This window comes from Rhinichthys klamathensis, unplaced genomic scaffold (genome assembly GCF_029890125.1).
Source record: "Rhinichthys klamathensis goyatoka isolate OS25496 unplaced genomic scaffold, OSU_Roscu_1.1 h1tg000325l_1, whole genome shotgun sequence".
NCBI lineage: Eukaryota > Metazoa > Chordata > Actinopteri > Cypriniformes > Leuciscidae > Rhinichthys > Rhinichthys klamathensis.
In genome coordinates this window covers 1,618,933-1,763,111 of record NW_026606840.1, presented here as the reverse complement: position 1 = coordinate 1,763,111, position 144,179 = coordinate 1,618,933, and the positions used below count along the sequence as shown (strand labels likewise).

At 38.6% G+C, this 144,179-nt stretch overlaps 1 protein-coding gene and 1 long non-coding RNA gene across 2 annotated transcripts; one reads left to right on the top strand and one right to left on the bottom strand.

The window, feature by feature from the left end:
* Window positions 1-54,136: 54,136 nt before the first annotated feature.
* nr3c2 (nuclear receptor subfamily 3, group C, member 2) lies at window positions 54,137-142,335 on the top strand. The gene is made up of 9 exons (XM_056271710.1): window positions 54,137-54,549; window positions 57,357-59,139; window positions 109,078-109,205; window positions 125,595-125,711; window positions 127,520-127,837; window positions 131,000-131,144; window positions 133,675-133,805; window positions 139,761-139,918; window positions 141,827-142,335. Exons 2-9 carry the CDS (start codon window positions 57,377-57,379, stop codon window positions 141,980-141,982), a joined length of 2,916 nt encoding a protein of 971 aa, XP_056127685.1. The 5' UTR covers window positions 54,137-54,549; window positions 57,357-57,376; the 3' UTR covers window positions 141,983-142,335.
* On the bottom strand, window positions 115,799-116,668 carry LOC130105634 (uncharacterized). Its single transcript, XR_008809643.1, has 3 exons — window positions 116,543-116,668; window positions 116,280-116,373; window positions 115,799-115,891 (listed from the first exon to the last, which is right to left on the bottom strand). It is a non-coding gene; the product is annotated as an uncharacterized LOC130105634 (long non-coding RNA).
* Window positions 142,336-144,179: the final 1,844 nt, after the last annotated feature.

Genomic DNA, 144,179 nt, shown 5'->3' with positions numbered 1-144,179 from the left:
ATTTGTACTTATTCCCTCACCCAATGAGAATCGATAAGAGAATCGATAAGGAATCGAATCGATAAGCAATATCGATAATGGAATCGGAATTGTTAAATTCTTATCAATTCCCATCCCTAATCAAGTGTGTCAAAATGAAAGTGAGCCAATAAGTGGTCTTCTACTGCCCTCTGCTGGTCACACAAGTGCTTTTCCATTCATATGTAGACATATGCTTACACACACACGGGATATGTTATTGTGAAAATCTCTTTTAATGGTGTATAAGCATGCATTTAACATATTTCTTTGTGATGTAATAATATAAAACTATATTTAAAATAATAAAAAAATAGCTTTAAGCGTTTGTTTGTTAGCCAATGCTGAAAGCTGATAACAAAGATTAAAAATGTCGGTAACACTTTACAATAAGGTTCATTTATTAAACAGTAGTTAATGTATTAATTAACTTGAACCATGAGCAATACATTTGTTACTGTTTTTGTTCATCTTTGTTAACATTAGTTAATACAAATCCAGCTGTTCATTGTTAGTTCAGGTTAGTTCACAGTGCATTAACTAATGTTAACAAGATTTTAATAAAGTATTTGTAAATGTTGAAATTAACATTAACAAAGATTAACAAATGCTGAAGGAGTATTGTTCATTCTTAGTTAATGTTAACTACATTAGTTAACATTAACTAAGAATTCGTCGCGGGGGGCGTTCCCGAGCCCCGCGACGATAGATTTGGATCAAGAACCCCGAGAGAACCTTACCTAGCGTGCAGAGACTTTCTGTTTTCGAGTTATGAGTGAATTTGTACTTGGGGGGCGTGGCCCAACGTTATACTTTCGTTTTCAGCCTTCCTGTGACACAATTGTAAATAGTAATAAATAAAATAAATAAATGCAGTCCATAATACTCCAATAGATGAATTTGGACAAAATGTGATTGTAAATGTTAAAATAATGATTTAATAAAGTCTACATTTCAATTATATATAACAATATTAGGGAGTAGTATGATGAAATGACAGCAGGGGGCAGTAAAATACCACTTATTGGCTGTTATAGCCATCCAAAATCTTATAGCCATCCAATTTACACTATTATAGCCATTCAAATGAAGAAATGATACCTTTTCTGATAATTATTGATCTAGAGAGTCCAGATAATTGTACTGCACTGGTTTTAAACATTAAGATATGACAATTTTACAATCATAGATGGAAAAGGCCATTTACAGCCAATACAGGCAATTGACCATAGGAAATGCATGGTTTTAAAGCTTTTCAACAGTTATAGCGCCACCTATTGTCCGATCTCCATGAAACTTTGCATGCTTCTTCACCATGGTATGACACATATGCTCATCAATTTTTGTCAAGTTCTGAGTTTTTATTTATGATTTATAGGCTTTTGAGTGTATTTTGACACGCCCCTTTTCTAAATGACCCTATTATAGCCATACGAAAAATGCAAAAGTTCAACTTTTTTCGATAATTATTGATCTAGAGAGTCCAGAGAATTGACCTAGACTGGTTTGGTTCCGATCGGGCGAAAAACCAGGGACTAGTTCGCAAAAGTAGGTTTTTAACATATTCGTGAATATTTAATGAACGATTTGATTGACAGCAATGGTTCTAAAGGCAAAGTTGTTTAGCATGAGGAGATCTATCAAATGATATGCATATTGTGGGGATGTGTGCAACACCACGTGATTACAGAGCCGTAAAACTCGTTAGCTCCAACTAGTGGCCGATTTCTTTCAAAACTCTTACAGACCTCTTGGGCCATGAGTCGAACATGCCCATCGAGTTTCGTTCCGATCGGCCTTCGTTAACCTCGTCTCATAGGTGCTCAAATTCATTGGCCAATGGTGGCCATGTTTTTTGAGTTACGCCAATTTCCTCATACACATACATGGGGCCTTGGACCAAGACACTGCATACCAATTTTCAAGTCAATCGGACTAACGGTCAGGTGGTCATAGCCCTTTTTATGTTTTTTTAATGTTATAGCGCCAACTAGTGTTCGATCGTCGCGATCTTTTTACTGTGACCTCAGACTGTCCTCATACACATGTCTCTTGAGTTTGATGAAGATATCTCATTTACTTTTCGAGTTATAGCCATTTTAGTAAAATAGGCTCCTCCCACAACGATCATTTTACTCCCCCTAGCGACCGTGAATCGAAAATTCAACTTTTTTTCAATAATTATTGATATTCAGACTCCAGAGAACATGTATGCATTTTTTTTATTTTGATCGGGCTAAAAACCAGGGACTAGTTCGCAAAATTAGGTTTTTGACAAAATTCAAAATGGCGGAAAAATTTGCATACCGGAAATGAAATCGGAGATATACGTTTTTTACTTCAGGCCTCCAGCTTTCCAATGATATAAGACACTTGAGTCTACGACTTACGGTTTAGGAGTTATGAGCAGTTTCGCGCAATTGATCGCTATAGCGCCACCTATGGGCCAATCGGGCTCATAATTTGATAACCTCTCCTCGATTTTTGTACTACCATCTGACAAAGTTTCAACTCTCCAGCACTTACGGTTTGGGCTGCACGATGCGTTTTACAGGAGAATAATAATAATAATAATAATAATAATAATAATAATAATAAAAATCAGTACAAATACAATAGGTTTTCAGCACTTCGTGCTTGAACACCTAATAATAAAAATCAGTACAATTACAATAGGTTTTCAGCACTTCGTGCTTGAACACCTAATAATAATTAAAGCTGCAAGCAGCATTTTAGCGGTGTTCAAGCAGTTAAGGCCTTTCAGGCCGTTAAGCACAAAAGCATGAAAAGACATTGTTTTATGTAGCAATCATGATTTACCATGATATACTACATTTCAGTGTGATTTTTCATGATTTACCATGTTCCAGTATGATTTACCATGAATCTAACATGATTTTCCATAGTTTACCTTGATATACCATGTTTTATGATGATTTACCATGATATAGCACATTCTAGAATAATTTACCAGGATTCTAGCATGATTTACATTTTTTACTATGATTTACCATGTTTCTGGCGTTATTTACCATGATTTACCACGTTGATAGCAAAAAAAGATTAAAAATGTCTAATGCTGCTGCTCCATCTAGTGGACAACAGTGCTATTACAGCCTACTTATACAATAGGCCATGTTTTTCATATCATTTAATCTACACACGCTCATTCTGATGTAGATAGAGACATTTGGAACTTCAGGAGCCAATGTGACTCAATTGTCACTTCAATAGACGATTTTTTTTCGGTCAAGGCTACATATTGAAGTGACCCTATTATAGTCATCCAAATGAAGAAGTTATACATTTTCCTATAATTATTGTTCTAGAGCAGTGTTTCTCAACCTCTCCTGCAGGGACCCCCTGACAGGCCATGTTTCTGTTTTAACCCTGAAATGGCACACCTGATTCAAGTCATTAAAGGCTTAATGAGTAGTTGACTAATTGATTAATTGAACTATTCCTACTCTAATTACTCATTAAGCCTTTAATTACTTGAATCAGATGTGCCATTTCAGAGTTAAAACAAAAACATGGCCTGTCAGGGGGTCCCTGCAGGAGAGGTTGAGAAACGCTGTTCTAGAGAGTACAGAGCAATAGATGAATTTTGACAAAATGTGATTGTAAATGTTAAAATAATGATTTAATAAAGTCTAAATATCAATTATAAATAAAAATATTAGAGAGTAGTATGATGAAATGACAGCAGGGGGCAGTAAAATACCACTTATTGGCTGTTATAGCCATCCAAGCTGTTATAGCTGTTATAGCCATCCAATTTACACTCTATTATAGCCATCCAAATTAAGTAATTATACCTTTTCTGATAATTATTGATCTAGATAGTCCAGATAATTGTACTGCACTGGTTTTAAACATTAAGATTTAAAAATTATACGATCATAGATGGAAAAGACCATTTACAGCCAATACAGGCAATTTACCATAGGAAATGTATGGTTTTAAAGCTTTTCAACAGTTATAGCGCCACCTATTGTCCGATCTCCATGAAACTTCGCATGCTTCTTTACCATGGTATGACACATATGCTCATCAATTTTTGTGAAGTTCTGAGTTTTTATTTATGATTTATAGGCTTTTGAGTGTGTTTTGACACACCCCTTTTATAAATGACCCTGTTATAGCGAAGCAAAGGGCAAAGTTCAACTTTTTTTCGATAATTATTGATCTAGAGAGTCCATAGAATTGTCCTAGACTGGTCTGGTTCCGATCGGGCGAAAAACCAGGGACTAGTTTGCAAAAGTAGGTTTTTAACATATTCGTGAATATTTAATGAACGGTTTGATTGACAGCAATGGTTCTAGAGGCAAAGTTGTTCAACATGAGGAGATCTATCAAATGATATGCATATTGTGGGGATGTGTGCAACACCACGTGATTACAGAGCCGTAAAACTCGTTAGCGCCAACTAGTGGCCGATTTCTTTCAAAACTCTTACAGACCTCTTGGGCCATGAGTCGAACATGCCCATAGAGTTTCGTTCCGATCGGCCTCCGTTAACCTCGTCTCACAGGTGCTCAAACTTCATTGGCCAATGGCGGCCATGTTTTTTGAGATACGCCAATATCCTTTTACACATACATGGCACCTTGGACCAAGACACTGCATACCAATTTTCAAGTCAATCGGACTAACGGTCAGATGGCCACACCCCCTTTTATGTTTTTTTAATGTTATAGCGCCACCATGAGGCCAATCACCGCGTTTTTTTTACTGTGACCTCGAATTGAGCTCATACACATTTGTACCAAGTTTGGTGAAAATATTTCATTTCGTTCACGAGTTATACCCATTTTAGTAAAATTAGCTCCGCCTCCTTCGAACGTTTGGGCACTCCCTAGCAACCGTGAATCGAAATTTCAACTTTTTTTCGATAATTATTGATATTCAGTGTCCAGAGAATCTTTCTGCACTGGTTTGGTTCCAATCGGGCAAAAAACCAGGGACTAGTTCGCAAAAGTAGGTTTTAGACAAAACCGGAAATAGCGGAAAAATTTGCATACCGGAAATAAAATCCTTGAGGCCTTTTTTGTTCTGCTTGAGCCAAGGATTCTAATGATATAAGACACTTGATGCTGGGACACAGGGTTATTGAGATTTAAGGAAAATAGTGCCATTTTTTTGTTTTTTGTGCTATAGCGCCACCTATGGGTCAATCGGGCTCATATTTTGATAACCTCTCCTCGATTTCTGTGCTACCTTAATCCCAAATATCAAGTCTCTAGCTCTTACGGTTTGGTCTGCACGACGCGTTTTAGGGCGGAATAATAATAATAATTAAAGCTGCTAGCAGCATTTAGCGGTGTTCAAGCAGTTAAGGCCTTTAAGGCCGTTAAGCACAAAAGCATCAAAAGACATTAAGTTTTATGTAGCAAGCATTTAAACATTGACATCATAGATGGAATAGACCATGTTTTAGCATGATTTACCATGATATACCAAATTTAGTGTGATTTTTCATGATCTACCATGTTCCAGTATGATTTACCATGAATCTAGCATGATTTACCACAGTTTACCATGATTTCCCATGTTATAGGATGATTTACCATGATATACCACATTCTAGAATGATTTACCAGGATTGTAGCATGATTTACCATGATTCATCACATTGCTAGCATGATTTGCCATGATCCACCATGTAATAGTATTTTTTACTATGATTTACCATGTTTCTATCGTGATTTACCATGATTTACCACATTGCTGCATTGATGTGAAGGGCCAATAAAAATGAAGTGATAAACTCTGACAAAAAATGATTGTGTTATAATAGTTAACATGGAAAAACTGGTTTGCTTTAGTGCTTTGATTTACTGTTGAAAATCAAGTGTGTCAAAATGAGAGTGAGACAATAAGTGGTCTTCTACTGCCCTCTGCTGGCCATTCTACTTATTAATAAAGTGTTTTCACAGGTGCTTTTACACTCATATGTAGACATTTGATCACACACACACACACACATACACACAAAGTCATTATATAAATATATTTTAATGGTCTATAAGCATTTAATGTCTTTGCAAGCTATTAATCAGATTATTCAGCATTTATTCAGAAACCTAGGACTACACACACACATTCTGTTGTAGATACAGATATTTGAACTATGTGATGGAAAAAAGAAATGTTTACTGCAATTGTCCTTCAGGATTCATATTTCTCAATGTACTACAATAGTCAGTTTACCATGGTTTGTCTTAGTTTACCTTGATGTTACCTTGTTGTGACCGAATGTTACACAATAATTTATCATGATATACCACATTCTAGAATGATTCAGCAGGATTGTAGCATGATTTACTATGATTTACCACGTTGTTAGCAATTATGTGAAGCTTCAGAACAGTAAAGTGAATTGAAAGACAAAATATGATTGTGTTATTATAGTAATTGTCACATAAGGTTATTTTTTAGTGTCTGAATATATGAATGCAAAAGCACATGTGAAAAGACTATTAATAAGTATAATGTCCAGCAGAGGGTAGTAGAAGACCACTTATTGCTATAGTACCACTTTTATTTTGAACTACTTGGTTTAATCAGTATCAGGGTTTCCGCGGGGTCATAAAAAGTCATAAAACGTCTTAAATTTAATAATAAGAATTTTAGGCAATAAAAAGTCATAAAAACGTCCGGCTTTTCCATACAAGGTCATAAATTACATTTAGCCACATCTTAAATTGATATGCTCATTCATTCATTATCGCGATATAATGTTTTCTCTATAAAACGATATTAAGAGTTCGATAAATGTTAGATCATGTTTATGCGCCAAAAGCGGAACGAAACTCATTTGAACCGCGCGCGCCTCACGGAGCGTTTATCCGCTCGGCTCAAAGTCCAAACGGCAGCGTAGCGCGATCAAGCTCACTAGAGCAGACGCGTTCTTTTACTGTCTATGGTTAACTTTGATCAGTCTCGATCACGAGATCCAGTGAGAAGCACTTGAATTCAGCGAAGAACACAAATGTCTCAGTGATTTAAACCAGTTTAAAGGCAGATGAAACAGCGCTGACGAACAGGAGAAACACTGTGCGCAACTATACAGTCAGAAAGCTTTTCCATCTACACATTTACATCCTTTACCATGGTTTTACTGTAACGTTAGCCTAGTAATATTAACTGCACCATGAAATGTGGGATACATATTGAATTGTATTATATTATTAATGTAGACAATGTATTAAAGGACTAATGGAATATAATTACAGTATTTATGTATTTAGGCTATAGCCTACTGTTTTTCATACATTTCATAAAGATACGTGCCATCAAAGTCAGGCAACACAAACCTGTTTCAAGACTTGAAACAATATCCCCCATTAGCACATGCAGAAACTAAGAAATTAATTTTGAAATAAAGATATTATTTTTGTTAAGGAAAAAATACAAATGTTTGAATGTTCTACCTCAGATTTGTGAAATGTTCACCTGTTTGGCAAGTGTTTGTCATGATATGTTTTGACAATAAAGAGTAGTTTAAAACCACAATTAACGCTCTGGTTTCTACAACTTTCAGTTAGGAACAAAAATCTGCCTTCAAAGTTCAAAGAAATAAAGAATTGACATTTATCGTCATAATTATCGATATTGACTGATATTATCGTGATAAGTGTTGTGTTGTTCCTGTGTTATTGATACTTAGGAAAAGGGAGCCTTCAGTTTGTTACTCTTAAGAAAATGGAACCTTTAAATAATTAAACTTATTACTTTTAATGAAAGTCAATAAAAAAAAGACTTTTGAAAGGAAGTTATTTTTCGTAATTCGAGTAGGTCATAAATTTAAATAATATTGGTCATAAAAAGGTCTTAAAAGGTCTTAAATTTGACTGACTAAACCCTGCAGAAACCCTGAGTATTGTGCACTAAAGCAAACCAGTCTTTCAATGTGAATACCATTATGCATGCTTACACACACACACAAACACACACACACACACACACACACACACACACACAATTGTGGGTTATGATATTGTGAAAATCTCTTTTTGTGGTCCTTAAGCATTTCAGATATTTATTTGTGATGTAAAAATATTAAACTTTCTAATAAATCATTATTTAATATTATATTATAAGCATTTGTTTGTTAGCCATTGCTGAAAACTGGTTAAAAAAGATAAAAAATATCTAATGCTGTTGCTCCCTCTAGTGGACAACAGCGGTTTTACAGCCTACATAAACGGTTGAAATGAATGACAGGAAATTCGTTTTTTTTTTAACTTATACCTCGGGAACGAGAAAGTGAAAAAATCTGAAACTCAGAACTTAGATAGGGTTAGAGGAGCCCTCTTGAACAAGACCATCCCCGTGTTGCTGAGTGATTGCTGTCGGGAGTAATGTCCGTTTAAATGCATATCTTTGTGGGCTTATATCTCGGGAATGCCCAGGCCAAATCGCACCAATCTCGAATCGAAGCTAGATGAGGACGAGCCCTTTCCAACAAGCTCTTCCACAAGGATCTAGATGGTGTGGATCAAGAGTTACAGCCGTTTCAAGTTGGGGTTCTCACAGATTAGCGATCCGCGGGGGGGCGCTCCCGAGCCCCGCGACGAAAGATTTGGATCAAGATCCCCGAGAGGACCTTACCATCAAAATTTGAGCGGGCAGAGACTTTCCGTTTTCGAGTTATGAGTGAATTCGTGCTTGGGGGGGGCGTGGCCCAATGTTTTACTTTCGTTTTGAGGCTTCCTGTGACAATTAATTATAGAGGCAAATTTTGTCTGATTTGTCTGAAATTTTTCAATGCCGTACAGAGTGATATTACACATGTTCTTGACCTTTTTTTAAAGAAGATCTGAGCATTCATTTAAGAGATCAGCATTTACAGCCAATACAGGCAATTTGCCATAGGAAATGTATGGTTTTAAAGCTTTTTGACAGTTATAGCGCCAACTATGGTCCGATCTCCATGAAACTTTGCATGCTTCTTCACCATGTTATGACACATATGCTCACCAATTTTTGTTTAGTTCTGAGTTTTTATTTATGATTTATAGGCTTTTGTGTGTATTTGACACGCCCCTTTTCTAAATGACCCTGTTATAGCCATACGAAAAATGCAAAAGTTCAACTTTTTTTCAATGATTATTGATCTAGAGAGTCCAGAGAATTGTCCTAGACTGGTCTGGTTCCAATCGGGCAAAAATCCAGGGACTAGTTCGCAAAAGTAGGTTTTTAACATATTCGTGAATATTTAATGAACGATTTGATTGACAGCAATAGTTCTAGAGGGAAAGTTGTTCATCCTGAGGAGATCTATCAAATGATATGCATATTTTCGGGATGTGTGCAACACCACGTGATTACAGAGCCGTAAAACTCGTTAGCGCCAACTAGTGGCCAATTTCTTTCAAAACTCTTACAGACCTCTTGGGCCATGAGTCAAACATGTCTGTCGAGTTTCGTTCCGATTGGCCTCCGTTAACCTCGTGTAATAGGTGCTCAAATTCATTGGCCGATGGCGGCCATTTTTTTTGAGTTACGCCAATTTCCTCATACACATACATGGCACCTTGGACCAAGACACTGCATACCAATTTTTAAGTCAATCGGACTAACGGTCAGGTGGTCATAGCCCGATTTAGGTTTTTTGTGTGTTATAGCGCCACCTAGTGTTAGGTCGACGCGATTTTTTTACTGTGACCTCAGATTGAACTCATACACATGTGTTCCAAGATTGGTGAAGATATCTCATTTACTTCTTGAGTTATAGCCATATTAGTAAAATAGGCTCCTCCCACAACGATCATTTTACTCCCCCTAGCGACCGTGAATCGAAAATTCAACTTTTTTTCAATGATTATTGATATTCAGACTCCAGAGAACATGTATGCATTTGTCTGGTTTTGATCGGGCGAAAAACCAGGGACTAGTTCGCAAAAGTAGGTTTTTGACAAAATTCAAAATGGCGGAAAAATTTGCATACCGGAAATGAAATCGGAGATATATGTTTTGTTCTTCAGGCCTCCAGCTTTCCAATGATATAAGACACTTGAGTCTACGACATACGGTTTAGGAGTTATGAGCAGTTTCGCGCAATTGATTGCTGTAGCGCCACCTATAGGCCAATCGGGGTCATACTTTCTGAGGCTCTCCTCGATTTTTGTACTACCATCTGACAAAGTTTCAGAGCTCCAGCACTTACGGTTTGTTCTGCACGATGCGTTTTACGGCAGAAGAATAATAATAATAATAATAATAATAATAATAATAAAAATCAGTACAAATACAATAGGTTTTCAGCACTTCGTGCTTGAACACCTAATAATAAAAATCAGCACAATTACAATAGGTTTTCAGCACTTCGTGCTTGAACACCTAATAATAATAATAATAAAAATCAGTACAAATACAATAGGTTTTCAGCACTTCGTGCTTGAACACCTAATAATAATAAATACCAACAGTCCAAAAAGGGAAAATGGAAGGAGATGTACATGGTTGCCAGACAAATTTACACCTTGGCCACATATCACGATATCTTCAATCAAACAGAGTCCCAGATCCTACTCCATAGACACTCAAGGACTGCAGCCAAGACTGCCACTATCCCAGATGGAGACTACTGTTATGAATAATGAGTAAAGGAAAGATGGGCTTCAGATTGCTGTTTTAAAACTTTTAAGTAAGTCACTGATTAGCACAACTCATCTTTAATGTGAGATACAGGGTACCGTTCTACCTGAATTACGAATTTGGAAACTGTGCATTCATCATGGGATGTCAAAGCAAAGAGCATAGAAAGTTGAAATAGAAATCATGGTAGCCCATTAGATATATTTACTAGGTCAAACATGAATAAGTAAATGATTAAAAGCTTAGTAAAGCCCTGAATGGTGTTATTTACAACAAGATCATGGGAAGATGGACTGTGGAAACAGTCTGACATTTAGTAGAGTTTACAAAAGGAAAAATTTTAAAGTAAGGAGAGAGTCTAGCTTTGTGCTAGAGCCGCATGCATTTCCTGATGAAAATGAAAATGGTTTAAAACATGACAGCACTAGCGGCGAGGCTCTGGGAGAGTCTGGGTTGTCCTAGATTTACCAAATCTGACCTAGAATAGGCGTCCTCGTCTGCTCCCGGTGCATGCTTTCTGTGCAGATTGTTGTTTGTCTAGCCATCAAACAGATCAAATCTGAATGTTCATTTAAGTGTATTATATGTCATTGTTTATTTTCAATTGTCAGCAGTATCCTTAGAAAACAGGATTTTTGCTTTAGAAAATAAAACGATGTTTATTTTACTCTATGAATTTTATTTTATTCTCATCTCACACATCATGGACGTCATGTCTTTCTAAAAAAAAACATGTGATACATCCCAACTAGCAAGAAATGTGAATACAAAATGGCTAAAAAAAAAAAAAAAAAAAAACGTATACAGCCATATTATCTTTGCAAGCACAGATATTTTTGTAATTTATAATTAGCAATAGCATCAAATCAACAATATAATTGTCGCATTTTAGTCCAAAGATGAAGATAGTCAAATGGGGTTCAAAAATTTAAGTGTAGCTTATTAAAGAAAACTCAGGTAATCCGAAACAAAAAAAACCCACTGTTTCAACAAAACAGCATACTTAGCACACACAATACGGGACAAAGAACTGAAGGAAATGAGGAACTTAAATACGCAATGATAATGAACCAAACTACAAGCAGGTGTGCTAATTAATCAATAACCAGAAACAAACAAAGAGTGGGAAAATGAAACAAAGGAAACAGGATAAGCACAGTAAAAGTAATTGAAACTGAAACCAAAACACCAAGAGTAACTGTGACAATAATTCTTGTTCACAGTAATAAAAAACTGATTAAAGATGAAAAGATAAAAATAAAAGTGATTGCACAATTGCCCTGTAGGTGGCGATATGAGAATGTAAATCGTCATTAAGAAGAAAGAAGACGTATGGGGCCCTTCTTTTTAGCGTCTGTTTTCATCAAACGGCAACCTCCCTGTCTCTCTCTTGAAACCAACACGGAAGTGAATTAAACTGCAATTCATCGACTGGCCGCAAAAGTGAGTCAAATCTGTATCTCCCCATGTTAAAATGCCCAACTTTACAGTAGAAAAAAATATGTTTACAGCCTGGAGCAAAAAGTGGTTTTGGTCTATATAGCTAATGTTGCCCTTCATGACAACTGTGAGGGGGGTGAATTTTTTTACAACTCATCCGTTTAAATTATATTAAGCCTTAAAGTTCTGCATAATTAAGGGCGTGGCCACTTAATTGGACAGGTGGATTGCCGCTGCTGTCACTGCTAGCCGTTTGTCTACTGTCTGTTAATGTCACCCTCAGCTAATTCCAGCAGCTGCTGTACTTGCCATCTCTGCCGTGTTTGTGCTTTTTCGGGATTATTTCATACAATTTAATACACACATTATACCTCCGCCCACGCCGTTGGATTCCGTTGTTGTTGAGTATGGAGAGAACAACCAGCGTTGTATTTCCAGTTGTTTTCCTCGCATGCACTAATGGATGTTTGACAATTTCGTTGCTTTTTGGAGTTTAGATTTAAAAACGTCTATAGATATAGAGACTACACTCGTTATACGGTACTGATGCTCTCACGGAACAGATATGCTTATTTAACTTTTTAGTGTTAAATAAAAAGTACCGTCAGATGAAATCCTGACAGTGCTTTCTCTCCGTCCATGCAATAGATGCACACCCTTGAATGAGCGCGGATTTCTAGTGCATTTACTTGAACTTCTGAGGTAATATCTTTGGTTTAAACCATTTGAGAAATTGAGAGGCGGCCAAAATCAGATTTTAAAATAGACTGAATAAAGCTCTTTACGAACTTGACGTGCGATACTATTGTAAGTTACTGCATGAAAATACATTTTTAACTAGCAGAATAATAATGCATCACGATACACATACCGGTAGTCTCACTTTTAGTTACGTCTTTTAACTATTATAGTATTTCGAAGGGCAAAATCATGAACTTTAACTATTGGCTTTACTACTTCAATCAGCTGTCACTTTAGCGTAGCATATAGCATTAGCACCTCAGCTCCACCCACGTCCCGCCTCTTTGCCCATTTTATTTGATCCGGGAGTGACGAGAGGTGACGCGCTGCCAAGATGGCGACGGCCGGCCCTGCCCACTTTAGGCTTCAAAAACGCTCTTCAGAAACCTACGGGTGACGTCACGGACACTACGTCCATATTTTTTTACAGTCTATCGCTGCGTCCCAGTTCGCCCACTTATACTACGCCCTAAAAGTATGTACTCTTTTTGTGAAAAAAAAGTACATACTTTTGAGTGTGTAGCAAAAGAGTAGGCAAGCTTTGGGACATACTACTTCGCCATCTTTAACGGACAGATCTGTCGCGTGCATCCTATCACCGTAAACTGCCCTGGCAATCAGCTCGTCACAGTTAAAATCCTCCATTGAATCTAATTTAATTTCTTACCATTTCGGAGAGAAATGTAGCACGTTCATCTGCCAGTCGTGGGTCTTTCATGCGGACGTAACACTCTCCTTTGCAATTTGCAACTTTTCACTCTGTTTTTAGTTCTAACCGAATCCTCGTCCAACGCACGATGGGTTGTGGGCAATATCAGCCGTTAGAGTGTGCATTGATCTGCACTTCGGATTCTGACCGCATATAGTAGACCATCCGGGTCTCTTTGGAACACTCATTGCAACATACTTCGATTTGGGACGTACTAATTCTATTTTCGAATACTATTTAGGGCGGATAGTATGTGAATTGGGACGCAGCATATGGTTTTCATGCGTATCTTCATGCATATCTCGTGCGCACGCGAAAACTAACTAACGAGATACATTTCCCGTGAGCACGCGATAGTTTCTCATGCGCACTGAAAGTTCTCTTACGAGAGGTTCTCTCGTATTGCGTAAGTTTAGCTTACGCTACGGGAAAGATTCATCTTCTCGAGATATTGAAGCCAAAAATTATCCTTAATTTTGTATCTATTGTCAATGCAGTGCAGCAGCTAGCAGACCTAGAGCAGGCTGTCTAGCGTGCTCATTGGCTGCCCTGCGGGCAACTGAAGCACCCTACCAGTGAGCCTGACGTGACGTCACGTCCAATGAAGGGCGCTCGCGCCCTCAACGCGTCCTAGCCCGCCAGAATGGGCGTGGCTTAGCGTATATAATTGGGGCTCGGAGGCTGAATCTCTGATTTTCATCTCTTCAGCGAAGCTCTCCGCATCGCTGGATCTTGAGAAGCCGCCGCCGCCGTTGAGAAAGCGACAAGCCAGCTTAGGGCAGTGCCTGAAGAAGCCGGCCGTCTTCGCCACCTTCAGCCTTCCGTGCGAGCTACGCTATCCGGCGACGTATCCTTTTTCAAAAAAGCCTTTTTCTATCTAAAAGAGCAAGCGAGACGTCTTTGTAAAGATGTCTCGCACTTCCTGTGGCTCGTGTAGAGCCCCGCTCAGCGTTGGAGACCGCCACGTTATCTGCGCTCTCTGCCTGGGCCAGGAACACGCTGCTCTTGCCCTCTCATCTGGAGGATGTGGGCATTGCGAGGAGCTTCCGATGTCGACCCTGCGGGCTCGACTCGAAGCTGTCACCGCCGAAGCTGTCACTCCGCCCTTTGTAGGACCGCGCAGGAAGATGCGCCGTTCTCAAAGGCCGCCGGAGCCTGTGGCCGTTGCGAAGCGCTCGCCGGAGTCTCTCCCTCGAGCCTCGCCCTCGCCCTGCGCACCAAAGGTCTCGCCGCCTCGAAACAGAGCCTATCTAGATGGATAGTGGACGCTATTGCAGCTGCGTATGCGTCAAAAGGTCTGCAATGCCCTTTGGGCGTCAGGGCTCATTCCACCAGAGGCATGGCCTCTTCGTGGACATGGTCCAGCAGAATTTCTATTCATGACATAATGTGTGGCGGCGGGCTGGGCCTCCCCGTCCACCTTTGTCAGGTTCTATTACCTGGAAGTTCCCGCCCAGCAGGCTAAACTGCTGTCAGTTTAAGTGAGATGTCAGTTCTGTCCAGGTATTATCGTGTGCAGGCTACTCTCATATGACTTAGCTCTTCTGGTTGAGCTGCACTGTATCAGGTTATGTGCTATATGCTTATACATTGACCGGCGTCGCCGCTCTGTATTCCCTGTGAGTGCTTATGTACATGCGCTTATTCTCGCTTATCTGGGACTCATGAAGTGGATGCTGGCGCGCACGGTGTGGACAAAGGGTTCCCGTAGCGAAAGCTAAACTTACGCAATACGAGAGAACCTCTCGTAAGAGAACGAATCGGTTACCTAATGTAACCTCGGTTCTCTCTAGATGAGGGAACGAGTATTGCGTAACCTGCCGTACTCGCGCCACGAGCGCTATTTCGCTTCAGTCGATGAAAACCAGAGATTTAGCCTCAGAGCCCCGCTTATATACGCTAAGCCACGTCCCTTCTGGCGGGCTAGGACGCGTTGAGGGCGCGAGCGCCCTTCATTGGACGTGACATCACGTCGGGCTCACTGGTAGGCTGCTGCAGTTGCCGCATGGCAGCCAATAAGCACGCTAGACAGCCTGCTCTAGGTCTGCTAGCTGCTGCACTGCGTTGACAATAGATACAAAATGAAGGATTTTTGGCTTCAATATCTCGAGAAGATGAATCTTTCCCGTAGTGCAAGCTAAACTTACGCAATACTCGTTCCCTCATCTAGAGAGAACCAAGGTTACGTTAGGTAACCGATTCGTTTCTCGTGAGCATGTGGAAGTCTGTATATTTTTATTTTTTGCAAAGGTCCCTTTAGGGGCTCTGTTAGTAATACTCCTTTGTTACTGTCTTTTTTATGTATATATTATATTGTAGTCTAATGTTCTCAGACAAGGAAGAGAAGTTTTTGATAACAAGGGGTGTTTATTATATATAATATGACAGGGACAGTCAATAAATATAAGACAGGGACAGTGCTCATTGATCAACAGAAACAAGACTGTAAATGAGCTGGAGTTAGCCATAAAGACCTGGCTTAAAAAAAAAAAAAAAGATTTATCACAAATATAACACTTAAAATACAATACAATCAAGGGAAAAACAGGATAAAGATAAACAAAACAAATATAAAAATAAAGATAACAGACAAATTACATACCAGTGCTCATACATAATTGATTATTGACAAGCCACACGTTCAATTTAACACTATAAAGACGATAAGAATTTATCTAATATACACTGGCAAAGAGTTCCAATCTTTCGAAGCCGTTATAAAGAAAGTGGACTGGCTAAGTACTTTTGCGAAGTGGAACAATAAAGTCCCCTCTCATTCCTCTTGTGCCCTGAGTATTACTTCTTTGTAGTATTATTTGCAATCATTTGCATATTTAATTAAATTGTCACAACTCAAAATTCTGAATTCATTTAAAATTAAACAAGTATTATTTAATCATGACAAGTACCTTATTTAGTCATTATCACAATAACAAGTCCACTTAACAAGCAAAGTAAACACGCATCCATCTGTGAGATCTGCACAATAATTTCCAACAGGGCATTCTCACTGATAGAAAACAGGTGATAAAGGTGCTAATAATTCATCACAAACTCTTTTATCAAATCTGAAATGGCCTTGTGGGCTGGATAAGATTCTGATGAGTCTGGTGTCACCCACTTTGACACATTGAATGACATGTTATGCAACGCTGGCTGCTAATTGCAAGTGACACTTTGGAAAATGTTTCCCGTGAAATGATTCACTCATCAGCTTTAAATGTTTGGCAGACTGTCTTTGTAATCCATACCAAGCGATAAAAACGAAAAGTCTTTCTAACTGTTATGAACAGTTGCTGTCTGGATTAGTAGAAATATATCTTTGTCTTTTGTCTGTCTAAAACTATATATTACTTCATTCTGGAAATGCTTGATTGAATTTTGATATACCTGTATCTCAATATACATAAGATTTGATGTTCGGAGATCCTATACTTCACAGATTAACAAATTTGTCAGGATCATGGTTTAAAAAAATATTAATAATGATCCAAGATCGTGTGTCATCAAAGACAGCATAAGCAGTGAATACAGGAACCTGCGTTCACATCTCAGCCAAGAGATCTGGCTGACAAGGTCTTAAATGGCTCTAAATCCTAACGCTGTGACCATTGCTTTCCTAATTGCTTTGACATGTAGTCTTTGTTTAATGAGAACTAAATCCCGGGGCAAATCATGTTTACATGTCGAGAAGGGGGAGATCTTTTTTTAATTTCTAAAATAAGCAGTTTATCTCCTGGAAAGGCATCAAAGAGTCAATTGCTCTTATTACATGCAGCAGAATAAAGATGAAAAGAAATTTGTTTCCCATTGAGATCTTACTATTTTTATATGGAATAAAAAAAATGTTGTTATGTATTGCTGTTTGCAAATTAGTATAGGTGATTTTCTTTTTACAAATGTTTACTAGATTTTGATCAGAAATGATAAAGTGGGAATCGTTACTTTAAGGGCTCAAAGGTTGAAGGTGATACCATTTTTAAAAAGCTAAAGAGCAATAGAATTTGTAAAGAGCAATAGACTTCACATGGAAATGGAAAAGTATTATAAAAATATAACAAACAATCAATACCACACATCACTTATTGTTACTGATTTGCTGAAAAGCAGGTGAGCCTGGCACATTAGGATTAGCGATTACCGATCAACACACAACCGGTTGACAGAGGCTTCTGCTGGGGCTTAAAGCAGTAATTTAAAGTTCACCAAAAAATTGTAATTCTGTCATCATTTATGCGCCCTCGTGTTGTTCCAAACCTGTATGACTTTATTTTTTCTGTGAAACATAAAATACTATATTTTGATAATTTTGGATTCTATTGACTTCCATTGAATGGAAAAAAGAAAAAACAGGGCAATTTCTCAAAATATCTTTTATGTTGACACCATTTTCAGTTTTGGGTGAACTGTCCCTTTAAACATCTGTCTTATTTATGTATTATTATTTTTATACTGCAGAGAACCAAAACAATGCTCTTAAAATATAACAGTTAAGGGATAGTTCACTCAAAAATGAAAATTACCCCATGATTTTCTCACCCTCAAGCCATCCAATAGGATGACCACTCAGACGAATACAATCGGAGTTATATAAAAAAATGTCCTGGCTTATCCAAGCTTTATAATGGGAGTAAATGGCTGAAGAAAATTGTAAGCCCAAAAAAGTGCATCCATCCATGATAAAAATACTCCACACGGCTCCGGGGGGTTAATAAAGGCCTTCTGAAGCTACTTCTACGATGTAGAAGTATCGTACGCTTTAGACGCCTCTTGCGGTTTAAACAAATAGGGCTGTGCAACAAACTGAAGCTCCTTATTCTATTATATTGAAATCCTTCGACATTTCACTTAAAAATTACTAATTCGGGACCGGTGTTTTGTTTTGCTCTTTCCTCTGAGTTTCTACGTTAGTCATTACGTTGCGAGTCGGTTCAGGGGTTAGTCTTCCACCGTAAATCGATGCGATCACTAACTTTATAAGCTAGTGATTATAGTTTGTAAAGTTTTAAATATGGGTATTTTCCTTACACAAACGCATGGCTTCACTTCAGAAGGCCTTTATTAACCCCCTGGAGCCATATGGATTACTTTTATAATGGATGCATGGATGCACTTTTTTGGGCTTCAAATTTTCTCCAGCCATTCACTCCCATTATAAAGCTTGAAAGAGCCAGGACATTTTTTAATATAACTCCGATTGTATTCGTCTGAAAGAAGAATGTGATATACACCTAGGATGACATAAGGTGAGTAAATCATGGGCTAATTTTCATTTTTGGGTGAACTATCCCTTTAATGCCAAAAAATTACAAATTAATATTAACAATGAGTTTAAATGTGTGTTTTGTAACATGTCTAATTGCAACATTACAGTATTTTCCTCACAATTCTGTACTGTCGCCATTCAACTTGATTCTGCTCCTTTTATTGCACTTCTTATTAAGTGGATGATTATCAATAAAACTGAGTTAAAGAGACATAAATAGAAGATACAAAGAAAGAATCAAAGGTAATCAAAGGCAAACTCTACGTAGAGAGTCAGTCACACAGACAGTCAGAAAAAGAATGATAGAACAAGAGACAGAGAGAAAAAGAGACTGCTTTAATCCTCTCAATCCTCTCTCCCTCTCTTCTGCTTTAACATTACATCACCCTCTCACTGACCCACTTTGTCTCCCAGTCTGCTCACCACTGGCGGGCACTGCAGGGTTCAGCTGGGGTCAATAGCCCACTAAAGCCGCCCACACTAATCGCGTTAGTTTTAAAGGTGTGTTTGGATGAGCTTGTCACTGTGTGGGTGGATATTGGTTAGTGTATGTGGTGTTGTGCTGGATGAATGAGAGTATCGAGAAGAGAAAGTTACACACATAGAGGTTTGTGTGGGTACATCTGGCAGTCCTGATCCAACATGGCATCTGTATTCTCAAATGCACAAAAAAAAAACCCAAAAAAAAACAAGTGTTAAATTAGCAGGAGTCCTCGCTTTGCTACCATCATTGTGACTACATTTCACCTAGTGGCGAAAACAACAAGCTACAAAGCCTCAAATACACATTTAGCTTGTAACAAAATCCTCATCACAAGGGTTTGATTCCCAGGGAATGCATGAACTGATAAAATGTATACTGTGCCTTAATGCAATGCAATTCAGTTTTGGATAGGTACATAAATTAAAATGTAGGACACCAAGCCAATGTGACCATATTAAAGCAATACCACACTTGTATGATTTTCCGTTAGTCTAAAAGATGTCCTAGTCTCGAACTAGCAATGACAGCTTGAGCCTTTCTGAGGAATAATGGTTTGGTCATATTCAACAAATGTTCATGGGCAATATCCAGTCATTTCAAGAGATTTGAAAGATTTCCCAGCGCAGATTTCAAATCAGGTTCAATTTGTTAGGAAATAATCAGAAGATTCAATTGCAAATAATAGATAAGTTTATTTATAGCTGGTCAGATGTTGGAAGAGTTCAGGTGTGCAAAATGTCTGGTATAAAGCCCTTGGCAGCATAGGGACGCTGAGGACAACCCGATCTCTCCGGTGATGATGATGGTGATGATGATGATTGCTGTGCAGAGAAAAGCGGAGATGACTCGGAGACCGGAGACCAGGAAGCTGACGGCGTGAAGAACCAGGAGTGCTGAACATGGAAGACACACGGGAACAGGATACAGGCAGGAAACAAACACGCAGGAACATCCACAACGATCTGACAAAGACAAGGCGACAACAGTGAGACTAAAAAGGGTTCGCTGATCAGCTGCAGCTGGCGTGCTGATCAGCGGCAGTGATCAGCGACCACGCCCACACGCACGCACACACACACACACACACACAACACCAGATGAGAAGGGAGACAGCGAATTCATAAACCGTGACAGTACCCCTTCCCCCTAGGAGTGCCTCCTGGCACTCCCAGAAGAACTTACCTGTTGATTGTAATCATCAACAAGGGAATGATCCAGAATGTCCCTAGCAGGAACCAAACTTCTCTCCTCCGGACTGTAACCTTCCCAGTCCACCAGGTACTGAAATTCGCGTCCCCTCCGTCTTGAGTCCAGAATACGATTGACCAAATACGTGGGTTCCCTGTCTACGAGTCGCGGCGATGGGGGATCCGGGGTCGGCGGATTAAGGTGAGAATGAAATACAGGCTTTAATTTGGAGACATGAAAAAAACGGGATGAATTCTCCTGTACGCCGGAGGGAGTTTGAGTCGGACTGCCTCCGGACTAAGGATCTTGGTGACAGTGAACGGGCCGATGAATTTAGGAGCTAACTTATTAGAAACGGAGTGGAATGTTCTTGGTTGAAAGCCACACTTTTTGACCCACGACGTATACGGGAGGCTTTGAGCGGTGGCGATCAGCTTTAGCCTTAGTGCGCACCCCCACTTGGAGCAGAGTCTCACAGGCTCTATTCCACGTGCGGTGACACCTCTGGACGAAGGCGTGAGTGTAGGGGACCGTGACTTCGGATTCCAGACTCAGAAAAATAGGTGGCTGGTATCCTAGACTACACTCAAACGGAGAGAGGCCGGTGGATGACACTGGTAACGAGTTATGTGCGTATTCAACCATAGAAAGTTGTTGGCTCCAGGAGGAAGGATTCTTGGACAAACATCGCAACACTCTCTCCAAATCTTGGTTGGCTCTCTCGGTTTGGCCATTGCTCTGGGGATGATAAAACGAAGACAGACTGACTGTAGCTCCTAGTAGTCTACAAAACCCCTGCCAGAATTTGGACACAAATTCGGGTCCCCTGTCAGAGACCACGTCCATCGGGAGGCCATGTAAACGAAAGACGTGATCAACGACAGTTACCGCTGTCTCCTTGGCAGAGGGTAATTTGGGCGAGGGAATGAAATGTGCTGCCTTCGAGAACCGGTCCACTACGGTTTAAACAACCGTCATGCCATTAGAGGGCGGGAGGGTGGTGACAAAATCTAGCGCTATGTGGGACCAAGGTCTCGAAGGGACAGACAGCGGTTGGAGTAACCCATCAGGAGGTCGGTTAGGCGTCTTACCAATGGCACAAACTGAGCAAGCCAAAACAAAACTGCGAATGTCACGAGCCATTAATGGCCACCAGAATCGTTGCTTTACTAAACAGCTGGTGCGGTTTACTCCTGGATAACAAGCCACGTTGGAGCAATGACCCCATCATATAACCTCGGACTGTAACTCCTCCGGTACAAACAACCGACTTGGTGGGCAACTGGGTGGAGGCATTACCCCTTCTAAGGCTGTCTTGACCTTCGATTCTACCTCCCATGTGAGTGTGGAGATAACTAGTTGCTCGTATAAAATGCATTCGGGAGTAACCGGGCGTTCGGATGGATCAAAAATACGAGATAATGAATCGGGTTTGGCGTTCTTAGACCCCGGGCGGTACGAGAGAGAAAAGACAAAATGTCCGAAAAAAAGTTCCCACCGAGCCTGCCTGGAGTTGAGTCTTTTAGCAGATCTAATATATTCAAGGTTCTTGTGATCAGTCCAAACGATAAAAGGTACCCCTGACCCTTCTAACCAATGACGCCACTCCTCCAACGCCAACTTGACTGCCAACAAGTGTTACCAATGTCATAGTTACTAGGTGATAAACAGTGGGATAAAAACGCGCAAGGATGCATCTTGTCATCTGTGGAAGAGCGTTGGGAGAGAACTGCACCTACCCCCACCTCTGACACGTCAACCTCCACCATGAACTGACGTGAGGAATCAGGGGCGACTGAGATGGGAGCCGAAACAAAGCCACTCTTGAGGTTGGCGACCACCTGAACGTCGTTCTGGGGGAGGTCAAGGTGGTCAGAGGTGCGGCTAGTTGGCTGAAGTTGCGAATGAAACGCCGATAGAAGTTGGCGAACCCCAGAAACCTCTGTAGGGCCTTACGGGAATCTGGACTTGGCCAATCTATCACAGCCTTAACCTTATCAGGATCCATACGCACTAGGGGTGGAACGGTACACAGAAGTCACGGTTCGGTTCATACCTCGGTTCAGACATCACGGTTCGGTACGATTTCGGTACAATGGAGGGAAAAGCAAAACAAAAATGCAGAAGGCATTGTATTTTTTAAATAAGTTTTATTAATAAAGGCATAGAACCAGTTTATTTGTAGTGCACTGACAATAGTTTTATATAATTAGTTTATTAATTAAATTATTAAAAAGACAAAAAGACCTTGCGATGTTTGGTAATTGTACCTGAATTAATTTAAAATTAATTTGCTATATTTCAGATCAATATATTTGTTTTCCTTCATTTTAATTAACATTATTAATTAACAATGTAACATTATTCTCATCTGAATTATAAATAATTGATTTCTGTATAAAATAATACTACCATTAAAAATACATTTGATTTTCTTTTTTAATCAATGTAGAATGTGTAAGATTAGTGCTCCGAGGACAAGAAATGAAAACCAATGCAATATGATGAATGTCCAAAGGGACCCACAGACTGTTTTGAAATGGAGTTGGATAAATATGTTTTGCTTTTAAAACAGTGTGTGTGTGTGATTTTGGTTGGGTGACACTTGTAGGTTACAGTTTGACAAAAGTTTACAGTGTGACAAAAGCACAATGTTGTGTTTTATTGTGAGTGTAGGCCTACACAAATATAAGTAAACACTTTGCAGGTTTAATGATCTGTATGAACAAAATGACGGAGTATGTTTTTTATGTTTCCACTGTTCGATCGCGCCCGCGTCTCTCTCTCTCTCTCTCTCTCTCTCTCTCTCTCTCTCTCTCTCTCTCTCTCTCTCTCTCTCTCTCTCTCTATCTCTCTCAGAGTTCGATCGCGCCCGCGCCTCTCTCTCTCTCGCGCGCGCACACACACACACACACACACTCCAGCATTCATTGCAATCTTGACATCACAGCCTGTTCATTATGCGGTCACACCAAACACGAATAGAGCGTCAAATTCGCGTCTAGTTCGACGCTAGTCCAAAGCGAATAGGACCCGCGTATAAAGCCAGCGTTTGAAGTGAACGCGCGTTCAGAGTTAAGCCGATGGTACAGATTAGGTGTCCCTAAAGAACCCGCGAATCTAACAGTAGTTCCGCATTACATTAATTAATTTGCACGCGAGTTTTATTTATTTTTATACCGTGTATTCTCCGTGTAAATTCGTGCACCGAACCGTGACGCCCGTACCGTTTCGGTTCAATACGAATACATGTACCGTTCCACCCCTAATACGCACTCCCTCAGAAGAGACGATGTAACCTAGGAAAGGGACAGATTGTGCATGAAAAGCACATTTCTCCGCCTTGACAAAAAGCACATTCTCTAGCAACCTCTGAAGTACTCATCTGACGTGTTGAACGTGTTCCTGGAGAGAAGAAGAAAATCAATATGTCATCCAGGTAGACATATATGAATTGGTCTACCATGTCTCTAAACACGTCATTGACGAGTGCCTGGAAAACCGCTGGGGAGTTGGATAGTCCGAACAGCATAACCAAGTATTCAAAGTGGCCCCTGGGGGTGTTGAACGCGGTTTTCCATTCATGCCCCTTCCTGATGCGAACCAAATGATAGGTATTACGTAAATCCAGTTTTGTGAAGACGGAGGATCCCTGCAACCGCTCGAAGGCTGAAGACATCAGCGGCAAAGGATAAGTATTCTTTACTGTGATGTTGTTCAACCCTCGGTAATCAATACACGGTCGCAGAGAGCCATCCTTCTTCCCCACAAAAAAGAACCCCGCCCCCGCTGGAGAAGAGGAAGGGCGGATGAATCCGGAGGCTAGAGAATCAGAAATATATTTCTCCAGGGCCTCCCTTTCAGGAACAGAAAGTGAGTAAAGTTTGCCCTTAGGCGGAGACTTACCTGGGAGTAAATCTATAGCACAGTCATAGGGACGATGCGGAGGGAGAGAAGCAGCACGGGACTTACTGAACACTTCCTCCAGGTCGAGGTACTCTGCGGCACGTTTGACTTTATCTGAAAAACAGAACTAGACACCGACGAACAGGCAGACACAAGACAAGACGCATAACATTGAGTGCTCCCAGATGAGACTGAATTGTGTCCCCAGTCAACCCTAGGGCTATGTTGTACCAGACAGGGATGACCGAGGACGATGGGAGCCAGGGGTGAGTCCAGAAGGAGAAATGATAGTTGTTCAGTGTGGTTGCCGGATGTGGCGAGTGTCAGTGGGTTGGTGGTTAGTGTTATGTTGGGGAGTTCTAGACCGTTGAGTGCGCTGACAGAAATCTTGCCTTTGAGAGGAGTGATGGGTATCTTGAGTCTCTAAGCTAATGTTAAGTCCATAAAATTACCTTCTGCTCCTGAGTCCAGTAGAGCTTGACAGTGGTAGGACTGGGTTGCCCAAAGCAGTCTTACCGGAAGGAGAGTGGAGGATGAGGTCTTTCCCACGGAGATCCCGCCCGACAGTAGCCTCTTGTTTACTGTCGAGCTCGGTCTTTTACTGGACAAGTGTTCACGAGGTGTCCAGCTCCGCCGCAGTAGAGGCAAAGACGCCTTGATCTCCGTCGCTCTCTCTCCTCCCGGGAAAGCCGAGCTCTTCCCACCTGCATGGGCTCGTGATCGAAAACGGGGCTGACCGCATCGCCGCCACTAGCCTGAGGCCTTTCGATACTCCCGGGAAGCAGGGCCGTCATGGTCCGCAGCTCCAAACGATGTAGGTGAGCGTCCACCCTCAGAGACAACTCAATCAGTCCGTCAAGTTTCCCGGGCAGGTCCAGGGTGAAGATCTCCTTCTGGATGCGGTCAGTCAACCAATGCAGGAACATGTCCCATTGCGCTTACTCGTTCCAATGGCACTCGCAGCCAGGGTACGGAATTCAATCGAATAATCAGATACTGATCGATTACCTTGGCGGAGGTCAGCGAGTTGATGTGCTGCCTCCCGTCCTGCAACCGGCCGATCGAAAACCCGTTTCATCTCATCCGAAAGTGCCTGGAACGAGGAACAGCATAGATGTTGGTTCTCCCACACCGCCGTTCCACACAGATCCGCCCGTCCTGAGAGTAATGTGAGCACGAAGGCCACCTTAGATTCCTCCGTGCTGAACGTCTGTGGCTGGAGCGAAAAGAACATTGAGCATTTTGTCAAAAATGCCCTACAATAGTTCGGCTCACCAGAATACAGTTCAGGAGTTGGTAGACGTGGTTCAGGTTGGCGGCTGGATGCTGGTGGAGTGGGGGGAACAGGCGGTGGGCTGGGCACAGTGGGACTAGCTAGGTGTTGAAGCTGTTGGGTGAGCTCGGACACCTGTGCTACCAAGGCTTGCACTGGAAGTGCTTCGTGACAGGAACTCGTTCAGTTCTGGTGCATTTGCTGAATCCATGATGGTCAGATCGTTCTGTTAGGAAATAATCAGAAGATTCAATTGCAAATAATAGATAAGTTTATTGATAGCTGGTCAGATGTTGGAAGAGTTCAGGTGTGCAAGATGTCCGGTATGAAGCCCTTGGCAGCACAGGGACGCTGAGGACAACCCGATCTCTCCGGTGATGATGATGGTGATGATGATGATTGCTGTGCAGAGAAAAGCGGAGATGACTCGGAGACCGGAGACCAGGAAGCTGACGGCGTGAAGAACCAGGAGTGCTGAACAGGGAAGACACACAGGAACAGGATACAGGCAGGGAACAAACACGCAGGAACATCCACAATGATCTGACAAAGACAAGGCGACAACAGTGAGACTAAAAAGGGTTCGCTGATCAGCTGCAGCTGGCGCGTTGATCAGAAGCAGCTGGCGTGCTGATCAGAGGCAGTGATCAGCGAACACCCCCACACGCAGACACACACAACACCAGACGAGAAAGGAGACAGCGAATTCATAAACCGTGACACAGTTGGTCGATCCAATTTGCCATGTTGACCAACAGAAAACTGCTTGGTGTGACAGTAACTTCTGTGTGAGCTGTGTTTTAATAAGTATCTACAATATTGACAATAGACGATTGACCCTTTCTACCTGCAAAATTTAGCTGAAATTGCCAATGACTCCCTCATTAAGACATTAGTCACTTGTTTTCTTCCTGAACGAATCAGTGTTTTGAATGAATCAGCATAATGATTTGTTTACCATTTTTCTTTTTTACATACAGTAGGCTATTTAAACCACAAGACAGGAAGCATACCAACATCATAAGGCACATTTACCAAAGAATAAATAAATAAATGAGCAAGTTTTGAAATTAAATGAAAAATATTCATGTGAAAAGGCAAATCAGGACAGCACTAAAAAAGTAAATATTTTGACATGGAAGAGCATAAGTTTTCCATCTATTAGTATTTGAAAGCTTGAAATAATATCACAAAACATGCAGAAATAAAGTGGGGTTTACATTTCGTCCATTTACGTACATGTGTGAAAATGATATTTAATTTACCATTAACAAAACATATCAGGTTACTCATGTAACCATGGTTCCCTGAGAAGAATAACTCGCACTGCATCCGAAGACACTTTGGGGAATGCCTCTGGCATGACGATGTCTGAAGTACGTGTATCAAATGCGACAATGACATTGGCCTGCAACAGCCCGTGACGTCACTCTATTGCGACTGTGAGTATAAAAGGACACCTGGAGTACATGTCATCAGCATTTTGACTGAAGGGGACGCCCGAAACATGGCAGCGAGACATAGTGTCTTGTTTCCCTTCTCAGGGAACCATGGTTACATGCGTAACATGAGATGTTCCCTTTGACAAGCACAAAAAAGGCTCAACGGAACTACACTGAACAAAATTATAAACGCAACACTTCTGTTTTTGCCCCCATTTTTCATGAGCTGAACTCAAAGATCTAAGACTTTTTCTATGTACACAAAAGGCCTATTTCTCTCAAATATTGTTCACAAATCTGTCTAAATCTGTGTTAGTGAGCACTTCTCCTTTGCCGAGATAATCTATCCACCTCACAGGTGTGGCATATCAAGATGCTGATTAGACATCATGATTATTGCACAGGTGTGCCTTAGGCTGGCCACAATAAAAGGCCACTCTAAAATGTGCAGTTTTACTGTATTGGGGGGGGGGGGGGGGGGGGCACAACAATGGGCATCAGGATCTCGTCACGGTATCTCTATGCATTCAAAATACCATCAATAAAATGCACCTGTGTTCGTTGTCCATAACATACACAACCCATACCATAACCCCACCGCCACCATGGGCCACTCGATCCACAAAGTTAACATCAGCAAACTGCTCACCCACACGACGCCATACACGCTGTCTGCCATCTGCCCTGTACAGTGAAAACCGGGATTCATCCATGAAGAGAACACCTCTCCAAAGTGCCAGACGCCATCGAATGTGAGCATTTGCCCACTCAAGTCGGTTACGACAATGAACTGCAGTCAGGTCGAGACCCCGATGAGGACGACGAGGATGCAGATGAGCTTCCCTGAGACGGTTTCTGACAGTTTGTGCAGAAATTCTTTGGTTATGCAAACCGATTGTTGCAGCAGCTGTCCGGGTGGCTGGTCTCAGACGATCTTGGAGGTGAAGATGCTGGATGTGGAGATCCTGGGCTGGGCTTAATATTTGAGAGAAATAGGCCTTTTGTGTACATATAAAAAGTCTTAGATCTTTGACTTCAGCTCATGAAAAACTGGGACAAAAACAAAAGTGTTGCGTTTATAATTTTGTTCAGTGTAGATGCTGGAGAGAACTGTCAGTGACGGGGGCAACACGGGGCGGCAGTGGCTCAGTGGTTCATTTAGGTTGTCTACAAACCGGAAGGTTGGTGGTTCAATCCCCGGTTCCACCTGACCAAGTGTCGAGGTGTCCATGAGCAAGACCCCTAATCCCAGCTGCTCCAGACGAGCTGGATGGCGCCTTGCATGGCTGACACCGCCGTCGGTGTATGAATGAGTGAATTAATGGGTGAATGTGAGGATATATGTAAAGCGCTTTGGTGGCCATTGGGTCTGTGAAAGCGCTATATATATGCAGTCCATTTACCATTTACTATTCCCTAGTGGTGCGTTCACACCAGACGCGAATAGAGCGTCTGGCGCGAGTGATTTCAATATTAAGTCAATGCAAAGTTATGCGCGTAAAAAATTCTTGCGGCGCAAATGAGGCGTAGAGCGCAGCGCGGTAGATGATTATTCAGTGCTTTTTGTGCATTCACGCGTTTGACGCGAATTTGCATCTGCCACCCGAGTTGAAAAATCTGAACTTCTTCGTCAATTCGCGCGGCGTTAACCAATCAGGAGCCTGCTTGCTGCTGTCACGTGGTGAAGTGACGTGATATACGGGGACAGGCCCGCTTTTCAGTTTATAATGTTATTTATTTTATATGTTTGGTCTCAATAACTTATTTTATATGTTTGGCCTCAATAAATTATTTTATATGTTTGGCCTCAATAACTTATTTTGTAATATAACAATGCCTGGCGTGGTTCTAATGCACAACAAAGCAAATATTTTATCACATAAAAACTTGATTTCAATATATGAGACATTCATTTTGTATTGAATGCTATTTTTTCCGTATCTAATCTAGATTATATGAAACATTATTATTCTAATGTAAAGACAACCAACATACTTTAGTGCATAAGAACATAATTTGTGTCTGGACAGTGCTGTGTGAGAGAAAAAAAAATCACAGAACAGGTTATACTTTTGGAGGCTGGCTCAATTTATCATCAAAACAAAAATAAATGACAGATTAGGTGGGTGAGGGCGAGGGTGATACTCGCTCCGATGGGGACAACAGGTCATCAAACTGGGCGCGGGACAGGCGGAAGTACCGCTGAAAGCGCCCGTCATCCTGGCGCAGCTCCTGGAGCAAATGGTGAAACTAGCCAAACTGGGTTTGCCTCCGAAGGGTCTGGTGGACCCAAATACGGCAACGAAGATCACTTCGCCGCTGTTCTGCTCTCCAGAGCAAATACAGAGCGGTGACTCTCTCGATGAATGCTCGATCAACAACATCAGTCATCTTGTAAAAAGATGGCCGCCAACGGGTTTCGGATTTCATAGGCCATATCAACCTAAGCTCCATACCCTATGCAAGGAAGAAACTTATTCGTTGCATAAATCACTCCTTACCGGAGAAAGCGAACAGTGCCCACCCCAAGGGCAGAGCTAGAGGTCTGGTAATGCCAGTCTCCATGACCGGCATTACCTTCACACACTTCAAAACAAACGGTCACCTAAAGACAAAAAGCTGATGCGAGTACTCCAGGTGTCCTTTTATACTTACGGTTGCGCTAGGGTGACGTCATGGGCTGTCGCAGGCCAAGGTCATTGTCGTGTTTAAAACACGTACTTTAAACATCGTCATGCCGAAGGCATTCCCCAAAGTGTCTTTGAATGCAGTGCGAGTTCCCATCCAAAAGGGAATTACCATTTGTTGTTAACATTTTTCTAGAGCTGTCAGTTAAACGCGTTATTAACGGCGTTAACGCAAACCCATTTTAACGGCGTTAATTTTTTTATCACGCGATTAACGGTCTTTTTGGCTTAGCAAACTTTGTAGTTTTTTTTTCACATGCTTTTGCAACAGGACGCGACATGCGCGGCGCTGCGTTATGAAACCCATTCATTTCAATGGCTTGCGCCGCGCGAGGACGTTTTGTTGCTTCGTCGACCAAAGCGCAAGCGGATCTAGCTACACCGGAAACAAAACAACAGGCACGACGCCACACACACTTGTTTGGGCTTGCGAGCCGGCAAAATAGTTGGTTAACGTTACGTTTTGAGTGGATGACGAGCGCGAGACGCCGAAATGGATGCCAATAAGATTCTGAATGGAAAGTTTACAAGACCAAAGTGATCTGTGTGTTTTGTCGTTGTGAACTGAGCTATCATCATCGCGATCGCAGCGCGTCCAGTCTGAAATACCACTTGATGGCCAAGCACACACACAGCTGATGCGAATTCTCCGCCCCCTCTTCAATATCAGGACCTCGTCAGTATTTCTTTCACCCTTTTATTGATGGACAGTGTTACATTGTGTGAGAGATTATTTGCTCCAAGTGAGAATGTTAGTGTGAAATTGAACACAGTATATGCCAATGTTGTTTTCAATAAAAAACATTTGCACAAAGCAAGCCGATCCACTTTTCCATGTTGATAAGAGCATTAAAATGAGAATAAAAATGTGCGATTAATTGCGATTAATCGCGAGTTAACTATGCCATTAATGCGATTAATCGCGATTAAATATTTTAATCGTTTGACAGCACTACATTTTTCACAAGATTAGAAAATAAAATTGTGAGATATAAACCAATTCTGATTGCAATTCTGAAATTTTTTTTGCTCGCTATTCAAGATATTTATTGTCATGTGGACAGTAAAAACACCACGGTTTTGATCACACAATGAAATTCTTACTTTGCACGTCAACATTACACAAAATATACTTTATAAATACAGACAAAAAAATACAAAAAAAGTGCAAATATGCATTGTGCAACAATCAAAGTATCAGTGACGATAATGGGAAGTTAGTGTTTCATGTGTTGTTTAGGAATCTAATGGTTTGTTTAATTGCAAGTTTCTCACAATTTTGACTTTTTCTCAGTGAAATATAAACTCACAATTAAAAAAGGTAATTGCATCTTTTTAACTCACAATTCTGACTTTTTTTGCTTGCAATTACAAGTTTATACACTCACCTAAAGGATTATTAGGAACACCATACTAATACTGTGTTTGACCCCCTTTCGCCTTCAGAACTGCCTTAATTCTACGTGGCATTGATTCAACAAGGTGCTGAAAGCATTCTTTAGAAATGTTGGCCCATATTGATAGGATAGCATCTTGCAGTTGATGGAAATTTGTGGGATGCACATCCAGGGCACGAAGCTCCCGTTCCACCACATCCCAAAGATGCTCTATTGGGTTGAGATCTGGTGACTGTGTGGGCCATTTTAGTACAGTGAACTCATTGTCATGTTCAAGAAACCAATTTGAAATGATTCAAGCTTTGTGACATGGTGCATTATCCTGCTGGAAGTAGCCATCAGAGGATGGGTACATGGTGGCCATAAAGGGATGGACATGGTCAGAAACAATGCTCAGGTAGGCCGTGGCATTTAAATGATGCCCAATTGGCACTAAGGGGCCTAAAGTGTGCCAAGAAAACATCCCCCACACCATTACACCACCACCACCAGCCTGCACAGTGGTAACAAGGCATGATGGATCCATGTTTTCATTCTGTTTACGCCAAATTCTGACTCTACCATCTGAATGTCTCAACAGAAATCGAGACTCATCAGACCAGGCAACATTTTTCCAGTCTTCAACTGTACAATTTTGGTGAGCTCTTGCAAATTGTAGGCTTTTTTTCCTATTTGTAGTGGAGATGAGTGGTACCCGGTGGGGTCTTCTGCTGTTGTAGCCCATCCACCTCAAGGTTGTGCGTGTTGTGGCTTCACAAATGCTTTGCTGCATACCTCGGTTGTAACGAGTAGTTATTTCAGTCAAAGTTGCTTTTCTATCAGCTTGAATCAGTCGGCCCATTATCCTCTGACCTCTAGCATCAATAAGGCATTTTCGCCCACAGGACTGCCGCATACTGGATGTTTTTCCCTTTTCACACCATTCTTTGTAAACCCTAGAAATGGTTGTGCGTGAAAATCCCAGTCACTGAGCAGATTGTGAAATACTCAGACCGGCCCGTCTGGCACCAACAATCATGCCACGCTCAAAATTGCTTAAATCACCTTTCTTTCCCATTCTGACATTCAGTTTGGAGTTCAGGAGATTGTCTTGATCAGGACCACACCCCTAAATGCATTGAAGCAACTGCCATGTGATTGGTTGATTAGATAATTGCATTAATGAGAAATTGAACAGGTGTTCCTAATAATCCTTTAGGTGAGTGTATCTCGCAATTCTGACTTTTTTCTCATAATTCTGAGTTTATATCTCAGAGTTCTGAGGAAATATTGGCAAGTGTATGCCTTGCTATTCAGATTTTATAACTCGCAACCATGACTACATTTTTCTCTCAAATGAGAGGTTATAACTTGCAATTCTACTTTCAATACTGCTGAAACATTGCTCGGCCAATCAGAATCTAGAACAGCAACAAATGGCTGTACAAAGATCTATACGCTTTCCTAATGGGTCAATGCAGAGACATATGCAAAATCTTGCTGATCACTTGTTTTCACACAGCGTGGATCGTGTTTTTTGTCATCCGAATGAAATGCTACCCTGGCATCTGGAACTGGCGAGGCTGCACAGAATGTGTGCTAGGAGACACGTAGCATATTAATTTGTAATCTATTTGACACAATTTCGTCAAACATCACATTATTCTATGATAAAAGGCAGATGCTGTAATGCGCTGATGTGGAGTCAGGCCATCGCTCATATTTAGTGTTCCTACTGAATATGCATCAAAGCCGTTAATGGGATAAACACATTATTCAATACAAGTGTCTGCATGGTGTACCTGAGGTTCTTTATTTAGGCATGTAAACTGTGTGTTCATGAACATACTACTTTCACCCGTTTATGTACTTGGGTACTTTCTTTTTTTCTCCCTTTTTGTGACCTTTGATGAAAAGGCAGAGAGACAATTGCATTTATGCTTTATGTGCAAGAGTGTGCTAAAGTGATACTAAAAGTCTGCCTTTGGTCTTGCCCTGAGCCTCTAAATAATGAGAGTAAATCTTGGTGTTTAAAGATTGTGTGGCAAGCAAGTGGAGGTCAGATATGTGGGAGAAGAGAGACAAAAACAGAGAGAGAAACCTGTAGCTGATATTTGCATAGGCCTACTTGGTCTATCATGTTGTAGTTGTATCTGGTTTTCATCCCTTTTAATTTGTTGTTTTTAAACATATAACCAGAAAGCCTGGCTATGTTTAACTGGTAATTGTTTAAAGGCACAGTAAGTTTCACCGCTTGTCAAGGTTGCTTATTTAAAACAATAACAAACTTGAACTTTGTTACAGTGACATTTGATCACTTAAATTCACATTATTTTATTTTATTTTAATGAAATATGCTGCAAGCGCTGAATTACTCTCATACAGGTCACTTTATTTGACAATTTAAAATTGCGGGGTAACACAGCACTGTTTTACTTGGTCAAAATAATCATACTAAAAAAAAATCATTTGAATGTGTTGAAAGTTGTGTTATAACTCATAACGTTATGTGGGTTATCTAGACACTTATTGCTAGATCAATATTAGATTATCATATTAATAAATGCTGGATGACTTGTGTTGCTAAATGCCATGCAATTCATTTGATTATTTTAAGCTATTTTTAATGCTGTTTGCATTTTTTTGACCTTTTTACCAAAATTTGGGACATATTAAAAATACAGTTTAAAACCATATTTTCCAGAAATAAACATCAAAATTATATAGTGCAACCATTGAATGCCATGAAATTGATAAAGACAAAAAGGACTCGTTACTCACAGAATGCCAACATCACCTTGATGTATAGACGAATCCGGCGAAACTACCGGAAGTAAGCGGGCGCCATAACTGAGCTGTTGCTGGGTAGCGTTGCGCCATAATTGCCTCCTATTGTTTTAGTTGCAACTTGCGTCCACTGGAATAAACTGCCCGCGATTTACGACTGTCACTAACGTTACAACTTTTATAATGTCGAGTGGGAAAACATGTTCCGTTTTAAATTGTTTCAATGGCGGCAGTAAAGGGCGCATTGGGGCAGTAACGTTAGTAACATTACTGTTATGTCTGTTGTTAATGTTTGATTTGCTTGACTGTGACAGAATTTTTTTTTAAATAACAAATTAAATTAAATATAATACAGTTTTTGTTATAATAACAATTATTTAATGACAAAAATATAATAAATATATTATATATGTAATATAGTGCTCAGCAAAATCTCCTCTCTAGCTATTTTTTCTATTCAATTAACATGCTATGGTCATTAAATGGCTTTCCTGAGCTAAATGTAACGTTATGTGACATAATTGTTCTCCTGCTGTTATATTGACCTCTTTCCGTGGTTTAAAAATACTAATTGGTCGATATTATGTATACTTTCTAGCTGTACCTTACCCTTGCCTTTTGCAATGTGAAAATGAGATAAATAATGGACACAAATGAAAAACATGAATTCGTTTATTTGATGTCATTAATTTATTTATTGTTGCCAAATGGACAGATCTTTTTATAGTTTCCTCGTTAGCTAACGTTAGCCTAGCTAGCTTGCCAAACTATTTTCATAAATAATCTGTAAGATCGTTAATACCTTCATCTGTGACTGGAGGCCACTGTCTAACATCATCAACCCAACAAGTCATTCTGCCTGGCTGTAGCTGTCATCGAGGGTGCGTTATCACGGAGGTTTGTTTACATACCGGTAACAAGATGGCAGCCTACGCAGAACGCTCGTCGGATTCGTGTATAATGTATTCAGTGCAGGTATAGTGATAATATATTGTAATCGAATGATAATTAAAAATCAACTTGCACTGCAAAGCGATCAATGATAGAAAAAGCTCTTTTTTGTGTGTGAAAAAAGTTTGATGGGTTTCTATATCTCTTGGCTCAATTTTAAAGAACCCTTTTTACCAAAACGGTTCTATATAGGAGAAATGTCTTAAATCGTCTAGCTGGTTTAGCTCCATCCCTAATCAAACACACCTGGACCCAGGACCTAATCAAATTCTTCAGGATCATTTGAAAAATCACAGGCCAGATGAGCTGAAGCAGTTTGGAAATAACCTTTGGAGGACAGTGGGTCCCCAGGTGCAGGGTTGAAGATTTAGTCTAAAATGATTGCATAATACTTTTACGTTTAACAGGTTATTATTACTTTTTTTTTTCTAGTGATAAAGTAGGTTTACACACTGTTTATTTCATAAAATTGAATTACAATTAAAAATTAAAGGGTTAGTTCACCGAAAAATTTAAACCCTCATGTTGTTCCAACCCCGTAAGACTTTCGTTCATCTTCGGAACACAAATTAAGATATATTTGATTAAATCTGAGAGCCGTCTCACTCCTTCATAGGCTTCTATTGTAATTGAAACTTGCCGGCCCAGAAAGTTAATAAAAACATCGTTTTGGGTGCTCGAGCCCCTGCCCAATTTCAAAATTAATCAAAAGTGGCCTTCTTAAACAAATATCAATGATAATATGCATTTGATTATAATTAACATGAGAATGTGTACAAAACTAAAGTAGCCTAAATTCACGTTTATTTTTACATTTCTTGTCAGTCTGAGGTGTCGTTGCTATAACGCGTTGCTATAGGTTGCGTCAAGTTGCGTCTGTCTTGCTTCGGTCTTGATTACGGGGTCAGTCTCCGTTTTCGAGGGTCTAAAACTCCGGAGTAGCGTGTGGACGGCAGGCATAACCGTAGCAAAAGTTATGCGCTTTAAAATGAAAATGCACTAGTGTAAACATAGGTATCCCACAGTCTGCTCGGAACCGATGCTCTCGAGCCAAATATGGTTCTTTCAGTGAGTAAGTTATAGGCCTGGCTCGACGGCAGGAAAAAAATAAACCAAACAATTTACATTTATTTTTAAATTTAAAAATGTTTAAAAAAATTTTTTTACATTTATTTAAAAATTAATAATAAAAGGTAGTGTGTCGATTCAATTAAAACATATCACATATTTTAAAATATTACATAATTCATTGAAGCCTGTTTGTCATGTATAATACACCGACCAATCGTCATCTGGCACAACAAGTTCAAATTTCATTGGACAATGTGAAGTGGAGCAATTTTCCGGTCATTTATAAATAAATCGTTTGAAAATTACATGGACAGACTAATTTAAACTTATGAAGCGATCTGCGTTGTTGAACTAATGGATGTTAATTGACTACAAAGCACTGCGCAAAACCAGCTTTATTATTTTAACATTTGAAAATTTTGCAGCAATAGTATAATAGTAGGCCTACAGTAGGCTACTACTGGACAAACATTTGCACACATTTTTTTTTTTAAAGAAGCCCCTTTTGCGCATCAAACCTGCATTTATTTGATCAAACATACAACAAAAAAAATATTACAATTTAAAATAATGGTTTTCAATTATACTTTTTAATATATATTTTTTCTGTGATAAAAATCATATATATATATATATATATATATGTGTGTGTGTGTGCGTGTGCGTGTGCGTGTGCGTGTGCGTGTGTGTGTGTGTGTGTGTGTGGCCTGGTAAACCCTACGTTATGGGGACAAAATGTCCCCACAAGGATGGCAATCTCCGAAATCCTTGTTCGTGTGGGGACATTTTTTGGTCCCCATGAGGAAATCAGCTTATAAATCATACTAAGTGATGTTGTTTGAAAATGTAAAAATGCAGAATGTTTCCTGTGATGGGTAGGTTTTGGGATAGGGTTAGTGTAAGGGAATAGAATATACAGTCTGTACAGTATAAAAATCATTATGTCTATGGAAAGTCCCCATAAAACATGAAAACACAACATGTGTGTGTGTGTGTGTGTGTGTGTGTGTGTGTGTGTGTGTGTGTGTGTGTGTGTGTGTGTGTGTGTGTGTGTGTGTGTGTGTGTGTGTGTGTGTGTGTGTGTGTGTGTGTGAAAAACCGAAATGAACATTCTTATAATAATAATCCGAATAATAATGCAATTGGCCGAAGGCCGAATACCGAACGCGGTGTTTCGCATTTTTTCCATTTATTTTGCCAATTTTTTCACCATTGTATTAATTAAATAGTAAAAATATTTTTACTATTTTGTCTTGCTTTTGAGAGGGAAAAAAATAAAATTGCAAAAATATTTATTTAACACTGAAAATTATTTTAACATTCCAGCAGATATTATACAAACAAAGCACAATATAACTTAAAATAAATAAATTAGTAAAATAAAATAAAATTATTTGGCCATCTTTGAAGCCCCCCTTTTTGAATAGCCTATAGGCCTATAACTGACTGCTGAAAGAATGTTACTGCATGCCTACAACAAAAATAGTGCATTGAAAAGTGCAAAAAAAATTAATAACTGTCCTAGACATAAGCCTACTTTTGCGGTTTACATACACTGTATCGCAATTAGAACAAAGCACTGAAGAATAAAGAATTTACTATTCACAATCCTCAACTGGATCCGTGAAACCAAAACCAGCACTTCTGAGGTAAGTTCTTCCAGGATTATATTACTAATTACGCTATTATTATTCCTCACAGCGTCCCAAGACGACGTAAAAAGACATGAATCTGATTAAACTTGATGAGTTTTATCGAGTTGATGTGGGTGTTGACAGGTTTGCATGGATTGCCTCAGATCATTTTTGCGTTTGAATAGCGCGCGCTCTCCGTTGCATTAGCAGATAATGAGTTGCCATGAGAACGACTGACATCTCTCTCTTTTCATACAGATTACATAAACAGAGAATATTTGTTTTCGTTTTGAATTAGATCATTTAAAAGTAGACACTTAAATGATTATAAAGATATATTGCTTTTGCCTGTGTGACTTGTATTCGCTGAGTTTTGTTAAAGTTTAGAGACGTGCTCCAGAAAAAAAGTTCACGGAGAGGAGACGGAGAGGCAGAAAGCTCACCCTATTTATTTTCTTTATTTTACAAAAGCGCAATGTTTTGTTTCAATTGTAAGTGGACACATAAAAAGTAGACATTTAACAGTTTATTTTTTTCATATTTCTGTATGACCATAAATGACGGATTATTTAAGTCTATTTTGCTGCTATGTGGAAATTATCGGTAACGCTTCCTTTTACAGTCCTGTTACCTATGTACATACTTATTATAATAATTACAATTACTGGATAATAACTAGGTTCTAACCCTGAACCTACCCCTAAACCTACCCCTAACCCATGTACTTACCTTATATTAGCCAGTACTTTCTAGGTAAGTACACTATACACGTGAGTACTGTACTGTAAAAGGAAGCGTTACCAAAACATCCAGCAAAACGCGCTGGTGCGTTTGTCGACCCCAGAGGGTTAAAAGACGCTTTAGTGCAGATGAGCGTCAGATGAGCTTATCTCTTTTGTTATCTGCTCAAATGGGGCATGTTTGCTGCATTTATAAAGCGCGCGGGCATATATATGCCCCTTTTTTACATTTGAGCCCCTGCCCCTGAGGAACTCTCTCCACGTCCCTGACGAAGATGATGGTTGAAAATAATTCTGTCCCTTAACATTGCATATATATTTCTAGATTCATCATGGCACAGAGAAAAATAAATTAATTATTCAAGAAAACTGGCAGCCAACAACCACAGTTAATAGGTTAGGAATAGAGAAAGTAAAATGTAAAATAAAAATTGTCTACATTGTCTTGTTTGCCTTTTTTATTAAGCAGAGATCTAGTGATCAGGCGCAGGCAGAATCAAGCTGTAGTACTGAGGCCTACAATTATTTTGAAGGAGATATGCACATTTATCAGTAAAATATACACAAATTTTATATTGCGAGTTTGGAGGCTAGAAATCAGAGCATTATAATGTTTGTAACATTTTTCATTGTGATTAATTATCATTTATTTTTGAATCTGTAGATTAAAAAAACCTGTTCTATTTAAAACTAACAATATTAATAAGCAATGAAATTGTAAATAACATTAAGAAAGTTAGTAAATGCTGTAATTAGAATATTTAATTGATTGTTTAAAATTCCTAAAGCATTTATGTTAACAAAAGGGACTTTTAGAAAGTGTTAGCATTAACCTGTTAACTGTCACCCCTACGGTGGCCGTGACAGCTCAACGCGCTGCAACTGAAGCAAACACATGCAAATAGAAAAAAACGCGTGCAAATAGAAAAAAACACATGCAAATAGAAAAAAACACATGCAAATAGAAAAAAACGCATGCAAATAGAAAAAAACACATGCAAATAGAAAAAAACGCGTGCAAATAGAAAAAAAACACCTGCAAATAAAAAAAAAAACATCTTTCATCAGTTTCACAACACACGTGTGCTCCAAATCCAGAAACGCGCTGCAAAAGTTCACAACACAACCAAATACATAAACGCGCTGCAAATAACACAGACCACAACGGAAATGTTTCCAGGGGAACCAAATAAGTGACGAACCCGGCTGGGACGTGCTTACTGCTCGTGAGCGTCTCTGTGCCCTACTTCCTTCGAAGGGCAGACGGCAGAGCCCTTAAAGTGGGACTTTGGAGTGAGCAGGGCTCTAGTGTGCCATTATAGCCGTGTGGAACGCACTTGATGAAGGAGCAACTAAAGACAACGTAATTCCTCATTTTCACCTGGGATGTTCCCATGACAACGCAGCACGGCGTCCATCAGCTGAAGAGCTGGTCTTACCACAGAAATATAATGCTGTTAACATAACGGTTGCAAATACATTTGTATTTTTACTTTTTTTTTAAATATGCGTTATATATCTGTGTGTCTCAACTTTAAAATTTTGGACCCTACATTACCTAACATTTCTTACGAAACTTTTCTTTATGAAAATGTAAACATAACATGAAACAATTTGTACAGTGTAACTGATGTATAGATAAATATCTTTCCTTCATGTTTTTCTTCTTTATCTTTTTTATTTATTTATTTTAGTTTCCAATTCATTGTTCTTTTCTCATTTGTATTCTGATGACATTGAACATATATTGTTAATACATTTTGTACATTGTATACAAGTTGTATGTCAAAAAAAAAATTAATCTCTGTAGGCCTATGTTTTGCACAAATAAATAAATAAAGTAGAATTTTAAGCTGTAAGCACCAGCACGCATTTATGGATATCTATCTATGCCAGCACGTCCCAGCCGGGTTCGTCACTTATTTGGTTCTCCTGGAAACATTTCGGTTGTGGTCCGTGTTATTTGCAGCGCGTTTATGTATTTGTGTTGTGAGCTTTTGCAGCGCGTTTCTGTATTTGGTGGTGTTGTGAGTATTTGGAGCACACGTGTGTTGTGAAACTGATGAAGATGTTTTCTTAATTTGCGGGTGTTTTTTTTATTTGCATGTGTTTTTTTCTATTTGCACACGTTTTTTTCTATTTGCATGCGTTTTTTTTCTATTTGTATGTGTTTTCTTCTGTTGCAGCGTGTTGAGCTCTCTCGGCCACCGTACACCCCCCTTTTTTTTGCATAGACATAAAAATCACTATCCAAACTTAAATGGTTGTAATTCAAGAATGCTTTGGAATATAGACCTATGGCTGGTCTTGTTTTAAAGAAGACATTTTCCAGATTATTGTAGAAGTCTAGAAATTATAAACAATGAAACAGAAAAAAAGTTATATAAGTTTGAGTTCATGAAATTGTGTAATGTAAAAATATAATGATTAATATTTTATATAAAATATATATATTACAAAATATATTTTACTCTAAAACTGCAAGAAAATTAAAGACAAAAATCTGAACAAGTTGTATTCCAAATTTTAGGTTGATATCTCAAAAAATGAGCTTTCAGTAAGATTTTATTCGGGCGCAGTACCCAACTTTTTCACTAGGTGAACACCAGACTCCATTACTGCCCATATAAGGGCGCCTCCATTTTCATATGTTTTGAGTGATCTGAACCATGTATTTCCATAATTTTCATACAATTTATGAAGTAGACATCCTATTCAAAAGTAGTATGGGTGGTTTGGCAGTATTTGATTTGAATTAAACCTCTAATAAATGCATAAAGACTACGTTATAGCGTTATAGCTCGCAGCCGCATCACAAATCGAGAATCCATACATTTTTCTTTATATTTAAAACTTTTTTAGACCTTTTTTTCTCATAAAATGGAATTGGTGTTATCTTTTGAACTCATGGCATGAAAACAAACTGAGGTTTCTACCAATCTTTCATGATTTTTCATGTTTATTGTTATTTCAAAATAAAGGCCTAAATACTCCTAATGAATATGAAATATTCTTGTTGCAAATTGATACATTTCTGGTCCTCTGTCATTTATTTTAGATAACAGCCACCAAATATGAAAACTAGAGATTTTAAGCTTTCAAATGATATATATTTTGGCAATATTACTTTAGGTTTTTACTAAGATATTATTGTTTTAAACATGCAATGGCAAATGACAGGTTAAGAGGTTAATGAATATTTTCTAATAATTTATCTTCTACTCATGTTACTGTAGTTAGCAGTCAGATAGGAGGAAGGCAGGAGGCCGATGGTGTAAGTGAGAGAGGGCAGACTGTCACCGTACAAGGTAGGAAAGGGTCACTTGGTTATTCATAAACAGGGGAGGAGTTGTTTATTAATGTTTGATTAGACTAATTCATGTTGCATTATGCTTTGCCTTTTTAGACTCAGACTTCATTACCCCAAAAGATCGACAGGCCAGGGAGAATTACATTAAGAGAGGTCCCATTCAGAAAACTAGATAGTTATTACATTCCTTGTATTGTGGGCACATGTTTCTGTATGTTGTGCACACTGTGCCCCCTTAAAAAAATAGGTGCATGACGCCCCTGGGTCCACTCAGAAAGTTTTGCAAGAAAACTTTTTGAGACTGCGTATAGATTCCACTTTCTGTAAATTGAACCAGCAGAGATCCATACATCCAAAAGCTTGGCTATTGTTTTGTATAGCCTTTTCTCAGATGCATTTGCTTTAATTTATCTCTTTGGAATGCTGTTAAGTCTGCATTTTCAGAGCTGTCTTTCAGGTTCCTTCAATATATGACTTAAATATCAATATATATTAGCACACCCAGTCAACTTAAGGAGACTAGCAGAATAGTTACTCCTCCTTCTTATGATAACATGTCCTAAAGATGCAAGCACTGAGGGGAACATCTCCTTCTAAATAATACACCTTAACCAAAAATTATTAATGATGAATATTTGATTAAAGGTTCAGGCTTCTTTATTAAAAGAGTAAAAAGGGCTGCTTCAAATCTGCTTATCTACTTTTAACCCTTAAAGACCTATAACATTTTTGGAGCACCTGACTCACCTGTTCTTTTCTTTGTTTTTCTAACCCATTATAGCAGTCAGCATCAAGTGCCATATATCATTTTAAACAGGAGAACTTGAAGTTTCAATCTAGTTCATTTAAATTCGCAATTTTAGCTACATTTATTTTGTCTTAGAATGGATGAATATACCAGATTTAAGAAAAATAGCAGTATTTCTTTCTTTTTTTTTTTTTACTCAAACAAAACCTCCTGAAGTTTGGATTTTTTTCTTTAGAAAGTTTTACTTGGATATTCTATATTTCCAGATGACATTTTGTATACATGTAACAATCCCTAAGCAAGTTATAGCCATTTATTACAACATTATTATAGACAATTTTCAGTGAAAAGCTGCTGTTTTTTATTTACTGACAATGTAGATGTGTCCAAAAAAGTTCAGGAAGTAAAATAAATAGAAACATTGTTATATAATATAATAGAACACTGAAGCAAAAGTGACTTCTGAGAGGCTGTGTGTGTGTGTGTGTGTGTGTGTGTGTGTGTGTGTGTGTGTGTGTTCAATCTGAACATGAACAACAAACACAAATAGTGCAGCAAGTAGTAAACAATTGTGAAAATTGTCTTGTGCAACAAAAATACAAACAGTGCAAATGATTTTCACAACCTCTATAAGTATTGGGTTTCTTTGACGAATCAATGCTGATCAAAACTTGATGACGCAATCACATTCACTACGGAGCATCTGAATGTCCAAAAGCGAAAAAAAAAAACCGATAGCATCATTAAAGCCGCGAATCTCCTCTTTGAAGGACTTTTTAAAGCATAAAGATTGGATTAGCGGTTCAAAAGTTATTAGACTTTTAAGAAAAAAAATTATTTTAGCTGCCGGCGGCTGTATAGGTCTTGCAGCCAGATTTATTTATTAACATTCAAGGCCATGTCTTCTGCCTATGGCTATGAGTTACCTATCTATGTTTAAAAGTGTGTATACTGACGGGGCAAAAAAAAAAAGCTAGGTATGGGTAGTTTTATCTTCCTCTCATATTCATCTAACCATAACGTGAGATTTTGGGTCAATGTGTGCACTTGTTCTTGTAATGCAAAAAGCTACATGATCCATTAAAAAAAATGGTGATGTGTTTATATATATTTATACACTCACCGGCCACTTTATTAGGTACACCTGTCCAACTGCTCGTTAACACTTAATTTCTAAGCAGCCAATCACATGGCGGCAACTCAGTGCATTTAGGCATGTAGACATGGTCAAGACAATCTCCTGCAGTTCAAACCGAGCATCAGTATGGGGAAGAAAGTTGATTTGAGTGAACGTGGCATGATTGTTGGTGCCAGAAGGGCTGGTCTGAGTATTTCAGAAATGATGTTTTATTAACAAAGTTCGGGAGGAGCACGTTCAGATAATTAAACCTAATTAAACACACGTGGAGCACATTCAGATAATCAAACCTAATTAGACACGAGTGGTGCTTAATCAACGAGTTAAGCGCTGTGTATATATACAGCAAACTTACCTCCGTTCATTGACAGTTTAACAGCATTTGGCCCCGCAGTACCTTCCTAACATGCCCGAATCGAGCGCTTCCCGTTTGATGAAGAATCTTTCGTCCTTCAGGATTAGGAATCTTTGCCACAATCCTCTGGTATTATCTCGTGGGCGTCAGGCCAAACAAATGGGTCCTCGCCACCGCGGGCGAAACATCAGCAATCTACTTCCGCGTATTTCTTTAAACTGTCCCATTCAATAATTCCTGCCATAGAGAAATGGTCATAAGGCAATGCCGCCCTCTTAATTCGAAGGAACGGGTCTTCCTCCAGCGTCAGGCCGCCCCAGCAGGCCCTAAGTAAGCCGCGCTGCAGATTCAGTCCCGGTCAGTCCACACTCAACATCTGCCGGGTCAACTCTGTGAGTGCTTGGCTCAAAACCTTTTCGTTTTCTGTCCCTAATTGAACTTCGTATCACTTCAGTTGTTGAATCACGAGCAAGTTATGCTATCTGGATACTAATTTTGATCGGGGGAACGCGCGTTTTAAATAGTTTCCGTACAAATGATTTGCCGTTCATTAACGCGATGCTTCCTTTTGGTAAACTCACACGTAAACAATAGGTCGCACATTACGTGCAGATTGCACACAGAATCATTAAGAACCTTTCGTTAACACTGTCCTGTAATTTATTTACAAAAATCGCTTAGAAACTTAAAGTTATAGCATAAATGCATTTTTTTTTTTTTTTTTTTTGAAGTAGGTAGGCTAGTTTAAAGCCACAGTTTCACTATTGGTTTTTCTGATTCAGAACGAACAAATCGGCAGGTAATATGACCCATAGAAATGATCAAAATAAACGGAGAAAATAAGAACATTTTCGTACGTTTAATAATCGATCTCTCAGCCCCGCACAGTTTCTGCTGAGCTCGGGATTCCAATTGCACAGGTTAAAACCATGAGTTCAGCCTCGTCCATTTGAATTCTGGGCATTAACTTGGATACAGTTGTTTTCCAGGCCTCACTGCACAAGAAAAAATCGATAGGATATTTTGATCTCGCCCACCTTCCCACTGTTCTAAAACGCGAACTGCTATCTTTGCTCGGCCACTTAAACTTCAGATGCGCATAATCCTGCAAGGATTTAATCTCTCACCACCTCTTCGCGTTTTTGATTAACGCGCAAGAAGACGAGCATCGGCCCACCAGGCCCCAACCTACTCCTCCCTTTGCTCAGCCTCACACCAGAGGAACTCAATTTGTCCAGGTAAATTTCTCCACTGCCGCAGCAGTGATGTCTTCTCCGCTCCCGCAGGAGCTCATTTCTCCAGGTAAGTTTTCTGCTCCCGCAGGAGCTCTGTTTCTCTGGACACAAGTTTGACCCATGCTTTTTGCTTAAAGTTGAAGACCCAACTTTGTGTATGTTTTGTAAAATTCCCTTATCTGTCAAACATGTTTTATTAGATTGTTCTGCCCTTCATGCAAGCAGAATGCTCTTTTATGAAGTTCTTCATTGAAGGACATATTTAATGAGATTATGCCTGAAAAGGTTTTAGATTTTTTATCATGTTAATTTAAATATATATATTATATAATATGACTTGTTGTTTATATTTGCTTTGTTTTTATTGTATTTATATGATATTTGTATTTTTGTGATTGAATTTTTGCCATGAAAATAGCTCTGGATGCCGACATGGCATTAAATAAAATAATCTGATCTGTTTCTCTGGCTATTTTCTCCACTGCCGCTGCAGTGATGTCTCCTCTGCTCCCGCAGGAGCTCTTTTTTTCTCCAGGTAAGTTTCTCCACTGCCACAGTAGTGACGTCTCCTCTGCTCCCGCAGGAGCTCTGTTTCCCTGGCTATTTTCTCCACTGCCGCAGCAGTGATGTCTCCTCTGCTCCCGCAGGAGCTCTGTTTCCCTGGCTATTTTCTCCACTGCCACAGTAGTGACGTCTCCTCTGCTCCCGCAGGAGCTCTGTTTCCCTGGCTTTTTACTCCACTGCCGCAGCAGTGATGTCTCCTCTGCTCCCGAAGGAGCTCTGTTTCCCTGGCTATTTTCTCCACTGCCGCAGCAGTGATGTCTCTGCTCCCGCAGGAGCTCTGTTTCCCTGGCTATTTTCTCCACTGCCGCAGCAGTGATGTCTCTGCTCCCGCAGGAGCTCTGTTTCCCTGGCTATTTTCTCCACTGCCGCAGCAGTGATGTCTCCTCTGCTCCCGCAGGAGCTCTTTTTTTCTCCAGGTAAGTTTCTCCACTGCCACAGTAGTGACGTCTCCTCTGCTCCCGCAGGAGCTCTGTTTCTCTGGCTATTTTCTCCACTGCCGCAGCAGTGATGTCTCCTCTGCTCCCGCAGGAGCTCTGTTTCTCTGGCTATTTTTCCACTGCCGCAGCAGTGATGTCTCCTCTCCAGTACCTCACTATTCAGAATTAATATTCCTGTTAAAACCCCTACGTGATGCCTCTTTCTCTGTCCAGCGAGCATTGGTCTCCCAGCGGACGTTGCATGCATCTATGTTTCCTCTTTCTCTGTCCAGCGAGCATTGGTCTCCCAGCGGACGTTGCATGCATCTATGTTTCCTCTTTCTCTGTCCAGCGAGCATTGGTCTCCCAGCGGACGTCGCATGCATCTATGTTTCCTCTTCCTCTGTCCAGCGAGCATTGGTCTCCCAGCGGACATTGCAAGCATCTATGTTTTCTCCTTTTTCTGTCCAGCGAGCATTGGTCTCCCAGCGGACATTGCAAAGCATCTATGTTTTCTCCTTTTTCTGTCCAGCGAGCATTGGTCTCCCAGCGGACATTGCAAGCATCTATGTTTCCTCTTTTCTGTCCAGCGAGCATTGGTCTCCCAGCGGACATTGCATAATTCTGTCCAGCGAGCATTGGTCTCCCAGCGGACATTGCATAATTCTGTCCAGCGAGCATTGGTCTCCCAGCGGACATTGCAAGCATCTATGTTTCCTCTTTTTCTGTCCAGCGAGCATTGGTCTCCCAGCGGACTTTGCATGCATCTATGTTTTCTCTTTTTCTGTCCAGCGAGCATTGGTCTCCCAGCGGACTTTGCATGCATCTATGTTTTCTCTTTCCCATCCAACAGGTATCGATTTCCCAGCGGACAGCAAGAAATCTCCAGTCCGGGCTTCCAAAAAACGCGCCACTCCACCGTCAGCCGGTAGGGCCCATCAGCCCGACGCTGTGAGCTGCTCCCGTCGGAAGCTACATGGGCCCTCCTGGTTGGGCATTCCCAAATCTTGTCAACCAGTAGGGCCCGTCCGGAGCTGCTCCCGCCAGAGGCAACACGGGCCCTCCTGGTCAGGCGGCATAAATCACGCTGTTCATCGGCCGGTAGAGCTCGCCTGTCTGACGCTGTGAGCTGCTCCCGTCGAGAAACGGTGCGAGCCCTCCCAACTGTTGTTCCAAATTACGACTGCTCCCCGTTCGTGAGCCAGCAGGCCCTCCTGGTCAAGCAACCAGGCTTATTCTCAAAACGCCAGCCCGCCAAATTCTCTGCGTTTTGGGGGGTCTTTAGTCTGGCGGCTGTCCTTTGCTCTTTTTGCCTTTTGGGGGAGTACTCTGGGTTCGGGCAAAATTCCGAGCTCGGAGCCCTCCCCCCGGACAGCACGCCAAATACGCATAATCTTTACTCTGTTTAATTGATGTAAGTGTGAACTCGTGAAATGATGTTTTATTAACAAAGTTCGGGAGGAGCACGTTCAGATAATTAAACCTAATTAAACACACGTGGAGCACATTCAGATAATCAAACCTAATTAGACACGAGTGGTGCTTAATCAACGAGTTAAGCGCTGTGTATATATACAGCAAACTTACCTCCGTTCATTGACAGTTTAACAGCATCCCTCCACCACCCCATCTCCTCACTTATAGTCCTAATACTCTTACAACAACGGGGGGAGTACTCTGGGTTCGGGCAAAATTCCGAGCTCGGAGCCCTCCCCCCGGACAGCATGCCAAATACGCATAATCTTTACTCTGTTTAATTGATGTAAGTGTGAACTCGTGAAACTGCTAATCTACTGGGATTTTCACGCACAACCATCTCTAGGGTTTACAGAGAATGGTCCGAAAAAGAAAAAACATCCAGTGAGCGGCAGTTCTGTGGGCGGAAATGCCTTGTTGATGCCAGAGGTCAGAGGAGAATGGCCAGACTGGTTCGAGCTGATAGAAGGGCAACAGTGACTGAAATAACCACTCGTTACAACCGAGGTATGCAGCAAAGCATTTGTGAAGCCACAACACGCACAACCTTGAGGCGGATGGGCTACAACAGCAGAAGACTCCACCGGGTACCACTCATCTCCACTACAAATAGGAAAAAGAGGCTACAATTTGCAAGAGCTCACCAAAATTGAACAGTTGAAGACTGGAAAAATGTTGCCTGGTCTGATGAGTCTCGATTTCTGTTGAGACATTCAGATGTTAGAGTCAGAATTTGGCGTAAACAGAATGAGAACATGGAACCATCATGCCTTGTTACCACTGTGCAGGCTGGTGGTGGTGGTGTAATGGTGTGGGGGATGTTTTCCTGGCACACTTTAGGCCCCTTAGTGCCAATTGGGCATCGTTTAAATGCCACGGCCTACCTGAGCATTGTTTCTGACCATGTCCATCCCTTTATGGCCACCATGTACCCATCCTCTGATGGCTACTTCCACCATGTCACAAAGCTCTAATCATTTCAAATTGGTTTCTTGAACATGACAATGAGTTCACTGTACTAAAATGGCCTCCACAGTCACCAGATCTCAACCCAATAGAGCATCTTTGGGATGTGGTGGAACGGGAGATTCGCATCATGGATGTGCAGCCGACAAATCTGCGGCAACTGTGTGATGCCATCATGTCAATATGGACTAAACTCCCTGAGGAATGCTTCCAGCACCTTGTTGAATCTGTGCCACGAAGAATTGAGGCAGTTCTGAAGGCAAAAGGGGGTCCAACCCGTTACTAGCATGGGGTACCTAATAAAGTGGCCGGTGAGTGTATGTATATATATATATATATATATATATATATATATATATATATATATATATATATATATATATATATACACACTCACCTAAAGGATTATAAGGAACACCTGTTTAATTTCTCATTAATGCAATTATCTAATCAACCAATCACATGGCAGTTGCTTCAATGCATTTAGGGGTGTGGTCCTGGTCAAGACAATCTCCTGAACGCCACACTGAATGTCAGAATGGGAAAGAAAGGAGATTTAAGCAATTTTGAGCGTGGCATGGTTGTTGGTGCCAGACGGGCCGGTCTGAGTATTTCACAATCTGCTCAGTTACTGGGATTTTCACGCACAACCATTTCTAGGGTTTGCAAAGAATGGTGTGAAAAGGGAAAAACATCCAGTATGCGGCAGTCCTGTGGGCGAAAATGCCTTGTTGATGCTAGAGGTCAGAGGAGAATGGGCCGACTGATTCAAGCTGATAGAAGAGCAACTTTGACTGAAATAACCACTCGTTACAACCGAGGTATGCAGCAAAGCATTTGTGAAGCCACAACACGCACAACCTTGAGGTGGATGGGCTACAACAGCAGAAGACCCCACCGGGTACCACTCATCTCCACTACAAATAGGAAAAAGAGGCTACAATTTGCAAGAGCTCACCAAAATTGGACAGTTGAAGACTGGAAAAATGTTGCCTGGTCTGATGAGTCTCGATTTCTGTTGAGACATTCAGATAGTAGAGTCAGAATTTGGCGTAAACAGAATGAAAACATGGATCCATCATGCCTTGTTACCATTGTGCAGGCTGGTGGTGGTGGTGTAATGGTGTGGGGGATGTTTTCTTGGCACACTTTAGGCCCCTTAGTGCCAATTGGGCATCGTTTAAATGCCACGGCCTACCTGAGCATTGTTTCTGACCATGTCCATCCCTTTATGGCCACCATGTACCCATCCTCTGATGGCTACTTCCAGCAGGATAATGCACCATGTCACAAAGCTCGAATCATTTCAAATTGGTTTCTTGAACATGACAAAGAGTTCACTGTACTAAAATGGCCCCCACAGTCACCAGATCTCAACCCAATAGAGCATCTTTGGGATGTGGTGGAACGGGAGATTCGTGCCCTGGATGTGCATCCCACAAATCTCCATCAACTGCAAGATGCTATCCTATCAATATGGGCCAACATTTCTAAAGAATGCTTTCAGCACCTTGTTGAATCAATGCCACGTAGAATTAAGGCAGTTCTGAAGGCGAAAGGGGGTCAAACACAGTATTAGTATGGTGTTCCTAATAATCCTTTAGGTGAGTGTATATATATATATATATATATATATATATATACATATATAATGTAATCAGATTCCAAAAATAAACTACTAGTAATTAGATTGTATTACATTTTTAAATATTTGTAATCAGACTACAGTTACTTTTTATTTATTACCTGATTACATGTTATTCTCACTATGGCTGTAAATTATGTATAATTCATTAAGTCTCCCTACTACATTTAAAAAAAATCTTTTTTATTCCTTTCTAAAAAAAATAGACTTCTAATTAGATTCAGATGGTCATCTAGGTTTGTGGAATTGCATACACAGACCAGCCACTTGTCAGGGGAACTAAGGAGAAACCATGACCAAACCAAGGCCAAAAGTGCCTGTAGTTGAAGAACCACCCTTCATCAGCTGAAGCTGTTGAATTAATAGTAAATGGAACATTGTGGCAACCCTATTATTTTGATCATGACTGATTGCTTTCATCATAAGAAAATCTTGGTAAATGTATTCAATATAATATTTAGCTGATAATTTACTGCTTTTTTGTTACTCTACAGATCTGGGAATCAAAAAATAAGCAAATACTTACTTTGCAAGTATTTGCCCTATGATCTAACCAAACAGATCTGACAGTTTGACTTAAAGGTTCTCTAAGCCAGGGGTTTTCAAACTTTTTGTGTGTGTGGACCACTATTTGTAATCAAGAATTTTCGCGGACCACCTCATAATACACATAATAAAATATGTCTACACACAGTCCTACCTGAATTAATCCGCACCTCTAAATAGACTTACTAGCACTAAAACTATAACTGGTCATCACATCAGTACAACAGCTTGTTAAAAGAACGTTTACTGCACACAACGGCTGCCACATATTTAATTGATTTATTTACTCAAGTAGAAATTTCCCGGTAGATTTTTTGGTCCCACTCCGCCCCTGGGCACATATAGTAAAATGAAATTCAAATAAAGTTTTGACAAAAAAGGTTTTATAAAAAGATAAACCTCACATATATCAGCCTTTAAATAATTTTTCACAAAAAAGGTTTTATAAAAAGATAAACCTCACATATTTCAGCTTTTAAATCATTTTTATTAAAAGAATGAGTCAAAAAAAGATAAATTACTTGCCATTTACATTGATGCACATTAGCCATCTTTTATTATAAGGAACACTCCGACTTTTTGAAACTTTAGCCTATTCACCTTATCCCCCAGAGTTAGAAAAGTCCATACATACCTTTTTCATCTCCGTGCGTGCTGGGGGATAAGTATTCACCTTATCCCCCAGGGGCATTTTGAGACTTTTGTCTCAAAATGTATTGTGCCCTTTTCTGATCATTGTAAATAATAATTATTATTATTATAAATATTATAATAAATAACAATACACTAACACACCCTTGCCACTAACAATAATAATACAAACAAATATTATGTAAAAAAAAAAAAAATGGCGGAGAAGTGGTAGGCGGAGTTTCCTTTGCAGCGCCTCGTGCGCATTTAACGGTTCTGGTAGCTACGCAGTACGCACTACGCAGCAGTTCGCGCGAGTCTTCAAACGAGCAGCAGGTAACGTTAAAGCTAATACGGAAAATTACATTTATCCTACGATCATGCTACTCTATAAGTTGCGGCAGCAAGCGAGTTATTCTTAACTATAATAAAAGTATAACTGGATTTCAGACGCATTCTGAGTGACAATGTTTTTCGTTTTTATCCAAGGAATTAAAGTGCAAGGGGAAATACATCTAGTTAAATGAAATCTTAAGTCAATGTCCAACTCTAAATTGTAAGGAACTTATATCTTTGATTTCATAGTAACGCTTTACAATAAGGTTCATTTGTTCATTACTCATGAATGAACTAGCATGAACTAACCATGAGCAACACATTTGTTACTGCATATCTTAGTTAATAATACAACTGTTAATTGTTTATTCATGTTATGTCACAGTCAGTGCATTAACTAATGATAACAAATACAACTTTTGATTTTAATGTTTTAGTAAATGCTGAAATTAATATTAACTAAGATTAATAAATGCTGTAGAAGTGCAGTTCATTATTAGCTAATGCTAACTAATTTAACTAATGAAACCTTACTGTAAAGTGTTACTGATTCATGATAGCTAACACTGTCTTTCATACATATAATACATACATTAAGTTTACAACATCAACAAAACTAAAAATTAGTTTTCCATAAAATTATTAATTTTACCTTCTTGATTCTCACTGTTTGGTAAAGTAAATAATATTTAGTAATATTATCATAATTTCCCTATTTTCATTTGATGTGTTATGCATTCTAATAATTGTAAAAACATATTTTCTTAGAATGCCAAGGAAAGAAAGAATAAAAAATAAAAAAATCAAGGAACTCTATGATGCAGCCAAAGGAAGCATCCCTCTCACAAGTTGGCTGAATAGAGAGAATAAAAATGCAGGTACTGTTAAATTAAATATATAAAAAAAAAAATAGTGCCCTTTTTGGTCCCTCCGCCCCTGCCCCTGAGGAGGTCTGTGCACGCCACTGCTGCAGAGACCGCGTTTTTTTACAGTGTGTTCAGGGGACAGGCAGCTAGCGGATAGTGAGGAGATGTTTGCTGTATGTGACAAATAAAGTTTTGGCCTAAAAAACACGTGACATCGCTTAGAGCACCTTTAATAACAGATGGACAATATGAATTACAGGTGACTAATAATCACTCTCCGGAAAAATCTATGAGCTGCTGGTTCTAGAAAACTTTGCTATGTTTAATCCTTAATAGAGGCAAATTCTCAGCTTTTTAAAACAAGTGCTTGACCATGTAAGATTACAAGTTAAGCACTGCAGGAGGTTTGGTAACATTATAGCCTCAATGGTCACAAATCTCTGCTTGACATGAGATGACTACTGACTTAGAGGAAATAAGAAGGATGAAGCCATGAGTTTATTCAACATAATCAGATAAACACAAGGCCATGCAATTGAGGCTACAGTAGTTTGTAATTGTCATATATTGACAGGAATAAGAAGGACTGTAATTATACATTGCTGTAACTGTATATTACATACTACAGGTATTGAATGTAAGCGAAATTATCACCCCTCCATCAGTATTACATAAGCACGGGGTTATTAAAGACCATTTCTATGTCACCAAATTCAAACAAATCACAAAAACTGCACCACCTTGTGGTAGGTCTTTTTAAAAGGAGCCTTTATATTAAATCAATGCTTGGTAGAAATGAGGACCTATACAAATGTTATTTTATATTGATGTACTGCTTAATTAGTACAGATACATTCATATTTTTTTCCAGGCCTGTTAAAAAGTTAGTGACTGCACATTAAGCAGATTAGATGGTCATTCCTATGCGTTCATCTTAAGCCTGAAATTCACACACACCACTTCAAAAGGACAGTCTCAAAGGACTTTATCCAGTAGTTTTCAAGTGCTTTCAAGATCAGAGGATTTAACCTGCCTAAAAAGAATTTGAAATGTACCTATTTTTCTGTTTATTTAAATTTTAAATTTATTAAAAATCTTTTTGATTAAAAATCTGAAAATTGCATAAATTTAACTGACCACTGGAGGATGACATGAGAGTAGGGGACTAAAACATTATTTCTTGCATACACATCCAACATTGTTATTTCTTGCATCCAACAATTTGTCATTTAATGCTTGATGTCCCAATACTTAGTCAATATACAATGCTCCATATCTACAGAAGACAACATTTATAATTGCACTTATCGGCGCTTCTCTAAATCTGTACACAAACATTTTTTCCCCTTAATTCTGCAACGTGAAGAAAAAAATCTAAAAATAAGTCTGGGATTGCAGTACATTGATTCATTAGATTATATTAAATGATATACCACTGAATAACATTTAGCAAGTAAGGTCATGCACTTAAATGTTTGCACATCAAAAATTTGTCCTAGATGCACAGGTTAGCGCCTGCGCAATCAAACTACCTTGCCCTACTTCTGGACCAAGAGCCGTATATACCTGAGCGCATTCATCGCCCCCTCCTACTCGAGCTCTCATTGCAGTAGGAGGGTCCATGTGCACACAATGACGTCGCTACGCAAGTCTGTCTGAGTCCTCCGCTGTTTTTATTAGTCTTCAGTTGGGCGCCTTCAACAATCTAGCAGCAATGTGCACGTAAACAGAAAACTGTCGACAGGACGTTTCGGTGAAGTCGCTGTCGACCGTTGTACGCGTACAGTGCGCTGTCGTTAAGGATCTCGCGTCATGCGCGCGGCAGTGTGCGGTGGGTTTAGCTGTCACAACTGAAACTAGTATGCAAGCAGTCGCAACACTGGGAATACTTCTAAACACAACTTAACGGCACTGTTTAGTGTCATTTTCTCCGTTTGGTCCATCGGATTACTAGTGGCCAGCAGAAAAGATAACTGTCAAAATTGGATGTCATAACCACGGTAAGATGTCTCAATATTATATCTCAATGAAGAACAAACCAGTTCTGTATGTAGCATATGAACTACTGCAAATGCAGACGCGTTAAAAAAACTTGTCTAAAACTTGATGTTTAACTTGACAGGATCCCTGTGCTGTGCATGAAGTGTATTTCCACTTTAAAGCGATGGAAAGAAACATATATAAATATACTAATAGGCCTATAATTACACCTGTAGTAACAATAATACAATTATCAATGCATCCTATACAAACATCCTTTGCATCATATGTTTGACGTTTTCTCGGCTAAACTAGATAAATCCACAGCCGACTGGATTCATGCAAGTAAATACTTTTAATCAGTATCGTTTATGCTAACGCAATATCACATATCAAGCCATCTACACAAAATATGGTATAGCTTGTTATATCAAAGCTTATCATGATCTCTTTTGTTCCGTCGACAAGTTCTTCATATGATTTATTTCGCGTAACGTTAACATCATCTTATAACTGTACTGTAGGCGTGTGCTAAAGTACAGTAAATACAGAGTTGAGCGAAACTGAAGTCAGACAGATGGGGCACAATAATTGTGATGTTCTGGCTGGATAGACAGTGAACAGCGGCGAGTAAAATGTATTCTTGTGAAAATGCATGCAAACATTCATACTTATTTAAAGCATGCTTGATTCACGTGACGTCATGTGATGAATAAAGTGCATCGCAACGATATTTAATCAGGAGTTATTTTGCAAAAGAATCAACTGCGTCACACGCATCATTCTGGAGGTCGCTAGCTTTGCAATGCAGCATGAATTATGACGCGTCCAAACTAACACGTAAAGTTTTTATAGGCTAAACATAGAGGAAAGTTCGTAATTTAAATTCTCCAAAGAATGTCGCAGCAGTTTTGTGGCTACAAAGCTTATAAACATAAAGACTGACAGAGCGACGGGACCAATCCGTGAGTGGGGTGATAAACTCTTGGCGACAGTGTGTCTGCTTCTGTCCAATGGTTGCCCGCTTGAGCACGGTATCGTGGGAAGAAAGACGATGGGGGGGGGAAAAACAAAACATAAACAAAGAACTACGTCAAACGTTTAAAGCAACATTGTCGTTACCATTTGACATTGCTTTTAAAAGTGCGATGCCTGAAAGAACTGCATCTTGCTAGAGAAGAGCTAGGCTACTTATGACTGACTTGGTATGGATGGTGAAATAAGTCTGTAGGCCTACTCTTCATGAATGACAGTTTAAACTCACAGCGGTCGGCTTTGCTTTCTCCTCTTGGTGCTGTGCAAAAGGATGGGAAATTAACTTTTTTTTGCTGAAAATTTTAAGCCACTCGGTTTTTGTGCACGCCATTTTTATTTATTTATTCATTTATTTAATCTAAAACAACTCATTACATGTGTGGGGAACATGCATAAATACACAATGCATTGAATCCTGACAGCTGTTTTCACTTGTTTTCAGATTCAAACCAGTACTTTTTGCATTCACACCGTCTCAGTCCACTATTGCTTTTTTGGAGGCATGTTTAGGATGCCACCACCAGGACAAATTACTTAAGGTGGCATTTGGAATTTCAGAAAGTGCAAACATTTGTCATTTCACCAACTAAATGTAACACTGCTAAAATGTACTTGTGTTGTATCGTTAACATCTGAAGGACAAAAGGAGTCTCTTTGTTTTTAAAACATACCAAATGTATAAATATAATGAAGATAAATTATTTTTATACCATTCTACTTTTCTAGACATAAAATACAAAAATAAAAAAATAAAATCCAGAAACAAAGAATTCAAGATTCTATATTAAACTATAAATACTGTAGAAAAGATGTCTATCACCAGTAATGAGACTGTCTGACAGTACACATGGCAGTGAATACTGTGAATAAGTGGTGGAAGTCTCAGATTCAAACCAGAGTAAGCATAAATATAGCACTATATGTTAGTGGATGTATATGAGGGATGGAGTAAAATTTTTATTAATTTGACCTGATCTGTATGGTGATAATATCATCCCTCCTACATTTTTTGTCTTTTAGCAGGTAAAGGATCTTTTTAAGGTGCAGACAGATATCAGCTGAAGTTAGAGGGGGCGGCAAAGTAAAGCACATAGAGTTGCTGAGAAAAAGTTACCTGCTAGGTCACAATTCATATTCAATGAGATGGGTGAGTGGATCCCATGAAACTACCTCGAATGAAGAGCGTTGCATCGGATGTCTGCGGAGGCAGTGCCAGGATCCAGCACTGCTAAAAGAGTTTCATAGTTAATTTACAGATTTACTAATTTAGTGGATTCACACAGCGTGGTGCTGAAAACATAGTAAAGCACATGGGAAATCTAAAATAAATTTGTCAAATAGGAAACATTTCAGGTTGGGGGTTGTGGTTGGGATTGACCGTGGATTGACCGAGACATCATGGCCCCCGCATTTAGGAAGAAGAGGGCAATTGCACAAAGCAGCAAAAAGCGGACCATTTAAATCTGAGGATAGAAATTGGTCATGAAAAACAAAAATAATGAATGTATTAGGTGAAAAAAATAATATGAATAAGGAAAATGTACCATTTGACATTTTTAAAGCCCAGTGAATCCTATAAATAAATGATACATTTCTTTGTAATCACAAAATGCAAAGATTTATTTATTAAAGTAGGATGTCTATAATGCATTTTCAATGCAACTAAACCAGTAATGATTATGTGTGCTATTTGGTTTGACAGTCTAACTAATAATGAGATTTCTTTGTACTAATCAAAACATTGCCTTTTTGACTGCAAGGTCTAAATGTCTCTAATTTATTGGCCCATTAGGTTTATCAAATGGTCCAGGTATGGAGACTAAAAGATACCAAAGTTACTCCGAAGGGGCAACTCCAGAAAACAAATGGGCACAGATGCCAAACACCATGGAGTATTGCTGTTCTGCAGAAGAGAGTTTGACAAACAGTGATGTGCTCATGGATATTGTAAACTCGAGCAATGCCCCTAATGTGCCGTCTGTCTGCAAGGACAACAACTTTAAGACTACCCAGACAACAGTGCTTAGAGTTAACCAGAATCAACCATTACAGTTTCCCTCCTTCAACAACTCCTTCAACAACCGCAAGTCAGAAACAGATTCAAAGGAGCTCTCCAAAACGGTTGCTGAGTCTATGGGCTTGTACATGAATGCTGCCAGGGAGGCAGATTTTGGCTTTGCCCAACATGGTACTGTGGGTGGGCGGGGTAGCCCAGGGAAACTGTATCCTCTTTGTGGGAAAGCAATTGAAGACAGCCAGTCCAGAACAACTGGGAGCCCAAAGATGAAAGCTCCCCCAGCTTCATTCCCACCTGGGTCCCAACAACCCAATGGTGGCCCTCAGGAGTGTGCTGTAGTCTCTGCCTCAGTGCCCTCTGCAATGACCACCGTTATTTCTTGCTGCACTGATGGGTCTGGCCCCATGTCTAGTCCTACAGGGCACAACATGGTGTCGTCCACTACCAGCCCCACCTACTTTGATTCTGATTGTCCGTCGTTGGCTTCTGCCAGCACCAACTTGACCCAAGGTCACCACACCAGCCCCAACACCTGTAGCCCTGTAAAATCCAGCATGGTGGGGTCACCTCCACTGGCTAGTCCACTCAGTGTTATGAAGTCTCCGGTTTCCAGCCCTCGTAGTATAGGTAGTGTGAGGTCACCACTTTCCTGTAACACCAACATGAGATCATCCGTCTCAAGTCCAACAACAAATGGAGGCAATACCTGTAACATTAGACCATCCATCTCCAGTCCGCCCACTGTTGGCAGCATGGCCATGTCCAGTCCCAGGAACTCATCAAGGGGCTTCTCTGTCTCTAGCCCTCCCAGTGGATTGGGCCTAGTGCAAAATGATGTCAACAGCCCTGAGAGCCGAGAGCATGACTTCAAGGGATTCGAGTTTCCGAAGGTAGAGAACGTGGATGGGGAAATATTTAACATCGGATTGGATGCTATGGGAGTGGCCAAATACATCAAAAATGAACCTGGCACTGATTACAGGAGCATGTGCCTAGGCAGCAGCAAGAGCGCTATGCCACACTCTCCATTCGTGACTCACATTAAGACAGAGCCAAACAGAGAGGTGACTTGTTCGAACCTCCATTTTGTTGAGCCACAGCACTCTCTGGGCTGCTTTCCTTCTGCAGAGACCACATACTTGTCTTTGAGGGATAATATTGACGAATATAGTCTTTCTGGGATCTTGGGACCTCCTGTTTCTTCTCTGAATGGCAACTATGAACCTGGTGTGTTTCCTAACAATGGCCTGCCCAAGGGGATTAAACAGGAAACCAATGATGGCAGCTATTACCAAGAGAATAATAATGTGCCCACGTCGGCTATTGTTGGCGTTAATTCAGGTGGACATTCATTTCATTACCAGATCGGAGCGCAAGGAACAATGTCGTTTTCACGCCACAATTTGAGAGACCAGACGAACCCCTTGTTGAATCTAATTTCTCCAGTTACTGGATTAATGGAGACATGGAAAACTCGCCCAGGGTTGTCACAGGGGCCTCTCTCTGCCAGGGGGGATGGCTATCCAGGCCCAGTCTGCCTTACTGAAAACATGGAAAGGTAAGACACAAGCAGGGAGTTTGTATTATTGTTTTGCAACAAGATATTGAGGCAGTGCTTTAAAAATGTTGTCTTGTATTTTCTTGTTCTCAAAAACATTAGTTTAATCCTATCCCCAAAAAGTACCAAAGTAAAAGAAAAACATGAAACCATTTGAGAATTTAGCAAAAGTTGCAGACTCTTTGAGAAAATTTGCTAAAATTAGGCAAATTCTATGACATTTATCTGGGAGCTCACAATCAATATTAACTGACAGACAAATGGCTTGCATTTGAAACATCTTTTTTTTTTCTAATGGGGAAGACTTGCCACTTTTGTGATGCACTAAGTCTTCACTTAAAATTTAAGCTGATCAACATGTAATCTCAACCCAACATTACAAGGCAAGTGTTCTACTAAGATCCACTCTAGGAGGGAAGCAAAGTTTCCTTCTTATCAGTGATTGTGAACATTAACATAAGTTATTGTGTTGTTATCAGAAGGCCCTGGTAGATATTGTGCAATGAAATATATCTTGTTATTGAGTCCAGTCATTATGCAGCAGCATCATACATAATTAATTGTAGGTCAAGTACCTTTCTCTAAAAAACAATGATAAACAAGCAGTTTTTATGAAAGGCTCTTAAAAAAACAATGGGAGATATCGAAGAAGACAGAAAGTTGCTTAATTAATGATTTGAGACAAGGAACTGATTGATTTTAAGCCAGTGATTAATGTTCAATTAAAAATAAAGAAAATAAAGCTGAACTGAATATGTAGCGTATAATGACTGTTAGGGCGAAACTTTGAAACTGAGATTGTGACCTTGTTCACTATAGCCATTGCTATATGAATGTTGAATGGGGTGTGCACGAATATTCAAATTTTCGAATATTCGATCTGTAATTATTATTAGAAAAATAAAATACTATTCGAATTTTACTAAGTTGCTTTAAAGGTCCCGTTCTTCGCGATTCCATTTTTCAAACTTTAATTAGTGTGTAATGTTGCTGTTAGAGCATAAATAATACCTGTAAAATTATAAAGCTCAAAGTTCAATGCCTAGCGAGATATTTTATTTAACAGAAGTCCCCTTTCAAAGCATACAGCGAACGGCCGGTTTGGACTACATCCCTCTACTTCCTTTTTTAATGACGTAACTAGAACAGTTTTTTTTTACTAATATCCGCCCACAGGAATACACAAAAAAGGGGGCGTGGTCTTGTTGCGCTCCCACGGAGAAGAAGCACTTCAGCTGCGCATGCATCTCCAATTTATGGTAAGAGGCGTGACCTTTCCGGGCAACGTGCGATAAGCTGCTGTCGAATCACAACACAGGAACCGCTGGCACAATCAGAACTCGTTACGTGTTTCTGAAGGAGGGACTTCATAGAACAAAGAAGTCATCGGGCCGTTTTTTGGACAGTGAAAACAGCGGTATACAACGGAGCCCCTAAAGGGACGTGGTGGTGGAAAAAAATTTAGGATGGGAGAATTTTTTTTTTTTTCAAATCTTTTGCGTTCCCTCGCAAAACTTTTGCGTTCCCCCGAGAAACTTTGCGTTCCCTCGCAAATCTTTTGCGTTCCCTCGCAAAGATATTTCCGTTCCTTCGCAAACGCTCCATTAACGTACGGAGCTCTGAAACACTGCCAGCGGGACATTAAACAGGAAGTGTCTGTCCGAGCTGCCAACAGGTTTTGCGTGGGAACGCAAATATCTTTGGGAGGGAACGCAAAAGTTTTGCGAGGGAACGAAAAGTTTCTCGGGGGAACGCAAAAGTTTTGAAAAAATAAAATCTCCCATCCTAAAATTTTTTCCACCACCACGTCCCTTTAGGGGCTCCGTAGTATACAGATAAGTAAATTGTGTAAAAAATACTGTGTTTTTTTACACGTGAAACATGAACACATGTTATATTGCACACTGTAAACACAATCAAAGCTTCAAAAAAACATGAAGAACGGGACCTTTAATGGCTGTAAATGCAGTGAATTCATGATAAATCACAAGCACTAACTCGCAATTATAATTAAATGCACTGGGCGGCACTGTGGAGCGTGTTTAACAAGTTGTTTGTATTTGATCACATAATGTTGTTGTCTGCCTCGCGAAGTTTGGAATTAGGCTACTCAGATGAAAATTATCTTACTAAATGATCTTACAAAATGGAATTACTTTTGATCAAATTAATTAATGAATCTGATTTATCATAATATCACCACCATGAGAAATCACATGAAATCCAAACACCAGTCGACTGAGGAAAGACAGCTGTCGATCACTGCATCCCGACTGCAGGTAAAGCGCAGCTGTATAGCCTACCCCGAGTGATCTGAGATGATAACTTATCTTATAGCTTAATGATTTTGAGACATATGCTTCCTTTAAATATCGTTGAGGGAGACAGGTTTAAGAACAGAAAACACAAAGTGCTGTTAGAAACTTCGCTTAGAACACCGTTATCTTTGTCTCTGCAACGTCTGTCAGCGCAGCATGTTTTCTCACTCGAGCATGTGGTGAAATAAATAAATGGTGACAAAAACGTAAAAAAAAAAAACTTAAACTTAAAAAATTATGTCTTTTTCGTTAAACGTCATTTAAATAAACGAATATTCGAATATTCGGTTTTTATGAGCCCAAATATTCGAATGCAATATTTTTGAAAAATGCCCATCACTGAGGCCTTAGGAAATACTCACCAGTTACTGAAGTCATAAATGTTTGCTTACCAGACTTTATATTATCTGGTTGCATAATTTCTTTAACAAGCTTGCAAAGTGCAGGAAGCCCTAAACAGTTCTAATCTATAAAGCATATCCCATCTGACAGGCAAAACTTTTATAAGAGTCAGATGTTTGCTGAGTTAACTGAGTGATGCATTAAACCCCCTTTTCAGAATGTGTTCATTTGATGCTATTCTGAGACGAGGCAATTACAGCTAGCCGAGCTCTAGCAGTATAGCTAATGATTTTCACCCCATCCCAGATGTCCTCTGAAACAGTCAGCCAAGCACTCATTCAAAATCTTTTTTTTTTTTTACCACGCTAATGATATCAGGAAATATGTAACGCTAAGTTGGCTAATGAGATAAAGTAAATGTCAGTTGTCTATAGGTTTGTAGCTTTCTGTCATGTATTTTTCAGCTAAAGAGCTTTAACTTTAATAACTTAAAGTTAACTTCCATAATTCATTTAAAGAGGTCATTTTTTAAAAGTCTGTTTACTTAAGAGTGCAGATTCAAGCTGAGCTCACCACTGTAGCACCATCTATTATGAAGCAGTCCCTTCTGACTGGCTACTAGGCTGCAGTGAATTATTTAAGTTTATGATTTACATAGCATACTGTCTTAGTGCTATTTAATTGTTAATGTATGTGTACAATTCTTTTTTTTTTTTTTGATAGGAGGTTACGGGAGGTGTGGTCAAGAAAATATATTTTTTTGGTAATATTAAAATAAAGTTCAGTTAGTACATTAGGTAAGATGAACTAAAAAGAAAAGAATTTTAAAGCATGTATTAAACTAGGTTAATAATATTAATGAATACATTTGTTAATTCATGTTAATTTATGTTACTTTCATAATACATTATTTTAATTTAAAATATTGAATTAATACAACTTTAAATATAAATATTAACATGAACAAAGATTAATAAATGCTGAAAAAGTATTCTCCATTGTTGTTTTCCTGCTGTTCAAAAGTGTGGGGTTGGTTATATTTTTTAATCTTTTTGAAAGAAGACTTATGCTCACCAAAGCTGCATTTATTTAATAAATAAATAAATAACAACTTTAATATTGTGAAATATATTTTTACCATTTTAAATAACTTATTTAAATAGTTACAGTTCCAATACCTGTTATTTTCTTGATAGCATAAGTAATGATGAAAAAAATTATCAGCATTAAGTGTAACTGGAACATGAATTTACATAAAAACAAACAAACAAAAAACAGTGAGGACTTTGCCTCCTCATTTCAGAACACCACTGCACGCCACTGATTAAGAGAAACCCATTTTTATTTTTTACCCAAAACCTTGACATATATTGCCTTTGAGTATAGCAACATTTAGAAATTTTCTCAATTTTTCTGCTGCCTCAATGGTTCCATGCTGTCACCAAGTTGAAATCAATAAACACACCGAACAAACCATGAGTGAGTGACAGAGGTGAGAGGCACTGATCTAAAACCTTTTTTTTTTTCATTTGTAACTGAAAGGTTAATATTCAGGTTCTTGGGGGATGTCAGTCAGGTAAGAGAAAAAAGGACTACAAATATAGATAACTAGGTATGAAAGATACAATGATACAGCAGTTTACTTTGAAGGCAACCTATATAGAGGGAGTCACATCACTGCTGACAGGATCAAAGTCACCCTCATCCTAATGAGATCCAGCTTAGCCAGAATGTCAGAGTAGATGACAGTCAGAGGTGGGATGGCTCACTGCCACGCTGGCCCCAGCTGGCCCTCAACATCATGCATTACGCCTGGTCAGTCAATATGTCTCTGTGTTTTCCCCTCTCTTTCTCTCTGTTTTACTTTTATATTCTTTTAGTCTTTCTCTAATGTTTCTTTCTGTGTATCTGTTTTTTGTCACCTCCTTCATAAGCCATTAGGTTCATCATAGGAGCCTTATGGTACTCACACAGATCTTTGATATCCACATTAACTATAATCCATTATTGAATCAATTACACGTGAAAAGATAAAAAAATATGTATGTATGTATGTATGTATATATATAGCCTATATATATAATCAAAATCAACCAGAAGGGCTGAAACAAAAGCAAGTGAGAAAATGACATAGGAAGAAAAGTGGGGATGGGGAGAGAGAAATTTTTGGTGCCTTCAAGCTGTGCATGGTAGTGTAAGGGAAATCTCTTCATGCCTTTGTTTTTCTTATTCCTACACTGTAAAAAGTGCTGCCAAAACGACAACCTGCAGTGACATGTTCGTTACAACTTTTTGAACCACTCAGAATTTAATTATTGATATTGACAATCTAGCTGAAACTGATATCCCATCAAATAAAGTAGAAATAAAAATGGTTGAGAAGTTAAATATTATAATGATGAAAACAACTACAATGTAGCTACGGCTGGTATACCAGTACAATGCATTTTATTATATAATGAGTGAAAGAATAAGCCGTTTGTTGTTTGAATGCAATAAGGAAAATTGACAGTGAGTTAAAGGTCCCGTTCTTCATGTTTTTTTGAAGCTTTGATTGTGTTTACAGTGTGCAATATAACATGTGTTCATGTTTCGCGTGTAAAAAAACACAGTATTTTTCACACAATTTACTTATCTGTATACCGCTGTTTTCACTGTCCAAAAAACGGGCCGATGACTTCTTTGTTCTATGAAGTCCCTCCTTCAGAAACACGTAACGAGTTCTGATTGTGCCAGCGGTTCCTGTGTTGTGATTCGACAGCAGCTTATCGCACGTTGCCCGGAAAGGTCACGCCTCTTACCATAAATTGGAGATGCATGCGCAGCTGAAGTGCTTCTTCTCCGTGGGAGCGCAACAAGACCACGCCCCCTTTTTTGTGTATTCCTGTGGGCGGAGATTAGTAAAAAAAAACTGTTCTAGTTACGTCATTAAAAAAGGAAGTAGAGGGATGTAGTCCAAACCGGCTGTTCGCAAAGGCATTGAACTTTGAGCTTTATAATATTACAGGTATTATTTATGCTCTAACAGCAACATTACACACTAATTAAAGTTTGAAAAATGGAATCGCGAAGAACGGGACCTTTAACAGAGAGGAATGGAAATCCCCTGTAACCAAAATTATGCAATTGAGTGATGCAGCATAGCATAGGGCAGCAGGCCACACCACTAGCAATGACATTTTCAGTGAATTTCAAGCTACACTTACTCAGAGCAGAAGTCGCTCGTGTGTGTGTGTTTGATATAAATATATGCATATAATACATCATTATTTATATGAATAATATAAAAAAAATATTAATAAACAAAATAAACAAATTATATGTTCACCATGTGTACAATTATTATTATTTTTAAATGTATTTTTACTCTACAAAACTTGCTCTAGCTTATTTAGGGCATTTTGAGTGCAGAAATGTATGCATGGCACAGTTTTGTATGAAGTTTTATTTCCAGCTGCAGACAAGCTGAAATTAGTTTGAAGCACAGAGACTCTATACCATATTGCGTAGTCATTCAAGTAAAAGAAACACAATTAAAACTTATCAAATAGCACATTGTCCACTGACTACATTGACCAGAAATAGGCTTCATGTTGAAAGAGCATGGTAAACAATCCTTTATACAGCAGAATTCCATATGGTCGGACTGAGTATGCCAGATGAGGCATGTTAAGGAAGCAGCAGTACAGGAGGAAGAGAGGTCTTTGCTCTGGAGTTGGGCCAACTCTTAATGTTCCTCCAGCAGATGAAAGGGCATATCCCTGTGAGAGCACTAATGAGATCTTAATTGTATGTTCTTCTACCAAATTAATGGCCAGCCTAGATTTGATAAATTTGAACGTGGCTGGATACTAATAAACCAATTAAATCCCAACCTCACAAAAGCTCCCCCTCTGCACGATGGGCTGCTGACAGGGCAACACCTCTGTTCATTTGTGATGGGAAGCAGGAATAGAAAGAGGTGGGAAGTTTGGGGAGTATGGACCGTTTCCTCTTGAGTCCTGCGCCTGAGAGAACAGTGTTGGAAACTATGTGCTGCTTATTTGGGAGTAACAAATGCCTGTGGAGATGAATACTGCTTTGCAGTTCTACCTGTCGATTCAATCCCAAACCTTAAAAACGCATCAAGTCATTACATGTTCCTTTGACTCCCAAGAAATACCACTTCAGCATCCTGTTTACTTTTTATTAAAGACTTTCAACTTTTAAAAAGGTGAATTTGGGATAGTTCACCCATAAATGAAAATTCTGTGATCAACATTATGACGTTCCAAAACTATTTGACTTTCTTTCTTCTGAGGAACATGACGATATTTTGAGAAATGTCCATATAACATAAGTCTGTTTGGTTACCAACATTCTTCAAAATATATATTTTATGTTAGGCTGAAGAAAGGAATTGAATCAGGTTTGGATTGACCTTGGTGAACTATCCCTTTAAGCATGCTATAGGGTTAATTTTAGCCTAATATCATAACAGTGGGTTAATAAAACAAATGAATCCAACAATGGAAAAAAACGAATGCATTCACTGATACAGAGAGAGTTTGGATCTCTGCTTTGGCTGAATTTAGAGCAGTTATGTTTGCAGACAGGTTTTTTTTATTATTATATCCATCAATATTATAATATATTTAAAATCAAATATTAGGCGCAAAGTTTGAAGTATTTTAAATATGTGATACAAACAAGTTATAAATATTTTTTTTGCCTTCTTGCTTCTGTTTTTCTAAACAATGATAGTGTATCACAATTGATGGTGACATGTAGAAAATTAAGAGTTTGCTCTCCAATTACTTGAATTGATTTCCATTAGAATGTTGGCAATGGCAAACTAAACTAATAGTTGGGATGTTGAAAAGGCTAATTAAATTCTCTTAAACACACAAGGTTTCTTTGCACTCTATTAAAAGTGCAGCTACTGTATGCTTGGCATTCTGGGTCTGTAATGGCTGTCCTCATTTGAACTTCTTCCTTAAGCAGCATTTGTTGGGCCAGGTTTCTTCAAGGTAGCCGTGGCATACCTTCCCATATTACAACAGTACCAATTCTTGATGCTGATTAAAATCTCTATTATGTACTAGCATGTGGCCAAGCAACACTATAAATAATACAACAAACCCTTGAAAAATCATGATAGTAAGATGTAAATCATCTGTATCTATCATCCTAATTATTAAGTGTATATATAAGCATCTATAAATTATTGTGTAAACATTTTTGTGAGGTTAGGAATATTTAGGCAGATTTGCCATTATATTCAGAATGACTTAATTGAATATGTCATATAGTGCATTTTGTAATATTCATGTGAATGTCAGATCTTTAATTAATAAAAAAACATGATCTGAGTTAAGAATTTATACACATGATTGTTTGTTCCTCACAAGGATTCAGGGGGGAGAGTACAAACAAGATCGTTCAAGCAGAGACCCAGACATCACAAACAATCCAAAATATTATTTGAATGCATTCTTTGATTCATTTGAATCTATAGCGCTGCATATGCAGGTCATGTGACCTATAATACCTCTCATGGAGCGTGACAGCACTGCTGTTTTCTGCTGTTAGCTGTGCATGACTGCACAAACAATAGAGTAACTTGATCATTAACTTCAAATTGTAGGTTGCTTAAGTGTGGGAAAGCTTCAGCACTGTCAAAAGTTTGTGGATGGAACCAGGTGAATCAGGCATATAGATTGGATTGATTGGCAAATTCGCCAGCCATTGATCAAAAAGCACTTTAACTTGTTAATTTTTCAGCCTCAGCTGTTGACAAAATAGGTCAAGCTCAATTAAAAAGGGGAGAGAGCAGGAGAGCAAGAACACTGTCTAAATGCATTTTACCACACTACACTCGCATAGACTGACCACACCTTTAGTATGCTTGATAAATCTTTCAAAACGGTCAACACTGTGGCATCAGACGTGACCTAGAAAGCAAATTCAGATCCCCCACCTCCCTCTGAACGCATTTGTGGGAAACAAACACAAGCTCCGTTAAGCTTTGTTGGGTCTTGAGTTGCGCCCGAAAAATGAAAAGCTGTTTTGACGTGACTGGGCTATAAGGCACTGGGTCCACAAATAAACATTGCATGCCCTGGAGACAGCCAGTGACACACAGAACCAGCAGGTAAAAAGACACGGGGAGGTGTCAGGTGGCACTTTATAGAAAAGAAGCTATATCAAGTGAACACATCCACAGTGCAGTCTCAAATACAAGAGTAAACCTCAGCAGGAAGTTCAGTGGCTTCTATTACAGGAAAAGAAAAATGGTATGTGGGGTTAAATCAGCACCGTGTGAATATTTACAGGTATTAAGCACAGCCTTATGGAAGCCTTTTCCCTTAAGCCCAATGTATATTTTGGTTTTTAAGCCCCGGGTATACTTCATTTTCCGTGTTTCACTCTGTCTCGCACACAGTCGCACACACGGCCGAAGTATAGGCTACTTTGGTCTTCACGCTTAAGGGAGGATTCGCGTACAGTGTGCGTAACAAAAATTTTGTTTTGTTTTGTTCAGGTCACACATGTGCATTGAATTTGTTTAGCACGAATCAGTTGTTTCACAAGGTGGCAACACAGGCCCTTGCAGGCTGTTGTTTCACAGTAGAAAACGAAATTAAAGAGACAGAAGAACAACAACAACAACAACATATGCCTGCATTGGCAAACTCTTGTGTGTGGGAGTAATGAGATAGCCGAAACTTTAGTTTAAAATAATACAAAGATATTTATATCGGTCATGACTTCTGGAGAAAAATAGCACAGACACTATAGATGAAACTTTCTAGAGCGCATTTTTCGACCGCCTGCGTTCGCGCACGCCATCAAATGGAGTATATTTTGAAAGGCTAGGTGCTAAATAGTTGCAAAAAATAAACAATGAGTCTAAGTGAATTTAATAATTGCTCACCACGTGTAACGTTTCGGGCCCAAGCCCTTCATCAGACATTTAGGTGCTAAATAGTAAAAACTGCATTAAAAAAAACTAAGTATACTTTTGGCGTTACAGTAAAACAAAAACGTAACTGGAAGTTTATATCTCACAAGTTGTCACAACTGCAATTTTACTTGTACTGTGCAACTTCATCTGCCAATTGTGACTATCTCACAGTGTGAATTAATATCTCACTCTTGCAACTTTCTCATATGTAACAATATTTCTCATTATGTAACTAGCAATTACGAAATTATTTATCATAATTAAGACTTATCGCATAATTGCAACTCACTGTACATCTCACAATTGCAACTTTATTTTTCACAGTTGGACTATTTCTAATTTTAAACTATTGTGATGATTTCTTTTAATGTAACTGTTTCGCAATAGAAAATGTATTTCTCATGATAATGACGATTTGATTTCACACAATTGCAGCTCACTGTACATCCCACTATTGCACAGTTCACCATCTTATTTTAAACTATTTATTTTTTGTTTTGTTTTTTGCTCTGAGGCAGAAAACTACTTCCATGCATTTTAGAATATCATGTTAAAAGGAGTCAGGTACTAATCTCTATATTTTTATAACAAATATATATGGAGAGTGAACTAAGGTGAATCACGTGATTGTACGGGGTATGAAGTTTGCCTCAATATCTCAATAGCGACTTCTGCCTATAGCAATAGTTTTGAATATAACCACCTGTATTTTGAACCTCATACTCATGAGTGTATTCAGAGCCTGTGGCTATGTTGTGTTGTTTCTGAACACCTGATACACAGCTTTGAGGCTGCCCGGGGCTGAGTATGCCGAACCCCCACATTTCACCACACTGTATTCGGCCAAGTTCACATTCTGTTTACTGCCAGCCTTTGTTTCTACTGTCATCAGTAATTTAGGGACACGCACTCTCTCTTTTGTGTGAGATTTGTATTTGCCTAATCAGAGAGAGAGAAACGTGTGGCGGTTTGTTTTGTCTTAAGGAAATTAAGCAGCCAGTCTCTTGTGCCATTGCAAACTGGAATATTCTAGATATAAATTCCTTGTTTGAAGAAAGAAAAGTAAGAGGATTGGAGAGCAATGCAGAAAAAAAGAGACCACAGTTTGTGATTTAAAAAAATATGCACAACAGTTCAAAACTCCTGACCTGTCAGGGAGTGAAAGTATGTCTTTGCTGGTAATACCCTTGCTTAGGAATACGTCTTCATCATGAAATGGAGTAGGCCTATTTCATTCTTGTGTTACAATAAAGGAATATTTAATTAAGCATTTAAAGAGATAGTTCACTCAAAAATTAATAACCTGTCATAATTTACTCACTGCCACATTGTTTCAGATATGTACAACTTTCTTCTGCGGAACATGAAAGAAGGTATTTTGAAGAATGTTTTTGTCCATACAATGGAAATCAGTGGGGCTCAAGTCAAGTCACCTTTATTTTTATAACTCTGAGTCTTTATACAATACCGATTGTTTCAAAGCAGCTTTACAGTGATAACAGGAAAATTATACAACAGCTGTTTCCATCCAAAGTTGCGAATTTAACTTATGTGCAAAATTGGAATATCGCATAAAACATTTGCGAATAAAGTACCATTTCCATAGCCTGGATGCCAGCCGAACTTAGCCCCGCCCACAACATTTGAGGATGGGAAGTTCGGTCTGGACTTGATCCGTTGTGAAGCAAGTATGCCTGAACCAAAGCTGTTCGGACCAATCAAATTATCAGGGCGGGCTTTATACGATGATGGACAGATCAACCGTAACGTAATCATCCACGTCACCAAAGAGCGCTTGGGTTGAATTCGTTTACAACAAAGAATGTCTGCCGCTGGAGAATTTAGAGATTCAGCCATTGCATCTGTTATAGAAGATGTAGACAGCGCATTCATTTTAAAAGAGGAACAAAGAACCCCGATCAAGGCATTTGTCGAACCAACTGAGTGCAGAGGCATTTACTGAATAAATTCCTCGATGCGCATCAAAAAAGACATGTGACTTTGCGATAGGACAGCATAACTAGTCCAACCAGCGGACCGATCTTGTTGCACAGCATCTGAAATGCTGTTTTGGTTGTTCTGAAATGCCTGAGCAAAGTCTGTCATCAAAGTGGTTCAGTATAATTTCCTCCCAGTCCCAGAATTGTCTTACTGCGTTCCCGAACAGCAGGCATCTGCCTCCGAAAGCAAGATAACTTTATTGCATTTCAACTGCATGCTCTGAAGCACAAGTAATTTATTATATACAAAATTATATAATACAATGGCTTGTCCTACTGCTGCAACTTCCATTTTTCTTAGTGATATTTAGCGCCAGTTTATCAGGAAGTGACGATTTTGTTCTCTTTGGCTCACACACTGAATGGAAATGGTAGCCTGACGTCGTCATACTCAGATTTTAGTCAGAATGTGAGTCTGATACTGCTCCATTGGGCTGTGATTATGGGGCGTGTTTCAACCGAACCAGGAAAGAAAATGTGTTTCCATCATAAATTAAGCGCATGTTTTCTTATTGGATAAAAAGTTTATCCGACTCAGTTGAGGGCATACGTTTTTTATGAGCATTTTGGTGTTTCCATCTCGTGTTTTTTTATGCAATATCCCAAAATATGCATAAAAATGGGTGGGTGGAAACATACTTAATGATGCAAATAGAGTTAATTTCGGCTGTAGGCCTACAGCAGCTATAAAAGAAAACAGTGTCACTTGCTGGGTTTCCATCCAAACGTGAAGCAAATCCTTTCAAAGTTTGCAAAAAACAAATATAAAAATGTGAATTAAATGCTAAATAAAATCAAGTTGTTCGAGGGGATGATAGTGGTATTAGTAACCGACCAACAGTAAATGAAACACCATCAGCGGAAACAGCCGATTAGTCACGTGGGTTTAAAGGCACACTATGCAAGAATTGTACCTTAATATAACAGCTTCAAAGTCATTTCGGTGGTAAACAAACTCATAGTAGGGCGAATCATCCTGGTAGTAAAGCTTGGGGTGGACGCCGCTGGAAAAACCAGCAATGCAAGTTTGAGAGGAGCGCCCCCGACAAATCTCGCGAGAATCACGACATGCTTTACGGCAACGACGTCACACACATCAACCACAACATGAAGCACGAAGACAGTTGCGCACATTTCAGACGTGATACTCGACGATGGAAAAAGCAAAGAAAACGCGGAGACTAGGAAAAGGAAAAGAGAATGCGCCTCTCAACCCGTAAATAAATGCATCGATTCGCAAGTTTTGTTTGAGTTCTTTAATGGTTTAGTGGTAAATCTTTTGCCAAGCGTGTCAGAGGTTACAGGCTCTAAGTTTTTTCTCTCTCATCAAAACTGAATATGTTCATCAGTGGTTACAGTCTGTATCAAGCAGGGACACGTTTTTTGTGCATTTTATTTTGTGATTTCACCGTAATGAATAGTGAGTCTCCGCAACTGCGATCGAAGAGCGCGTCCGAGTGAAGACTGCGCGCGCGCCGCCACAAGAGACACTTGTATCCATGACACTGATTGCAGCGGACACGAGCGCTCAGCTTGAGTTCAAAAACACATTTTAGCGCTAGATCTCTTATTTAAAGCAAAAAATGCACACTATGCAAGATTTGTACATTAATATAACAGCTTCAAAGGGGTATCAGGCTGTGAGTGCAGAGACCAGTCTATGGCAGAGACGCTCTTACGACATTAACATTAAATACAAGTACTCCACAGCGACTCTAGAGGTCACTGTTTGACAAAAACGGAATTCCTGCATAGTGTGCCTTTAATGTCTGCACAAGTCAAAATGCGCATAAAATCAGGTTGATGGAAACATAGCTAGTGATGTTGTCCAGCTCAGTTCAGTTCTCATCCAATAGTGTCAGTGCAGTCAAATCAATAATATTGTTGAATATTAAGTGTCCCCAAAACTACATTGGGACCTATTAACTTTTATTGTATTGACAAATATAAATATCATAAAGGTTTCGAACAACAGTAGTTGCTGACAGAATATTCATTTCTGGGTGAACTATCCTTTAAGGGTTCAGTAAGTAATTTCAGAAAAACGCTGTTGAATGTGGATCAGACCGAGCACCACAACACACTTGTAACCAATTAGCAGTAGGGGGCGTGTCCACTCGTGATGTGGGAGTAGAGAAAGTGAGCAAGAGAGAGATTTGAAGAAAGACTAGAAAGTGCGATGGCAGAGAGACATTATAAAAGAGAAAATCTTAGAGGAATATCTGATATAAAAATAAGAGTTATGATCAGCCACAAGCTTTAGAACCTGCGTTAATAGACTATTAGAAAAGCTTTCCAGCGCTGGAGAGACCTAAGCGGGAAGGCCTGAAAATGGACGCTGAGGTTGAGTTGTTTCTGCTCCATAAAGGAGTAACATTGGTTTCAAATATCAACAGTGTTTCTCAGAAATCCCTTACTGCACCTTTAATACATGCTTGATGCATCACTGAAGCACATATCTGATGATGTGATGTTCAGATCCAGTACCATGATATGTTTTTGCAGTCACTACAGCCACAAAAATATGAAAAAAAAAAATTCTTGTGAGGACCTAATATATCACAGCGTGCCATCTACTATTTAAAAAAAGAACATCACTGCATCAGAAATTATGAATGCTTGTAATGTAGAAGTTTTCAGTACCCAGACTGCAGTAATGACCTAAATTTCCTACTTTGTTCTGTAGAGCACACTGTAAACCCTAACGCTCAAAATACTTAATTGGTTTGAGTAGGAAAAACTTAAATTACACTAATTAGTTCAGTCAAATTAACTTTTATGAGTATTTAGCACTTTCTTTTTCTTTCAAGTTCACAGAATGGATATATTTTAAGTAAACTGAACTATTTCATTGTTTTGAGTTTTATGAAATTATTTCTTTTAATTTAGACGAACTTAAGTTTAACTGAAACGGCTGGGATGTATATTTCCCAGCATGCTTTGCCGATGGCACTCGAAAGGGAGAGTAAATGCTAAAATTAAGTGTAATACAATGTTTTTTTGTGCAAGATTAATGTTAAGCGGGTGATTTAGTAATGATTAATGTTTCGTTATGCTAATTTAGAAGAATTTCTGTTAATGTTAGTTTTAGGATAGTTACCATCATGGTGACAAGTGGTGCATGAGCTTGATTTGAGAGCAAATTAAATCTTTATATTGCTGCAAGTGTTGCTGTATAGCATACTATTGTTAAGAAGTTAACAAAATAGTATGTTAGCAAACTAGCTTGTTAAAGCTAGCTAAGTTTATACTAATAAAAGTGTTCACATTGAGATTCCATGAAATTTTAAGTTAAATGTATGAATTAGTGTACTCAAACATTTCAAGTTAAGAACAATTCAAATGTACAAATACAAAATAAAAATATGTCAGTTCTGCTTACTTAAACTTTGAATTTCTTAACTTAAAAAATTTGAGGCAATTTATTGCCTTAAATTTTTTGAGTTGTGCCAACTTATTCGGGTTTACAGTGCAATAGCAAGGCCAGTGGGGTAATTGTTGGGTCAAATCCCCACCAATGTCCATCAGCCGAACGATAAACGATTGGGCGGTTGAGGACAAAAAGTGCTGCTTTTATGGTAATTCACAGTGTCCAGCCTCCCCATTAACCCACTTTATTGATGTCACAAGTCATCTGAATAAGGCTTTTTGTATTCCCACAGCCAGCGTGTTCTACTCTCCTGCACTTTGTTGCAAAGCCGTGTTTGGCAAAGCTAAAGTCTTTTGAGAAGTAGAAGGAGCTCTGTCAGGGTTGTTATTGACATGTTTCACATGCCTCAAGTGCTTCCTCCATTCCGATACCTATAAGCAAGCGCCATGTTTATGGAATGTGTGTCAGGGTGGTTTATGAGCACTGACACCATTCTTCATGTCTGTTTGCAGTAAACATGGAAGAATGGTTGAGCTGGATCCACCTTTAATGTACAGTACAGTAGAGACTCCAACATATCCATGCATCACAAAGATGTCCATAGATATAAAGGAACATACACACATGCTGGATGCGCTCATGTAAGAGTGACAACAATTTGCCAAAGTATTTAGGGATGGATCACAAAAAAAAAAAAACAAGTAATTACGTCATTCCAAACCTGCAGGTATATGACTTTTTTTTCTGTGGAGCACAACATTTTTAGAAGAATATCCTGGCCATTCTTTTCAATATAATGAAAGTGAATTATGGAGTTTGACCACCAAAACATTTTTAGCCAGCTGAAACCACCAACGTTCTTATGAAAATGGCTTGCTGCAGGCGTTTGAGATCGCTTTTCAGTTGAGACGCTATATGTGCTGATACGGAATATCCGCTGAACTATTACTAGTATCTGATTTTGCAAAAAGTTTGTTTTTGAATATAAAAATGTTAACACAATATACTTGCTCTGGCACTAGTTTTGGATGTAGAGATGTGCTTGTTGTTGTCATTTGTTATCGTTGTACAAGCAGAATGTGACGGTTAGTCGCTGTGGTATTTGTTCCACCCCTCCTCCACTGTGATTGGATGGCTGGGTAAAAAAGTGGCAGTAATAAGCGCTGCGTATTACCCAAAGTTGGACATTCTTGCCGTCCGGGAAAATTAGTTTAAAAACGCAGCGCTCCCATTGAAAACAATTGGAAAAATATGCTAGCCTTGGGGAAAAACTCTTTGGTGGATACACGACCTTAGTGAAAAAACTACAAAAAAGCATAAAGGTATCATACAAGTTGACCATATGAATCTTGTGCTATATTTCAAGTCTTCTGAAGACATACAATATGATAGCTTTGTGTGAGGAAGAGACTGAAATGTATGTTTTTATTCACTGTTTTATTCACTTTTATTCACCAGATAACTGAGTTGAAGAGTCAGATCTGTCTGATTCATTAATGAATCATTCAGACCGGCTTTGTGAATTGGATCCATGATTCGTTGAAAAGATTAGACTCAAAAGAATAATGTTAATCAATCAGACATTGACATTTCTCTCATTAGCTTTCATTAACATACCAAAAATAGCTGGATGGAGGGCACATGTCAAGATTTTCAGTAAATTATTTAAATTCTGGTTTGTTTATCACGCAAAACTACTATACTGCTTCAGAAGACTTTGAATCGAGTCCTATGAACTATTTGTATGATACTTTTATGGCGCTTTTTGTCCTGACCCATTTTCATTATATTGAAAAGAGCTGCCTATAGATATGTTGTGTAGAAGAAAGCAATATAGGCAATGCAAGTAAATAATGACAGATTTGATTTTTTTTTGACAAACTATTATTTTAATTAGCCTATATAAAGTAAAAACTAAAGTACTTCATGGACCTTGCCAAATGAACAAGCTCTCTTTTATCCAGACGCTCATAAACTATATTTCATATACATGACACAAGAACAGTTAAATGAAGCTGAGTAATATCGCATCTCATTCAGTCTTTTGGTACATTTCAATATTTCAAAACCACTGGGATTCACAGTTGCAGGTTAATTCTCAAACAGACTCTCAGCTGTGCACTATTTTATGTTAGATCATAAGATAATATCCCATTTGTCTCTGCAAACGTCAGCTAGACAAACACGATCACATCCAGTATCTTCTTGTTTTCTCTGTGGTGCTATAATGTTTATTAGATTTCTCTTTTTGGTTGTGTTAGACATGCACTAATCAAATTTGTGCATCCTCAGTGGGACACAAAGCGGCATTTCATTTTTTGAAACTGGGAAGGTGCAAAGCACTGTGTGAATTACACTTTTTATCCCATTGAGTTGGAGCAGCTGAGGTCTCAGGATCTATGACCCTGTTTGTTACTGTAAAGAAGAAAAACAGAGACTCTTTATCTTCCTTGAATATGGCATCATAAAATGTGACGCAGTATTAAGACTAAAGGTAAAAAAAAAAAAAAATGAAAGTCACCTTACTAGCATGGGAGCTAAGAGCAGACATGCTGGGTCTAATCAAGTGCCTCTATCTTTGCACCTGAGGCTGTTTTTAATGACTTTAACTAACTTCCTTTGTAATGAGCAAGGAAAACAGACCATCGGCAATGACACACAGGCCTGAGAAGGGGCTTCGTGGATAATCAGGCTCACTCCACCTGCTATTAGTGGTGTAGTGACAAGATGCCAAAAATCTTGGAATTTGCCTTGCCCTGCCTAAATGCTGAGTCACTAGATATCGGGGAGTCGGATTTCGCCCAAGGGTTGTAGCACGCTGAGGTGTTTGGATCCCTGTCTCGATCCCCCCAGAGAATCATCAGCACTGGAAACGAGGGCATGTTGGAATCTTGCAGAAGGGGCTGTGGTCCCTCGGGAACCCTTAAAAATTCTCCTTAGCACTTAACGTCGCACTTGAGACATAATAGTTGCTGCAGTTGGTGTGCTGTTCAGGCATGATCTCTTCTCTTGCGATGTTAACTCTTTCAATGCATTTGTTGTCAAGCCATGGATGTCATAACTATTTAGTGGTGTCAAAAATGCTAGGTAAGCTTTTTTTTTTTTCAGTCGGTTTCAGGGCACAGTGTTTTTAAACTGCACTGAAACTAAAAACTAAGGTGATGTCTTGTTAGCAATGTATACACTTCATAATAATTTTTTGAACATTGCATTATTGGAATTTGGCAACATTTAATCATCTCCTCACTGGGATGGTTGCAGCATGACGCCTGTGAAGTGACATTATGGCAGCACATTAAGGTAATTGGCCTGCACTTGAGAAAAGAGGAGCATTATTTATTAGGGGTTTTCACTCTGCAATCATTTCATTACTGCCAGTGTCCTGCACTGGTCAACCATGTGGCCTACGTATGGAAACTAAGAGATGGTGTACAGAGATGGAACATATACAAAGACACTTATGATCTCTACAGTGTGTGTTTTTTTTTGCCGCATATGATAGTGATGGTTATACGGCATTGTGTGTCATCCTTTTTTTATTAGGATGGCAATATAAAATTGATGATCTGATTTACACTATCATCGATAGCCAGAGGGAAATTTCCTTATTGCTCCAAAGAGATGAATAATAGCCTTGAAACCTTAAAAATTGAACTCACATCATTGAACGATTGTTGATTTATAAGGTTCTGCGAAAGTAACCTTTCGCAACTGAGAGTAGAAAGCAGAAACAAAGAGCTGATGGAGCAGTTTAGTTTAGCCTCGGTCAGTGGATAAGATTTATGGTAGCTGTTTTAGACCAACAAATTCAGCATAATCTGTTTTCAATCATGCCATTAAATTGACATTTTAAAAAATGACATTTTTATAGTGTAAATAGCTTAAATTTAGTGTTTACTTTAGGTTGTCCTGACCAGGGTTGTCACATTTCAGTAGTCAATCTCAAGTTAAAATACAGGAGCCGGTTGCACCAACAGGGCTTACGCCTGGTCTTAAGGTAAATAGGTCTTAACTCAGCATTCTAAGTCCGACCTAATAGTTACGACCGTTGCACCATCCAGGCTTAAGTTCTCTTCTTGCTAAGACTGGGCGTAAATCTTACGCCTAGTCAGTAGCAGGCGTAAAGTCAAAATCTAGGCATATACAGAGCTGCCAACTCTCACGCATTGGCCGTGAGACACACGCATTTGATTGGTTTCACACGCTCACACGCCACACCCCCTATTTCTCACGCTGAAGTGTCAACCCGGTCGGTCAAATGCCTGAAAGATGAGTTTATCTAATCTATAGATCTACCTGTTGAGCCACTCGTGATCGACTAGTTATACCGCAAATTAGTTTAAATCTCCCGGAATCTAGAGTGAGCGTGCATGCGAGACAGAGACGCTCCAAACCGCGTAGCGCATGCACGGAGAGAGGGAAATTTTATATTTTTATGTTAATGTTTTAATGCAAATAGTGCGTTTCAAAACACTGTTGGAGACATGATTAATGTCCACAAATCCATTGGCAGTCAGTGTGTGCCTGTGCTGACTGTACAGCTCTATTAACTTAAGTATTTCGATGTCGGTGAAATTTCCTTTCCTTTTTCTTTGATCCTCCATTGATACGGCTACAAGTTAACAAAACTGCAGAAGATAGTTTACAGCATAACCCAGCAACGCAGGCTGCTAGGCAACCACTATATCCGTGGCCATTCACATGAACGCGCAACGCTAAGACCAGGCGTAGTAAAGCCTAGGCTTAAGTTTGGTTGGTGCAACCGACGTTAGGTGAACTCTAAAGACTGGTCTTAACTAAGACCTACTTAGCAGTTAGGACCAGGCTTAGTAAAGCCCTGTTGGTGCAACCGGCTCCAGGATTCTCAATACCAGTTTTTATGTAACATCAAAAACTATAATTAAACACTCCCTTTTTTTAACAAAGGTAAATATAGATACAAATATTAAAATAAATGACAACAATGACAGGTAACTTTTTTCAGTAATAGTACTTTCTAAGTAAGTAATAAAAAAACAAGCAACACAGCAAATAAAATACAAAGTGAAATACTGTACAAGTTTGCCAGGTATTTAACAGCAGTATCTGCTACAGATTGAGGAAAAACAAACTTGCGATATTTAGTTTTTCTGCAATATACAGTGTATTGCGATATAAAAAAATGCTGGAATTTTCAACAGATGATTTGAATGGCTCTATTTGGGGGAAAAAAATATCAATCAAATAATATAGAACTATTGGGGTCATTTTGTAGGGAGGACATTTGCATAGAAAACAAAAATAAATTTGAACTGGAATATCATTATTTAATATCTCATAATAATACAGTCAACCTGGTGCACATATGAGTTAACTAAACTGCCATGGTTGAGGCATAGAAATCAGTGGCAAGGTTTTTGAACCTCTATTTCTCAAATCTATGGCTGCCTATAATTGTTATAAAAGAAAGAAAGGATTGCTTATTTTTCTTTTATACGGTGTGAATGTGGTGAAGGGAATGAAATTGAGAGCACAAGCCGTGTCACAATACATAATCATTCACAACCTGACCTGATTACTGTACATGTAAGTCATCTCTAACTAACCTGTGTGGTACAGACCTTAAATCTATTTATAGAATCAACAAGACGTTTAGCCAGGAAATAAAGAGTACGGCCAGCTATCCTTGCCTTATGTGAGCAAATCAGACTGTTCGCATTTCTCTTTAGCAACCATCTGGGCATTTCAGTTCATTAAATCTGCACTAACAAGATTAGATCTAGTGCAAATGCCCAACAGACGGAACGCTAGAGATGAAATGTGCCTATACTGCTGCTGTTCATCCATAGATTATGTCTATGGCTATTTTTTTATAAATAATTGGAAGGAACATTTGTGTGTGTGTCTGTCTATCAGCAGCATTGCAACAAAAGTTTGACATGAATAGAAATAGCATTGTAAAGTATATAAAATTACAACTGCTGAGTCATGCATTGATAAAGGTCAAAGTCAAAGGATAATCCACTTTAACTAGTCCTTAGTAACAGGTGTTAGACTACAGGTATCTTACACTCACAATCATACAATTTCACTTTGATCAAGGTCAGTCACAAAAATCCAAGAAGGCCAAAACTAAATATGAAAATTCTGACATCATGTACTCAGCCTCATGTCATTTCAAAACCTTTATTTCTTCTACGGAACATAAAAGAAAATATTATGAAGAATGTTGGCACCATAGTTCCAACGAACATTCGCAAACTGCGTTGTGGTTAGCATAGTTTCTAGGTGAAATTAGATGTGGACTTAAATAGATCATGCTTTTGGGCACAATAAGCAAGGGCACAATATTTTTCATCCCATTTTAAATATCAATACATTTTAATCTCTACATTTTACCATGTCAACAACAATCAGTGCCATTTTGAGGTGTGTGCATGTGTATCAATGTGCAAGGGAGCGTGGAGTATGGCGTACGAGGGAACCCGCAATGAATCAAACATCAAAAATAGAACAAAAAAACAGTGAAGTTATACTCAGTTTGTTACAGCACCATGTCAGAAAAAATACGTTACGTGGAGAAAGCTGCTGACTCAATGAACCACATTTATACGGGAGTAAAGTGTACGCCAAATACTGCATGTTAATGTAATTAAAAAAAGGCTTTCTGTTGTTCATGTAAATTAACAATAGCAATATTAAATACATTGATTGGAGTCTTGAATTGATTAATTAGCAGAAGTTATTACTCCACCACCTGCATGTGACGTCATTCATGACAGTCCTATATTGTCGAACTAGCGTGATTCAAACGCCAGAGGTGCACCTGGTTTCGGGAAACAGCCGTTAGTTAGTTTCAACAACGATGCATCATACTCTGGTGGTTAAGGAGTGAGTTATTATGAAACGACATGAGGGTGAGAAAAGGATGATAGAATTTTCAGTTTTGGATGAACTATCCCTGATATCAAGATGTTTCTTTTGTTTAAATTAGAGTGCATTCAAAAAGCATTCAGACTTTCCCTTAATTTTCTGCATTTTGTTATGTTGCGACCTTAAGCTTAAAATGCTTTTTAAAAAAAAATTGTACACATCACATCAATCTACACCCTGTACACAAAAGCAATATATATATATATATATTTATATAAGTAAGCAATAAGGTACAAAAGGCTGTGCTGTATCGTGAATAAGTAACGGCTGAAGGGCGTTGTAAGGCACGACGCGAAGCGGAGTGCCTGCAACCCCAAAAAACGTATTCACGATACAGCACTTGCCTCGAGTACCTTATTGCTTTTATAAAACGGTTACCACACAATAAAAAAATTAAAGTATAAAAAAAATGTAAATAGTGCAGCTTTCATGAAATAAAATCACTAATCACGGAACTTCCTTCCGCTAGAAAAAAAATAGTCCCTGACCGTGAACAGCAACAACGTTCCAATGTGTAATATGCATGAAAGCTCAAATAAAAACAACATAGGAACTGCAGTGTTGCGCAGTGATAGATAGAACTGTTGGGTGAAGCGGTCATAGCCGTGTTTTATCATGAATAAAGCACAGCTATTGACCAATCAGAATCAAGGATTGGAACTAACCGTTTTATAAACTGAAATATCACATTGACATAAGTATTCTTTAACTCATTACTGAAGTACCATTGGCAGTGAAAAAGTAAATAAAATAAAATAAAATCCATTTCTGCTTTTTGAATCCACTGCATATGACAGGCCTATGAAGTGATCACTTCAATACGTAATAAGACACAGACAAGGAGAGTCGTATTACTTTAGTCCACCTGCAGTCACTTACATGCCTTGAGAGAAAAGAACCATGCACAACATTATCAATACAAATGCTACCAGGTTTCAGATGTGCCAAGCCCACACAAATAGCTCCACAAATCACCGGTGGGGCCAATTGTTATTTAATGTATGAAAATACAAATCTCAAATATCTTGAGACTTCATTCATTGCACTTAATTGGATTGAGTGAAGCCCACTCGTCGGCCTACATACGCATTGTTTTGTGCTTAGGACGCTTAATGCGAATGACACTGATCTGATGAGTGACATTTAAGCTCTCAAATCCATTGGGCTGTTGTGAAGGGCTTTGGGAAAAGATGGAGGGTGGGCTACAACCACAGAATGATGCTGCAGTACTTAGTCAGAACGTTTGATGATGAGTCGATTGTGTTTTTATCTCCATCTGTTAAGCGCCTTGACTTTCTCCTTCCTCGCTGCTTCTTCGACAACTTAAGGAAGGAAACTTTCTCCAGTCTCACTCTCTCTTTCCTCTGAAGGTATGCTAGGCTGAGACAATACTTATTCACTTGACCTAAAAAAATACACCTTACAGGAGTTTAGAAAGAAACGACACTCCTTTGGCCTTATAATAATAAGACATATTTAATTTCCTCTCACTCTAAGCATGAATCACAGACAAATGGGCTGTATGAAAGTTGGCTGCTGAGAGTATTCGAAACCTATCACATGAAAGGGCTTGCCGTGTTTGTCTAGATTACTGTTTGAGGAGATTAGGAATAGATTAGTTGCAGCACTGAAATGACTATGAAATGAGATTATAATCTGTTATCAAGGGTATGAGCAAACTAATTAGCCTGCAAGGAGGAACGCAACAAAGTGGAATTAAACCTCGAGCCTGGAAGCCTTTTACACACTCCAAAAAATGTCCCCACAAGGTCAAGGATTTTGGATATTGCCATCATTGTGGGAACATTTTGTCCCCATAATGTAGGGTTTACCAGGACCACACACACACCTTTTTTGAACAAACAATGGGTGCCACCATGAAGATAGCTGTTTTCCAAGTCCAGTCTCATCAAAAATCATTGTAGAATCAACAAGTACACCACAAACTAGAGGCATTTGCGCTACAAGACTTAAATATGAGATCATAGTCAATATGTGCTGCTCTTAATTGACACAAAATATTGTTTAAAGGAAATATTCATATAGAAGAGACCATTACACTTTTTACACTTATGCTGAAGAAACTAGCTTATATTATTGCCTGTTAACTCAGTGTTTTATTTTGTCTTCAGCGCTGCTCTCGTGCACACTGTATTTATGCAAACCTATACAACTCAGTGATACTTCTATGCAAATTTGAGGACATTTTCATTTCTGTTGGCTGATAAAATGTGAATGTAAAACATTTGGTATGAATGACATGGAAATTCTATGTTCATATATATATAACTGTCTTTAGCATTTTTTTTTTATTTCAGGTTACACAGGTTAAATACACAAGCATTCCACACTGATCCTTGTCTTCCATATTATTCAGTTTGTTTGCAGATTATGCATGTAAACCAATTACAGAGTTGATACCTTCTTTAGTCGGCTCTCGTGAGAATCTGCACTCCTTTAGCATGCAAAGAGAAAAGGAGAGAGAGAGAGAGAGAGAGAGAGAGAGAGAGAGAGAGAGAGAGAGAGAGAGAGAGAGAGAGAGAGAGAGAGAGAGAGAGAGAGAGAGAGAGAGAGAGAGGAACTGAAAAATGGAAACATGCCCTAACTACATCATCACACTGCCTGTTATTCCTATGACGGCCATTGAAATGTAACCTTTTTGATTAAATAATTTTTTGTAAGCAAAAAATGAATTGCAGGTATTTAATATATTGGAATATGATTTATCAGTGAGTTTATTTATACCAAATTAACTCAAGGCAGTTATTCCTGCCATTGATTTTCACTTCAATGGAGTTTTCACCATTATTATCTGACCAAGAGTTGACCGCTAATTTTATTGTGATCTCGTAGTTTTAGTTGATTTGTTCCGTCTGCTTTGTATGATGCTATTGATGCTTTGGGTCGGATGGCTCTTTATGTTCAGTACTATAGTACAATCTCTATTAAACCATTTTAGGCCCATAAACATAATGATAACGCTATAAAATAACTCCGATCTACTCTAAATGTTGTAAAGCCCTGCTTTAGTCAATCACAATTGGCTAACACTGAAGTCAGATTGACAGTCACATGATTGGCCGTTTGTGTAGAGCGATCTCCCCCACACACCCCACCCAAACAAAAACTCTTCGTATCTGAACAAGCTGAATCAAATTTTGACGAACGTAAGCAGTTTGGATGAACTATGAAAGGATTCAGAGCACTTCAGTGAGTTTAGTATAAGGAAAGAGTTAAATGCAAAAATGAAAACTGGTCTGATCAAGCAACTTTAAGAAGATCTGTATGCTAGCCGTGCTATATCTAAGGGTTGACTTTGGGTTGAAAGGCATAGAGTCAAAACAGATGCCACATACACAAAACTGGAGCGAATAAGTGGAACACGTTTTGGAAGAAACGCTGGAGTTGCTCAACAAAAACTTTATTGGCACTTTAATGGAAATGAAAAAAAAATGGAAGAATCAATAGAATGTAGGTTTTAAAATAGTTCAGCCATGACTTATCATAGATAAAATAAAATGACCTATAATACCAAGTGCACAGTTTCTCAGTGTTTATTATATACTGTATGGGGTGCATTAGAAGGAACATCAATTAGTGTCACTTTTACTCTGTTGTGACTATTAATATGCTGCACTGAAAGATGCAATTTTAAGTCACCATGGAATCAAAATTGACCATTCTTAATTTTTTTTATGGAATATTGCATTATTTATTATAAATTGTTTATCTGTGCACATCATTATTTTTATTTTTCTGTTTGTTTGTTTATTTATTTCATGTGCCCTCGTAATTTTTTATCAAAATAACTTCCCCTCACATTTGCAACATCTTCTCTTCTCTTTTTTTTTCCCGATGATGTACCCTGTGTCAGGTTTTGGGTCGGTGGAAGTAGCGAGGACTCAAGTGCAGGAAACAATGGCTTTTTTATTAATAATAAAAATAAAACAAAATGCAAACAAAAACTACCCCGAGGGGGAAAACAACACTGACACTGACAACACTGGCAAGACAAATTGACAGGAGAGCACATGGCACAAGGAAACCCATGACAAACCATGTGCTCACACCAAACATGATAAAAACACAAGCACATGGCCAGTAAAACATATCACAAGCCATGTGCTAACACAAAACGAGACATGAACACGCAGCCAATGAGAGCACTCATAAGCCACGCGTTCACACAAAACATGACGACATGAAAGCACAAGACAAAACATGACATGAAAGCACAAGACAAAACATGACATGAAAGCATGCGTCCGATGTAAACACGAACCGTGTGCTACACAAAACACAACAACACACGCGGACAGAAAAGCGTACGGTCCGAGCGAACTCGAAACCGCACGCTCACACGACAAGACAGAGCGCACATGTGCGCTCACAACAGAATACAAACACGTGGAGCATGAATGTCCGAATCCCGACACAGAACCAAAACCAAACTAGACTGACGTGCCGGGATCCAAACACCACACTCCGCACATGTAACAAGGCATACAGACAAGAGAGCGCACGGCTCGAGATCGCTTGAAGCCGCGCCCACACAAAGACATGACAAAACAGGAGTGTCAGAGCTCTGTCACAAAACCAAGAAATAAACTAGACAGAAGTGACAGAACCCTGACAATCTGTCACTCACATGAATCAGCAATGGCAAACCACTACGATCCAACCATCCAATCAATTCCCGATGGACAAAACCAAGTCCCGCCCTACATCTTTTCTTGTTCGAGAAGCCGTTTCTCTCTAATAACAATACGTCACAATAGGGAAGACAAGACTATCACAACTTCCGTTTCATGTCAATTTTTAGGAACTACACAATGTTGCATTTCATATAGCAACTCACTTTTATATCATTCTTAGACTGAAATTAGAAAGAAATTCTTTTTATCTGACTCTGTCTAGCCAGTTATTTATTTATTTATGACAATAGGTACTGCAGTGGATCCTGGCTGGCTTTAAGGCTGCCTGTGCACAGCCCAGTTTTAGAGAGTACCCAAAGATCTAGTACCAGGTCACCTGCCTTTGAATTGCTGTCACATATGCTAGAGACATATCCCAGGAGACTCCCGTAGTTAGCCAAAGACAGAGATTAAGATCTGACAGCCAGTTCCGTATGCACGAGACAGACTTGAGGTTTAACGTAAAAGCTTGTCTGGAGGTGCTAAATGGAAAGAATTCCCGTCTGATCCCTGGAGACTGGCAAAGGGAGATGTGCTCCAAGGGGCAGCCTCACCTCATTGGAGGCTGGTCATTACCAGTGTGTTCTTTGGCAGGGAACCTCACAGAGAAAGTGGCTGTTTTTCCTCAAGAAATGTGTTAGGTTTTCCTATAAAAGTCTGTGGGTGTGGGCAGCTCCCATGAGGCTAAATACACCAAAGATGAGTCCACAGACTGATGCGGTGTCAACTCTGTAAAAAAAAAAAAAAAAACTAATAATTCAAATCTACAGTAAAAAGCCTGTGGAGTAAGGTTAGGAAAAAGATGCATAAAGATAAGTGTCTCATGTTCCCATTTTTGTGTGTGTGTGTGTGTGTGTGTTTAAAGCATTGTTCTAATAGTGATACTTCTCACCTTGTTGTACAACTACTAATTAAACTGGGGATTTCACAGTATACAAGAAGCAACATGCAAGGAGATAACAAGAAATGTGTGGTATTTTTGTTTTCAAACCTCATTTCGCACTGGGAATTTTCACTTTCACAGGGAAAATATAAAATAATATACACCATCAAATAAAGAAACCCTTTATTGTTGTTTATGTTAGCACTTTAAATAGCTACAAACCTTCAAAAGGTAATTACAAAGGCAATAAAAAAGAAACATAAACCACTATACCACAAGATTACTTTTTTTTTTTTTAGGCAAACTTCCGATCAGAACTTGGTAGACTGTCCAATTTATGTCCCTTTTTTTCTTTTCCTGAAAAGGTTGGAATTTAAAAGCCTGGTGCTGGGTGTCTAGAGCAAAGCCCGTGCTTTATTTTCCTCCACTCTGTTAAAACAAAGCGAGATGTACCAAAGGCCTGTCCTGGTGCCTAAATATTTATGAGAGGAGCGGATGATGCTGTGTATTTACCTTCATTGGCAGTCTTGCTTTAGTATACCTCAAACAAGGAGGCACAGTGTTAGCACAGGATAGTACAGCTAGGCTGGAATTCATCCCACAATCCTCCAGGATGGAAAATATGGGGAAATATTTAAAAGCCTGGAGTGTATTTGGTTGGGCTCTTCTTTGTTTGAGCTGTGTGCTCCCATGTTAGGATTCATTAAAAGTTCAGCGTGATTCAGAATGAATATGTGGCGATGGAATCATCCTTCAAGACGGAGGGGTAGCGAGATATCTGCAGATATCCCATCTCTCCCTTCTCTGTTATGTAACCGGCCCTCCTGTGGTCTCTGACTCAGTCTATTTGTGGTGTCTAGAGTAAGATAAGAGTGCTATTGCAACCAGAGCTTCTCCACCTATTTATCCTTCCCCTTTCTATCATGTTGACATATGGCACATGTGAGTTTTGCTCGAGGTTATTAGGTACAGGTACTGAGAGACTATTAAACTGTTTCAAAATGATAGAGCCTTGTTGTAAACCAACCCATCTGAGTATATTTAGCTTATCATTTACCTGTCCTATCTGATGTAGAGCAAAGGACACTAACATTAGGTAACATTACTGCATTAACTTATCACAGTCCACAATGTATATGAGCTAACTGCCTCTCTTTAGTATGAACATGGGCTTCATTTCAGTCGCCATTTCGGTTGTAGTAAATATTTCTCTAAATTGATCTTAACCATTGTATATCTCTTTCTTAGACTCCTGCATGCTAAATTATTATAAGGGGTGTCGGTGTTGATTAATTAATTAAGTGAATTTCTATTAATTGCATACAGTATACAGTCCACAATAATCCATTTGGCAATTTAGTTGTCAGTCTTTCTGAAGCAGACTTAGGGGATGTTAAAACAGAATGTGTGTTTGCATTCCATCTGCATTATTTGCGGTTTATCGTTAAAAAAATGTCACTGGGCGGTACCCTTTCAAAGGTACACCTTTACCTTATTTACCACTAAAGGGTGCATATCAGTACTTAATAGTATATTTTAGTATCTTTGAAAGGTTACTTTTGTACTGTTTTTCTGAGAGTGCATGGTTACGTAGTCCCACACATGAAATGCTGAAGAAAAAATAGATACCGTGGCCATGAATTAAGAATTTGTTCCCACAACTTATTCATTTGTGGCAACGTTTGTCCCCCTATTTCATGTAAATCATTTTACTAATCTGTTACTTCGTTTTAATTTAGTTAATTCATGGCCACAAAAAAACGTTGTTTTTTTTCCCACCGGATGTCATGTGTGGGGCTCCGTACATGTTGCACCATGAACACATTTGCAAAAGTAGTTTTAACTTACATCTCAAGAGCCTTTTATGTTTTTGCTCTGTCTGCTTTTAAACGCAAGAAAATGTCCTGTGTAATGCATCCTGCTCTTTGTTAAGTGTGGTTTGACAAGAAACGTTGTATGTAGTAGTAGTGTAACGAGGTACGGCTGAAGCAGAGATGAGGCAGGATCCAAATGCAGCACACACTTTATTTAACAGACCACAAACTATGGAAATTAGACTGGGTACAGGACTCGGGACCAGGATACGAGAACAGGAACAACCAACATCAACGTTAACATGCTACAGCGAACTGTAAGACATACAAGAACTCACAAAGACGAGGCTGAAACACAGGGCTTAAATAATCAGGGACAACCGAGCTAGACAAGATAACAAGGGGGCGTGGTTAATCAGAAACACCTGGGATAACTAATAGACAAGACGGAACCATAGAACCTGACAGGACACAAAACTCACACCGTGACAAGTAGCTGGTGGGATGTGGTGTATGCTTGTTTTCAATAAAAAGTGTAATTGCGAATTTATCTCACAATTCTGATTTTTTTTCTCATTTATATCTCTCAATTCTGAGAAAAGAGTCAGAATTGTGAGATATAAACTTGGAATTGCAAGAAATAAAGTCAGAATTACGAGAAATAAACTCGGAATTGAGGATGTATAAACTTGGAATTGAGAGAAGGGATCAGTGGAGGCTGGTGAAAAATATTGTAGGTGGGGTTGTTTTTGCGGGGGGTCTGGGAATTAATTTTTTTTTTTTTTTTTTTTTTTTGTAGATGTGATTTCCTGCATTCTGGTGCATTTTAGGCCATGTCCCTTGCCTATACCAATAAAAGAACTTAAACCAGTCAATACCAATGGTCTAAAAAGACTATTAATTTAAGTTACACATTCTACATTGATTAAAAAAGAAAATCAAATGTGTTTTTTAATGGTAGTATTATTTTATACAGAAATAAATTATTTATAAATTCAGATGAGAATAAAGGTAATGTTAATTTTAAGGAAAACAAATATATTGTTCTGAAATATAGCACATTAATTTTAAATTCATTCAGGTTCAATTACCAAACACACAATCTTAATTTAATTTAAAGTAAACAATACATTTAAAATATATGGGTTATATGCAGATTTTGAAAAAGAATATATATATATATACAAAAAGACAAGGCCTTAAACTTAAACAAGGGTTAAACTCTTGTCACTGTAACAGACACACACTCATTTTCTCGTTTATCTCCTATTTAACTGAATTTGGGGCTAGCTTAACTCTCACGGCTACATTAGTGCTACTCGACGTCGCCGCGCCGCCATGCTGCACTCGTACTCCTCTCTGAGGTAAATGTCCCGTGGTGCGCAGCAGGTGCACTCCTCTAATCTTGGTACTACGGGTGATATTTTCAGAGCCCCCAAACCATAAAATTCGACGACGATGATTGGCGAAATATAAACTTTTTTGCATAGCAAACCGGGGAACCATTGGCTTAAATTCCAGCACTGTAGGGCTGAGCGAATTGGAGCCCAGGGAAGACAGCCTATTGGCTATTACTACACCAACATGATAAACGTAACGACGTTGAAAAAGTGAATGCAAATATCATTCTGGAGAGTTCTAAACACATTCTAAAGTAAAACCATTATTAGAATGCAATTAACAGATTATTTTTCAAAATGAGAGATTGTGGAAAATATTGTAATACAGCAGCCGCACACTCAAAACACTGTGCAAGATCAATTTATAGCAAGCTTTCGGTCTTGCGACCTTCTTCAGGCAAAATGAGAGATTGTAAAAAATAAATAAAAATAAAATAAAAAAAGGCAGGCAGGTCGGCGGGAGGTCGGCGCCCCAGCGCCCTCTATGGGCGGGCCGCTGCTTGAGAGATATAAACTCGGAATTGCGAGATATAAAGTCAGAATTGCGAGATATAAACTTGGAATTGCGAGATATAAAGTCAGAATTGTGAGATATAAACTCGCAATTGCGTGATATAAAGTCAGAATTGCGATATGTAAACTCGAAATTGCGTGTCCACCCACGGTGCCGCCATTTGGTTTTCGAATGCGACAAAAGTGTAACCAGTTCTAACGCAATAGCAAAAGTTCGAGCAAAGCATGCAAACTGTTCTATTGTTGGTTGCACAGACAAGCACAGAACATTATTTGAACAAAAAATTTCATAGCTGTCTTATAAAGACATCAGGGAATTGTGTCAACTTGTGTAAAAGTTAAACATGATGGTCCATGCAAGTCTATGAGATTAATCAATGTAACTCCACATTTATGTAGGCTAGTTGTTGTAACTACACAAAAACTAGCCTTCATAAATGTATCCACTAACCATTCAGAAACGTCCAGGTGCACTCTAAAACTCCGCTACTGGTTATTTCTGAGATTTTGGATGACTGATATTTAATGTTTTGTTATTGCCAGAGTATCCGAAGCTTGTGTAAAGGATCGACCTTCTTCTGAACGGGTGGTGGGGACCAGCAGCTCATTTGCATTTAAAGGAACACACAAAACAGCGTGTTTTTGTTCACACCCAAAAATGGTCAAGCTCTAATTTTGAGCTGAAATTTCACACACACATTCTGGGGACATCATAGATTTATATAACATCTTGTGAAAAGGGCCTAATATGTCACCTTTAAAGGTCCCCTGACATGGGGTTATTTTATTATTTTATAATGTGTCCTGGGTTGCCCTTATAGTGTTAGTATGTTTTTTAGATCAAAAATAGTCATAATTTAGAAATAAAGGCATTTTTCCTAGCCTGATTTTAGCCTCTAATTTGAACTCTCTGTTTGAAGGGGCGTGTCTGCTGTGGGATTCAGTGTAACCGCCCACTGCTGTGATTGGCTAACATGCTTGCATATGAAATAGCTATGTATTACATGTGAAACTCTCTTGAATACTTTTACTACAGCTATTATGCGTTTTTACTATTACAGCTATCGAGATTAACGAAGTTTTTAAAGTATTTAGATCTATTCCCATCACATAAAATGTTGCCGTGATGACTGAGCATTGAGCAAGCAGATGACAGTCTGTTGATCGCGAGCATGAATATCTTATCATTGCAACGCAGTTCCTGCACTCTCTCTAATGCTTTCACCAATGCACACGATGATATACATACAGTAAGAGCTTCATTGTGCAGTGTAACGTGCGTCATTGATTTCATAACGAGTTGTCCAGATAAACTCGCGCGGTGTGGAAAGATTGTTCTTTGATCGCTTTCTGTATAATTTGTTCACAATTTAAATAAGATTATTTTCATCCTACTATAAAAGAAACGATGTGAAGTTGATATTTTAGTCACTGGCTTGACTTATGCATAAACAGTATTGAACGATTTATTTTGAGAGAAAGATTACCTGTCTGAACTTGAACAATTAGGCCACACATCAGAAATTGTTGCTTGGTAGCTCGATCGATTTATTTTCAGACGTTCATCGAGGCCAGCTCTGTATTGGCCCAAGTTGAGGAAACAGTCGTCGGTGAAATGTTTGGACCATACAAAACTTTGGGAAGTTGTGTCGGCGCATTTCCAGAGAAAATAAAATTAACCCATTGTTTCTTCAGAGGCTCGAATGAAGGAACTAAAAAATACTTTTGTGTTCATTTGTACATCCGAACACTGATCAACTGCCATGCTTCGCTCGTTTGCAATCCATGATATCTCTCGGGGAAAAACTCAAATCGTGCTCGCGCGTTTGTACTTCCTAGCTCATTTTCTCATGGGCGAGCCAAATTCTCTGGGCGGGCAAAGCAGAGAAAGGGGAGGTTACCTTTCCTCCGTATGACGTCATACGGAGGAGATTCAAGATCAGCTCGTCTGAGCTTTCATTTTCTCAAAGGCAGAGGAAGATAGCTAAAGCTCGGTTTACACCGATTGAAATTTCTAGCCACTGGGGGACCATATACAGGCTAGGGGAACTCATATTAATGTTAAAAAACCTCAGAAAGTGAAAATTTCATGTCAGGGGACCTTTAACTAGCAGATGCTGATGTCTGTATAAACATTTAAACATGTAACCTCTCATTACAGCTCACAGTTACTGTTGGCTATATGAGTGCATAATTATAGAAATGTGCTGGAAAGTCCTTTAGACTAACCATGTATTCACAGCAAAATCAATGTGAATGTGTCCATGTAGGTTTTGGTGCAATCTGACCTACAGAGGCATTATATGGAGTGGGGCTCAGTGAGCATGCTCAGATTTAGTGGCGCTCTGGTGCTGACATCACCTAGAAATTGCTTATCCAAGGTGACATGTCTACCCAGCAAAGGGCAGATAGTGCATGGCCGCAAATATTTCACCTTATTAAATATACATCGACAGGCTCGAGTTTTAAGGTGGTTCAAGGTTACACTGGCAGTGTAACTTGTTTTATTTTTGACATTTTTAGATTGAATGAGAGTTATGCTTCAAACATAGAAAGAAAAACAGACAGAGAAGTAGAGAAAACGATGCACCGAAAAAGAAAACGGAATCATAAAATCAGAGTGAAAAAATGAGGGAGAGCAGCAAGTATGTTCCTAGAAAGCATCCAGATTCTGTCTCAGGCACATGGCTTACACGTGTCTTAGTGTGTGACGCAGAGCGTGACACATCAGGTGGAGTTGGTTTGCTGCGGGCACTGGATGGGGCATTGACCTTAGTGCCTGTCAGACTGGGTGGCATTTCTGCAATAGGATAGATCTCCCGCTGCTATAGTTTTGTTAATGTTAATGTTAAACTTGCCACAGTAATTTCTGTTATTTTCTCCTAACTGTAAAATTGTGGTTCATGTGGTAATATATAAACCTTGGTCTTGGTGAAATCTATTCTTTTTTTTACTGTATTACATTAGTAGTAACTGTATTACTACTTTTATAAGTACTATATTACATTTTAACAGGGGGGTTCAATGTTCAGTAATGGTAAAACATATATTACATGTAATTTAAATGCCATTAAAAAATCTTTTAAAACAGTTGACCCTGTTGAAAGTCATGGTATAATTTGCTCACTGGCTTCAACTCATTTTGTTTAAATCAAAAATTAAAATCATTAAAATCAAAGTGGTCAAAAAGTCTAATGAACTCACCACAGTCGTTGATGGACCCACTTTTATTTGAATAAAAAAATGAAGGCAGCAAGTAGACTTTAAAATTTTCTAAATTCAAAAGACACTTTTCTAAATTCAAAAGATATGATTGTGAGGGACTCTTTCATAAAATAGAAAGGCAGCTATATTTTTATGCATAAACACAACACATTTATACTATGTGAGGGAAAATATTTAGTGTCATATGGTAAAGACAACTAAATAAATAGAATAATTAGCTTTTATATTGTACTAAAGCAAACTGTTAAAATATGGAAGATAGTCAAGTTGACAGCTTATCTGAGTGAGAATTCTTTTTTTTTACAAAATGTCTTGGTTATAACTAACCTCTGTTCCCTGAGAACAGGGAACGAGACACTGCGTCGATGACCCTGTGGGGAACACCCTCCACGTGAAACGGTGTATGAAAAGCTATCCAATCACGGCAATCGATACTGACTGGCGACAGCCTATGATGTCACTACTAGTGTGACCCGGAAGTATAAAAGGGGCGCCTAGAGAACATGTCATCCACTTATTGTCTGAAGGGACTGTTCAGCAGGCATCCCCGAGGCATGGTGAACGACGCAGTGTCTCGTTCCCTGTTCTCAGGGAACAGAGGTTACAGTCGTAACCTAGATGTTCCCTTTCGAAAGGGAACTCACACTGCGTTGATGGCGCTATGGGGAACGATATTCAATCCCACCACGCTGAAGGGAGTGCATGCCAATTATGGCTTGTGACAGAAACATCAGAAATGGCAGAAACGTTCCCCCTTCGGGTCACATACAGGCTGTCAATGACATTATTCCCTATGGCCACTGCTCAAGCTATAAGCCTCAAAGTGGCCTCCAAACAACGGAAGACCTACCAAGGCCGCTCAAAGGCTTGGAACCAACAGCTTCCATGGAAGGGGTTCCTTTAAGGGAATATGGCCAGGGGTTTCGAAAGGAGTCCCATCCAGTCACTTTCTGAGGGGAACCTAAAGTCAACCCCACATGCCACCAGGGAGGCTGACCTGGTCAAATTTACTGACTTAGTCTTGCCAACAACCTGTCTGTTTCCTAAACAGAGTCTCTCACAAAATCATTTGCAATTAATGCCAGTTGTTCACTCACAATCTGGATCATAGAGACTGGTATCCTGGAGAGCAGAACTCAGCATAGCACTTTCAAACCCTTGCAAATGAGGGGAGTGACTCTACAAAGTTCGATCCTGGATCTACACAGTGCTTCAAAGCCCTGTGGAGGCTGGGCACTCTAAAGGGACCCTAATAAGGGGGGCGCCTCCAGCTCTTGGGCTGATCTAACAGGGAGGCCTCGTGAGAGTCCTTCGACCTTCCGACCAGACTTAGGGAGTTAGGTATTCAAACAGAGCGATCCTCAGATAGATTCTGGAACACTATGCTCAACCTGATAAGTACTGACCAGGCTCTGGGCTAAAATCAGGGAGGCTCCATGGGGCCTGCAACATGATACTTAATGGCTTTGCAATGCTAAGCATCCAACTCGTTGGGGAGCCGCCTTCAAGGAGGCCTGTTAAGGCCTAACTACTTGATAGCGAGGATGTTAGCAGAGCTAGCCTTCAGAAGCCTAGGTGCTCTCACAGACATTTCTGTGGGCCTGTTTAAACTTATTTAACATTGCCAACAGGCAGTGTACTCAGCAGAAGTGCGATCGATCCTTTAAAGCAAGGAGAGTACAATCTTACGCTACCGGAGTATCGAGGAGGCCTACTGTAAGGCCTACAGCTTCGAATGTCTCGGGCGTCAGCCCGGGCAGTGCTTTGGCTCTAAGGGAGCATGCTAAACCACCCCAAGTGGTAGGGAGTAACTAGTCTGTCTCTACCTGAATCTGGGTGGTTAAAGGTGATAACATATGAGCTATTGGTAGCAAAGTACTCTAATTAATGACCCTAACAAGGGGAGAACTATCAGCATGACCCTGAAGGATGTATCAGGGTCGAGGCCTATTATCTTGTAATTTTACTAGACAGATTTTATATTTTCTACTAAACCCAAGGGAATGGAGGCCTCAGTAAGTGACCAACGACATTCAACCTTATGACTTGATTTCTTATATTCAGGGGGCTCAGAAGAAATATCCCTTTTAACTTAAGGCCTTGCTGCCAGCTACTACACTCGATGCTGTAAATGGCGGAGGCCTGAGCACACTGCTTCTTACTATCTAGAGAGAAAGACCTGACAACGCCCATAGAAATCTGCATGGGAGGCTTTTTGAAGGTAGCCTGCTACCTATGCTGCTATCTACCCTGTTACACCACTAGCATTTACACCTTATGCAAAAGGCGGGCCTTGGCCAGACAACTCTTGAGTAAGAGGGGGCTAGTACTAGGAAAAAATAGATTTACAGTAATAAAATCTCCTGATGCTACACTCAGATACTAAGAAGCTCGTGGCGAGAAAGCTTAGCAGACCGCCACCAAAAATCCAACCTGTTCACTACCACAGACTGGCACTACACACTATATAAGCCTGATGACTCTAAATCAGAGGAGGCCTATGGGAAGGGTATGCATAGCCTACCTATATATGGGAACTTCAGGGCCCTATTTCTACTCCTATAAAAACCCTACCTAACACACCCCTTAATACTTTCTAACAGGGAACCGAGGTCTACTGTTCAACCTTACTAAAAAACTCTTATGAAGGTAGGAGACCTACAGACCTCAACCTGCTGCCCGTAGAGCGATGGCCTAGACAACATTCACTAAATGGAAGCCATCACCATAAAGAGCTCGAAAGACCATACTTACTACCAAACCCCACGCCAGACCTACAGAAGGGTTGCACATTGAAGGAATCACTCATCACAGGTCCAGCCTCAGGGCTGATGCAAGAAGCGCCTGGGGTGTAGGAAGTGTGCAGATTCGGACCGCAGTGTTATGCAAGATTTAATTCTGCCGAGCGTGCTTTTGCCTCTCTGAACTTTCCCATCACCGTCTCGACGGAGGTGCCGGAAAGTTCAGAAGGCGACACTGATGCATTGAGAAGAAAAGCTTTCTTTATCCCCAATGTCATCCAAGTTCAACCACAGATGCCTATGCCTGGCCACCATTGCCGCCATTGAGTTCGTCCGATCACGGCGGCTGTTTGTTTTGGTGGCCCGGAGAGCTAATCTGTAGTGCGGTGCAGCTTGTTTCCACTGCGTCAGGGGAAAGACCCCGACCATGGTCCAAATTTTTCAGGAGATCAGCGTGGTATGCTTTCAGCACAGCCATTGTGTGCAAGGCATCACCAGCCAGACCAGCCATCGCGTATGCCCTGCAATTTAAGCGTGATGTTTGTTTAAAAGGCAGGGCCAGAGCACTTAGTGTCGATGCCTCTCTAACCGTGAGATTGTTCGCGAACCTCTCGTCAATTGAGGCATCGACACATACTCGTGTTCGGTATCCCTCAAGAACTGATCGTGCTTGCTCTGAGCCCAAACACTAAATGCACAAGTTCTGTGTCATCAAGTGTCAATATCTTAGACACGGATCCACACACTTCCTGAAGCGTTTTTCACAAGTCATGATTACCTTTTGAAGTTTCAGGTTGAAGCTTACAAACAAAAAAGTCCCTGAAGACAAAAAGAGGATGACATGTTCTTTAGGCACTCCTTTTATACTTCCGGGTCGCACTAATAGTGACGTCATAGGCTGCCGCCGGTCAATATAGATTGTCGTGATTGGATAGCTTGGACACCGGTTCACATGTAGGGCGTTCCCCATAGCGTCATCGATGCAGTGCGAGTTCCCTTTCGAAAGGGAACTATATTCAGATGTTTTTTTAATAGAATAATATAATTAATAGAATAAGATAATTAAAATCATCATGTTTTCTGTTAAAAAGCAGAAATGAACAGAATTATCATTCAGTTTGGTGAAGAAAAGGATTGTTAAACATATATAATTTATATTTTTTTAGTGCACACATTAACTACGGCAGCCTTTAAAATTATTTTTGTTGCAAATTGTCTTAGATGATATCATTGACTGTTTTGTAAAAAGTGCTTTTGGAGCCAATGAAATCTCCAATGATGTTGATTCTCCATGTAAGATTTCGCTTTCAAATTATGTTGTCCATAATGATTATTGAACTGGATTTAATTAAACCAAAAAAGTATTTATTGTTGTTTGTAAGCAACGAGAACTATTTTGAGATTTTCTAGTGGTCTGTACGTACATGCTTCATTGGATTTCTTGTGCAGGTGTAGCATTGTTCTTTAAACCTCCATATGGTCCAGTAATCCTCCATCATGCACATACTACATCTGAAAAAGGTCATGAAACAAGGACACTGGTGGTCTAAAGTGACATGTGTGTGAGATGTTCTGATAATGTTCTTTTACGTTTTGTACCGTAATCCCAGAACCCTTTGTGCTTCAACTCAAACAATACCCCATTAGGATTTATGCATCTTGCTACAGACTGAAATTGTGTTAAATATAGACAGCAATGAGAAATATCATAACTCATGGGACAAATATATACAAAGGGAAACATAAATTATAGCTTTACATCTGTAGAGCTGATATTCATCTCTGCAAGACTGATATCCACACATGCTTTTATTAACTTGTGAGACCAAATCCTATTTCGAATTTTAATAATAAACCTGGTTATCAGGCACATTTTTATTTCTGGTTGTTCGCCCCAGTGGCTCTATTCCTAAGTCAAGTACAGTCGAACTTGAGACTGTACACAGCCAGTTGGCTCACATGCTGCGAATTAGATGGCTTAAGTCCAGTGGTGCTCCTTCTCATGGCTTATGTTTATGTGTGTGTATGTGTGTGTGGGGGGGTCATGGTTTCACGTGCAGTAACTCTTCGCAAGGCACTGATCATTATCTATGCATCCCTTAAACACAGTTGGCAGAGGGTTGAGATATAGATAGAGCTCAATTTCGCTTCTTCTGGGTTCAATAATAGAAGCTTAATCGACAGTAAATGTGGCATAATGTGGTTGAAAAATGCAATCAATTATTTTGACTCGTCCCTTAGCTTAAAAAAAAGAAAATCTGACGTTTGAGGGTTTAAAGGAATATCTCACCCATTTACTCACCCTAATGTAATTCCAAACCTTTATTACCTTCTTTCTTCTGTTGAACATAAAATTATAGTAAGATATCTTTTTTTTTTTACCAACATTCTTAAAATGTCTTCTTTTGTGTTCCACATAAAGTTTCTGTCATACAGGTTTGGAACACCTCATGAAGATTAAATTATGACAGAATTTCATATTAAAAGGGTCCCCTTAAAGGGTTTGTGCCATTCCGTTGTCACGGCCAAAACATTGTAAAATTGAATATAACTTTACACAGAAAATGTTGGCAAACATTTCTTTTCCCCACACTAAAATCATGTTAACATATTTTATTTACTTCTTGTGGCTATACTTCTGAAAACATTTACAGTTTCTATAATTCCTTCACTTCTCAAGATTTTTGCTTTTAAAAAAAAAGCAAAGAAGGAACAAATAAAAAATATTTTTTGCGTTAATCAACATTTTGGCAAATGCTGTAGATTGACCTTAACTTTGAGTTAATAAAGCAAAAGCAGGTGACTATTCATTCATTTGTATAGGCAGAATTAAACTCTTTGAGGAGTAAACACCAAAAGCAGGTGTTAATTAGTATCTCATTGAACAGCTTGACCTGTCATGTCTGCAAAGACATATATACAGCATGTCAGATGACTCATAACTCAAGCATTCTAATGCACATCTGTTGCTGATAAGGGCTGGTATGATATTTTGATTCTTCTTCTTAGCGAGACTGCAAACTCAACCTTATAACTCAGTCGAAGTGTCCACTTGCTGCCCTTGAGCAAGCCTTGTTCAATGAGTGTGTCATTACAGCTGTGTGACTTTGGCCTCAGGCCGCACGGTTTACGGTGAGCACGCACATAATGTTGCATTGCTACGCTGTCCAAATGCAGCTCTGAATCGTTTGACCGGCTGTCAGACGACTCCAGCAGAGTCATGGCCCCTCCTGAACTCCATTGTTTATTGTTTCATAACATAAACATGCAGCCAGAATGCAGTCTTCATATGTTTCTTGAGCACAAAATCATCATAGAATGATTTCTGAAGAATCATGTGACACCGAAGACTGGACTAATGGTGACTTCTGAAAATTCAGCGTTGCCATCACAGGCCCCAAACTTTTGAACAGGAGTGTACTTTATAAACACTAAGCTTTTAATTGTCTTAACCACAAATTATTGGTCAGGAGATTAGCTGAATTTAAGCAAATGCACTAGCTGTACTTAAAAAGTCATTGCTGTCAGAAATAGGTTGCATGGTGATGCTGCATAGCGAAAATCTGCTGAAAAATATAATAATAAATGTATCTCTACCACAGTAAAACATGGAGGAAGAGGTGTCATTTTTAGTTGCTGGTATTGGTTAGCTACTTTACTGTGAAAAGTCATTCAATGCATTGGAGTACAGGAGAATATTGCAGAATGACTTGTTTCCCACTAATGAAAAGTTGTTATCTAAAGAGGAATGATCAGATGTTATTTTTCAACAAGACAATGCCCCTGCCCAAACTGCAAAGACAACCAAGAAATGGCTAGAGAACAAGTCCCATCAGACTGAGTCCTAGATTTGAACCCTATAGTGAATATTTCAAGACTTCAGATACAAAAGTCGCTAAACTCCACCTCCATCAACAATGAGATAAAGATATTGAGCGAATGCTCTCCGCACATAGTAAACGTTCTTTCGCTTCAAACCCGCTAAATCCTAGCCTCAGCCCATTTAGAAATACCGGTTCATTGGCAGACACCTCTAAACACCACTTCCCTTTGCCAGCAAAAGCCTCTAAGTTCAACCAACCAGAAGATGCGAATCGAATCATATAATTTCAAGATGAATGATGCCAGCTTTCAGTTGTCGAGCTGCAAGTTTTTATCCTGTTTTAGATTAAACAAGATGGAGGAGTATGATGAAATGGTATTTTCATGTGGTGGTTTCAGTCACTGGCAAAATGAAACATCATCAACCTCATAATTCTGCTCATTCTAAAAGGCTAAATAAAACCATTAAAGTGGCAATGACATGATTTCGCGAGTAGCATATAAACACAACAGTGTTTCGAGTGCTGCTGTAACTGACAGAAACGGACATAACCTACATTAAAGAACAGCTCTATTCCACACATGACAAGGTGAGACTGTTTACTATGTCTTGTCCAAAGACTTAGAGGTTTTTGCAAAAAAAGCACACATGGACTTAGCTTAATCAAATTTGTTAAATAGTACCATTGAATTGACTAAAGTGACGTTTTTCAAAATAAGACATTTCAATAACTGACTAATAACCTTTTCGTTGCCATTAAAGTGAAATGACTGAACCTAATCTCAAACAAGCTGGGAGACATTTTTCAACTACTTATGAACAGTTTGAAGCCATTAACATTGTCCTGTTTGGGACAGGGTCACTCTTCTTCCTGTAAAAAGCAGTCTGTAAGTTTGCCCACATGGTTTAACTTTTAAAAGTTACTTTATCTACAGCATTTCTGCAGTTAATTTCCTGACCAGTGATTTGAGATTAAAATGGTTAAGACCATTAAAAGACAACAAAATATTTTGCCAATTTTGGCTTGGCCAAGTAATTCTGCTTATTTGTATCATTGTTTACTAGGATTTTTTTTTTTTTTACACTTTTTATAGGGCAATTTTTGGCATAGCTTACAGTAAAATGAATTCTATATCCGTCTGGATTTAATATAACAGACACATTTTTTTTTTTTTTGTTAGTGACTGACTAGGTATTAGAGGTCCATCAGTATGTCTCCTTCAGGTAAGCTAACACACTTCAGGGATTTAGCTTCCTGTTTGTCCTAGTCAACATAAACCCAGTCTGGAGGTCATAAGTGAATCAGGGCTATGTTTCTGAGTCTGTGCCTAAACTAGTCCACCAGAGGCAAAGAGGTGCTCACACTGCATTCAGTGGAAACAGCTCATTGTGAGTTCACAAGTTCACCCATGTCACCAACACAACGGATTTGTGGCATTTTTGCACAGTTGTATGTGTACAGGCTTTCACGAAGGTCTGTTTATATCTCCAGGCTCAACATAAGCCAGATTAGTGTAAATTGTGCAGCATATCATTCCAAAGGTGCTGAAAACAGGACCTCATATGGGTTTTAATGCATGAATTAGGTGCTAAGGCTGGTTGTTGCTATTTGCTGAGAAAAAAACTAAATATTAGAAAGATCCTAACATTTGTGTAAACCCTTATCTGAAGCAGACAGAAATCTGATTATTTTAAACGTAATCATTGCTTTGTATAACTCTAGTTTTATAACACTGATTATCTTTTTTTTAATCTTTCTGGTGAAGTATGGAAGCCCATTTCTGCCACAGGAAAAAAAACAGGCTTAGTTAAATCATAATCGTGACATAAGACCTCAAAATTATGAGATACTAGGTCACAATTAAAAAATGATGAGATAAAAAGTAATAATTAAGGCAAATTTTTATTTTATGTCATTATGACTTTGTATATCATAACTTTTTAGCTCAAGTATGCTACAAGTATGTACTGCTTAGTATGTCATCATTTCAACCATTATTTTATTGTTATAATTATGATTTAGCATCTCATAATTTAAACTTTATGTCCAAGCATGATATTTTTATTTCTTATGAAATGGGCTTCCATATAGATAAAAAGCTCTTTTTTATTTTCTGAGAAGTTTGGAAGATACATATTGAAGGGCTAATCCATCAAAAAAACCTGAAAATGATTTACTTCATGTTGTTGGCTGCTGGTGGTATTAGTGGGAGGAGCATTGTGATTCTAGAGAGCATCTGATTGGATAAAACTGTCATGTAGGTTACCTTAAATCTAATGCCAGACATGGACTAAAAGGCACAAATCTTTTAAAAAAAAATATTTTTTATCTAATTCTTTTTATTTGCATATAAGATTACAATCTGTGTGGTTGTCTTAGTTAATATACTGAACTTTGCCCGTAGTGATAATAGAGATAATGACAGATAAAGTTGGCAGCAGGAAACATCATTGCATCATTGTTGATGTTTTCAGACTGACACATCTGGTGTTGACCACTGGGGTATTAAATGAGATTCTGTCTCCGTGGCTCTGCTAATAGATGGCTGTTCATTCTCTGTCAGGCTTCGTCACGCCTAGGGAAATAATATTCATGCTAATGAACATCAATTGATTTAGATGAACTAGTTAGGTGAGTAACACAAGATGAGCTTGCCCTAAGTCATTGATCAGGACATCTCAAAACCTTTTTTTGTTATAGAGGGGATTAATAACCAGTGTACAGCATCTGGAAACAAGCGCACGATTAGCTCAAAGCAATCACTTTTTTTCTATTCAAATAATCCATTATATAGTTTAATTATATGGACCACTCACTTAAGGATGCAAAACCAATTCATTACACTGGTGTGTCTGATGGGAATAAAAAGAAGACTGGATATCAGCAAAGTTATAAAACTGAGTTCCCTGAGGCTGTCTGCCCTAGGGAAGATAAAACACGTGGCACTGTCAACAATCCTTGTCTATCCAGTTCTTCTATATTCTCTTCATTTTTTTTTACATGAATAAAAAGCACACAACTTAATAATTGGCATCCAAGTGCAACTGTGTTAAAAATAAGGATGTCAGATTCATAGTTTACTTGTTTGTCAGTCTTGCCATACCTGCAGGGCTCATGTTGACAGACTGAAGTGCCAGTCCGCACTCACTATTTACATGCTCGACATTGTAATTGTAAAGGAAACGGCATGTTTCCAAATGTTTCTCCACCCAATGTCAGATCAAGTGTGTTTACAAATTTTGGTGAATATTCATGCCTTGAAAATCACTTGCACTGTGCATCTGACTAACTGTAAATTAACAATATATGAATCAATTATTACTCAGATCTTTCTGAACATCTTGCACGGCACATGCATTTACATAATCAATGTGCGATAGTAGCAATGACAGCGTCTACACCCTTTTCTGTTCTAATGAGGCAATTCACTAATGAGAGAAATTCTAAGTGTAGTTCTTGAAAAAGTCTTAAGACGTTCTCAAATATTTTCTTAGAAACATCTTTTTGTTTTTCTCAAGGAGAAAATTATTGTCTTTGATGTTATCTAGTGGTTCTTGCTGAAGACTTGCTGATCAACTCAATGAAAAACACATCAAAGGCCTTTTTATTTCTGCTCTGCCTGCAGATTACCGTAATAATCATAATAAGCATGCACACTATTTTCGTTGCAGCTGGCCTGACGAGAGTTCAGCACTCTGTGTTGTGTTTTTTAATGTACAGTACCATGCATTTTAAATAGGTATGTTTTAAGAGCCTGTCTGAAGATGAAGCGGTCTGTTGCATTCATTTGTGCATGTGTCTTGCGTGTGTGTGTGTGTGTGTGTGTGTGTGTGTGTGTGTGTGGCCTGGTAAACCCTACATTATGGGGACAAAATGGCAAAGATGGCAATATCCAAAATCCTTGTCCTTGTGGGGACATTTTTTGGTCACCATGAGAAAAACAGATTATAAATCATACTTAGTGATGTTTTCTGTAATAGGTTTAGGGGTAGGGTTAGTGTAAGGGGATATAATATACAGTATGTACAGTATAAAAATCATTATGTCTATTGAAAGTCCCCTCAAAACATTAAAACACAACATGTGTGTGTGTGTGCTGCTAGAATTCCTGTCTATGGGCACTTTTATATGTGCTGAATGCTGCCGCAAATTGTTGTAATTATAAAGTTAAAAATGAGGTCCCTATTTGGCTTGTTTGTGGAGTTGTTACTGAATTTCGATTTCAGCAAAAAGTCATGCCACATACGTATAATCATGACCAATTATTGTCTACATTATCATTGGTGTCACTTCAGAGTTCTTGTGCAAATCTAGTAATAGTAATTTATTTTGTGTAGTTAATGCTTAATATTTGAAATAACCCAATTCTTTAAAAAAAAACATCTTAACTTTTATTTATCCAAACTTAGATATCCAAAATTTAAGAGGTTATTTACCTTTTTGATTCACTTGCTCTTTTGGATGCCTGAATTAGCTTTTTTGTTGTTGTTGCAAGAAATCTATTTCATAATTGTTTCACAGATTCTTTTTTTTTAAAAAAATTTTATTAGTGTGGCAGCCATATTGGGCAACTCATTTCAGATGAAGAATATATTAATTCAGGTCATGGTATATTAAGATAATATAAATGCATTTTACACGCACTCACTGACGTTGCAGTTGACCCTTTGGTAGATTCAGGTCTTAATAGCACTCTGGGGACCCATAATTCTCTGCAGGCCGCTCTGCGTATAGTGCGTGGAGTAGGTGTCGTGATAATGTTTAGGCTGTCTCACTTTGGTTATGTAAGCCGTTTGTCCTCTATCCTGTTTGTTTTACCTAATCTACCTTTAGCTTTTGCCGCATTCCAAGTTTTGTTACATAAATACTCTAGACCAAAGAGGAGGTGGCTGTTTGCACAATGAATGGTGATCCTCTTGAAGCTGAGCAGGACTCATTTTCTCTGGCGTTGGTTAGCATCTGTACATCTGTGTGCTGTGAAGTCTGATAACTTAACACCCACCTTAACTGATAGAGAACCTCTCTAATGGTTTAAATTCAGCGTAACTATCGCTGCATGTTCTATTTCTGCCCATTGCTCTGCATAGAGCCAGGAGAAAGACTGCTGCTTTAGCGCTCTGTTGAGATTGATACATGACAGAGCTCCCGCACAGTGCATTCGAGCAGTTATATGGTTTGTTATTTTTGCATTCCTGATCCATCTGTCAGTCTTCTTTCTCAACCGTGCCAGTATCTTTCTGCAGATCTCAGCTGATGCTGCAGCACGTAAGCAGCAATAAATATTCACAATCCAAATAATATAGCGGATGCCAAAACCTTGCACTCCCCTAGTTTTCAAGTACATGACCGCTAAGTGGTCACTACCGTTTAAATTTACAATTACTTCCTTAGAAATAATTTAGATTGTATAATTGCACAGGGAACAATAAGTAATTCTGTATAAGGGTGTAGCATCGTAAAAAAAAAAAATCCTTCCTGTCTGTCCTTGAAACTTGGTTATTAAGTACTGTATTATGTCTCTTGCACTGACATTTACATAAACGACAGTTTCTGCTGAGCGAATGCAATTGACTCATTCCTACTGTGCAGTTTATTTATATATGAAATTTACTAATTTAAAAGATAGAAAGTGCTAGATTAATTTCTTATCATTACATCATAATTAAATTAACATGAAATAAAACTTGTTTTGAGTGGATATTGCTATTTTTGTCGTGTCCCTTGGGGCTTTGCATTAACTATTATGCAAATATTACAAGTATCTACTTCATTTATATATATTTCCCCCCACCCCCATTTTAAGATGGGACCCCCCCCCCCCCCCCCCCCCCCCCCCCCCCCCCCCCAAAAAAAAATATTCCTTAAATTGCTAAACATGGCCATATTTTTTTATATATATATAGTATTTTCAGTTTACAGTATTCAAAAGGCATTGCATAACAGGAATGACCCAATTCATATTAAAGTCATATTAATGCAGGGCAATTTGATAATGCAATCAAAACAGGGCTTCGGAATCCTTCAGTATTTTGAGTAAACCACTCGCTTACAGAGGTATCTCTAAATATTTTTTATGAAATCTGAAGATGAAAAGGCATATCTACTGCTTTGTGCTTGTTTTTCTTCAAAAAAAAAAAACCAACATCAAACCTAAAGCTAGAAAAATTGCCATTTGATCTCAATTCATTGTAAGTCTACTCTAGTTAGACTGCAATTGTACATACGATGGATGAGAAATCCGAACATCTGTAGATAGTTACATCTGTCCTCACTTAACCCCAGACCTTTTTTCTTATTACCTTCCTCATTACCTGTCTGTTTTCCAGAGAATCACTTCAAGCCTTGTTTACTTACAGCACCATCTTACATAACATATAAGATATTTTATTCTTTTATCAAAGAAAGGCCAATATGTTCATGTTTTGATGTCAAAACCCAACATGACATCATGACTTTGCGTAAACATAACACGCCACTTTCAGTCAAGTGGCGTGTTATCTATACGCATTTTGAGCTATCCGTGTGTATGTCCACGCCGAAATCTTTTGCGTGTATGTCTACGCCATTAAATGTCCGAGTGATTCCGCGTGTATGTGTACGCCATTAAATGTCCGAGCGAAACGAAGCAAAATCTATATCTACATCTTTGGAGCGATATTTTTTTTCCTAGGATGGTAGGAGAAGACTCATAAATGGTATTAACCCTAGTGACGGGTAGGTTTAGGGACGGGGTTGGGGTAGGTCATATATTTATATATACATAATACAGTAATATAACGTTAAGTCAAAGGCGTTGATAAACACGATGAAAAGCGATTATGCGTGTTGATAGCACGCCAAAAATGGAAATACGAATTGGCGTGTCATACATACGGCATTTCATGAGATCAGTCTGCAAAACCAGAGAATTATTCAAAGCATTCAACATCTAACGTAAACTCTGTTTGTCAGGTTTTCTTAATGAGCAGCTTTTGATAGTTATCAGCATTATTGTATACATGAAAACTCACTCACTGACCGCATAGACAAGGGTTACTTCAATAACACACAGTCACATGTAGATGGCAAAAACAGAAGTGAAGTTTGGAATCAAACTTCTCTAACTTCTTCTAAGAGAGGAGAGGCAGGTCAGGCATTCACTTTATTATCTATACCAATGAGAAATCCACCAGCTAAAGTACTTGTCATCATTAATTGGTGTTTTTCTTTTAAACATTAGACACAACAGCACCAGTCTCACAGTATGCCGGTCATAAGGGTGCTCTGTTTCATAACAATGAACGCTGACCTACTTCCTGCAAAAGCAGTCACCTTGTCAGCTCTTTGCTTCGTCTTTTTCTTTTCTACTCCATGGTGTAGAGCAAGAGAAAGAGGGGCTTGCTGAACAGTTTAATAAAGCTAAACCTCTCCACATCATGCACAGCGAGCGTTGTGGTGCTGCCGGGGCGATTAGCTCACCAGGGCCTGCCAATCGACTCCCTCGCAGGAGCCCCCTGCTAACCGGCTAACAAATTGAATGTGTGTTTAGACGGACGAGGGAGAATTAGATCAGCTCTCTCGACTGTGTCAGAAAGATGCTGTGAAGTTACTACCCGCACCAGGCCTTGAGAGGGACCGTGCCTCTGAGACCCAGAGGCTTGTTAAGACTCAAGGATGTTGTCAGAATGCTAACCAGACAATTACCGTGCACTACTGATTAAAACGAGAGCACACTCATTATCAAAGTTGGGGCGGGGGGAGGTACGTGCTAAGCCTATCTTGTCGTTAACGTATTGTTAGAGCCTTACTGTTCATTTTAAATTAGCTCTGCTATGCGTGTTTTCTATAGGTGTCTTTCAAAGGGTGACTTTCACCCGCTCCACAGGGCATCCTTATAAGAGGCTCTGCCCACTCAGGCTATGTCAGGTTTCACTGGGCAATTTAATCAGATTTCTGCCAAGTCAGCCAGACTATTTGGAGTATGTGCTTCATTTTCAATGTTTCAATTTCATTTTGGAGGGCAGCGGATATAAAAATCATTCTCCCATTTTCTGCCACTTAATGTTGTTCAGTATTTATTTCTGTATTTTAAGACTCCAATGTTTTGAAAGCGGAATATTATATATGGGCGCACTTGTGTAGATGTTGTACAGTCAGACTTCCTGAATGATCTGGAGCAAAATTGTGAGACATACGTTATGAGTCAGTGACATATGCCGTGCCCTTTGGGTGCCCAGTAACAATGTGGGAATTACGTGATTTCTGCAGTGCTAAAATGGTTGGGCTCAAACGGCCCTGTAGAGCAGGACAAACTTAGCTCAAACCTGGGGTGTTATTTATGGGTTATTTTATTGAAATAGGCAGGTCAATGACATGGCGGTATTTATTTTTTGTCCTGGGTCTGTTAATTTGTGAATTTAATCTATTAATTATAATTATGCAATGATATAATATACAGTAATTTATTGCTTATTACTATTACTTCTACTACTACTTGTAATAATAATAATTGAATAACTTCTGTCAGAACATGCGCAATCAACATGCAGAAAAAATACCTTAAAATTTGCAATATTTTTAATAATTGAAAATAATGATTAAGATGTCTACCCTATTCAGTGTCAAATAAAATGTTTATCATATATTTATCACAAGACCATTTAGCGTTATTAAATTGAATCTTTACAATGGTATAAAGGTTTTACAAAAACTAGATTTAAAACAAATATTTTCTCTATTTTATCTTGGAAACCTTTTTTTTTTTTTTACTTCCATTTATCTTGTTTATTTTCCAGATATTTTCAAATATCAAATGCTTTAAGTTGTTTTGGTCATTTCTACAGTTACCACTGCAACACATACAACAGAGCTACTGTATTTCTTAACATGAGAACATTGCGTTATATCGTCAATGTGGTTTGTCACTTAATGTCTCAAGTACAATTTACAGGTATAATTTGATTTGCTCTTATTTCAGTGCGTCTTTGAGACACACGTCTTCGACAGCCAAAGTGTGTCTGGTGTGTGGAGACGAGGCGTCAGGATGTCACTATGGGGTTGTTACATGTGGAAGCTGCAAAGTTTTCTTCAAAAGAGCAGTAGAAGGTAAGACTCTCATCTGCATTCTCTGACTTATATTTCTCTCTTGCTGTTGAGAAATGTCTTTATGTCATATTAACAGGATGAATCCTTGCTGAAAAGGCCAGTTTAAAGCAGTATGAATTCCTGGTTGGTTTATGCATAATATTTCATAGAGCTCTAGAGATCGCAATCATTCTGGATGGCGAGATATGCGTTTTACTTCAATAATATATATATATATTAGATTTAGATCTATAAGAGATGCATTTAATTACAGATTATACATGTACTATACAACTCTTTAATAGTTCATCTAAATGAAAACAAGGATATCTGGGGGGGGGGGGGGGGGGGGGGGGGGGGAGAATCCCATATACTGTAGAGATAAACTAATATTAACCATATACTGCTGCACAATACTTGGTAAAGTAGACCCAGGACTGAATTTTTATCCCTCTAAATTCAGGTAAGAATGTCCTATGGGATAATTCACATCTGATAATAGGAGTGAAATAGCGTTAATGTTATCAGGAAACTTTCAGGGACTTTCAGTGGACTTTTCAGTTTATTAGCACCAACACATTGTTATCACAGCCTCTTCAGAAAGGTGCAAATTGCTGATTAAGCAAACAGACACATCCAAACTCCACAGAGCATCTATAACAGCCAAACAGAAAAAGCGAGAGATCTTTGGAGTCTATTCAAAGAAACACCTGTATGTACTCTAGATATTGTTGCTGAAGAAAACTTGTCAAAACTTCAAACCTTTTTTAATTTGAAGTGTAAATTAAGACAGCATCCATTGCATACTGCCGATTACACAGACAACAACAGCTAGATGTTAATTTGAAAATAAACCAGAATATTCCATGTTTCTCATATAGTAGACAGTAAGCTATATCTAGCGGAAAATTCTGTCATCAATTACTCACCGTCATGTTGTTCCAAAACCACCTTCATCTTCGAAACACCAAAGGTATTTTTAATGAAACCTGATATATTTCAGTCCGTCCATTGAATGGTTATGGAAACCAAAACTGTCATGCTTCAAAAAATTCATAAAGACATTGCAAAAGTAAGCCATATAAATCAAGCAGTTTAATTCCGCAATAACCAATGAGGTTTGTTCTCGTACATCAAGCAAGTACAGCTGATTATTCGCTTACCATATTTGATGTGCTCCATATATGTATGTGTGTTAACTAATATTTATATGTGAATGAAAATTAAATCTGTTCATCACATAATGCGATCATGTCTCTTCAGAAGACTGCCGTTAAACCACATGATTCATATGGATTACTTTGCAACTTCTCTCTGAAATTTTGGTTGCATGGACTTTCAATGGAGGGACATATGGGTGGCAATATTCAATTTGAAATGTAATATGCAAAATGACAATGCAATATGTAAAATGGAAATGCATTTCTGTATTTAAATGTACATTTTCCATTACATTTGTGCAATGTTTGGTGCAAAATGAAAATGATAATTCAATTATATAATTTACACTTGCCATTTCATACTCTAGTTTTAATATGTAAATTTAATACATATTTTAACGCTTTATAAGTTGCTAAATTTATTAGATTTTATTGCCTTTATTAAAGCAAAAACTGTAGCAAAATGATCATTTAAATGTTATTTTTCTTAATTGTATTTACACTCACAGTTAAGACACTTCCGATTGCATTTTCATTAAATGTCCCGCAATGAATGTAGCAAAATTCAATGTGCAAATTTAAAACGCATTCCGAGCCGATCACGTCCCCGTCCCCTCCCACCCTGTCAATCACTGTGTGAAGTTGGCCCCGCCCCCACCCAATGCAAAACGTCGGCAAAATAGGCCGCTCAATCGTGTTTACTTTGTTTGTGCTGTAAAAATTTTTGTTTCTGCTGCTTCGGTTTTTTAGATATTAAAAGAATATTTATAGGTCATTCTGAGGTCCCCCAGCCCCCCACATGCTCCAAATAAAATAGTCTTGGTCGTTTGTGCTGGTTAAAGTTTTGTTTGTGCTGCTTCGGTTTTTAAGATATTAGACATTTAATTACAGGTAATGACGTCACCAGCCCCCCGACCTGCTCCACATTCACCCCAAATAGTCTCGTTTGTTTGTGCTTCATTTGTGCCGGTAAAAGTTTTGTTTGTTCTGCTATAATATTTATCTGTTCTGCTACAAAATTAGCCTGGTAAAACCAGACTCTGCTACTTCCCTTTGCTTCGTAGACAGAGTCTGGAATGGCATAATAGAGAAGTGTTTTCTCTCTCGCTAGGGGGCGCTTGTCTGAAGTTTAAAATCATTGAAGCCAATCAGATAAGTTTATATATGACGTATGTTATGCACCGACACAGCCGCATCGAACCACAGACATCATGCATCGAACTCAAATCTATGATCGAACTTCCACTGTAAACCTGCTGTAAACACTTGATGATGCGAGCGAAATACCGGAGTGAACATGGCTGTAAACGACTTTTGCAGATTATGCGAAGTTAATCTACGCATCCACGGTACAATCAGGGCCTCTAAACTGATATTTGACAGTAGAGAGAAACAAAAAAATATTTGCAGCCAACTGTCAAAGTTAGGATTAGTTCTGTTAAACACAGCTCTTTGTTCATCTCGAGTCTGTCGGAAATGCTGCAACTTAATTGCAAGATTACAGCATGTCATGGCAATATTTGAGACCTGGAAAAGAAAGGAGACACTGACCTGTCAAAAGGCTCCCCAGTTTCTCGCTGACGATCGGTAATAGTTGATAAATGAAACTTTTCCCAAAGGGAGTAGGGCCACAACATCACCTCCATTCAAAATGTTTAATACACACTCTTCTTGTTCGGGCTTCAGTTTGCTAATGCCGGGAATATTCTCCACAACAGAGCGAATTGCATCCGCGTCTCCATATCCGCGGTCGTTTTCGATTTCCCTAACCTGCTCTTAGCGACTACGTCACGGCTTTCAGCCCGCCCTCTGTTCGTTGATTGGCCCGGCTGTTTTCAGGCCGGAGGAAAATGGATAGATAGGCCGCTGTCTCAGACTGAGTACAGAAGCAAAATGAAATTGAGCGGAAGTACGAAGTCTGACGTAGTCAGGCTAATACAAAATAATATTTATTGGTCATTCTGAGGTCACCCAGCCCCCCATCTGCTCCAAATTCACGCAAAATAGTCTCACTTGTTTGTGCTTTGTTTGTGCTGTTTTGTGCTGGTAAAAAAAATGTTTGTGCTGCTTCGTTTTTTTTTATATTAGACACTGAATTATAGACGATGACGTCTCCAGCCCACGACCTGCTCCACATTCACCCAAAAAAGGCTATAGTCTTCTATGAATTTGCATTGCATTGTTATACACATATTGCATTGCCATTTTACATATTGCATTGTCATTTTGCATTTTACATTTCAAATTGAATATTGCTACCCATATGCTTCCATAGTGGATATTCACTATTCCTTTATGTCAATACGTGGCTCTCTGGAATTCTTGATGGCTCAAATAGTTTTGTATAGTGATAATAGTTTCACATTACTTGTGAGACACATTTCATGTCCATCTATTTATTATTTGTTAATCAGCATGAAAACTTGCTGCATGAATACAGTCATTATTGCAAAATAAACATTTCAGTGTGATACAAGTCCCTTACTCTTCATGTCGTGTCTTGTTCATCCTGTCAGGGTTTATTCTGAGATAATGACCAGCTGAATGCACATTATGCTGTAACATTTACTATTACACAAATGTAGTAATTTATTGGTTATTGATAGTAATAGATGAAGTTATTAAACGTTTGAAAAGCGTGCGTTTATATCAAGCATTTTCTCATGTCATGATTGTTCCTAAGAGCCCTGAATGAGGTCACACCTCAAGGGCATTCAGAAGTGCAGCCGCTTTCCCGACACCACAGCAGAGGTAGTGCTGTGTAAGAGTGTGCGCTCCATTACCTTACCTGACCTCAGCCTAGTTACCATCTGAGAGAGAGACAGAGAGTGGGGGTGGAGGGAGGAGACAGAGAGAGAGAGAGAGAGAGATTGTGAAGAGTGAGCTAGGGGAAGAAGGAGAGTGAGCGGTAAGATTGGAAACGGATAAAACGTTAGACACAGTGAGGGAATAGACAGAGACAGGTCTGTTTTAAAACCTAGCCCTGCTGCCTAAATGGGCAGCTGCCTTCCAAGGCAGTATCCTAACTAACTGTTATAAGAGAATGATTTTGAATGCTTTACATAGGCAGTAATTTAACACAAATAGCGCTCCACACAAGGGAGACTCGACAGGCAATTGATTTCAGTGGAATTTGTCATTAGCATGTTGCTAAGCTAACAGCACAAGGTTTTCCGGCCCTGTTCCTGGAGGCACACCAACAGTACACATTATGGATGTCTCACCTATCTGACCCATCCATTTCAGGTCTTGGGAGTCTCTACTACTGAGCTGATGAGTCATTTTTTTAAGGAATTGTTCAAAAATGTGTACTGTTGGTGTGCCTCAAAAGAAAACATTCTCTAAATACTCAGCTAACACATACTGGCCAAAATGTTTTATCTGATTTACACTGTAATTTTTTAAGTATTTTTAACAATTCATTTTAGTATTGAATGAGTTTCTCTTGCCTCATTTGCCACAAAGTATAAATGTGATGCTTTCTAAAAGTGTGGTTACATTAGAAAACGTTTGGTGAAATTTCTTTTAAAAAAAATAAATTCTGTGAAATGTTATGACCGAAAATAATTAATTGTCGCTGTGTATCAATGGTGGTAGCAATGTATGAGGTCACTTTTAAACCAAGCAGTTTTCTGTTGGTCAACACAGAGATTATGTGCATGACTAATGTCAGCCTGTTCTGAAATCTTTTGCCCCTCACATGAAATTCCAGATCACATGGATTTCTTTCGAAATGACTGGATTTCACCGGTAAAATTTAACTAACAATGTTAAATGTGACCACACCTTTAGAATTGGGCCAAAACAATGTATCTTAGGAGGCAGCATAATTAAGATGGCTACCTTTTGGAATAGCCTTCCTATTGGGAGCGTGGTTTAATGATGACTTAAAATTTCAGATGGCTTTGAAACAGAGCAAAAGACAGCCGGCAGACTGATACTTAAAAATGTACGGGAGGAAGTAGATAGACCATTTTTTTTTCACCCTTCACACTTTTTTGAAGTGTGGAAAGTTCTGTAGTGCTCTCTCTGGTACGAACGAAAACAGCAAAAGGTAAATTTTGCAGTCGAAACTTAATAACCTCTGTTGTGTAGTTGCTGAGCTGTTCAGATAATAACTAAAAGCATCATAAACACTTGTTTCTGTGGGAATAGTGTGAAGTGGCCATATGGTACTAGCTAATTCTCAACAGACCTTTATTATGAGCTCTACAGCTGTTCAGTCTCAGCACTAAAATATTTGTTCCTTTATTATAAGAATTTGTAATTACATTTGGCACTAGGTAGGGATAGACGAGTTTCACTGTGTTGGTTTAGCTGTATGGTTTGGGACCTCCGGCATGGAGAGGGACAAACGCTAAATGAAAGGAATCCACATATAATGTTTATAGTATTTTAGCTGTTCCTGGTGTTAGACGTCTTTATAAAGGAATGTTTCCAACCCTTTTTGACTGTGCTGGTGTCAGAGCTGGTACCCAATTTGGAACCATTCTGTGCATTTCCCAAAAAAAAAAAAACCTGTGCACCGAAATGCACATGCTAGTGTCATCCCTTACAGAAAAACCACATGAGTTTCACATGTGCAAAAACACATGTGATCCCATGTGACAACGTGGACATGTGATTTTGCACATGTGAAATTTAACATGTGAAATATGTGGAACACATGTGCTTTGCACATGTTAAAGGTAATTTGCACATGGGAAACGTGTGGTTTTGGAACATTTTCATGTGAAACCCATGTATATTCCCATGTGAAACCCATGGGATTGCATGTGAAACCCATGTGATTACATGTGAAACCCATGGGATTGCATGTGAAACCCATGTGATTACATGTGAAACCCATGGGATGTGAAACCCATGTGAAACCCATGTGATTACATGTGAAACCCATGTGATTACATGTGAAACCCATGGGATTGCATGTGAAACCCATGTGATTACATGTGAAACCCATGGGATTGCATGTGAAACCCATGTGATTGCATGTGAAACCCATGTGATTACATGTGAAACCCATGGGATTGCATGTGAAACCCAAAATTCCCATGTGAAATCCATGAGCTTACATGTGAAACGTAAAATTCCCATGTGAAACATTTAATCACATGTGAAACCCATGAGATATCATGTGAAATGTAAAATATCTCATGTGAAACCCATAGAATGACATTTGAAACCCATCAACAATCCATGTTAAAGCTACACACCATGTAAACCTGTAACTTCATGTGAAATCCATGTAAAAATCATTAAGCAATATACCACAGAAAACGGTAGGCCTACCATGTTCTTGTGTAGGCTCTATAGCCTAATGTTTCCCAACATTAAAACAAATAATTCAAAAAAAAATTTTTTTCACTTTTTATTTCATTTCAAAATATGCAATACAAATTGAATGTTTAAAACAAACAAAGCAAAACCAAATTAAAATTATACATAAAAAGCCGCAAAAAACGCAGGTATACGCGCATGTGTGTGTGTGTGGTGTGCGTTTGTGAAAGTGTGTTGTCTCAGTCCTTTGTGTCTCCTGCAGCAGGCATCCTGTTTTGGGATAGAAAAAGATCAAAGATTAGGGCAGTGCAAACCATAGACTGTAAAAAAAAATATGGACGTAGTGTCCGTGACGTCACCCCGTAGGTTTCTGAAAAGCATTTTTATGGGGCTTAATAATTAATTATTATTCATTTGTAATGTTATTATGTCATTAAACGTTTTACGTAAATATGCTATGGAAATACATCTTGCTTAAACAACTGTATAAGACGAGTGGTGCGTCTCATTTATAAAAAAAACTATTGACAGTTTGTGATTAGATCACAATGTAGACTGAGGAATAAACTGAGTCATCAGTCCTCGCGCATGTCGGTTTCGCAAATGTGAACAGACCACATGGGGATCACACTTGGATGTTGGATCGTCTGAATATTACCTTTCTGCTCGTCTCCTCAGATCTTTTAACTTTTGTGCCATGCAGACCTTGATCTCAGTGCCTCCGATGCCTGGGTGCCTCTTTTTGACATGGTCTGTAAGAAATGAGATTGATTACATTAAAATTTGAAAACAAGTTTGACATGAAGTGACATAACTGTCAGATTCAAACTGTGCTTTCCGCGCTATGGCTGGCGCTGACGGACGCGCTCAGCGCTTGTCATATATAATAACTATTGATAAAAGATATTCAGACATGCTTACCAATTATTAGCTGCACCTTTTGTAGGTCAAGGCTCTTTTTTCACCAACAACCCCTTTTTTTCCGTTCATGCTGCCATCTCTTCGAAAGAGAAGATGGAGTCCATAAGAGTTCTGGTTAACTTTTTGTAGCCCTTACATCTTTGAGCATGATCCAAAGCAACTGGGTTCATTAAGTCAGTCACAGACTTGTTCTGCAAAGCAAAAAATAAAATAAAAAATAGAACATTTTCGTCAGGACAGAAACCGTGATCTTTTCAACGTTATTGCATATTAGGTGAGGTTTTCACTTTGGAGCTGTGAGTGTAAATTTTAGCATACAAGTATTTATTGTTCATGCTCGAGTCTTGATACTCTTTTACCTTCATATTCCAGAGTTTAGGGGTAAAATGCGAGAAATCTCCTTTAGTGGACTTGGATATGCTGGGCACTACTCACTGATCTATATAAATGACTTGATTGCTCATGACGTCATGTAAATTGAAGTCACCATATTCTATTGAATTAATAGGAAATCATCTGACTTTAATGAGTAAACATGACCTAACGAGTCAGTGTTTTTTATATTTGAATTCTATACATTCTTACCATGTAAACATCCAAAACATTTCTGATTATTATCAATGTTGAAAACAGTTGTGCTGATTAATGTGTTTGTGTAAACCATTGTAACAGTTTAAACCATTTTTTCCCCTCCAGGATTCATTGTTAAATAGACCACAAACATATGAAGGGTAGTTTACACTAATGTTCAAACATTTGGGGTCAATGATAGATTTAAAAATGAACAGAAAAAAAAGAAGAAATTCATATTTTTACTCAGCAAGGATGCATTAAATTGATCAAAAGAGAGAGTAAGGATTTCTGTTTCAAATAAATGCTGTTATTTTAACCTTTCTATTCATCAAATAATCCTGAAAAACACAAAAATATGAAGCAGCACAACTGTTTTCAACACTGATAATAATCATAAATGTTTTTTTGAGCATCAAATCGTCATATTAGAATAATTTATGAAGGATGATGTGAAGCTGTGATGCTGAAAATTCAGCTTTGATCATAGGAAGTAATTGCATTTTACAATATATTCACATAGAAAACAGTTTTTATTTATTTATATTATTTCACAATATTATTGTTTTTAATGTTTTTTGGTGAACATAAGAGAAAGAGACATAAACATTTGTACCAAGACAATTAGTGTATGTTTGACATTAGTGTATGTTTGGCGTTTTACTTACTAATCATATGGTTCATCAATAGTGCTTTAGAGATGAAGATCAGCTCCACTCCGCTCCGTTGAAGGGCATCAGCACTGAAGGATCTAAGAACACAACAAGCCATTTGTCACTGAGCCAACAATGCAATGCCAGGTTTATTGAAAGGAAAGAAGCTACAGCAGAGGTGAAATGCAGAAAAGAGAAAGAATTTAAAGAATATACAGAATATAATTTCTTAACTAGGATAACAGAATTTGTTTTTGGGTTTACTTATTCATTTAATTTTGCTCATACGGTGTAACTTCGTTTGGATGTCAAAACCTTCTTAAAATAAACAATTTAAAAAAACAAATTGAGAAATAAAATGAGGTTATTTAATGAGCTTCCTCGGCTCACCTGTGTCCTAACGTTACTTCTCCGGCAGCAGCTTTCTCCAGAAATGTTGAAGTCGTGGAGCTTTCTCTCTGTTATGGGTTATTTTGTTACTACTGAAATCACAGAACATTTTTTAATCAAAATGTGTTTAACGTTACCATTGAGCTAACGTTAGTTTCAGCCAATTTTCTTGCTCCTGAAAGTAACATCACCGATACGTTATGTTTACGTTTGTGTTAAATAAATTAGCTCACTTCCAAGTAAAACCTTTACAAAACCTCTCATCTACACATAAGAGGTGATTAAAAGCCCAAACTTTAATAAATAAAAGTTCAACCGAGTTAACATTACGTTAGCCTAGCTAGCTGCTACCTCTTCAGAAAACGGTTGAGATCCTAACGGACTTTTTCCGAAGACACTACACCATGTAAATTTTTAACAGAATCGTGTCAATTACAAGTAAGAGAAATGTCAAAAACAGTTGTGAGTATTATTCGTGTGATTTTAGAGACTAATCTCACCTGGAAAAAGCCGTGAAAAGTTTAAACAACATCGAGAGAGGGAGTTTTGTTGCTTACCAGTAGCAGTGGTCCCGCGCCGTTTCCATGGCAACTCTGCGCGCCGGCCGCTCCAGTGTTTGAAATACTCGAAAGTTCACGCGCACGGCATTGATTAAACCACGTCAAAATCATGCAGCACTTAAAATGAAAAGTTTAATATCCACTTTATTTTATTTGAAAACGTGCTTGCAGTAGCCTATTGATTATATCAAATATAATATACTGTTGATTATGTAAAATATATTTACAATATAGCTTTAGAAATGGTAAACAGTGTTGAAATAAAAGTATTGCAAAAACTCATTAAAAACTATACGTGTATATAAGTGTTAGTATATACACATGCATTATAAGCTTTATGTTCTATGCATTTTGTGTGAAAAAGGCTATTGAAGCTAAAAATGTACAGTATTTGTGACGTGGTAACATAATTCACATGTTAAAACCTATTACAACGTGCAAATATATTTCACATGAGCTCCACATTATTACCTATAACATGTTTTCCACATGTGCCACGTGTTCCATTAAGTTCACATGTGGTGACATGTTGTTCACATGTGGTCGAACATTACTGCATGTGGTGACATGTTGTTCACATGTGGTCGAACATTACTGCATGTGGTGACATGTTGTTCACATGTGGTGAAACATTGTTCACATGTGATGACATGTTGTTCATATGTGGTCACATGTGGGCATATGTGGTCACATGTGGTCACATGTGGGCACATGTGGAAAACATGTGATAACATGTGAAATTCATGTGTTTTTTCTGTAAGGGATGGACTGCTTTGAAAACTGGGGAGCTCAGGAAATAAAGTTTATGCTTAGAGTTTTACTGGCCATGGACATCATGCGTATTATTTATGATCAAAAACGTTTAGAATGGAGACATTTTAAGCATTTTTGACAAAATTAGGGAGGCCCGATATCCTAGCACGGACAAAAAAATTGCATTTGAAAGCAATTTTTGCAGCAAATCGGTCTATTACATTTCAATTGAACATTTTGTGTTGCGGGTTGTGAAATGTATCACAGTTACAGTACAATGCCAATAAAACAACCACATTTATTTGTGTATAATCAAAATAATGACATGTAAACAGATTTAAAGAGGTTTGCTCAAGTCATGTAAAATCTTAATGCGAGTAATTGCTTATTCTGATTATTGTCAATAATCAGATTATTCAGCCCGATCTCACGGCAATTCGTACGAATTTTACGAGGTGGCTAATTCGTACTAATTCATACGACCTCACTCGTACAAATTCGTACGATTTTTGCTAATTCGTACATATTTTACGAGTTACCAAATTTGTATGAATTCCTACGAATGACCTACCCCTGACCCCACCCCTAAACCTACCCATCACGTGGGTTTAGACAAATCGTACAAATTCGTACGAGTGAGGTCTTATGAATTAGTACGAATTAGCCACCTTTTAATCACTCGTACGAATTCGTACGAATTGGTCGTGAGATAGTGTTGGATTATTGGCATACATATAAACATTGCTACTGCCACACCATCAAGGTATTTAATGTTTGAGATGTCCTTCCTCGACAAAAAAAAAGAAAAAAGTATGTGAGGCAGTTTGTCTATCTACAGTTTTCCCATCAACACACTTCCTCATCACTTGTCCATTTTCAAACTCCCATGCAAACCACAGTCTGTAGCATGGCTGTGATTTCCATATGGGTTGTGCAGTGATTCTTTTTCAGACAGCTCAGCAGATGCTTATTATTCAAAAGCCATCAGTGTCTTGGCATGTCATCATGTTTAATGATATTCAGTGTCAGTCCTGCACAACTCATCATTTATAGGCTTATATTGAACTTGCTAGACCATTAAAGGGGGTCCTGGTGGGTGGACAGGTTTGAGAAACACTGTGCAAGACCATAATGAAACAAGATACCTAATTTCAGAGGAGTTTTTGAAACTTTTCTGTGACTTGGTAATTATAATACTGATGGAAATTGCACCCATCTACTGCAGAGGTTTTAACATGACATATGGGTCTATATACAGTATGATAGTTATTTGTGTATTTTGTATTTGGAACAGAAACATGCATCAGTATGTGAGAGAGAAACTCATTGAAATACAACAAAAAAGTAAATAAAAAAAACCCCGCAGCACCCGATGATGCCAATAAGCACAAATTACCAGGATACTTCAAGGGATACTCCACCGTTTTTTCATATTAAACTATGTTATTCCCTTAACTAAGACGAGTTGATACATACCTCTCTCGTCTCAGTGCGTGCACTAAATCGCTCCGTCTCGCGGCGAAACTTTGTTAGCACTTAGCTTAGCCCAGTTCATTCATTAGGATCCAAGCAGAGAAGCGATCAAACACCTCCACGTTTTCCCTATTTAAATACAGTTACACGAGTAGTGTAACTCGACCAAGAATGGTGACACAAAATAAAACGGAATAATAAAATGGATAACTATAATGTATGGCGGAATACCATGGCAAGTGCTTGGGAGCACTTCGACTCGGCGCAGTAATATCATCACTCCTGAAAAATCCTCTCCCCCCTCTCCCTCTCCGGAATAAAATATTAAAATTATTCACATTATAGTTTTCATATATATAGGCCTATATATATATATATATATATGAAAACTGTAATGTGACTTATTTTAATATATTTCTGTTTTTACTGTATTTTTTTTGTTCAAAATAAATGCAGAAAAAACATAACTATTAGTACAATTTAAAATAATTGTTTTCTATTTCATTTTATAAAATGTAATTTATTCCTCTGATGGCAATGCTGAATTTTTAGCATCCTTACTGCACTCCAGTCTTCAGTGTCACATGATCCTTCAGAAATCATTCTAATATGCTGATTTGGTGCTCAAATAACATGCTTTATTATTATCAATATTTAACAGTTATGCTGCCTAATATTTATGGGGAAAATGTGATACATTTCAAGGTTCTTTGATAAATAGAAAATGTCAAAAGACCAGCTTTTGTACATGTAAATATAATTGTAGTCACATTTAAAGTCACAATTGTGAGATATAGTTTTTTTTTTTTAAAGCAGAAATGGCTTCCATAATTTATAGGCCTAAGGATGAATTTGAAATAAGCTTTTAATGACAAAAAGTGAAACTCCACAAACTCCACTTTGTCATGCTTGAGTTTGACAGACAAACAGAATTCAAAAAGAGTGCTTTTTTTGGTCAGTGACGCACACTGTAGTGTTAACAGGTCGAACAACTCTACAGTCCACTAAACAGGTCATACGTGTCATTTTTTCCTCACCTCAAATAACCCTCTGTGTTTGCCTATGCACCGCTGCTTTCAGTATCTGCCATCTCTTCCGTCTTCTGGGTGATACCTTTGTTCTTTGACATCAATGCAAAATGAGACACCCTTTGTGTTTAAGCAAATCGTATGATGCCTATCACAAAGTGGCATCTGTGTTTCCAACATCAATATATTTTAGGACATAGGTCATGACCCTGTATTTTTGATATGCCTGAGGTTACAAAAGCCTGTTTTCTGGTCAGTTGATGACAGCTGCTTCTTACTGTTTCAATTTAGCACTGTAACCACATCTAATTCTGATTCTGAACTATCTGGCTTTCTTAGTTTATTACCCTCAAGGCAGCTCTAAGCCTCAAAGCCTCTGAGAAAAAGATTAATTTACATGTACAGTACAAATATATAACACGTTTTTCCACTGGAAATGAAAGCACTGTTTGACGTTCTATACAGATAAAGCAGTAGCTTTTCAACCTTGGACCAGATACAATTTCTAACAGGAAAGCAGAGGACTGCAAAGTGCAGGAAGTACACGTGTGGAAATAACAAATGATGAGAGGAAACTGGAAAAAAGTATTTTCATAAATGATTACAGCTGGGTTATGGTTTGTAATTTAACTCTCATGTGTCTGTTCATACAATAATCCCACTGAATCTGGTCGTGTTGGAAGAACAACAAATTCGAGTTATTAGCTGCAGTTTACATCAATTTATTCATTCATATTTAGCAGAAATAAATCAATCTCCTACTTAAGAAATTGAAATTGGTAATGCCATTGACTGAAAGGGGATTCACACTGTTATTTAATCCCTGGAGGTCATGGAGCTGTTGGTTGCCATAAGCTACTAAAGCAAGTGCTGCATTGGGTGGCGGATCATTTTCTGAACTCCCTTTGGTAGTCAAGCTCGGCTAAACTTTTTCGCATCACTGACGGTTGTTAAAGGTCAGAGGTCACTGAGTCTCATTGAAAATGGCAGATCACTTTTTTTTTTTACTGCAGTCTAAACACCCCTGATTTCCTTAATGATGCAGTGAGTCACATGTTTGGAAGAGATTTGAAGTACATGGTGACAGAACTAGACAGATGCTGATTCATTGGCCTGTGTTTTTCTATGATACATGTTGTAGCTAACGGCTAATGTGAAAAGGGGCGTCTTATTCATCTTGGTCTAAATGTAGGTTAGATATATGACACTGCATTTCCATGAGTTTTCATGGTAATACAGTGTCACATATCTAACCTACATTTAGATCTGAAAGCTTGACGTAAAGAGAGCCACTTTGAAGGAGAAGTTCATGTGTCAACATTTTTTAAATGTCTACTTCATTTCTAAGCTGAGAGGCTAGGTTTTCGTGCATCGCTCTATCATATGTAATTGGCTAAAAGTAGACAAGCTTGTATAGGAACCCGCATGTTAGCACTTCACATGCACACACTTAGGCTGATTTGATATATGGTTGAAATATTGTACCAATTTCAGCATTAGTATTAAACACACTTTTGTGGAAACTAATGACATTTGGTACAATGTGTACGAGGAGATGAATTTGTTGGATTAAAGGATCCACAACATTTCAGGCTAGAAGTGGCTAAAGAAATCAGCAGTAAAACTTTACTCAACCTCATGTCATTTCAAACCTGCCTTAATTTCTTCTGGGGAACACACACAAAGAAAATAAATCCAGTTGGGTGAATTCAATACAAATTTAGTACATTGTGACTCACTTTAACCCTTAATAAAGCACCCAAGAATTTCAGGGAAAGGTTATGTGACTCGCTAAACATTTTCCAATTGCTCAGATTGGTTTTGGTGAAAAACAGCCCAAAATGTAAGCAAGTTTAACAGTAAAAAAAAAAAAAAATGGTGGTAAAAAGCACCTTTTACATTGGTGTGCAGAAACACCAGAAGAAGCAGGTGAGCATTTCTGCCACTTACTGGAGTGTGACAAAATAATTGACGCACAGGTGATTTATCTTACCAAAAGCAATCTTATGGCGCAATGTACTGTCATTGTCTTAAATTCACCCAAAAGGATCATCATTAAAAATGTATTTTATGTCCTGCAGAAGAAGAAAAAAAGTTGGTTTTGGAATGATATGAGGGTGAGTAAATGATGCCAGAAATAATACGTTTGGGTTAACTAGTCCTTTAAACTCAATATGACTTTTAGTATTGTCTCACCAAAAAAACAGAACTTAAAACTGTCAACACTAAAATCACACAATGAGAAACAAACAAAAAAATCTAAAATAAATTTTGAAAAAAAACAATAGCTAAACAATGACATACTACTGTGATAGACCATAATATGCACTTGCTGCAATTCTTTATGCCAATGAACATAAACACCACACAGAAATAGATCCACAACCTACAGTGTGCTGAAACACTACAATACTTGACGTTCCTCTTTCGTCCTCAGGCACACAAACAGTCTCTCTGCTACCTTTGTCCATAAACACCTTTACGAACACACGTGCGCTGATACAGACACACAGAGCACGATACAGTCCATGCAAGTGCTTCTGTTGGGATAATGATTAACAGGATTTGTGGGGCAGCTGCGGAGAGTGGTCAGAGAGTCAGCCGAACAGATTTCAGGTCTGATTTGTGTCTGTATTTGGGTGGTGAGGCGGAGGAGGGCTTCGTTGTGTTTCCTGTGTCGCAGTTTACGGTTTTTTAGAGCAAGAAAAATGGGCTTATGTAAGGGGTCATGTGATTTAGCCAGAAATAGTGGCGAGGCTACAGCTGCTGTTGCTCCGTTTGCAGATCCTGGGCTTTTTTGGCAGCTTTTAGACAGACTTGCTGAGCATTTTCCCCACCACCGAAAACACTCATTGTGCCTGTCTGCAGCCACACGGTCCATAAGCGCTAAAGGAAAGTGCCCTCGTGTAGGTAGCACGTCCTTCCCATGATGCACGAGTGAAAGAGGGGGTGGAATATGGGTACGAGAATGGAAGAGAGATGTACATGGCCACAGTGCCTGGATGCGGCCCTGCGGCGCGGTGCTCCGGCCCGTGGAGCGCGTGGGTGTGCGGTGAGCCAGTGGAGCGGAATGGCGCTCTGAAACGAGAGCTGTGGCCTTGGCTGAGGAAGGCAGCGCATGAGGGATTCTCAGGCTGTTACGGTCTCTGTCGTAGTGTCCCGCGCCAAGACATCAGCCAACCCATGACACACTCAAAAACACTATTTGGGATGGCTCATTTGTGCTCGATGATAATAGTGAGGGGAGTAAAGTGTAGGACAGCTGTCTTCTTTTCGTCGGATACTTACAAAGAGATGACCAGAATACATCACTGTGTCCTTGTGATGGTCCCACTTTGACTAATGTAACTGACATCTTTCTTGTTTGTGTTTCATAATAAATTTAATTCAATTCATATTATATTGATGAATTATTCAAATTAACCAACATATGTAGATTTTTTTTTTTTTTTTTTTTTTAGAAAAGCCCCCACAGAAAAACATATTTAATGTACTAACTGGGTGTTAAATTGACAGCTCATTATTCATCTGACCATGAGATAACTAATTCTTAATTTCTGTAACAATTCCGACAAAAATAGAGATTTTTACAGAGATCTCGAACACTTTCTATTTCTTCTTGCAGGTCAGCACAACTACCTATGTGCTGGGAGGAATGACTGTATCATTGACAAGATTCGGCGGAAAAACTGCCCAGCCTGCAGAGTACGGAAGTGTCTACAAGCTGGGATGAATCTTGGGGGTAACTGAATTTTCTCACTATGGGACTAAAATCTGTTGTGAAATGATATGAAACAATTATACCGTCACACCTGAGATCATTAATCTTAAAATTTATAAAACTTATCCAAGAGATAAAAAATATATATATATATATTATTGTGAATGTTATAATAAGAGGCACTGCCTTTGTAGTAAAGATTTACAATGTTCCACAGAATTTTTTTTTTTTTTAATAAAAGGTAAGTGACTTAAAAGAACATATTGAAAAGTACTTCACATACATCTGTGTTTTCAATATAATTGCAACACAATATGAGTGTGTACTTGGGGAGCCGTTTAAACCTTTGAGAGTGTGGTTGATTTCAAACAAGATTTTGGTTATTGATGTAACAAATGCCAGGCAAGGGTCACACTGATTGGGGCCACCTTATTATTGGAATATTATTGAAAACTTAGGGCCACCTTATTATTAAACCCAACAAACATTGGGTTTTCCTGTGTACATCACTACAGCCATGTAAACTCCTGAAAACAACACATTAGGTAAAGATTAACTAGTGATTCTAGTGAAACTAGTTTTTTATGATGTTCATCTGTATTGTAAGTAGAATCACAACATTTATTTGGCCAGCTCTGATCAAAGCCACATCTCTACATGGTTGGGTTGCTAAATGTCAGTTTGTTAGGGGGAAAGTTTCTTAAATAAATAATAAATTAAAAAAAGTTTTAACAATTGTGTGTCTCATGTATAGTTTATCTTAAACCAGCTATCATTACTAAATAACAGAGTAAATAGCTTTAGTTCAGTCAACAAGATTTCCTGCAGTAATGTCTATTTTCTGTCCTTTAAGAGCATCTTGAAAGCAATACAAACAAATATTCACCAACCTGAAATTACATAAAGTCCAATATAGAATGAGAATTATGGCGTTTCTCTGATGTCATTAATTGAGAGGGGTCATTCTGTTTTTTTTTTTTTACCTATTTGGATAAATGACAAATAACATGGGCATGAACTTTATTTAAATACAGGGTTTTCAACTAGTTTAATGACACTATATATACGGTACCTATGGAGTTTACTGACACATATAATATATTTTTTTTTATTCTTATATAAGCATATGATTTGAAAACGTTAGTTAATAATGTTGATTGAAGTTAATGTATATTGTGGATCTGCAAAATTTCATAACCTCTGTTTTAATGTTTTTTTTAGGTTAACCTATGGTTAAAGGAAAGTGTATATTTTAGGTTCTATTTATATACTATATACATTTTGTTTTACCAGTTTTTCACCAAGAAAAAAAATGATAAATGACTATGCATTTAAAAGATTAGAAAGTCTCTAAATATTTCACAAAGTTGTTGAGAGCACAAAATCTGAGAATTTATTAGGACTAGCACATATGCCACCTTCAGTCTCACTTACTGATGTGATATGAAATCTGTTGGCACAGGAATCTTGCAATTAATATCAAATTGGAACACACACACAGTCAATTAACAGCATCCTGCTGAACTACATAAGAGGTCACATCTATACAGCAGGGATTTAAACTGTGATCCCTGCTATAAGATCCATCTCTACTTCAATAATTACTTCTATCAGCTCCAGCTCCTTTCAGATATGAAAAACTGCAAGAACACTGCTCCCAGACTACACTTGGGGTCTTTTCATTAATATCTTGTTCATTTCAAATTATTTATCTCTCTTATAAATCATTTTAAGAACCTTCAATGTTTAACATTAATTGTAATTATTCATAAAATGGATCAGGCTGCTGAAGCGAACAGCTTTAATAATACACGTTTGTTATTTCTCAGCACGGAAGTCGAAGAAGTTGGGAAAGATGAAAAGCGTCAGCGATGATTCTTCCCTGCAGAACTCAAAGGAAGGGCCTCCGTTTCTGACCTCCGAGAAAGAGTTGAGCTCGTCCACCGCTCTCGTCCCCCACGTCCCCACGGTAGCACCGTTTCTGTCACCAACCGTGTGTAGCGTCCTGGAGCTCATAGAGCCTGAAGTTGTGTTCGCTGGATATGACAACACACAGCCCGACACAACCGACCACCTGCTCACCAGCCTCAACCAGCTCGCCGGCAAACAGATGATCCGAGTGGTCAAGTGGGCCAAAGTACTTCCAGGTACGATTCCGAGGCAAATTTTGGTTGTTTCTCAGATTCCGTCTTCGTCTTCTGCACTTTCAGATTGGCAGGGTTATTCAAGGTGAAGTATTCGTTGAGCTGTTAGTCTCTGAAATGTGCTTAGAAACCCATTATTACAATCCTTGACATGTCAGGTGCTTTGGTATAGTTCAGTATAGGGAGGTCATCTTCAAATTCAAAAGACAATTTTCATAAATGTCAATGTCTTGAGCCCATGCTTATTCTTCATGCTTTTAACCTCTTAACCTGTCATGCGGGTAACCCGCCGGCGGGCCCATTTGCCATTGCATGTTTAAAACAATAATATCTTAGTAAAAACCTAAAGTAATATTGCCACACTATATATCATTTGAAAGCTTAAAATCTCTAGTTTTCATATTTGCTGGCTGTTGTTTAAAATAAATTACAGAGGAGCAGAAATGTATCAATTTGCAACAAGAATATTTCATATTCATTAGGAGTATTTAGGCCTTTAATTTGAAATAACAATAAACATGAAAAATCATGAAAGATTGGTAGAAACCTCAGTTTGTTTTTATGCCATGAGTTCAAAAGATAGCACCAATTTCATTTTATTAGAAAAAAAGGTCTGAAAATGTTTTAAATATAAAGAAAAATGTATGGATTCTCGATTTGTGATGCGGCTGCGAGCTATAACGCTATAACGTAGTCTTTATGCATTTATTAGAGGTTTAATTCAAATCAAATACTGCCAAACCACCCATACTACTTCTGAATAGGATGTCTACTTTATAAATTGTATGAAAATTATGGAAATACATGGTTCAGATCACTCAAAACATATGAAAATGGAGGCGCCCTTAAATGGGCAGTTATGGAGTCTGGTGTTCACCTAGTGAAAAAGTTGGGTACTGTGCCCGAATAAAATCTTACTGAAAGCTCATTTTTTGAGATATCAACCTAAAATTTGGAATACAACTTGTTCAGATTTTTATCTTTAATTTTCTTGCAGTTTTAGAGTAAAATATGTTTTGTAATATATATATTTTATATAAAATATTAATCATTATATTTTTACATTACACAATTTCATAAACTCAAACTTATATAACTTTTTTTCTGTTTCATTTTTTATAATTTCTAGACTTCTACAATAATCTGGAAAATGTCTTCTTTAAAACAAGACCAGCCATAGGTCTATATTCCAAAGCATTCCTGAATTACAACCATTTAAGTTTGGATAGTGATTTTTATGTCTATGCAAAAAAAAAGGGGGGTGACAGTTGACAGGTTAACAAGCACTGACACTTGAGAAAAATGTAAGGCTTGAACTTTATATTCATTTATAGTATACTCTACCATTCAAAAGTTTGGGGTCAGTCAGATTTGTTCATGCTTTTGAAAGTCTCTTATGCTCACCAAGGCTGTGATAATTTGATCAAGAATCCGGTAAAAGTTATATTGTGAGATATTATTACAGTCTAAAATAACTTTTTATTTTATTTTAAAATGTAATTCCTGTGATGGCAAAGCTGGCCGTTACTCCAAAATCATTCCAATACGCTGATTTGGTGCTCAAGAAACATTTCTTATTTTTTATCAATGTTAAAAACATTTATTTCAGGATTCTCTGATGAACAGAAAGCTAGAAAGAACCACATTTATTTTGAATCTTTTTATAACATCTTTACTGTCACTTTTGATCAGTTTAATGCATCCTTTCTGAATAATAAAAATATGAATTTATTTGAAGAAAAAAATCTTACTGACAAACTTTTGAATGGTAGTGTATGTCCACAAGCTTCCGAGTTAATTTTTAAAACCATGTCAAAAGTAGGTTGCCTTATCATATAGAGGAATCAAAGGTTGATTTTGTCTGTGGTAACAGTCATCGATTGAGAATCACTAGCATATGTTGCATAAATCGCACTATATTATACAATAAAACATCCCATGCAACTCATATTACACATCTAATTGTGATTTTTATAAAAATCTGTTTTTGCCTTTCCAAATTAAGTTTTCAAGGTACCTTGCTACAAGACGGCCGTTTGCTGTATTGCAATTATTTGATACCAGGGGTGTCTGCTTGCTATATCCGGATATATAAATAGAAGGCTGAAAACACACCAGGGCAAACTGGCTCACTGACTTTCAAAGACTTCCCAGGCAGGCTTTGGGCAGTCAATGCATCACACGCTCAGCCAATCTACAAGTGATGACTTGCAGATGTTCATTATTAGTTATTTTGTTCTATATCCACATTGTTCTTTAAACCACCTGATAAGGACGAGAATGTGATGGAAAAAAAATATAGGGTGTATTTCAATCTGTGCAAATTTCATTGACAATAATTTCAGTTTATAAAATGATAATGTAAGAAAGTTATCATTTATAAGAAAGGATAACACAAGCGACGCTTAGAGATTGCCTGGAATGTTACTGTAAAAAATAAATATTGCATTGAATTTGCATATTGCAGACAAGCCAAAAATAGTCTATGCTTCACCGATAAGTTTATACTGTATTGTGTCCTCGTGTGGCTAAAATTATAACTTATGGGTGACTTCACAGCTCTCAATGTGAGTCTTGGCAAGACTCCAGTCTGCAGTATTGGTAACAGTCTTTGACAACAGGACAATGAGTGGAAACCTTCAGAGATTCATGTAAATCTGATTGTGCCGAGTGTGCACTGCAAGACTTTTTCATTTGTGAACAAATTTCAGCAGCTCTAGAATCGACCTTACACTTTTGAATTTGCAACAGCCACACGCATTACATTAACTAAATAAGTAAATAAGACTTAACTTGCTCTTTCCAAACATAATGTTACTATCCACATCCACTATGTCTCTTTTAAAAAAAAAAACAGTAGGGATGTTCCATCATGATTTACTCATCCTCATATCATTCTGAACCCTTATGCTGTAATTTTTCTGTGGAACACAAAATTTGACATCTTTGAAACGGCTTTTGCCATATAACAAATGTTCATAGAACTATGTAACTTTGTAACTTTACAAAGAGCTGTGGTTTTTTTGCACAGGATAGTAGATTCTATTTTGTTTCTTAGTGCCTACAGTTATGGCTTAATATTAGCTCTGCTTCAGGGCAAGTCATGCCCCGTCCCATATGTCTCTTTGCTCTGTGTTAACTTGTCCTCCCTCCCCCCCCCCCCAGGTTTCCGCAGTCTACCCATTGAGGACCAAATCACGCTGATCCAGTATTCCTGGATGTGTCTCTCCTCCTTCTCCCTCAGCTGGAGATCCTACAAACACACCAACGCCCAAATGCTCTACTTCGCCCCTGACCTCGTCTTCAACGAGTAAGCTAACTCACACAATGCATGTTTACTTCATTTAGAGATTTTGATTTCCATAATATTCAAAATCCATCCAATCAAAGTAAATGAAAAAAAAAAAAATGTTTTCAATAAACTACAACACACAGACAAGCATTGGCTTTAGATTAACCCTGTCTATGGAATTTGGTGCTTCAAGTTACACAAGTTAAGATAATGATACAAAATGATAAACTCAATAAGCATGTTCCCAGCAGGCCGAAGACTGTGACCTCAAACCTGTCACTTCAATTATTCCTCTAGGAAATACATTTTCCCTATAAACGCTTCTTGATAACATTTTATCAGGGCAGAGTTAGGTCAATGGGGCACATAATCAGCACAATCGACAAGAAGTGTTGAGTGGAAAGAGTGTGACTGTGTGCTTTTCAAAGCTAAATGTCCATTTATTGAGCGCAGTGGGAGAAGAGGAAAAATAGAGCACAGTGACCCCTGCAGGTAATTTGGAGTACTTCATTGTATTTGCCAAGCGACTTGGAAAGAACTTGGGCAAAAGTTGTCTTTACTGAATTAATTGGCATGAATACATATTAATATATGCTCAGCACCTTATGTGCGACTTCCACACTTCCTGATGACAAACAGTCACGCATATTTTCTGGCATGCTGACACAGTTCTGAACGAGCTCTGTTGCTTTGAATCTTGAACAATTAGCAGTCCTTCAGCACAGTCCCAAAGACGTTGCATTTTAACTCATTTTAACCTCCTGACAAACGAATCTGTTTACAGTATATGAGATTGTGACAACAATTCAAGGGTTGTTCTCCAGGTAATTTAGGCTATGCACTGCAGGCAGCAGAGTGTAGCCATCCACAATATTTGAAAATAAATAAACTATATATATATATGCAGCTCATTGTTTTATTATTACATTTTAATATTTGGTTTTAAGGACATTTTGGTCACCAAATGTCCAATGTGAAATCTAGGTCCTGAATCAAAACCAGCTGAGAAGCACGGCAGGACTGGCGCAGCAGTGCCCTTAAAAGATATTGATTGAAAACATTGTATGTCTACCTTGAAACAAAAGTTTCCAGGTATCGAGTTGCGACACTTTTCAGTGTCCTCTAAAAGTATGTCAAAAGGAGCCAGAAATATAAATTCGCTTATGTATGGTGATCTGCTGTGTATGCACACTGCTTCCAACTTTCACATCTCTCATAATATTCATTAAAGGGGTGATGAACTGAGAAATCAAATTTTCCTTGAGCTTTTGACATCTAAGAGGTCATCAAATTATAAGAATATCCTGTAAGTTTCAGAACTGAAAACGTCCTTGTTAGTCCAATAAAAGCTTTTATTGACACCAGGCTCAGCAAACGACTCGTTTTTCAAAGTGGGGAACTATGACGACAAAGAGGATAAAACACCACCCCCGCAGAAGAAGATCAACGCCTACTTCAACGCGGCCGGTTTAGCCCCGCCCACCGATTCGCGCATTACACGAAACTCATTATAATATGCAAAACTGTTATCCACTCACAGCAGTGGGCGTTTACTTCAATGCGAGACGCCCATAAAAACCGAGCGTTTTTGAGCTAGGCTCAAAACTAGGGTAGAAAATAGCCTATTACTTATTCATTTTGATGTTTTTGAATGTAAAAACCAAGCGAATGTCATAAGTTGACCTTTAGACAACAATATAAAACAATTTAAAAAGCCAGTTCATGACCCCTTTAACATCACTTTAAAAAAAACAACCTCTCCATAGCAACTGAAAGAAGAGTCACGATAGAAGCCATTTTTCTTCTGTCCTTCTCAACAAAATCGATCATTTATGAGAGAATGTGTATGGTGTAAATAAAAGGAATAATAAGAGAAGCAATTGTAACGAAACCATAAACTGAGATTCGTACAGCTGCTGAAACTCTTTTCTCATTCCATCTGAAAAGGTTAGAATATTAAATAAAAATCTCGCAGACTGGAAGAATGGGAAGACAGAATCAGTTCTGGCAGACAAACCTGATCACAGAAGACAGGTACTGTACATGTGTTCACCTAGTCAGGTATGCAGAAAGACAGACACCTATAGCCAAACAAACTGGCAGATCAGCAAATCTATCAAGTCAATTATTAACCAGTCAAGAAATTGTCAAGATGAAACCAAAAGTTGTAAGTAAAATAGATTGTGATGGATCAATTCTGTGATCTATTGAAGCCTTTATGAACATAGCTTTCTTTATTTCAAGCCACAAAGATAGAATTCGTTACATTTATGCATTAGGAAGAGGCTTTAATCCAAAGTGACTTACATTGTGTTCAAGGTATAAAGCATTGTCTGGGAATCAAACCCATGACCTTGGCATTACAATGCTATGCTCCTCACTTCAGAAATCATTCTGATATGCTGTTTTGCTGTTCAGGAAACATTTCTTATTATTATCCATGTTGAAAACAGCTTTTATATATTAGGTATATAATTATTATCGTAGCAATTTTTGACAATGTGACAATGAGGTTGCTTACTACAGATCCTCTCAATTTCTCTCCCAGGGAACGTATGCGGCAGTCAGCCATGTACGATCTGTGTGTGGGCATGCGGCAGGTGAGCCAGGAGTTTGTCCGTCTACAGCTAACTTACGAGGAGTTCCTTGCCATGAAGGTCCTGTTGCTGCTCAGCACAGGTGAGATTGTGCGCACAGATGTGCATCTTACACATGTGTTTCAAACAGAGCCACAACATATCGAGAGCCAGCCAACAGAGGGAAATAAGCGAACGCATGAATGAATGGATGTCTTCTCTCGCCACGTTTACCTTTAGTACCCGAACCAAGTATGTGGGTGTGTGAGATAAGAGACATTTGATGGATCACATTAATTGAGACAAACAAATTGTAAACACTTCTCATTCCTTAGCGTGGGTGGCTGAAATCATATTTAGGCATATTCATAATTAATACTGTATAAAAAGTGTTCCATACATATTAGCTATAGTCTAATAGACATATAAAGATTAAGTATAATGAATCAATTAATTAATAATGATGATTATTATTACTTATATTATTGCTAATTATTATTTAATAATATAATTAGTGCTGGGCAACGATTAAAAAATTTAATCGCGATTAATCGCATGATTTTCTTGCGATTAATCGCGATTAATCGCATTGTTACGTGCAAAATTGAATAATGAATTCTAGTAGTGTATTGCGCACTTTTGATTTAAATGTACTGCTACAAAAGTGCAATAACATGTGGTTTGCAAAAACTTTAAACAAATAAGGTGCTTTTATACCAGCAGTATTCCCTTTACACAGTATCAATAAAATATTTCTTGTAAATCTCAACTTAAACATTAATGTAATCAAATCAAATATTTAAACAAAGCTATTTGCCACTGCCAGGGCATTACCTTTTATCTAGCTTGTTAAAACGAGTCCAGTTTTCTTTTTTTTCTTTTTTTCTGAACAGGTATCTTGTATCAGGGAGCAGCAGAAACAGTCTATGTAGTCAAAGGGTCATGATCACTAGATATAAGTCGACCAACGTTACTTCTCTGATAGCAGCTTAGGTTTGGTCATGGCATGCCATGGTTTCCCACGTAAGATTACATTAAACAGAGGTAAAGCCCAATTTATACTTCTGCATCGAACTCACGCCGTAGCTGTGTAGCGCGCGTACCCTGACGTGCATCTCTCCAAAAATGTAACGTCAATTCTACGCGTACCGCAAGCGCTGTGATTGCTAGAACCGCTCCCCGGGTTTCACACTCTCCCTCATGTGTAATTGCGCGTCAACGTGGACAACGACGCAGATATATAAATGAAAACCAACGCGTTGTCTATAGCGTAGAGGCTCCGGCGTAAGTCCGACACAGAAGTATAAATCAGCCTAGAGTGAGGTGAAGTGGTCGAGCACAGGTGCAGCGACAAGCGGGTGCGTTCCTGTGAAACTGTTGCAGTCATGCTCGCCTCACGCACGCGCCCGCGCGTTGCCGAAGTTGAATTGTCTAACTTTTTTGTACACGACGCGCAGCACAAATCATTGGAAGAGAGACTGATCCTCGGCTCGCTGTTTGTGAGTTTCCAGAATCTAAATAGTTATCAGGACATCAACAGGAGGGAATTCACATGGCAGAGCATCCCCGCTAAACTAAACGCAGGCCTATCAGGTAAAGTTATGTATAATTTTAATTTAAGTTAAAAAGGCTACAGCTGCGTAGCGCACAGAAGCCGGTGCCATGGTTACTATCCATAGAGCGCCTGTCATTCACTCGCGGAGCGCTGTCTCCCTTTCTGTTCACCTGAGAGAACCTGCCAAAGCCTCTCCACTGCTTGTTTGGGTAGGTTATTTGCTGGCTGACCAACATCCCACCCCTCCTGTGATCATGGTTTGACTGTAGGCCTATGTGTATTCAGAGGCAGTGAGCAACGGACTTTCAAAAAAAAAAAAAAAAAAAACCTCTGCGTTAACGCGCGATAAAAAAATTGTCGGCATTAATTAATAAATGCGTTAACGCGATAATAACGCGTTAACTTGCCCAGCACTAAATATAATATACAGCCTTTTGGATGCTAGATCAGTTTAGCTCTCATATAGTGTACAAGATCAGCACACACACTCAGATCAGGTAGACTTGGCTTGCAGCATATGAGACTGAGGTAAAGTTTGAGTTCTGAATTCTCGTACAGGATAGATTTTGGGATCCACAACCACTTGCTGATCCCTTGGAGCCTTTCCAGAAAGCCCTGCTGTACTTAATAAAATCCAGTCAGGAGATGGGCACTGCTCCAAGAGTTGGTGTTTTTCTCTCCAAAAAGAGAGCTTCGTGAAAGGAGAGAGAACGGGAGAAGTGTAGTCAGGGATGGTACATAATTGAAGAGCTGAGGGGTTTGATGGAGCGATTCTTAAAAAAAAAAAAAGAAGCTTTCCTGATACAAAATCAACATAAAAATAAAACTTAGATCCTTTGCGGACTACATCCTTGATGGAGCTTATGTATGTCATTGCTGTTTTAAGGGGTGTGCTGTTCAACATGTATGATATCTGCTGGGAAGAGCTGTTTTGTTTTATAAATAAACTGGTATTTGTATTTCACTGGAAAATCAACCCATTACACAAATCATTGTGGATTAGAGCGCATCGTTATGATCTACTTTACATGCAAATGTTGTGTTTCTATTAATGCTGTTGTATTGTGTGCATGTTATCTTATGGTATGATTACAGCTTAATGGTTTTATTTTAATATTGCAGCATTTGAAGAAATGTTTTATTTTGGTTCATTTTAATGTGTAATCGACCTTTTTGCTATTGTGTCATGCCTTCTACTGTGGGGCTCCAGGGCTGCTGTAGTTTTAGTAGAGAGAGAGAGAGAGAGAGAGAGACTGACTGTTATTCCTCTTTGACCTTGGCTAAGGTTTCAGAAGCCCTGCAGGCTCTTACATGACCTTATTTGCAATGGTAGTGTTGACCTGCTAAAGAGTAAGTCACTAAACTAAATCCTCTCCTGTTTTTTGCCTCTTTTTTTTATTTTTTATAAAGTCCATTTAAGCTTTTTTTTTTTTTTTGGCTTGTGGTTGACCCAGACATTAGGAAAGAAATATTCTCACAGATGATGCTTTTGTGCAAAAAGCAATATGTCTAAAATTCAAGGAGTCAGTGTGATGGTATTGTTATCAGTGTTCATTTCCTTGACAGAACTCTTTTGTTGAGTGAATCTTACATTCATTTTCAACAATTACACCGTCAAAGTATTTGGACAGCTGTTTTTTGTTATGTTATGTCTTTGCATTATACAACAAAATATAAAATTAAGTAGCATTCATTTGAAAGAGATAGGACAGGCAACCCTTTTAAGCTTTTAAATGATAAAATTACACATTTTAAGTTAAATTAATATAAGTTTAGCTCAATCCACAACACTTAATTTTTTATTTCGACAAATTAATTTAATAATTCATATTAATAATACACACTTTTAAAGTTAATGTGGCCAATTCGTAAACGTTAAAATACTCACTTGTTTAATAGTATATCAAGACATAAACAATAAGCAAGTCAATATGCACATAGTTTTAGGAAGAAAAAAAAGCTTACTAATCTTCTGTGTAATTTTACAGTGTTGCCATGACAAAATTCAAAATATTTTTTATAATATTATAAGCTTTACATTTCTGTTTTTAAAATCTCAAAAGAAATGGCCTCATTCATTTCCATTTTAAGTGCCTCACCATTTCCTTGATTTTTTTTTTTTTTTTTGAAAAAAAGGGACAAATCAAAGATATTTGTTGTGGTATTCAACATAATGCCACAAGTGTTGTTGATTGACCTTAATTTTATTGAACCCTCTGCATCTCCACACCTAAAGTTGTTACTATCAATAGCATCCGTTTTACGTTAATCTACAGAACAGTGTATTAATCAGTGCACTGACTCATCGTCGCCTCACATGCTGCAATGCTCTTTAACTGACTCTTCCTGTCAGATATGTCAACAAAATGACAGATTCTACTGGCAGAAGAATGTATTTCTTTTGACAAGACACCAATTAGCGTGGTATAATCACCCCACATTGTATTCAGTGGGGCTCTAAATGGCAGCCTGTGGCTAAAGAGGCTGGATGTGGGTCAGTGGGAGAGAAGAAAACAGGGGGAGGTGACCGCGGGTTTAACACACACACACCTGCTGATGAACGAAGGTGCTTTTCATTCAACACAGAGTCGAGAGCTTGAACCATCCTGAAGGACTTCTTGTTGTAATTTGGTAATGTTAACAAAATGTGTAATCTTTTTAGTTAGTTCCGTGCTAAGAATTGGGAACATGTTTGTGCCTTAAGCCAACACTGAGTATTATTAAATAATGTTGGTTCTTGCATTTTAATCATTTCCATAATTATCACTACGACCTTACGGTGCTGCCAGGTAATTGCTTTTTTAGCATACACTGCTTTGTCTGTAAAAACTTATTGTTATTATCAAAATCACTTTGAGACAAACAGTTATGAAACAATGGCAACAAATCTACTAATTTCACCAGAATAGACGTTATTTGCATGTTGTTGAAAGATGGGTAGAAAGTGGGTGAGGACGAGCTGTTTCTTTTACAGCTGAATGTCTGAATGTCATTTCACGTGGTTGGCTGTTGGCCATCGGTGCACTTGTTCTCTACACGATAGGAGAGAATTACTCCCTTCAACCTGAATGAGATTATATCTCTCATCTGCCAAAAGTGAAAGTACTTTTTAGTACTTTGAGTTAATCCTGAATAACTTTACACAAGGGAACATTAATCACCTGAGAAGGCAGACTGCGAGACAGACAGATTAGATGGAAGGATGAATAAAGAGACTGACATAGAGACAGATGGATCTTAAAGGAAATAGTGTTGTTTTACACACTACTCACACTTTGGGGCAGTCGTGGCCTAATGGGTAGAGAGTCGGACTGTTAACCCAAAGGGTGCAGGTTCGATTCTCAATACCGGCAGGAAATGAATGGAGCAAGGCACCTAACCCCCAAAAGCAAAAATGGCTTCCCACTGCTCCAGGTGTGTGTGTCCTCGGTTTGCAGTGTGTAACACATACTCCGTTTGCAGTGCGTATTTTTTTCCGTACCCATGTTAACAGGTTAGAGCTTTCACACTGCACGCGGATGCAGTCCGTCAATCTGTTCCAGGTGCGGTGCATATACAGCAGTGCAGCGATCGTTTCCGCACCGAGTCTATTTTTGCTGTGCTGCAAACGCTGAATTAAAGTGACAGCGCACGGTTCGTGGTCAAAATGAACACAGATTGGCCTGAAAATGTAGTAATTTACCCATAAATGCATTTAATTCAATAAAATGTAGTAATCTCACCATAAATGTATTTAATTAAATATTACTTTTCATCTTTTTACTTTAAGACCGGGGTTTTAAGCAAGGCATACGACAATTTACCTCAACAAGGACATAATGAACGACACTCGTCTCATTCGTGGAGGTGGAAAAACAAGTTCTTTGTGACATGCAAGATTTATTGTATTAAAATTTAAATGTAAAAGAAAAGGCATAAGAGTCAGCTGTTTTTGTCAATTTTAAGTTTTAATTTAAAATGTTTGCGATTTTAATATAAGTACATGGGTAAATATTTGACCACTTGCTTGAGCAACTTAATATATAGAAGTAATGCATGGAATTATAGGCCTACGTTGTTTAAATTGTGTTTAAACGTGCATTCAACGTCCATTCAAGTTTGTATATGTGTATAAAGAGAATCGCAATGCTGACAAAACCTTTTTTTTTTTTTATAAATGTTGCTGCATAACTTCTGGATTTTAAATAAAAATAGTGAGTATGTGTTTGTGGTACAGCCGCGGATCAGTTACGCACTGCAAATGTGAAAGCACTATAGCGCGTGCTGCTCTTGTACCGCACACGGAGTATGTGTGAAACGGGCGTGAGTGTGTGTGTGTGTGTGTGTGTGTGTGTGTGTGTGTTCACTACTCACTGCTCCTAATGTGTGTGCACTAACTTGGATGGGTTCAATGCAGAGAACTAATTCAGTGGGTTACCATACTTGGCCTTCATATGTCACTTTCACTTTCATATAGCGAGTACTGACCACTGTTACAAAGTGACATCCTTCTTTTACTGACAGTGCCCAAAGATGGTTTGAAGAACCAAGGGGCATTTGAGGAGATGCGGTTGAATTACATCAAGGAGCTCCGCCGCTCAGTTGGGAAAGCCACTAACAATTCCGGCCAGACATGGCAGCGCTTCTTCCAGCTCACCAAGCTATTGGACGCCATGCATGAAGTAAGTCGAAACACTCCCCTGTTATTGGCTGATAGATCAAAGTCAGATGCAAATCTGCTCTAATTATCCAGAGTAAGTTTATTAAGCTCATTGGTATCTCACAACGGTTCCCTTAAGAGGCACTCATACACATCTAGAAATCCTAACTATACCTCCCTAAACTAATCCCTGTCATGTAAGAAATACCTCATCTGATTTCCAGAAGGTCTGTCATAATAATGCTAATTTTATTTTTAAATAACATTCAAGCGAAACAGTTTTAAGGTTCTTAATTTGAACATGAGACACATTATACAAAATAGGGATTTTCCAACTTTTTAAAGCATAGTTAGTTTTATATGTTCTTGAATAAAAATATGTGTGAGAAAAATACTAAGCAAGAGATTAAAAAAAAAACTTAAATCTTAAATTTACTAAGAAATTAAATCATTATCCTGAAAATACTTTGTATGTTGACTTTTTTTTTTCTACCCACTATTAATGTAATATATTTAAGCTTTGTTTTTAAGGCTGTCATTGGAATAAAATAGGTTGTAATTAAGCACATGATTTATGACAAGATACATTTTTGCACTAAACTTATTTAATATCCTAAGTTAACATCCTTGGGGTCCCTGGACCTCAGTTTGAAAACTCCAGATGTAAATAAAAGGGAAATAGTTTATAGAATTTGTTTCTAGTAGTAGAAATCATCAGCTTTATTTTAACAGTATCTGTAGTAAGTGCAGACCCCATTCTGACAAAATTTTTTACATATAAATATATAAATCTGTTCTTATTTAAATCAAATACCTCAAATATTTGTCCAAAAAATAAAATAAAATAAAAAAATCTGAATGAGCTAATATTTATGCATCCTCCTCATAGCCTGGGAAAACCCAGACGACTTCCGGCAAATTTAGATTTGCTCTGAAAGTCAGTCTGGCAAAGAGCTCATTCAAGCTCATTTCCAATCCGCCGAAATCGAGGCACCGATCAGAAACGTTGGGGCGGGCTTTACACGATGACAACAGTGCTGGGATTTCGAAGCAGATTTTGTAGCCTACATTACAAAGATGGATGCCGCCGTCGAACATCACTCGTTCGAATCAGCTATCGCGTCTTTTTTAAGCGATTTGAACGTTTCCTTTTTGTTAAAAACCGAGCAAAGAACAACACTCGGAGATGTTTCTCCGCCGCTCTGCATACGTCATCTCCTTCATCGCTCTGATTGGGTTTAGGTCTATCCGCGACGTCCGTTGGTGACGCCCCTCTGGAAATGATTTGTCTATGACGCTTTACCAGACCATAACTCAGTTACAACTGAGAATGGTCTGGTTTTAACCAGGCTAGCATCCTCAAGAAGTGACTCACAAATATTTATGTGATAAGAAGCTGAAAAACATTAATGTTTAAAATCACTGGATGTGAAAATATTACAGCTTTATCACAGTGTATTACAGATATTTATTTTAATATTAATATTACAGATTATTAAAGAGTTGTGTCAAGTGTGTATTCAAATGAAACTGCCATCCTTCATGTTGTCACTGAGAGATGAGAGCCGCAGTTCATTTCTGAGAGCTGTTCGTTTCTAATCACTTTCTGCATTGCTGCCAGCTCAACATTTTGTAATAGCACACAAAAGTACTGGAAAAGACGTTTTGAATTGCACTTGAGGGTGAAGAACACTTGAGCGCAGTGTTGATTTATTAATTTGTAAGATGAAGAGAAACAAGTTCTGCCTAAAAGCGCTTTGGTCAGTTAGAGGGAGCATCCATAAATGAGCTCAGCCGCTCTACTGTCTTTTCATCAATACGTGTTTACCCAGACTCATGTTTCACCAGAACATTAATGATAAGCACTATCATCTTGAATTAAATATGACAGTTCCCTTGACTGAAGTGTCCTCTCTCTCTCTCTTTACAGCTTGTGGGGAGCCTGTTGGACTTTTGTTTCTACACTTTCCGTGAATCCCAGGCTCTTAAAGTCGAGTTTCCCGAGATGTTGGTGGAAATTATCAGTGACCAGATACCAAAGGTGGAGTCAGGCCTAACAAACACCCTCTACTTTCACAAGAAATGACTGAAAGCTTGCAAAAGGAGGGAAAAATGAAGGATCAAATGAGAGGAAAAATAGAGGACTCCCAGCCCTCAGAGATCGAAAAAGAGCAAGCCCGCTATGCACAAAGCAAGGCGTAACGTGAGGCTTGGTTTAAAGCCATATAAGGCTTGCGTAGTGAGGGAAGGCAAAGAGTGATCTCTGTACCCGGCCAACAGAGAAGAACTCATATTTCATGTGACTGAGCGTTTCATACCCCCAAAGACAATGCTGACAATGTTCTATATGGATATGAAGCCATATTCTTTGGTAAAGCTATAGTGCACAGTCACATGTGAATACATCACACACACACACACACGCGCACACACACACGTGCACACACACACGCACACACACACACACACACACACACAGTAATATGGGCCCACATACTAGACATATCCTTGACTCCCAGACCTGTCAATCTGCCAGTAAATGCCATTGCATTGTAACTCTCTCAAATTTTGGCGCGTATAAAATGAGAGATTCAGTAACAAAACTGCTCGTAATAGCTGGTTAAGACAGAAATATGTCCCCAACCGTATCACTTTCAAGAAACAGAAGATTAAATTGGGGTGTTTGCAAAGACGAAATGAGAAAGGACATAATCAAGGGCTACAATACATTAAATTAAGCTGAATTGTAATTGGTGCGTAAAAGTTATTGTAGAAAGAATCAAATCTAAATTTATCTGCAAATGGCATCAATGTATATTTTGCTGACTTGAAGTGTTTACATGGAGAGAACTGGCCACGCTGATGGAGGGCTGTGGTGGCCCGATAATTGATAAGCTGAAAAATGGCAGCTCGACAAAAATGCTATTGGATAGGAGATTTTTTTTTTTGAACATTTGCAATACAGTAAATACTATGGCTCGTCTTGTAAAAAAAATTAAGATCACGCAGACACACATGCCACATTTTGTGTGCGAGCTAGGACTGTAGCAAATTTAGTCAATTGTACCTAAGCTGTTACTAAACCAGCTCCCTTTTGACGTTAAGGAAAACGCAGTAGTAATTTACAGTTCCAGAGGAGAAAAGCATTTTATACGATTGTAAAGTTGTTGTTTTTTGTTTCAAAGAATCAATCCAGCTAGAAGCCATTTTCTAACAAGGTGCTTCTGTTTTCTTAACGTAAAAAGCAGAGGATTTTCAGTAGCAGCACATGTACAGTTAGATACAGTATGCGATTAATCAGCTTTTTTGAAGCATACAGCTTTCATATTAGTAAACAACAATAACAGTAACCTGCTCATAAACACAATATATGTGTATCTTATGATTATAATTGTGGCTTGTAGGCATCTTTTTCAAATGTTGTACATAGGAAGTTTCTGATTTAAACCACCTTGCAATTAAAACCTGGCTATTTTGGGAAAATACCAGTCGATTTGAGTGAATTGTATCTAAAAAAAGGAATTTGGACCACTGTTTCATGTTTCATAACCCCACTGTGCTACTGATGGAATCAAAAGAGGTACCGCTTGTTCTCAAATGCTGTGAGTCTGAGGACAATGAAGGTTTGTGTGCGTTTTGTGCATTTGTGTGTGTGTGTGTTTGTTTTTCTGTTTCTCTCAAATTTCCTAAATCCACAAGAAAGCTTCATTTTTGAGATGGCATTGTTGGTTTTCTCTGTGATAGGATTAGTATGATGCTATTGGCTGATTTTGATTTGCACAGACACGATAATGTGATATTTGGTATATTAGATGTTCTGCTATTGTGTTGGTTATGTTATGTGCTTTGGGTGGGGGGTGGGGGTCAGTATGGAAGGTTTGTGAACTGGAAAGGTCCAAGAACTTATGATGTTTGCCTTTGTGATGTAGCTGGTTGGTGGTAAGCGACTGTTGGAGGACAAAAATCATAATTATAATAGTTCAAAAAGAACAAATCAATCAATCTGTGGTACCCAGGCAAATCCTATTCCACCGACCTGTCAATACACTGTATGTTGAAAGTTTTTGATGGACCTCAAACTAGATGTTGCAAAGGTATTTACAGTAGTCTCTTTCCCCCCCCCCCCCAACCTTTCCCTTTTTTAAATACACAGATATATACATATAAAAGAATAGATGTTAAAAGGCTCATAGGATGTGAAGTATTTTTGAGAGATTCTATTTTGCTGGACACAATATATTAGTAATTTGTCTAAAAAGAGTATATGAGATCTTTTGTAAAGT

Coding starts and splice junctions, on each gene's coding strand:
- nr3c2 (XM_056271710.1), top strand. CDS start 57,377: ATGGAGACTAAAAGATACCAAAGTTACTCCGAAGGGGCAACTCCAGAA. Junction 125,712..127,519: donor AGCTGGGATGAATCTTGGGG/GTAACTGAATTT, acceptor GTTATTTCTCAG/CACGGAAGTCGAAGAAGTTG. Junction 131,145..133,674: donor CCTGACCTCGTCTTCAACGA/GTAAGCTAACTC, acceptor TTTCTCTCCCAG/GGAACGTATGCGGCAGTCAG.